Below are 144,179 nucleotides of genomic sequence, written 5' to 3'. Positions count from 1 at the left end.
AAAATATTAAGTATGTGTTTTTCTTTACTGAACCATATTATACCATATACTATATAGATGAATCTGTTTTACGTTTGTCTTCGAGTAATTTGTCTAGGATTCTGATCGTCAATATTATTTTATACTAGTTTATAACTCATAAACTATGCCAAATAAAATACATCAAACAGTGAAATTAAACATGGAATAAATAAAAAATACCAATAACATAAAAAACATTCAGTGTTATTTTCAAAGAATTTTTGAAAATTGTAAGGTATATTATTAATTCTTATTTTTTAATAAAACAATAAAAAATAAAATTCGTTTTTTTATACCTTTTCATAAATAATAGCAATTTGTAAATGTAATATGTATTATTAGATAATAATTGAAAATCAGAAACCAAGATGTTTATAATCAAATATTTAATTGATAGTAGGTTCTTACAACAAAATATTAAAAATCTACATAAATTCCTGAGAATAAATTGGAACTTTTATTATACACCTATTTTTATTATAATAATATATTGAAAGGTTTTCAAAAGTTTATTATTTCTATTTGAGTTAAAATGTTGATTATTAACATACGATGATTCGTTATTTTTTTTTAAACAAAATATTTCAACGATTAAGTTAAAATATTTTTAAAATTATCTTACTTGTTAAATCGTCTTGAATGAACTCATCTAAGTTTTCATCGATTTGTAGATCATCCTTAGGTATAAAAATTTCTCGTTCATTATTCTTATGTCGGCTATGATGACGATGATGATGTCTACATAGAAAGAATAACGGGGCATATTATGCACAATTGAAGAAAATTATGCGTATATCAAACAAAAAACAAAATTTTATCCTTATCTTTATGGTAATTTTAATAAATACTTATTGTAAGTAAACAATATTATACATTATGGATATGAACTAAACGATTTTTTATTTTAGGAATTGTCAATAGCAAGATAAAACGATGAGAACATGAAAAATTTGATTTGATTTCTATAATTTTGCCATAAAATGAATGATATATAATTATATTTTAGTATGAAATAATACATACAATAAACTAAACACAGCTAACTAGATTTTTATTGGTTAATAGTTATTAATCATTCAACTGTAAGGAAAAACTAAAAAATATTTAAAAATTTTATAAGTATGTAACAATAAAAAGAAATAATTTGATTATACGTAGTTCAGCGTATCAGGTTTCTAAAACTAATAACTTTAATTAAATTATTTCAAATACATATGGAGTCAAATATTAAATTGTGTGGTGTATAAATATAATTAAACTATAATATTCGTACTACTATTACTGTTAACATTTTAATAAAAATATAATAAATAATATAAATTGTGTAGGTATACCTGTGTTTACGTTTAGGTTTTTTGATTTCTTGATGTGGTCGGTCTTGAGCAGTTTTATCAAGTTCTCTGTGTAGGTTGTAAGCTGCTTCTTCATTTTGCTCATCTATAATTTAAAATGAAAAACTTATAATTTTTTTTTATTACATTTATTAAAAAAAACTTATGTAATAGGTACTTTTTATAAATTATATTTTATAATTTACAGGGTAATACTTAAGTAGCTGATAAATTCAATCAACTAATTATGTTATAATTAATTTTCTAATTAACATTACGTTTTAAAAAAATATACAAAATATAATTGACTATTTTATTTATTATTATTATTATTCATATAAATAGTAATCATCATAAAGCTGTATTTATTTAAATATTGGAAGTCATAAATAAAAAAAAAATTTTAATAAAAGAAGTAGTAGTTAAGGCAATAACTAATAAATTAATTGCATCTGCCAATTATTTCTATTATACTCTATATACATATATTATACAAGAATTAAGTGTGAACAAGTGAAAACACAAAATGAAGGTGAAATATTCAAGTCAAATGTACATAAATTCTAATGGTGTTAAAGTACAGTTTTGTTTAAAGCAAAATAAATATAATATTGATATCAGCATGATAAACAATTATCTCACAAGGAAAATGTATAATATACTATATATTGTCAAAAATATATAAATACAAATCACTTCATCGTACGAGAACCGACTTTTTATAAGTAGGTATACAAATAAAATCCTAATTTGATACACGACATCGTCGATATTCTGAAAAATAAAATACATTGCAGTCAAAGGGTGACAATCTCATCAATACATCCATTTTCAGACTACCCAACAATATATTTAACACGAAATGTATCGGTGTGTCATCGCTAACTACCAACAAATGACACTGAATCTGATATAAAATCGTCAACAGTATTTTTGAGATACATATTAAGTATACATTTTGACGAGCTAGATTATATGTGTGTATTTATTTTTTATGTAGTGTATCTCGTGAAAATGTTAATTTTTTAATTATAGTCACTATTTTGAACAATATAAAATCTGAACGAAATACAATTAAAAAATTATGGAAAATCACCTAGTATTAATAATTGAAACCATAGAAATCTCTTAGTAAATTATTTTTATAATCATGTACCATTAAAAACATTTTTGCGTTATAAATTCGGGTGAACCTACCTTTTTTGCGTTTTTATTCTCCATTTCATTACAAATAACTGATGTTGATTTTTAAAAAATCTAAAATCAAATTCCGCGTCTCATTGACACGTATTTACCTTTACACATAAATGTAACTTTGGAAATCGGCTGTAAATGTTGAAAATACGTCAATGGTTGTTTCGATAGGAAATAGACATACTATTACTCCGATGAGTGTTAACGAACCCACCCAAGTGATATTTTTTGGACACTCCCTAGTCCCTATATTAGAAAATACTCCACGCATAGAGGATATTATTTCTAAACCTATACATACTGTTAAAATTTCAGATGGTTTTTTTTTACAACATTCACTCTTTAATCAATATATATTCAATATATATATATACAATATACACCATGAAATTATTTCTCAGCATGACCTTTTTATTTTTTATGTCTTACAACCTAAAATACGTCGAAATATATTCTATAATCCCGGGATTTGGTATATAAGCGTGTATTACATATTATGCTCGTCCCTAACTCCGAGACGGTAGAGAATGGCATAATAACCAACCTAACCTAGATAAATTGGTGACAACCTGCGAACATAATGATCTTTGTCTTGATAAGAAAAGCGATGTTTAACAATTCTATTGTGTGAGGAATTTTTTTTTTTTTTGTAGAAAGATATTTAAAGTGATCTTGTTTCCAGTAATAGAGACTATTTCTTATGATTTAGGGAAGAATAAAATTAATAGTCTACAAAATAATTTCAATACATTGAAGTATAGTATTATATATTTATCAGAATTAAAAAAATTTCATGTTAGGTTTTGACATTTAGAAAAAACAAAACGTTTTTTTTTTTTATGAAAAGTGAGCCAAAAAAATCATTAGATATAACATTATACATATACAGTATACACACTACATAGTATGATATAATACAAGCAGTTGCGTGTTAATAGTGTAATTTAAATAAAATTATTACGATAATAAATGTTCGCGTAAAATAAAAATGAAACGATTATAGTTGAGTTGTGTTCGCTAACTGGAAAATAAATAACATTATGTAAAAATAACAATAACAATTAACTTATACATGGCTTTGGAAATACACTATGACGGCTAAAATATTATTTTAAAAAATTGACGCAGAAGTGTGTATAAAAATGATAGAACTTTAAAAAGTCTAAGTGTGATTAATAATCACTGATTATAGATATAAATATTTATATTAAATAAACAAAATATATTTTCGTTACTCTTTTGCGTGTTTACAACGAAAAAATACACCCGGATTGTAAAATTAATAGCATATCATAACTTAATTCAAAATTTTGAGCCGTTCAATTTATCTTACTTTTTATTTCTGTATATTATAAATCACAAATATAGTAAATAGAGTTCGTCAAACACCTGTTCAATGTTTAATCATAAATAACTACAATAACACCATATACGACTCTTCTTCTTTTCAAATGAATCTTTGCATTTCCATACAGTTGAATGGAAATTGGATTGTGCTAAAGTAGATACAAAACCATTAATCATTATACTATCATTCAATAAAATTGTTGATAGTATAGACTATATTTAAAGACGATCGAATAGTTTATCGAAGTTATCGCCATACCATCGTCGATTTAATAATGACTACTTTTGTATTTAAGTTATCTGATTTTAATTTTTCAAGATAAAACATTTAGTTGATTAACAAAAGTATGGCAGTTATTAATTATAAAGTATACTTAATTATAATAGAATATTACAATATTATAATATTGATATAATAAAAATAAATTTTAGTGTCTTACAAATGTATACATATTTTCATATTCCTTTTGAAATACACCTGATATAATATAAATGACTAAGAAGCTAAAAACTTTTATTTGGTGATCAATTGTTCGCAACAAATTCACCGGATACAAGAATCATTGACAATAGCTTATACGTATCTTTCTTTAATTTGTTACATTATTTATTTCTTAAGGGCACGCTAATATAGTACATGTTTTCGAGCTTAAATTTCAAATTACAACACTAATTTTAATATTAAAAATTAATATATTATGAATCTTAAAGGTAAGAATATTATCTGTGTTTATACTTTGGTTTTTAAATAAGTTATGAGTAGGTATGTAAAAATAAATATTACAATAAAATTAAAAAATGTTAAAAACCAGACTAGCTTGACATTAAAATATTTAAAACATCATAATACACCAAATTATACAAGTAGGTACAGATAATGTTCAAACCTTAAAGTTTATAATAGGTCAATATACTCTAATCTTGAAAGTAGTTTTACAAGAATATTCACAAGAAATCAATTCTATTTAATTTTAAACAAATGTCGTCATATTGTTTGGATTTACAAACATTGCAAACGTTGAAAACAATCACTACGTGTGAAACTAACTAGCTGACAATATAAAATTTGCTCTGTAGCTTTTTATAAACTCAAATTTACTATCACTTATACTGCAAAAGTGCATCTCAGTTTTAGTTATTTTTCAGAATTTACAAAAAACATTTATTTTAATCTGACTAAAGTTATACTTTTAAGTACTTGTAAAGTCGTCTTAACCAATAGATGTAGCGTTCTTTTATTATATAGTTTGATACAGTATAATATAGTTTTCAATTTTTAATTTTTACTGTAAAAATGTACAAAAATGAAAAAAAAAATAATCAAAAAATATCGTTCTATAGCCTTATAATTTTAAATAGCTATAAAAATTATTTAAACTGAAGGTCACATAATATATTCAAAATATTTAACGTTATCTATAGACATATTTTTCAAAGCATGTAATCATATTAATCTTATAAATATATATAATCTACTACATAACAATAGCTCATTGATTTTTTACATTTATTTTTTATGTAATTTTTGCTTACTCATGTTCAACATTGTTTTTGTTGACTTTATTTTATTTTGTACATTATTATATTGGAAAATAATATGTATAAAATAATAAATATAATATTTGGCTTTGGTGGGTGTTAGATCATAAATAAATATATAAGTAATTTATTATTTTTAATATAAATACAAAATACATTACAAGCACTATGTAATAAATAATAATATATATACAAAATATATTATATATGTATACGATATATATGTAATCGTATATTGTTTTGAAATTTCAATCATCGTATTTTTAAAAAAATTTTTTAAGTCCTAAACTTTGTTTGGTGACTTCAAAAACCTTGAATTTACACCGTTCGTTCTTTCATAACTTAAGCAATTTTAATTTTAAAGTGAATCATATAAGTATACAAAACATTAAAATTTAAAAATGCTCACGACCCATTATATTATTATTCAATTAAAATAATTGAAAAACTTAAAAATATTCTAACCTTTAAATTTGATTTAATGGTTAATTTACTCAAATATTTAAACTAACAAATCTAGTGATTTTCTGCTAATCTTAAATTAGTTATGTGTTATACGTATAACATATTAGACAACAATAATTATGAATTATTAAGTTATAAATTCCAAGTCAATTTACAAATATTGACTAATTGTATGATGTCAATAACAAACACATTTTGATCAACATGTTGTACTTCACAACTAAAGCAAACTTCAATAAGTAATTAATTAAGGCTACACACGACTAACAGGGTTACACACTAACACGACTTCAATCGTTTGATTTAACGTATACTCTATTATGGTAGTAGATATAACATTATTTATAGGACACCATGTACAGTCTATAATTGAAATATTTGGCTCGACTATACAATACAATTTTAAAATAAAATTAATCTACATTATTATTAATTGTATTATATTTTTATTTAAAAAAAAGAAAATAATACATTTTATCTTATTTAAATGTACTAATCATATTGTTCTAGTTTTATACTGAACACCACTTAATTAAATTGATCGAATTAAATAATAACTATTATTAATAATAGAAACTGTAGAAATAATTTTTATTAAATTGGTTAATTTTAAGAAAGTTAGAATTAATATTTAATACATTTAGTAATAGCTAATGCGATGCACTTTGTAGTTTGTATAGTAGTATACTATTGATCGATCAACAGAAGCTATACCAAATAATACTTAATACGTACCTACTACCTATCTAACATAATAACTGTAGAGTCACGTACGTATATTCAAACATTATATAGAATATAATATACAATGTGTCCCGGGGCGAAGTGACCGGCCGCTGTCATATGAAAGTATACCTAAAATGACGAAGAAATAACCTTTAAAGTGGAGGTCTAACTCTTTTTTTTTTTTTGAATTATGGGCAATTTAAGTTTTTTTAAACCAAACAAAAACTACCACGGATTTTTTTATGTTTCTCCGAAACTTTTCAACATTTTAACATAATTTTTTTTTTGTTTTAAAGCTATTTAATTGTCCTTTCAACCAACATACGCAATTAAACCAAAATTATGTAAATTATTATTATTAAATTGAAAAAATTAAATTTCTTTATCAAAAGTTGGAATTTTTAAAAATAAATCTCGTATTACTCAAAATAATTCAATATTTAGTATGGGTTATTTTGATTGTGTATTATTCTACAGAATAATACCTTGAATACCTTATAAGTTTGGTTTTCATATCTTTCATAATCGCAGAGTTATAAGCAGCTAAACAGTAAACATTACAGGTCTTTTGTGATTTTAATTATTGGCAATTTATAATTTTTCTAAACATCAAGTATAACTTAGGCATAAACTCATTAGGGGCGATAGCAGCAGAAGAAATACGACAAAATCATGCTGAAATACAAAGGACTACACAAAGTGTTTCATTTAGAGCTCAAGCTTGTTTGCAGTTAGGTGGGGAACACTTTGAAAATCTTATTAATTAATCAAATAAACATAACATTTATTTCCTTGTTATTTAATTATTATTATTATTAAACTACTTTATTTTATTTTATTTTTAAAAAAAATTGACTTCTTACATTATTTATATCACCTAAAATTACCATAAAATAAATTGCCAATAATTAAAATCACAAAAGACCTGTAATGTTTAGCTGCGTATAACTCTGCGATTATGAAAGATATGAAAACCAAACTTATAAGGTAATCAAGGTATTATTCTGTAGAATACACAACCAAAATAACCCATACTAAATATTGAATTATTTTGAGTAATACGAGTTTTATTTTTAAAAATTCCAACTTTTGATAAAAAAATTTAATTTTTTCAATTTAATAATAATAATTTACATAATTTTGGTTTAATTGCGTATGTTGGTTGAAAGGACAATTAAATAGCTTTAAAACAAAAAAAAAATTATGTTAAAATGTTGAAAAGTTTCGGAGAAACATAAAAAAATCCGTGGTAGTTTTTGTTTGGTTTAAAAAAACTTAAATTGCCCATAACTCAAAAAAAAAAGAGTTAGACCCCCACTTTAAAGGTTATTTCTTAGTCATTTTAGGTATACTTTCATATGACGGCGGCTGGTCACTTCGCCCCGGGACACATTGTATATAATATTATATATATTATACGTATTATAATAGTATATAATGTGTCTAGTCCAATTAAAATAAAAGACTTATTAAACATACCTAATATGTACATTTGAATAGTACCTATATTATATTATTATGTACAGTTTACACATTATACACCTACGCGAAATAAGAAATTTCGTAGTGTTAGAATTTTGAAACAGGTAGTATATTAATTTATTTTATTTTATAAGGTATAACAGTTATACCGAAACAAAAAAAAAAAAACACGTAAACAGTAAATTATAAAAGGAAATTTCCTGTTTAATTAAAATCTATTTTTTGAAATATTAATCGCCTTTAGAATCAACCCGTTTAACGTAAGATACTGCGTGATGTTTCAGTTAAAACAATTAGGTAGGTTATAGACAGTACATAATGATCTCCCGAGGACTAATTATTATTTGGTATTAGTCATCTGGGACTAAATCGTGACAGCAAAATTAAAACGAAACTAATACTAAATATTAACATAATAATATGTATTAATATTATAGTTTCACATCACGTAATCGTATGTAACATGTTAAATTTATATGTACCTACACATTATTATGCATATTGCATATAATACGTTTAACCGAGCAAATTGACATTGATTTCACTTACCGATATTAAATTGAACGTGTTTGTCTACGGAGTCCTGTCTGAAGTAGTGACTAAATTTTGGTTTTTCATACATTGGAGTATCACATTCACTACTCAAGAGTCCGTCTTCGGCCCTCGAACCATCTGATTCAATGTCCACAAAGTTTGGACTAATGCCAGCAGCCACGGAAAGTAATACACCACTGTTGCTAAATCATAAAATGAAATTATGAAAATATACGTATATTATATATATACATATATATGTAAAATATACATACATGTGTAACAAATATATATTTTTATATAACGTATAAAATAAATTACTGTAATATCCTACTCCTGCAATTATGCATTGCTTTGAGCACGATTTCGCTATAAAATAATTAAGCATCTAAAGAAAAACAGCTGATGAACGCACTAATAATATTAATTTTAGGAAATATTAGTATGTATTTATATGTTCACAGCACCTTTTTACATAAAGACTATATACATAATCTTTATAATCATACATTTTATTCTCACACAAAGATATTTATCTCGTGTAAGCTTTTCGATTTCTAAACCTTTTTTTTTATTAAACTATAAAAAATAATTAATCTAACTAGTTGGAACAAACATATATCCTAACCTAACCTATCTACTACTGATAATACTAGTTTTAAACAAATATTAATAAATTACATTATTTTTAGAAGTGAACTAAATTTGTAAAAAATTACACGATTATATTAAATGCATTTTTTTTTGAAAAAAAAAGTTATTTATGTTTTTTTTTTAATTAATTTTTATGTACATTATCAAATGATTCAAAAATTCAAAATGCTTAAGAATAACAAAATATAATCTTTTCAAAAAGTATAGCTAACATTATTCTAATTTTAATGTAAATTTGTAAAATAATTAAAAAATTGACTACATTTTCAATAATTTAACCCCACATAATATAAATTTAACAGTATAATTATCAATTACGATTTACAGAAGTAATAAATTCCTCGTTCAACGTTTTCATAGCATTTAAAATATAGTTACTAATAATTTATATGAAATAATAAGTCAGGAATCTCTAATAAAACATGTCTCTTAATCATGTTAGTAGTCATTTTAATAATTTTAATTTAAAGATGAGGCCAGGGGATTTAAGGGTAGATAATGAGGATCATTTGCCCTTATCGTAAGGCTTAAACTAGGATTTTATAAAAAAAAAGCAATTATTCTATAATCATAATTATTACTAAACAAAAATAGAGTACAGTGTACGCTGTTATTTCTTAAAGATAATTTTGTGTTGAGCTGTATGGTTTTTTAAAAACAAATAGATAAACCTATACAAATTATTTAATTAAAAATTAATAATAAAAATTAAATTTTATAAATCTTAATATTTTTACATAAACTTTGAATACAGATTATTGTAATTAATATAATTCTCAACTTTTTTTCATATTTAACTATTATGGTAATTATTGAGCAATCAACTATGAAAAAAAATGAATTCATCAGTTTAAAACAAATAATACCTTTTTACAAATTCTTTGTACTTAATTATATAAACCATAGAATATTGGTGGTTTATCAAAATCACTAATTGTGGTTTTTAATTAATATTTATTTTTTTATATTTTAGTTCATTATTTAAAGATTAATTATCTATTAATTTAGTTTAACAATACATTTTTGTTTAGAATTTTGTCTGATTATTAACTAGTTTTTTAACAAAGAACAAATAGATTACACTGATTCCCACCTGTTTTACAACAAAATCAAATACGCATTACATCATTATACCTATTTAGTAGCTACTAACTTTTTATAATAGATAACACAGACATTTCAGTTATATCATAATTAACCACAGAAATAAATCAATAGTATGTTAGTTACGTCTTATGTCATGTAATTTAAAGTTTGATCATATAATTTATATTTATATATATGGTTGGTGTTTTTGCGCAATAAATCTAAAAATGTAACTTGATACTAAAATTATTTTATTAAATTTATTAAATTTGATTTGCGTGATTTATTTTAGGTACACAGTATATATTTTTACTATCAAACCAAACTATTTTACTAGATTATTACTATAATATCTGATTAGACCATAATATATTGAAAATATTAAGTTATAGTAAAGACATGGTTATTGGTAAAAATTAACCAAAAATCCAATTAATTAGTGTAAAAAAAAATAATTATAAAAATTATAAAGTGTTATTATTTTACTTTATTTTTTTTAATAATTATTATTCAACATTCTGCATAGTTAGGTCAAGTTTTGCAACGTAAATTCTATATTTATAAATATTATATTATTATCTTATATTTCAACGAAAATGAAATTAATTTTATTGTTTTATGATTAATGACATTTGAAAATTCAAATGTTACAAATTATTACATTATTGTTCTACTAATTTGTTTCTTAAATACTCTAATGTTTGTTTAGTACCTACATAGTTATTGTATTGTATATTAAACTAATACATCGTTAACTATATATTATTATGTTTCTGAGCTCCTAATTCATTAACAGGTAAAACAAAAAGAATGAATACCAACGCAGCGTAAAACAAATATATTTTCCATTTAATTGGCGTTTTAACATAAAATAATTATGTTAATTAACTGAGCTTCTATAATTTAAAGTATACAGGCTACATCCAATTTCGTTACATAAATTATGTAGTTGAGAACATTTTACAATAATTTTTTTTTTTTTTTTAATGCAAACATTTATGAACCTTATATAGCATATACTCATTAGTCATGTAAATATTATTTAAAACTTAAAGTAAACATTTCACTAGAAAAAAACAATGCATTTTATAAAATAAAACAACATTATATTTGTTACATTATCATAATAATTATACGTTTTATTATTTGATTTTAAAAATATTAAAAATTATATTACTATAATTTGTAATAAATTGTTTGATAATTTAATGAAAATGTTTAGTAAAACCTTTAATATTTTAATATTTACAGTTTGTAATGGTTTTAATGTCATATGTATACATTTTAAAAGTCAGTCAAACGAAAAATTAAATTTTCATAAAAAATATTTATAGAAAATAGACAGTTTAAGATGTTCATATTCTTTTTATATGAAATTCTGATTTCTGAGTAGAATGAAAAAAGTTTTATGTCCTATAATAAAATTATATACAAATGTATTTTTCTATGTCATTGTATTTTGGAGCATAACTGCATAACAATGTATTATTAAGTTTTGAATTTAACTTACCTTAGATGGCTTCTAGTAAATTATTTGGTACTATTATACCATTAGGGTGTCAAAAATAGAAAAAAATCTCAGTAATTTTTTAATTAAAAATTAACAAACAAATCTAGATAACTGAAATATTAACGTATCAACAATTTTCGATAAAATTGCTTTTATTATTATTATTTTTTTTTTTTCACTGTAATTTAGAAAGAACTAAAATAATAATTAATATCTGAAATCTTCACTAAATATTTATGTGGACATTTAAAATTGTCTACTTTCTTGTTTTTTTTTTATTATTATTTATATTAATAGCATTTTTATTTTGAAAAGAATAGAAGTTTAAAATGTATTATATGATTCCTTGTAAATTGTTATTATATCAGAAGTATTAAAAAAATGCATAGTTACAAATTTAGTTTATCATTATTATTATTTACATATTATATTTTGATCAAGGTATTATACGGTCAAACATTATGTTCGGTATATTTTGTTGTAATGTTGTCATTATGCATTTGTTTTATGTATTAAGATAGAAAATATGTACAATAAGGTATAGTAAGAGTATTGCATAGAGAACTAATATAGGTCTTTTATAGGTAGGTACTATAAATAATTATTATACATTTTTTTTATCGTACATTTATTTTATTACACACTTTTCTTAAGTTCGCTTTTTTTTTTAAATAAAATTATGCATCATTTATAAAATCCTAACAGTAATATTGTATAATATATTATTTTATTTTAGTAAATGATTCATTTTTATATTCAATAAAAATTTATTCAAGTAGGTAATAACAAGCGATTTTTAATTAAAATTAATCAACCGCTTGCAACAAGGTTATACGTGACGTGTTAAAGAACTATGATTAATTAACTCAAGAATTAACATTTCAATCAAGTGAATTCATAAAAAATAACAACTAATCATATTATTCATGGAAAATATTGAAGTGGTAAATATATATTTTTAAATTATTATCAACTTTAATACGTTAAAGTAATAGTTATTGTTAGTATGTTCAACAAATACAGACGGTACGCTTTATTACGTTAAAATTTGTTATGATATTAAAATCTTTTAAAAAAACTATAAATAGAATATTTTTTAATTTAAATATTTTATAAGTTCCAAATAATTACAAAATATTAATATGTAGTATTATTTACCTGGATGTCTGTTGACTTGTAGTTGGCGGACTCATTGCACTGTCAGAATCTGTTGCATCCCTGTGATCATCAGTCTTCTTAAATTCCTTATTATTTAATGAAAGATAGGAAGTCGTTATGACAATTTAACAAATACTAATAGATTTTTAAAACAACAATATATACACAGTAATTTACCGTCTCTTGATCTTTTGATTTAATCGATGTGGTAGAATGTTTTCTTATAGATTTTGGAATAGACTTGAGTGGTATATGAACGAGCGATCGGCTGGTATTTCGATGAACTGCAAACAATAAATGTGACGATTTGTATTAAAATGGCTTATTAAATTGGTTTAAAAAATGATCATCGAGGTCAAATTTTAATTAAGACTAAGATCTGTAAATTGTTATAATCCTTGTAGATATAGATCCAAGATCAATAAACCAGGACGGTCGTTATATTATGATTTTATTGCAAATTCATAGTGTTTCTTGCTGAGTTGACCGAATTTGAAAAATATTAGCCTTGTAATAGATAAATTTCAATAACCACATTCTTTTTATCTTACTGATTACTATGTTTTGGATTCTACTACCTCTGTCTTATAATGACTGTAGTATAATTTCAAATAATTATTAGGATAACAATAATATTATTAATTATTAATAATAAGAGTCTCCCAGCATAAATATAATTTATAAATGGCCTGCCATGTATTTATATAACCATGAACACGAACTTCATACTTAATATTACTAAAAGTATAATAGTCAACAAAGACATACCAGTATAATCATCTTCGCTAAATCGTCTATCCCCGGGCCGAGGCGACCGATCGCTAGCAAATCTGGACAAACCAAATCGGTGAGGATCGGCTCCACTAGAAACACCGGCAAATACACGTTCCATTTCTTCATCTAAATCGTGTGTTTCTCGATGAACTTCATTTGTGGATCTACTGCTCTCGGCCTGTAAAAACAAATGTTTTTACTTAAATGTTAATCTAAAATATAAACGTTCTACATAATGAAATACATAAATACTAATCACAATAATAAAAAGAAAAGGTATAATTATAGATGAAGAAGATACCTATATTATAATAGCCTACATCGATGTAGACACAAATATTATATATAAATATATAATTGCATAAAATTGAGATATAGCTAGTCAATCATAACTTATAGTTCATCAACAGGAATAATAAATATTAGTTAGCAATTACACATAAATATTTACAAACCAAGATAAAATGTAATTAAACAAATTTTCGAGCTATTTTTAAAATTATATATAAGCGATATAGTAAGGGTGTATATAGGAAATATTTTGTATTATAATTCATAAATATATTTTAACAAACAATCGCTTCAGAATAATCTATTAACTAATATTATGTACGAGAAATGGTCTACAATTGGTTTCTCCATTTGTTTTACACGTGTAAGCGCAATATGACTTGTATATGATAATACGATATAAATATATAATATAATACGTAACAATAATACATATCTTTAGAATAACTACTTTTTCGATGCAGTGCAATATTTAAAATGTTTCCTGTCATTATGATTGGGACCTATATACAATCCGCAAATAATCAACGAAATATAATATGTACAAATATTACGCATACGTGTAGTTATAATTATTACTCATTACAGCCATCACCGCGAAAGCAAAAAGTAAGTGTATATTAATATAATATTATTATTTATATATTAACCGGGAACGCACACCCTTTTTGAACCACGGGTGATCGATTGTTTACCAACACCGTATTGTCATTACTCATTAGTATACCAAATTGCATGGCTAAGTCAGAAGACTGCTTCGTTGCAAATATACTACACGATAAAATCACTTACAACGAGTCAACGAAAAACTATTCGAATATTTTTTAACAATCGACTTAGCGCGATGCATAATATGATTGTATATACTCGTAATACTGTGTACAACTGTGAACAACTGTACAATACAAAATCTAATATTTTGTAATACATTATATACGTAGCAGTTACACTTGTATTTATTATAATTATTAAATACCATTAAAATTATTTAGAAAATGAATTAGTACTGAAAACATGAGAAGTAGTATTGATGATAACCTGTAACAATATATAGTATTATAAGTATTTTGTATTTTTTTATACGATTTCACGCCTTACATTCTGTGTCATAAGCATAAAAAACAACTAAAATTAGTAAAGAATTAAAATCTAATTCAAAAATGTAGATTTTTATTCGTAATTAACCATCGTTTATGTGGTATTGTGTTTTTAACATTATACAATAGTTATTATTTCAATCATCATAAATAGGTCAGTATTATAATATCATTAGTAGGTGCGTTTTAAATTGTATTATTAAAGTGGTTTTGTACTCTTATTATAGTCCAGCCAAGCAATTATAAAGTTTTCTAGTGATAACAAAAGGTTCAATTTGTCAATTATTATTATCAAAGCCCAAAGGACAAAAATGTTCGTTGAATATTATAAACTTTGAATACGATTAAAATTAAATTTTGTTGACTTAAGTTTAAAATTTAAAAAGGAATTGATGAGTGGATTATTTTGTCACTCCGTCAAAATATTATTATTATTATTATTATTATTATTTATTAATACTGTATTATAATATACTTAAATATTAAATAAACATTTTCATGAGAAAAGTAATGTAAAAAAGGGTGGTCAAGTGGGTAACGCTCTGCTGTACAATAGTTATCAAGTGGACATTGGGTATTGAGTAGGTAAATATTATAATGGATGTGTTAAATTTGAATGCAATGATAGGTATCATTATACATGAAAAACGATTCTGAAAAGAGGTGATTTGTCGGCCTAGAATATATTTTTCACTAGGTGGTAAAAAAGGCGGTTTATGTTTTAATGACCTGAATACCAAAAATTTAAATTATGTAGGTACAGAAAATGCCTATTAAAACAACTGGTGTATGTTTTAAGTTTCTACGACTAGTAATTTTTAACTATAACAAAAATCTAAAATTATTTGAAAGTAAATCATTATTTTAAGCGTGAATTTTTGATTTCATAAAAATTTAAACTTAAGATAAAATTTTTTTAATTATCCAAAGCTCAATTTTTTTTATAATTATTGTAAGCCAAACATATAGAAAAATTGTATTAAACTTTACATTCTTAGCTACTTGTACAAATATTTTTATAAATTTTTAACTACCTACATAATAATTTGTAAATATTTATGATTTTAACGAATTTTGTCAATATTTAAACTTTAAAAGCTAATAAATAAAGTTTTACCAATGTATTCTTATTATTTTTGAATCACTTTAAGATTAATTCATGAATAACTATGCATTAAGTCATTAAATATTCAAGTATTTTGACTTAGCCAAAAAATTTTATCAACATTTATAAAAAACCCGAATACTTCAAATACCTAACTATTAACAGCCTTAAAATAAATGAAATATTTAAAAATTTAATTTATGTAAAGAAAATGCCAATCTAAATAACTGGTGAAAGTTTCAAATATCTATAACTTATACTGTTTGAATGATAACAAACATTTAAAATCATTTGAGAATAAATCGTTATTTTTACGTGTTTTTTTAAAAATGTATAATTCAGACGTTCATAATATTTTTTCCTATAATGACGCTCGAATTTTCTCTATAGTTATTTAAAGGAAAATTTAAGCAAAACTTTGTGTTGAATTTTTAACTTAAAATATAAATACTAAAAATTGTATGAATTTTTAACTACAAAATTACTAGTACATTTTCACGATTTCAACATATTTCGTAAAAATTTGAACTTTAAACGCTTATAAAAAAATTGTGATTAACGATATTTGATCTTTTTTAACTACAATAAGATCAACTTATAAGAAGCTTTGTATTAAATGTTAAAGTTTTTTTGTCGACATTAAAAAAAAAAATACTTAGAAAAATCAAAAATTTCAGTTGTCTATAAATAACTTAAATAAACCAAACTATTTTGAAATTTTAACTGTGTATAGATAACACTAATAAAAACATTTGGTGAAAAATTCAAGTACTTACAATGATTCGTTTTTGAGTTACAACTATGTATGAAAAAATCGATTTTGTCAAAAACGTAAAAATTCCCGCTTTTCCGTCGCATTTTTTTTTTGTTTTTGCCGGTTTTTTTGAAAACTGCTGGATACTTCTTACTTTTAACCTAATATATAATGCACTAAGGATATTCAATTCTCTATCAGAAATCACTCCTGAAGTTTTAAATTGAAGCATTATTTCGACTAGTTATAATGGTGTACACATACACAAAAGAAACACACACATCACTGTAAAATCAATACATTCATCACTCTGTTTAGAATATAAAAGCTATAAAAAGTGTTGCAAAAATTATTAAGATTCAATTGATTTCATGGTTAAAAATAAGCATAAAAATGATAATATAGATTATAATATTATATATAAAAATAACAAACTTGTTAATTTAAAATTAAATTTTTTATAACATAACATTAAACAAGCTGCGTTTATTAAACTCTTGCAAATACACTTATTTACTATAGATATTTTTAATAATAATTTAAATTGTATTATAATATTATTATTAAAATCAATAAATGATATCTATACGGTATTTTCCCAAAATATATTTAGCCATACAACTATATAGTTAAGTGTATATATATTTATATTATTATTACTATATATACAAGCTGTAACTGTATACAGTGTATACATTATTAGACATAATATTAGTTATAATTTAGTAGTGATCATATTTCCGGCTATATTCCACAATAAATGTAAAGAAAGGTAGTATAAGCAAGTGTTATCATATAAAACTACTTAAATTATAGATATACAGTGAATAGTTATTTCATCTGACATCCTATTGATCCTCGATGTATAAACATCGTACAAACTAACAACATACAATTAAAACTGATGAGCTAAAATATCAAACAATGATCTCTGCAATATTACTATATGCCCATTAAAGACTTCATTATTGTATCAAAACAAAAAGCTTCAATTTTAAGCGTCCAAATTTTTTACTTTCAAATGTGAATTATTTTTAAATAATCTTAAAATTATACAAAAATATAGACATTAATGCAATTATTTATTATACATTAACTACTGATATATTGTACGTTATACACAGTTATAAATTAATAATAGCGAGTATCTAATATTGTATACAAATTTTATTTTAATTTTATTTTTTTTTGTATAATAATGTTATGATAATTACAATAATATTATAATATATGGTATTTGTTTTTAGCAAAAATGAGTTTAGTCTATTATCATATTACTATAATAGCAATATAAATATGAATAAATAATAAATTATCCTTATAGAAATATAGGTTGACAACCGTCTCCACTCAAAACCATTTACATCAATTTATCAATGTATTCAAATTTAACATATCCATTATACAGCACACTTGATACCTATGATATAGCAAAGTAGTTTCTCAATTTTTTTTTCTATTTGTGGATGAAAATAATTGATAGGTATGCTTATATTATACATAACTTATTTACCAATTTCCATTTGTTAAAATTGCTTTTTCAATTTATTTTTGTAATTATAATTTATGTTGTACGCGACTTAAAAGTTATTTTTTTTTTTTTGACATTTTTTGACATTAAAGTTATAACTAGAGCTCGGATTTTAAATCATAATAAGCAACTAAAAACACACTATTGTTTTTAAAAAGCAAAAAAGAAGCATACTTATTTTAAAAAAAGTTAAAAAAAGGTCGACCAAAAATTCACATGAATTAGTTATAAAAATTAATAAAAAAATTTGAAATATTAATTTAAAAAAAAAAAAGTCGGCAAGTGGGTACCGCTCTGCTGTACATTAGGGGGTGGGGTAGACCTCGGACTAGGGTAGATTAAATTTGAATGCAATGATAAGTATCATTGTATACGAAAAACGATTCTGAACGGAGATGATTTGTCAGTCTATAATATATTATAATTAAATATTGTCATATATTCTATTTTGAAACAAATATTCCGATTTCATAAAAATTTAAAACTCAAACGCTCAAAACATTTTTCCTATAATGACTCTTAAAATTTTCTCTATAGCTTTTTGAAGCAAAACTTATGGAAAATCTTGTATTAAATTTTCTACTCTTAGCTACTATATACAAACAATTTTATGAATTTTGAACTACAAAATAATTTGCAAATATTCATGATTTTGACGAATTTTTGTCAAAATTTGAACTTCAAATGCTAATAAAAAAAAATTGTGCCTATGTATTCTTATAATTTTTTAATCACTATAAGAATAACATATGAGGAACTTTGTATAAAATTTTCAAGTATTTTGATAGGGCCAAAAAAATGTTATCGACTCTTTAAAAAAAAATTTTCAGAAAAATTGAAAATTTCAATTGTCTATAAATAGCTCAAAAAAAACTCAAAATATTTTGAAAATTAAATCAAGTAAATAAAATGCCAATCTAAATAACTGGTAAAATTTTCAAGTATCTACGACTTATACTTTTTGAATTATAACAAATATCAAAAATCGTTTGAGGCTAAACCGTTATTTAACGCGGTTTTGTAAAAATTTAAATTTCAAACACTCATAAAAAATTTTTGTCTGAATCCGGTAGAGTTTTTTTTACAGATATTTGAAGAAAAATGTATGGAGAACCTTGTACCAAATTTTCAAAACTTAGTTATAAAAGAAAAAAATTTTATGATTTTTCAACTTCAAAATTACTTGCAAATTTTCGCGTTTTCGACAGATTTCGTAAAAATTTGAACTAAAAACGCTTATAAAAAAAAATTGTGACTAACGATTTTTAATTTTTTTTAGCTACAATAAAAACAACTCATAAGGAACCTTGTATTAAATTTTCAAACCTTTTTGGTCATCCAAAAAATTTTTATCGACACTTTATATTCACTTTTATATCGGAAACTACCCCCATAGTTAGAAATTGGAGCATTATTTCGACTAGTTATGCTGTACACAGACACAAAAAAAAAAAAACAAAAAAAACAAAAAAAAAACAAAAAAAACAAAAAAAAAACATACATCATTGTAAAATCAATACATTCTTCACTCCGTTCAGAATCTAAAATGAATTAACTACCATGTATTTTCCAAGATTTTCAGTAGTGAATCTTACTCTATTATTCGACAGAATATTTTTATACTTAGAACACTAATTCTCTACATCCTCTGAAGAAATAGGTGCATATTTCATACAAGAAGTTTCAAATAACAACACTAAATCTTAAATTTTGAAATGGTAGATATCAATGTTATATGCATACTGACCGTAAAGGTACTGCTTGCTATAATGTGTATAACAATAATCTATACGTTTAATACATTTAAATAAACAAGCTGATAACGAAAACAATAGTTATCCAATACCTATAACGCATTCTTAGTTTTAGTTCTTTAGTTTTCTTGAGTATTTTATTTCTGCTATATAAATTAAAAAAACAAAAATGAAATGTAATTTTTAATTTTTGATGAATACATTATTTTAATGAAATAACTGACGAATTTAAAGAAATATGTTATAGTTAGAGTGTTGAATTCATAAATTACCTAAGAATATTAGTTTAAGTATGAATTAATACATCATGAAAATAATGAAAATCATACTTTAACTAGTTATTTTATAGACTATCTAGTTATTCTATACAATTTTAGTTTCATTTCTGTTAATGTATAAAATACATTTTAATTTAAAATATATTATAATATTTTATTTATTTTAAATTGAATTAATTATTTCTTTATACACGCAAGGCTATTGTAGCATTTTAAGTTGCACAAAATTTATTTTTTCCAACAAACACAGTGAATACATATGACTATAAAACTATTACTTAACAATAATCGTATAATAACACGATACATATATGTATATTGCTTATTCAGCTTATTCGTAGTCAAACGGTAATTTATATTTGATACGAATAGACAGAACCAAGACGAAAGATAAAAGACATAGCACGGGCGAACCAGAGTTGTCGGTGAACGGTGATCATATTGTACAATTTGACACATTAACGAAATGATGCCAGATAATATATAAGTTAAAGTACAAATTATGTACATTACCTGCATGTTTTAATTATATTATGAATTACCTAGGTATTTCATGAACTATCTGATTCAATAATTTAACTTTACAACATACACAAAATTATAAAAAGAAAGAAATATAAATTTATCTTTAAAATAAATAATACAATAATAGTATAATAATTTATTAATTTTGTGAACTTCGCATCACAAAACGCCCACATAAAAGATAATGACATTAATAAAATTAAAAATCCATATAATACTCTAAATATTCTTTGGTTGATAACCACTATACACATAATATTATTATAGTCTATACTTTGACATAATAATATAGACACATATACATAATATTTTAACAGTTAATATACTTCCGTTAATGATTTAAGCTCTACATTAATGCGTATTACAATATGAATCCAGCTGCATGATTAATTTTTTACATTGATAATTATTGTATAGTCCTTGAAATAAATTAAAAAATGAAATGTTCATGACTATTAATTAATTAATTAATTTAAGATTAGCAATTAAGTGCATAGGCAATCAATAAAGAAAAAATAGAGTGTACAGTAATATATTAAGTTAAAAAGTTGAATTAATCCGATACAGTGTAGATATTTAATAATCAATATGTAATTAATTCATACTTAATTAATCTTATTTATTTTAAATTCAAAAAATAAAATCACGACTAAAGATTATGAAGAAGCAATTAATTATTGAATTGTTTAGTTTATTTACAATTGTACTCAGTATTGTCGTTTTTTAAATTATAGGTACCTACGTAATAATAATACCATTTACTAAGTCATCCGATTTATAAAAAAACGAAAACACTTCTTTGAACTTGATTTAATTCAATAAAAATTTGTATACTACTTAAATAATATAAAAATGCTTTGTAAATTCATTTTACAAGTTGACTTGTATAATAACAGAATAAGTTGATATAAAAAATCATCATTATTATTATTATTTTAAGCTAAAATAAAAATTTTAAAACAATTTTTTTTCTCGTCATTATTGTCGTATTCATAAATATATTCGTACAACAGTTGACTTCATTATATACACGATAAAGATAAGTACAGATTATCAAAAATATGTTACTTTTTCTGTAAATTATATTAAATATGATAATTTACTAGTACAATAAATTTTACTACAATATAATATTTTCAGACCATATTAAATACTGATTTTTTTTAATTTTGTTTAGTCGATAAGTACCTATTGTCAAAATTAAATATTCTATTATATATTAATCATAAACAGGTAACTAACACGAAATAGGTAAATTTTAACAATTAAATCAAACATATATAATTTTGAAAATTAAACTGATAATATTCTGAAATTATCTTGTACAAAGTATCTTATCTCAATTTTTGGATTTAACGACAGCACCTATTTAAAAAAAAAACTACTGCCAATATCGATTTGTATAAATAAATAAATTACAAATTATTATTATTTTTTAAATTTGTTTGAAAAATTGTATATGTACGACACATAACACAATATTATCAGAAATATTATGGAATCATTGTTTATTTATGACAGTTGTGGAAATCAAATTTGAATAAAACCTAAATTTATTATTTGCATTGTAAATCAATACGTGTTCAATAAAACTCATGAATAATTTAAATAGTTATATATTTAAACCAATAAAAATATTTAATGAAGTATTTAATAAATATCATAACGTGATTTATGAAGTGTCATTTTAAATGTCAAACCATGTTTTTTATAATAATATTATTATGTATTCAGTAGATAAAAACGAAAAACAAATTCATGCTAATTAATATAACTGATAACAGACAAATAAATCTTATTAAAAACTCAAACATTGACTTTAACGTCAAATACTATCTATATATATCTAAATAAATTTTATAAGCAGTGGTTATTTTTTTTTTTTTTAAAGATAATCATAAGTACATTTTTACATTTTTCAATTTGTTTTATATGATTTGGATATATAATAATGATACGACTTTTTTAAAATAGCAATGTATTTACGACTTATACTGAAGCAAAATACTTTCTACAAGTTTCAAGTGCTCAAATTCCGAACGTTAATCAAATATTTCTATACCTACAATTGTTCACTTAATTTAAAATTAAAAGTATTATACATTTAAAACAATGTAACGCTTTATATCTCATCTTTACATTATAGGTACTTAGTTTTAACAAAAAAAATGAAATATATTTTAATAGACATGTGTTGCACCACTGCCTCATTGATCTCACGCCTCACCTCTGCAAAGCAGGGTATAAAGCAATAATATTCGGCGAATTGGATTATTATGTGAATAAAAAAAAAACTAAATCATCACATTCGAAATATAAATAAGAGTGAAGCTCAATTACAACCACGCCAACATTTCTAAAATAATCTTTGACTATATATTCTAATGTTTTGAAAAGTTACTAAAAAAATCAAAAATTACATTTTTCTACATACTGTTTTGGAAATATATAAAATAAAACTTTTAGAGATTTTCTAATATTTTAAAAATATACGAGACTATGAATTATATTATATTATACCTCATATAGTCATATCTACATCAACAATAATTTTAAAACCAAATTTTTAAAAACACGAAGCTCGATAAATTCTTCACCCATAACGAAAAAAAAAACTTATTCAATTATTTATGGTATTGTATTGTAATACATTTTTATGTAATGTAGATAATAGAATACACTCGTATAATGCAACATCAGCCTATAGGTCAAGGGCAGGTACCAAATTCAGACTAGACAGCTGTAGCTAGCTGGTTACAGCGGGTGCATAGGTATAACGCGGAGTTCAAGGTAAAAGACTTCGGTTTTCTTTCAAGACCAAGGTTGTGCGTACTCTGCGTACACAAATCACACCTGTGCATTGAAGACCGGTTTCGGCAATCTGTCCAAATCAAATGTAGTGTAATTTTTCACCGACATTATCCATAGGTATATGTAGGTGTACTTATATACATGCTGCGCCTTTGTCGCCCTGCCTTAAGTGCCTATACAAACGACTAACATACGTCCGCACAAATTTATTTAATTGTACCAGAGTCCAGTATTTTTAGGATACATGATCAGCAATTATTTATTATTATTTAATCATATGCACAGTAATTTCTTTGTGTATTTGAATTTTAATATGTAACGTAACGTGATTAAATACTTAAATTATGAATGCAAAAGTAGTTATATTAAATTCAAATAAATTTATTTGTCGTCAGTTAAGCTAAGTTATCTATTTATCATATAATAAAATTACTTAAGCTATTTTCTGATTAAATTATTTTTTTTAACTCAACTGACTTATTGTTTTAAAATCATTAGTTCATTTATTATTCGTGAAGTTACAACTTATGAGTCACTCATTCATAAATCTAATAAATCAAATATTTTTTTGAAAATTAAATCATTTACCCTTCAACTAATTTATAAAGGTAACTGAAAATAATAGTATAATACTTAATTTAAAACTACAATAATAACACTAAATTGTGTGATTGTAATTTACTGATACGTATTTTAAATAACTTTAATATACAAAGTGAACGCCATATTAATACTCAAAGTATGATAGAAACCTTTGAAAGATTTTCATACGTCTTATTTTTAACCTTTCAGTAGATTACTACAGCTCATGGAGTCACATTATATTTATGATTTTTGCATACCTACTTCAATTATCGGGGAAAAATCTCTAAAATAACTTTATCTAAGTATATTTAGATATAATCTAAGACTTTAAGTTTATTATAAACAGGGCTCGGAAGTTATAGCACTAAAAAAAATGATTTTTAGCGCCTAAATATGCACATAAAAACATTAATATAAGCGCTATAAATAGCACTAAAAATTGAAAAATATGCAAAATAAAATAAAATTTTTTTTTTAAAAGTTCATATTTTGATACAATTTTAAAAATAACTAAATTATTGGAAATTAACGGAATTGTCCGATTTAATCGACGATAACAACGGTCTAAGGCCGTTTATGCCGGATGCGTACCATTTTAAAATAAAACAATTTGTTTTCATTCACATATTCGTAGGCGGCTGTTTGGTAGGTAATTTAGTTTTTCAACAATATGTGTTTATTTCCTTAAATATGCACATTAACAGCATTTATAACTCCTAATTAGCAAAAATATCTCCTATAATATGAATTTATGTGAAAATATACCCAAAAATAGCACTAAAAACCTAAAATTAGCAAAATAGCAGTAAAAACCGTAAATATGCAAAAAATAGCAAAATAAAATTTCGTGTATGACATCAGAGAAGTGTGAAACATATTTGTATCTTACTTTGGATGTTCTAGGACGAACCAATAAAAATATGCATTTGCTAGAACTTCCGAGCCCTGATTATAAATATCGATCATGCGATTGTAAAAAATTCAAACAAATATTGTCATACACATTAAAATACAAATTCAATACAACGCAGACCTTGACCTACAGTAATTACATATTGTAGCAGTAATGCAGTATACATATCGATATTCGATTAATATAATTATTAGTTAAATAATTGTTTATCACTTTTTTAATAATTTATAAGCCAATTGTTTGGTGTTATGGGTATTAACATCTTCTATGCACACACACATACATATATAACCGTATTTATGCAAAAAAATGTATACATTATACAGATTCCTATAAAATACATTGTCACACGTTCCTTATTTATATTGCATATTATTAATATGAATTATGAAGAATGATTAGGTACTTCAATAAAGATTGTATTTACGGAAATGATAATCGAGTGTCAAAAATCGATAGGTTGATAAGTTAAATACCATTAAAAAAATGTAAGTTTATTAACTTATTATTTTATAATTTAGCAGTATTGTATAAAATATCTTATTCAAACACAAAATTAAATATATAATAAAAAGTATTACGTATATTATTTAAATACCTTTGAAATTAACATGAATCTATTTGGTAACAAAAAAAATTTAATTTACACCTATGTAAGATAGTTTAACTATAATAATATGATATCGAAAAAGAATTTTTGTTTTAACAAATTATTTATTTTTTTTTAAGAGAAATATGAAATAAAAAAACAATAGTATTACATAATAATCATAAAAAAAACCTCAAGATATTTTTTCAATTGAATATATTTTTAGTCAATAATTTGTCACACAAAAGGACGTAAAGGTGTCGTCAGTAATAAAAAAATATTAATTATAAAATGGAAACATAAAAAAATATTATAATATTTAGGATCCGATAAAAAGTTAATGTCCAAAAAAAAATAGTCTAATAAATATATAAATATGAAATAAAACTATAAAATATATAGGCTTTAACTAGGTAATTATTAATTTAATTTAATTTTTATTATTTATTAACAAATAATGTACTATATATTATAACAGTTGAATAAGAATATTAAATAAATATTTCATAAGGTATTTAATTATAAATAGATAATAACCTATACTACAATAACTCCCACATATGATTTTGTATAAATATAATGATTGCATATTATTTTTATTTTTTAAACAGTATGGCAATTACTTAAATATCTTGCCAAACAAAGGTGATCCCAGAACTGCTAACTTTTAATAACAGCATGCTATTGCAAAACATTGATTTTCTAACAATTCGTGCATACCTATATACTATATAGGTATTAACATTTTTTCATTCGTGGTTTCATGAAAATACAAAAAAGTTATTGCCAATCTATAATATTATTATATAATATGCTTCTAAAATAAATAATATGTTTATTTATAAAAATTGAAATAGCGGTGTAATTTATTTGGGTCTTAATAAATAATTTGATTTTTAATTGAAATATACGTTTTGCATTAACAACTATTAGTATATGAATAACACTAATTCAATACTATATAAATCATCGACTAATTAATAGTATTAACTATTAATTGTTAAAATGTGAAACAAAATTAAATAATATTGAATTGAAAATTATTTTTAACTAAAAATAATGGAGTGAGTTTTTAAAGCGGAATATGATTTTCAGATTATTTTTCTACGGAATACAAGAACGAACTACTCACATAGAGATCGCAAAACTGTAATAAAAACAAAACGTCTGAAATCACCACTGGGAAAATATTATACGATAAAAATAAAATTACTGAAAGTAATACTATGTTCGGGCTACGCACTCACACGCAGAACAATAAATTACGTAGACAGGTATTGTTATTGTACCTATAATAATAATATCGTGCAGTGACAAACATAATAATATTCGATCGTCTTTTATTGTCGCGATTACGACACTTACTTTTCGCATGATCGGATTTCGATATTTTGTCTTTTTCGGTCTGTACGGCGAGTGGTGCGTGTGTTACAGGTAGCAACGGCGTGTTTCACCGGTGATCATATCGCAGGTTTGGAGGTAGTAAGTACACTTTGCAAGTGGCGTGTCGGGAGGGGTGTGATAGAAGGATGGGGCTTAACTTACGAAAAGATAAAAATACGTTAAACTTGCGTGTAAACGGAAAACGATGAAAAAACAAGAAAAAAAAAACAAACAATAACGGACGACGAAATCGAAAATATTAAACCGTCGTCCGATGCGGCGGCGGTGGCGGAAAAGGCGGTTCGGCGGGGGACAGGCGCGAAATGTTGAGGCGAGAGCAATAAAGTGACGGGCCGCCTTGGCGTCGCGGCGCCGGCGTGCTGGACGTGGGGGGAGGGCGGTAGTGGCCGTGAAGGTTTTCGACGGTGGGGAGGAAAGGGATAGTAACCGCTATTCCTGCGCCGTTGGCAAGCCGCCCTTTCGCAGCTGGTCCCGGGGAAAAACGCACAAACAACAGCTGTACACGACCACCGCCGACGACCATACCCTATCGCAAAGGCGCGCGCGTCGGCGTGTCGCATGCACGCCGCGACACGCATATTGGCGCTGCGTCCAGGTCCCCACAAGGTCACCGCGATGAGTTCCCGAGGACGCGCGCTCGATAAAGACATTTTGTAATAATCCGTCGCATTATTATTATTTATTACCACGTTGTTCGTCATTATTTTAAACGAATACGGCTGAACGGCTGTTAATCGATATGATTGCTGACATATTATTAAAATCGTATAGTTATAAGCGTTCGACATGGCATGCAATGTCATCAACCCTTTAATAATCGTTATAGGTATCATTATGTATAGTTATTATGTAGGTACCTATTTAAAACGATTAACGATGTATATATTATGACAGTAGCGGTCTGAAAGTACGGCACCATCACCACTGACCTTCTCCCCACCACAATAACACACTTTTGATTTATATTTCGTCCCTGATCGATTCCGCGTCCTCCCGGAAGCCCCAAGAACGTTTTGTTTTTATTCACGTTACCACCACCCGCAATTCTAAATACAGGAAATTCATCTCCCTTTTACCCTTCAATGACATATTTTTTTTAATTCTGATTTTTGTAATTTTAAAAAAAATAATAGACTACAGTTGTTCAAATAATTAATTCGATTTTAACTTTATAATAAAAAATTTGCTTTGGTGGTACAAGCTTCTTTGTAAGAAAAAGAAATAATAATAAGTGCACTATTGATTTAATTCTGAGTTGTTAAACAGATGTTTTGTTTTAAATGTAGATGAATCAAATTTTTGCCGCGGCAGTAATGCGGAAGCAGTCCCCGCGGCGTCGTCGATTTCAAACCGAAAAAAAAAGATGAATCAAATTAAAATTCAAACGAGCAGTTTCTGAATTATTAATATGTATGTACTAAGCCACAAAGGATATTTGAAAATATAACATAGTACCTAAATATAAATAGATTTACATGATACATGAAATAGTTATTCTAGCTAGTACTTACTTAACTATGGCATTTTTACAAATTGTAAAATTTTAGTTTATCTTCCAAAAATATTATTGTAAATTATTTTACTTAATAGTATAAAATTAATAAATCAGAAACTACTTGTTCAAATTTTAATTTAGATGCATCAACATTATCAAAAATATCATCTGATTATAGGTTATTCTTATTAAAAAAAAAAAATCACTAAAACAGAATACTCCTTAAATGGTAAAAATAAAAATATGAACCTTACGTATAATAAAAATAAAAATTTGGAGAAGTATGTTTAAAAAACATATGGAAATGTCAAATGAGTATGTTTGCGGTAAAGCTCACAATATATAAGAGCATTAATATCAATCAGACACCGGTATTAATTAAATGTATAAAATATTGAAACCTACCCCCATCATCCCCAATTGTCTTATTTTTCTGAAATAAAATATAAAACGAGATAAACATTATTATTTCATAATAGATATAATAAGACGTGTATACGTTATAATGAAAGTATAATAATAAAAAATTCTAAAATATGATATGTAATAGGTAGATAATATGTATATTATGTATTTTTTATGAATAACTTTCTTATAAAACCATATTTTGGGTGTACCTTTTTTGCATTTTTTTATAACATTTATAACACCACCATTTACAAACCACTTCATACTTTGTTTCTATAATTCTATACATATCATTAAATTACACATGTGTGTGTTTGTATAAGAATGATGCAAATAATTCATAGTTCTATATACCTAAGTAAAATTAACAATATGATATTTCAATAATAATAATTAATTTGTTATAGTATCAAACTACTTGAAAAACTGGTTTGTATCTATGGATATCTACTAAAATAGAAAGTTGTAGATATCTACAGCATTTATGAACTCCCAATTTCTAACTTATTAATAATTTACTATAATATTATGATCTAGAATCCAATAAATTTAATTTAATTAATTTAAAACAGAGGATGGTAATAAAAAAGGACATGTTAATATATGAAGCCCATTATAGAATTGAATGTACTATTATGACGTATTCGCTGTATATAAAAGTAATCTCTAATCGTCATAATTTTTGCAATTACAATTTTAATAAATTCAACAGTCAACAAATGCTTATGTAATCAAAATAATCAATATTTTGGATACGCCGTTTACAAAATATATTATTTTCATTAGACAACGCGTATGATAATACAAATTATAAATAATTAAAATGTTCTTTATTCAATGCATATTTATATTTCAAAAATGTTTAAAAATATAACTAGTAAGATACAATAATATTGTTTAGTCTTTATAAATGTAAAATTATTAATATAGAATATAGATATTGTTTTTAGATTCTGAACGAAGTGATGAATGTATTGATTTTACAATGATGTGTTTTTTTTTTTTTGTGTCTGTGTACAGCATAACTAGTCGAAATAATGCTCCAATTTCAAACTATGGGGGTGGTTTCCGATGTAAAAGTGAATATCCTTGGTGCATTATAGAGGTAAAAAGTTAACATTTTCCAACAGTTTTCAAAAAAATCGAGAAAAACAAAAAAAAAATGACGGAAAAACGGCAATTTTTACGCAAAACCAGTTTTCGACCAAATCGATTTTTTTTATGGTTGTAATTCAAAAACTAATCACTGAAAATACTTGAAATTTTCATCAAATGTTAATGTCAGTGGTATCTGTATACAGTTAAATTTTCAAAAAATTTTGACTTTTTTTGAGTTATTTATAGACCACTGAAATTTTCGATTTTTTTGAGAAATTTTTTTTAAAGTATCGATAAAAAATTTGTGGATGACCAAAAAGTTTTGAAAATTTAATACAAGGTTTCTTATGAGTTGTTTTTATTGTAGCTAAAAAAAATTAAAAATCGTTAGTCACAATTTTTTTTTTATAAGAGTTTATAATTCAAATTTTTACGAAATCTGTCGAAAACGAGAAAATTTGCAAGTAATTTTAAAGTTGAAAAATCATAAATTTTTTTTCTTTTATAACTAAGTTTTGAAAATTTGGTACAAGGTTCTCCATACATTTTTCTTTAAATATCTGTAAAAAAAACTCTACCGGATTCAGACAAAAAATTTTTATGAGTGTTTGAAATTTAAATTTTTACAAAACCGCGTTAAATAACGGTTTAGCCTCAAACGATTTTTGATATTTGTTATAATTCAAAAAGTATAAGTCGTAGATACTTGAAAATTTTACCAGTTATTTAGATTGGCATTTTATTTACTTGATTTAATTTTCAAAATATTTTGAGTTTTTATGAGCTATTTATAGACAACTGAAATTTTCAATTTTTCTAAAAAATTTTTTTTGAAGGATCGATAAAATTTTTTTGGCCCTATCAAAATACTTGAAAATTTTATACAAAGTTCCTCATATGTTATTCTTATAGTGATTAAAAAATTATAAGAATACATAGACACAATTTTTTTTTATTAGCATTTGAAGTTCAAATTTTGACAAAAACTCGTCAAAATCATGAATATTTGCAAATTATTTTGTAGGTATATTTCATAAAAATTTGTGTTTAAGTAGCTAAGAGTTGAAAATTTAATACAAGGTTTTTCATAAGTTTAGCTTACAATTATTATAAAAGAACTTAAATTTTGGTGTATTCATGCTATAAATATAAACCACCTTTTTCACCAACCACTGGAAATTATATCCTAGGCTGACAAATCATCTTCGTTCAGAATCATTTTTTGTATACAATGATACCTATTATCATTGCATTCAAATTTAACCTACCCTAGTCTGAGGTCAACCCCACCCCCTAATGTACAGCAGAACGGTACCCACTTGCCCGCTTTTTTAGTTATTTTATTTTAAAGCTTAATTTTAATAATTATTTTTTTCATACATCAAAGCGAGGAAGCTATATTTAGTTTTAAAAATTATAAAACTATAGATTATTTCAGAAAATTCTCTTTAGAATTTATAGTATAAAAAAGGTCATAACCGATTTTAATCAATGCAAAAAATTAAACTTAATTTTTTGTTTTGCATTTTAAATAATATCATGCAACTTTTAAAATTATTAACATAGTTACAAAAATTATTATTAAAATTATAAGAATTATTCTTAAAATTGAAAATAAAATATGATGTACCTATTATTTTTACTATCAACAATGCCTAAAAACGAAGCAAGCACATCTGTAATTTTTTTTCTTTGAATTTGAACTAGGTAACTATAGAAGGTTATTGCTAAAACACTTCTACTTTTTACTCTATAATATATTATATATAATAATTAAAATATACTTAAATCGTCTTCTAAAAATAACTTTTAAATCGAATTCACGAAGTTTCTAAAAAATATAGGTACGGTTTCTACCTCTATTACAGGTGATATAAATTATATGAATAGATAATCGTTTTAAATTTAAAAATATCTTTTCTTTATAAATGTATAAAAAATACTAAACTTTAATCTTTTAATTATTAAGTTATATGAGATATGCGTATATAAAATATTTATGATGTAGTAAACTGTATAAATACAAAAAGATCAAAAAAAAATCAACGTATATAATTGTTGGTCATATTTATTATTAATAAACAATAAATAATCATTAATAGTCTTATAATAAAAACTTGATAAAGATACTAAAAAATATATTACTTAACAGAAAATGATTACTATAAAATAGAGTAGTATGTTTCAATTAAATATATATGATACTAACTACAATTGTAGTCGAAAAATAATCATTAGAATAAGAAATAAGTTATTTACCGTAAAAAAGGGATATTTTTTAACCTTAACCATTGAAAACGAAAATAAAAGTAATAATACAATATAATTATTCAACTAAATGCCTATAAAACAGACATGCTTAAAATAATTATAGCATTTTCTAATCACAAAAACGAACAATATAATGAAAAAAGTAAGTTCAGATTTAATTTATTTTACGCAATTTTTTTTTTATTATTTAAGATATCATAGTTCATAACAAATTCATAACAAATTGACTTAAAAAAAAAGTTTCTTTAAAAATAATACGAATACATTTAATATCAGTACATAAGGTACTCTAATAAGTCTAATAGTCCAGTTGTCTATAAAGAAAAAAATTAAACAGTATAGTCAGATTACTCAGATTCGTTTATATTTATATTATAATTATATTTTTATAGAAACAAAATAATATAACTGTTTGAGTATAATATACATATGCGTATATTGTCCTATTTAGATACTGTATGCAATAATGTAGTTAAGACAGTTGAGGCAAATTAAACATTATAATATTATACATAGTATTATAATTTATATCACTCTTCCACCCTAATTTTTATGTTTTAGTTCATATAGATATAGTATAATGATATGTATAATACTTTTTAAATAAATGATTTAACTTGATTGAGTGTATACTGAATGTAAGTAGCTTTTCATGATTTTCTCGCATTAAAAAAATAATAATAATATTATTATATTACTATACAGGTAGTAGTGTTTATGGTAAATTGTTGAATAACAGTGATAAATAATCAAATTTAAAAATATTTGTACTTGAATGTATGTTGATAGTTTTTTACACCGAAAAACTAAAAAAAATATGATACCTGAATCTATAACTATTAAAACTTATCAATATTAAGAATAAATCATGATGTAAAAATAAAAACTAAAATAAATTCTATATTTTTTTATTTAGGAAGTTTTTTATCAATAACAATTCTTTACAGAAAACGTAGTCATGCATTGAAAATATTAAAATCGATAAATTGACGAATGATAATATAAGATTTTCATTAAGTTTCGAAAAATTAATTATAATATGTGTGACATACATATTTAGTATTTGTGAAATAAATAATAAATACATACATTCGAAATTTAACAATATGTTAATACCTATACTAACAAGTAACTATACAAAATCCACTTATGTAAAAATAATAATAATATAACAATAAGAATTATTATAAAATAGTAGTGATTTCGTTGGCAAAATATAATATAATTTCTTAGTTAAAAATAATTTAAGTAATATATTATTATTATTATTATCTTTATTTTATAAGCTAAAAAACATAGTGACATTGAAGGTGAAAATACCATGAAAGAACTAATCTAATATTAGCATACACAGAAGTACACATTTATTATGTTTTTGGCATGCGACGACAAAACAAATTAAATTGACAACCCGACAGTTTACATACTCTCAAATATTTACTCATCAGTATTCAGTATTGCAATACTAATAGAAGCACGAAATTTCGAAGGCCCGATAATATGTATAGTTTTAAAGTTTTCATATCAAAAGCACCAATAATCACAAAAAAAAATCATATCGTTTATAAATTAATAATAATAAATATATGTATATGAAATTAATTACAAAATAATATATTTGAATATTAATTATGTTTCTTACAATTTTTAATATTATCATTTTTTAAGTCATTTACCTTCTTTTTTGAAAGATTACAATATACATTTTAATCTCATATTTCGATATAAAAAAATATTAATCCAAATAATCAGTTCGACATTCAAACAATTACCATGACCATAGTTAATTATTTATAATTTTATAAGCATTTAAAGTTTAGATGAATGAAATGGATCAATATTTTGCGGTGTACTAAGCCGGTGCCTATATCTACTCCGCTTATCTAAACTTTAAACATTAACTAGACATATACAAACATAAATGGTTATTTACATTCAGAACCAATTTTAATATATCGAAATACTCCGAAAAGCATTATGGTTGGAATATGAAATTAAAAATGTTGTCGAAAAATTAAAAACTTAAAATAAACTAATAAAAAATTTTTTTAATTATTTTTATATGATAACAAATTATGTGAAAAAATATTTCCAACGATTACCTTGTGTTAATTGACAAGTGACGATGATATTAGCTTGGGTACTGAATAATAAATTATATCAGTACTCAATATTCAAGTAAGGCGATAAAGTGTAAGACTATGAAACATTATAACCAGTTAAATTTTAAGCTATATTAATATATTATTAAGTTACGGTTGTCTCATTTAATGGTCTATATATCAAATATACAGTTCAACCAGTAGTCAACAATCAACTTAGAAGTATAAATATTAATATTTCTGAATTATTGACATTAAACAAAACATTAATAAAGTATGAATAAACATTTCCTAAATATGTATACATTTTAAATTCAAAGAGGAATTAAGAGTGAGAATTTATTTGTTTAAATTATATTTTTATTTTTTATATATTATACGCGTATACTGTGCGATTCTTTTATCAAACAACATTCATTATTTCAAAATATATTGACGTGTTTGAAAATATTTTTTTTTTACATGATTACCAGTTGAAATAAAACAAACATTTTTTTTAATAATTTTTATCTTCATAATTATTTTACGTTTTTGTTTTTTTAATGACAAGATACATTTTATTCTGTTTCAGAATATTAAGTTAAAAATGCATGTTCTTATTTAAAGAAATGTAAGAAACTTAAAGAATTATAATAATAAACGCTATTTAAAAAATATTTTATTTTGATTGAAATTTATGTAAAGTAAATATTTTCAATATAATTAATGTATTTTGAAATAAATAGCGTTGTTCCTTATAAGAATCACACTGTACTTTATTAAGTAAAAAAAGTATTTTATTAATTTTAAAATACTTTTTTTACTTAATAATTGGAGAAAATTAATATGAGAAAAATACTTGAATATTTACTAAATAGCAATTTTTAAACAAATTTATTTGTTATATTGTTATTATTCAAAAATGAATAACTTAAGATACTTAAAATGTCTATTAAATATATATATTACCAATTTCTACAAGAATAATATAATTTTTTTTAATATTTTAGCAATTTTTAAGGTATTTATAATAACTAATAAAAATATTTAAGACGTTAATAAATTCTTATTTAACCCCTTCAATAAAATAATAAACTTAATGACAACAACTATTCGATACTTCTATATTACAGTAAAACGAATTCTCGGATTTTTTAGAATATATTTCTTAATAACTGATATATATATTTTTTTAAATTTAATTAAAAAAAAAAAATTAAATATTTCATCTTATTGATTATGGTTGATCAAGCTTCAGAACACTAACCCCTAGCCCCTTACTAAAATTAAAGATATGATCCCTCTAAAATTAACCATTTTATATGTGTAAAATTTGTAACTACGTAAATAATACCAGTGATGGTTCATATACGTGGATTATTACGTTGTTCATTCATTCTTATCTACTGCGACTATTACTAATAGGTAATTTTAATAATTTTGCGTTATCATAATATATGAATAATTATTCAATCTAACTCATTGTTTAAAATCAAGAAAAGTATAATATTACAATGAATTTATTATATGTATTTAATGTGTTATATTTTATGATGTTTTCTAGTAATTATAAATAAAAATCACAAACAGTTGACATATCTATCAAGCATGTTTCATTTACACCATGCATGGCACACACATCGATTAACACATTATACTATATGCTTACAATCAATCGAAATGACCATCGATGTCATAAAATATCGATGACTTCAAAATAGCTCTCAAAATTTCATAAATTGAATGTTATATATTAAAATATTCTAAACAAGTATTCAATAATAACTAAAATATAAAATTTTAAAAATATGTATCAACATTATAACTAAATCATTGATAATTTCAACTAGATATAAATAAACGTTAAAATAATACATTAAGATGGTAATCATACTAACTACCTTAATTATAATTTATTACAAATAAGTTTTTTTTTTAAATACAGGTCAATTGAATCAATTCAGAATTGTACAGATCTACTTTTATATGCATTACTATAATAACTATGATTATATAAATTATTTAATTACAATATATATAGGTATTTCCTTGAAGTATGATAACTTGGCAATTTGGCATACTAATTATTAAATTATATAATTATATTTATTATAAATCATATAAATAATAAAATTAACTTTAACATAACTACATTCTATAGACTTGATATCTAATTGGTAATAAATATTGATACATAAACTTTAGAATATAATAAATAATTAATTATTTAATTATATGTCTGTATAATTTATGTATCGTGTGTAAAATATTGTATAATATAGTATATACTATATGCTATATACATTATACACGTAATGGAATTAAATATTATAGAAAAATGTTTATTTTAATTATGATATAATCGAATAAACAAATATCTTAGAAATCGACCTTCAAATTCTGTAATATCGTCAACGAATGTATTGTATACCTATTACGTTTACGATACATATAAAACAATGGTAGAATAATGGTAAAACAATAAATGTTATTTATTTGTCATACCTAGCTGTTTTAAAATTGTTTATAAATTGTATTTTAGGTCCTAAATGAAGTGAGAAATAAATTGGTTTTATTGTTTTTTTTTTTATTATTGTTGCTTATAATACCTATACACAGATGGTACTTAATAAGTCATTTATGGATTTTATCAATAATTCGTCGAGTTGTAAAGAAAATTACTACAACTTAAAACAATTTTTCGCAACGCAATTTTAAGAACAATTTTTTGAATACCATGATTATTGGTTTATTATTGCTTTCACAACCACTATCCTATGGCGTTATGTGAGAAGCGACTAGCGAGACGAGTGATCTACGCCTGGATTCTTTATCTTGTTCGGCTTTTGAATTATACGTTTGCATAATATTTACATTCCTTTACTTATACATAATATATAAAACAAACTTATCCTTGAGATCAATCTCTATTTTTTTTGGGTGAGTATAGTTGGGTGTATATAATTATGTAATTATGATTATTTATTATGTCATGGGTACTAGAGCCATACTTCACGTACTAACTTCGCATTTTTTGAACGTCATAATATGCTTTATAGAATATAAATTATTATAATACAAAAATATCGGATTAAAAATATTAATATTATAGACATACAGTTATATGATTCTCTTTCATAATTTATGTAACTATTTCTTCATTTGCATTAATTATAGGAACATAATATAATGTCGAGCTCTTTGCGTATTTATAATAAAACAATAAATAACTGCAGTTAATCAATAGGTATTATTACTCAATTAAATTAATATAGCTTTTAGTACACAACAAGTTGTATAAACACAATATAAGAACTATATAGTACCTAATTTATATTATGTATATGTATAATAACATTACAATAATAATATAATAACATATTACATTGGTATGTTAATGTACAAATCACCTGAAACTAAAACAGTTATAAGTTATAACGAACAAAACGTAATGTTTCAGCAGAAACATTGTTTCCTTGTGTAAATTTTCAAAACAAACAATATTGTATACAAAATAAATTTGAAATGTACATTGTAAATGTGTATGGCTTACAATGCCATTTAATGAACGGTTTTCCTTGGAAACATCAATGGTATTTTATACGTGGTAGACACCGTATATAGCAATAACAAGCTTATGAGGTTTTAACGTGAATAATAGGAAACTGAAAAATGATTTTAGAGCTGAAACGTATATTATAAAAACTAAGTAATGGAAATAAAATTTTCGAGGACATCTCGTGGCTTTTTTATTTTATTAAATGTATAAATATTGTCAACAGAGTTATATATACTTCATATCTTAAGTAAAATAGCAATTCCGCAAATATGCAGGTCAACGACAACCGAAAATAAAAGATACAAAAACAATCAGAGGTATCTAATTTACGGAGTATATCGCTGTATAGCTAAGCGCTTCAAATCGAAACAGGGTTTGTGATGTACTGATATATAAATTTATAATACAAAACTATAAAATGATATCACTTTAATAACACAACAATAGAGACTGAATAAAAAAGGAAGAAAAGTAGATTATCATGATATCATGAACCTATATAGACATGAGTGATAGAAAGCCAACTGCTAAAAAATACAAGGAATGAAAAACACTTAATCGGCCGAGACAGAGGTAGCTATGACTAAGAAAAATTTTAAAATGAATAAAAAAATATAACGGCGAATATGGAAGCATCTAGAACCAACATGTACACTGAAATGACCAACGGACAATGATGTGAGTTTAATGAAAATAGACGGACCTGTTCATCAACCCAAATGATGCAGTCACTAAGGCACTAGTGATAGACTACTAGAAAAAAGGAGAAATTTAACTGATTGATGAAACTAACTAATTAGCTCTAAAACCACACGTAGATCTCTATAAGCTCTTTTAAAGATAAATATATTATCACAAATGTTACTATTGACATTTAAACGAAAATTTTATACAACTTATATGAGAAAGAAAACAGTGCTGCTTAGTGTGTATTTTCCTCCTTTCAGTCTTAAATTTTTAGAGAAAAATATATAATATTAATTTCAGTACTATTTGTATGATAATAAGTAACAATTTTAGCATTTAATATTTAATCAAGATATATTTTTACAGTAAACACGCACTTTTCCGTTTATATTAAACATATATATTTACTAATTATTTTACCACTTATGCCCTAGCTAATTAAAGAATTAACATTTTTATTTTTCCTATGTATAATTTCTTTGGTTGCTTAATAGTTGCGTGATACTCAATTAGAATTCATTTAGCGTTTCGCTGTTAAATTAAAGGAATAAACTATAACTGTTTCAATAATCAAGCTAAGTTTTAATTTGTCTACTTAAGAAAACATTAGCTTACGTATTATAGTTTGAGGTTAAAAACTATTATAAAACTCCTTAAGAAACATACGTTCAACAATTTTTTACTTATTACTATTTTTTAGAGAAATATTTATGAGTATATATAATTAGTTCCTATTTTATTGAATCATACGAAATTGTAACTTATTTATCAATTAAAAGAAAGTTATAACTGCATGTGTTGTCTCTATCTACAAACGTAAAGCATTTAAGCATAGCAAATTTGCGTTCAGCGGAATCAATTTTATGCTGTTAACTGTAATATTAGAGTTAATTTACCTATTATCAAACCTAAAGGTAAAATTATTATCTTGGACATTTCATAGGATTATATTGAATTTTTAATTTTTAAGTAAGTTACAAGCATTTTAAGTTTTAATATTTTACTTAACATACTATACTATACTCACTTAAAAATTAATATGTTTTGCTTTCGTAAAAAGGAAACACAAATGCGGGTATGGCGTCTTAATGCTAAAAAGGGGAAATCATTATAAAATCAATACATTCATCTATCTGTTTTGAATCTAACATTCCATAATTAATTAAACTGATTAGTCAACAAACTATACACAACCAATGTCTATTTAGTATTAATCAAAATACTCTTTCATTGAGATCTAATTCGATTCATAATTGACATTCCTTTTTTCTCATTCATCTAAAATCTTTAAGTGTCTACAGTCATTGATAATTTCAAGAATCTTTAAGTTAATTAACTTATATCATTTCGTTTTTGAAGCAAATATTATACCTCTATATTTGTTCTTGTAAGTAAATACATAAATTATAGGTATACTTAGTGTACAAAATTATTTTTTTGTATTATGCTGATATGTCTTAATGTAAGTATATACACACATTGTTTATTATTTTTACTTTTACTAGCCATAATCAGGCGCGTACACAAAAAAATATTTGGGGGGGGGGTTTGGTTGTAAATTGTTATTCTTATATGATCTAACCTTTATTAAATCATTAAATTTATTAAATTTCGAGGGGGTTTGAACCCCTAGAACCCCCCCCCCTTGTATACGCGCATGAAATAATTATGGCACAACTATGGTTGTTGACTATCATAAAATAATATAAATACTATATTATACTCAAAGGACAAAATAAGTATGATAAAGTCGCTCTCTACCACATTGTCATAAAATAATAAATACTAAAAATTTTCGAGTTTATCACATATAAATACGTATATACGATAACCTCATTTCAATTCTACAAAATAAATACTTTTAATACTCACAGCAATATTCGCATAATCCATTGATGCGCTGGGTTGGGTTCTATGACTCTTTTCGTTTGAGCTCATGTTGTAAAATAATATATAGGTAGCCTCAATTAATCCTGTAATTGGTGTACAATATTACCAAACGGTAAACAGATTTGAAATTGTATACGTTGAGGAATCTTTTTTCTTGGTGCTCGACCTATCCTCACTGGTCGATAGGTCGAACTCATTGATCGCTGTACCGGCGTCCCTTCCGGTAGTTCTAATACTACAGGTGCCGTTCTGATGTAATTTAGTACTTCACTGCAAATAAATACACAACATAAATTATAATTAAATGTTATCACTGCCATTTTAATTTTAAAAAAAAAGTAATTTATTAAACATACACTATAAACAACGACCTTTCACGTTATAATTATTGAAATAAGAATGAGTTATTACTCATTATTGTTTCATTATTGTTTTGTACTACAATATATTAAGTAATTACAGATTTTTTACAGTTACATGTCGATAAACTAATACTTGGCAAAATATTAATGTTCCAAATAACATTGAAGAAACTTACTATAGTCGCACAAAAATATATTATGATACAACTACAATAAGGTATAGATATTTGGAGAATATATAAGGCACTATTATATATATTATACTATATAGATTATAGGTACTCCTCGTAGTTTTCAAAACATGATAAAATATTATACCATTTTAAGAACCTTAATAAACATTTTTTTTTAAATCAAAGTTAAGAAATTGTTTAATATTATCTAGAATCATTACTCTGAGTAGTCAGTCAGCACCTATTATCGTAGTACTCATAAAAAACTTATATGAAATATTTACAATATTCCTAAAATTTGGCTATAGTTAAAATTAAAATTTTAATTTACGCGTAATCAACCTCCACAATAAATTTAATTTAATTTAAAGTCATAAATTAAATTAATTTACTAAACATTATAAAAAATATTATACTCTTTTTTATGTGATTTTTAGTATTGCACTCAAGAATATAATTTTATTTATGCCTAATATTATACAACAGTAGCGGAAATTTACTATTGTCTACCTCTAATTATACTCATCGTGTAATTATTTACAATTTAAACTAGAAATTATACGGTTATTGAATCATTTGATAATTGATAGTGAAATCATAACCAGTCTATAGTTGAAATAGCTTAACAATTATTATAGTTATACGATTATATCTGAAATATTGGTATAATAACCGTAATTGTAACAATGTTAAAAAATTTAAATATAAATGCGCAATAAATTTAAAGCCAAATACATACTTATTATATTATATAATAAAGCAAATTAAAAAAATTGAATATGGTTCCTGTCGTAAACTAACCCAGAGCAAGTTTCAATATTGAATTTGTCATGTAATCCTACCAATAGCGATGTTCGCTATTGAAATATAATTTTTGTTTAATGTCAGAGGCAGTGTACCTAATTTTTATTATTCATTTATTAATTATTATGTGCCATTAAAGTTGCCATAAAATAGTTTCACACGTAATTTTCACTCACTCATTTGTAATTCACAAAATACTGCTTCAATAAACGAAATTCAATGCAATATAACGTAGGCAATAATATAAATTAATACCTACATCTTGAGCATCGAGTACAATAAGTCAAACCTTTTTTACGAAAAACCTCATAAAATACAGAATTTTACCTAAAAGTTCTAATAATATTAATTCACTTTAATTTTAAACGATTCAAGTAGGTATGTCAACGTTTAAATATTATAAAACGAAATAAATAATACGTCGATCAAAATTAAAATTATTTGAAAATCATTATTTATCAATGTTTTCGATTGAATAAATAAAAACAATTAATTTGACAATAGATCCTTTTAATACTTAAATCTTGGTTATTGCTTAATGATTAATCATTAAATTCAAATTTAACACATCCTAATGAAATCAATTATATAAGTCGTAAACCATTAGCCAAACTATAGTTCAATGATTTGAGAATGTAGGACTCGATTTGATTAAATAATTAATTAAACAATGGTACAATGACATGAAGTTTATATCAATGTTCTAATTTTGAAATTGATATTTGTCTACCTCGATCAAGTCGAGACATAAATCAAAGAATCCAAAGTAGTAAGTTCATTCCATTCCCTGACAAATCTAAAGAACAACTTACTAATTGAAATTTTTTTTCAAACATAGACCAAAATTATAATGTTTTAACTGTCTATTAATATAGTGACGTATTTTGAGTACTCAGAGGCGCTAAATTCTGAGTCCTGTCATAAAGGAGCCTCAGTGCTGGAGGTTGTAAGTGCCTAATACCAATAATGAATTTTATTTTTACTATACGTTACATCAATTATTTTACAGTTTAAAGTTTATCAATATAATATGCATCAAAATAAAATAAAATATATAAGTGTCAAAAGTAAATTTTTTTCTGCATACTAGTTGCGTCCTAAAAATAACTACTAACGAAAATCTAATCTTAATTATTGCTCGAGTTTTTGTGCGTTATATCAGAGTTTTACGTAACCTAGCAGACTAGTATACTTTATAATAATGTCTATGTGATTATGCTGTTAAATGGAAATGGAAATGAGGTGCTACTTCATTGAATACCTGAAGTGCCAAAATCCTAAATAAACGACTACTATCTATTACCAAAACATTGAAAACAAATACTTAAAGAAACTTTAGAGGATTTTGTAGTAATTTTCGAATTTATAAATTTTAATTACACATTAAATGAAATAATAATTTATTACAAGCTTAGACGTATTTGATCCTATGTGAGTGAAATTAACTTATATGGTCGGTACCTATAATAGTTGTACATTTCAATCACCAAAAATAACTTTGACAAAAGAACTATTTTACAGTAATCTAGGCTTTTACTTAATAATTTCTAAATTAATACTATAAGTCAAGAAAGATTGTTATCTTAGACAACAATGAACATACACCAGTACATCAGTATAAATCCAAATAATAGAAATCGATAAAATTACAAAACCTTTAAAAATAAAACTAAGTATAAGTCAGGAAATTATTTTGTTTGAGTGTAAACTACATAAAGTTAATATAATATAGATATTAATCTTATAATAATTATTATTAAAAATAATTATGATAGAAAATATTTCAATATTTGTTTAAAACAAAAATGTTAACAATAAAAAATTGTTTGGAGTAGGTACCTATCTGTTAATGATATACTATATTATAACTTCTTAACCATAGTTCGCCTTGGTTAAAATTAATTTTTCTATCGTTTCCCGTTTTAATTTAGTTGGAATATATAATTCAAAATCAATTACAATGATTAATTTTATGATTTTTCACTTCTTGGTTCTAGGCATATTAAATTCAAACAATTAGAGACAAATTCAACGAATGTTTAAAATCCAAAATTGATAAAAATTAATAAGTACATATTCATTTTTATACGTCTTTGAGTACTTAAGCTTAAAACCCTTAGCTAGCCTTCTTATGATAGTAATTTAATCTGTAACCAATGACCCATTTAGATTTTAAAAGAATGATTCAATTTTCGTAAACCATAAATAAATTCATACGTTAACAAACTATAGCAAAATATAGGGGTCCAAAAAATAAATAATAATTACTAAACACCTCCGGAGTCTCAAAGAAACTATTAATATAGATTAAATTGAGTACGGTAGTTTTTGAGTCTCTAAAGAACCAACAAAGAAACATTCATTTTTATACGTACATGCAAATATACAATACATATATAAATAGATAGATTAATAGATTTTATAGATTATACATTATAAATTAAGATGTATAACCCATTCAAAAATATTTCCTGGTTGAGCTAATAGGTGTATCTTGTTTAGTTTTATTAACCATATATGTTACAATAATCGTCAAGATAAAAATAATATCTAGCTAAAATATCTCTTAACATAAAAAAAACTATACATAATTTATAAGTGGAAAATGTCCATGTACAATGTACATACAATATACCACCAAAATAAAAAATAAAGTTCTTTCACTTGTTCTTTACAAGTTTACTATTATTATATAAATACGTATAAGGGTACTTTCTATGAAAATAATGAAATTTATTTGGCGTAGAATACCATCATCATAGGCCATAACAACATGAAACTATTCAATTAATAGCGTTATGAGTTTATGACCAAATGGCATTATATAGTCTTGGAAAATGTCAATATGTTACAAGTTTACCGAAATAAATAATTACCCAAGATAGAAACAACGTCCGGTATGTGGAGGTACACACTTATAAGTATAACATATAAATTGTATATCAGGAAATAATCAAACAATCTCAGTATTTGTTACACTCAACACTGCAATATATGTATTATAGTATGAACAATGACACCTAACACATTTGAATATTTTTAAGATTAAATTCTTAAGAGCTCAAGGAGCTGTTAATTTCTTTTATTAGCACTTAAAAATGTAGGCACTTAAAGTCGATTTATAATGAAGCAAAAAAATTAATTTATTAAATTGTAATTTACATATTTTAATATTAACATTAGATTATTATATCTACAATTTAGGTAAAATTAAATAGGTACATCTAAATTAAGGTTTATAGTGGTTAAATATTTTCTGAGGTACAAGACAACGCGCGTATTTATATACTATCCAGACACCCGACTACTTGTATTTGAGTGCAAAGTGAACAGAAAGTATCTATATTGATTTTTAAATCGTTTTAATATTTTTTTTTTTTTTTGTTGACACTATTTCATGTAAAAAGAATACTGAATAGAGCTTTAAAGGTATCACGAAGCAACTTTAATAAATGACAACCTAGTTATTTAAGATAGTAGGTAATTTGAAGATTTTATTTTTTAATAGTTATTAATAAATTTTTTATTAATAAATTTTATTTTTTAATAGTTTCTATATTATAAACGTAAAAAGAAAAGCTACCGTCAGACATTAATGATTGTTGATGAAATACATGCATACACAAATTTAATAGGCACCCACCATAGTGATTTATTTTTTGAATTAAATATAAGTAATGATTAATATTTAATAATTGCAATTCTATACGCTAAAGTGAGCAAAACAAGACGAGTTCCGAACATTCGATAGGTACCTGTATGCTGTTTAGTTTGACGACGAGTGCCGAAACACGCATGTATACTGTATATAGTCATTGGTAGTGAATAAACGGAAAAGGTCCGATTTCGATATAAATATTTAAAGCTAATAAGTGAAATTCAATGATATTTTAAAAGTATTATAAATTATAATTTTTTCATTAAAGTTTTTTTTTTAAAAAAATAACTAAAACGTACAGTTTGCTGTATATAGCTTTTTTCAGATGCCAATTAATTTCTGAAAACTACTCAATATTAAAAATAATAATTTTCTGAACTAATAAGTTAATTCTGTATTAAATCAATAATAGAATAGGTAATATAAAACTCTTGATTCAACATTCAATTCAAATCCGCGATTACAGAAAAATAACGAGTATTTTAAAATCCAATACATTCATATTGGTACCTACCGTTCAAAATTAAAAAAAAAAACAACATTTTCTGAAAAATGTAATCAGCCCCTCGGGAATATATTGATTACACAACAAATAACAATATATTCTATAATATTATATAATATAACAAAATCACTAGTTGTTTTTTAAGTAGTTTATTGAAATTAAAAAAAATAATAATTAATAATCGCTCGACATACTGGCCAATTATTCGTATTAAGATTTATTTATGATATACTAGGGGTGGCCAAATTTTTTTTTGATCACACTCTACTAAAAATATACTTCACCTTTGAGGATCGACTTCCATAGGACATTTTTTTTTTATTAAAATAACTATAATTATTAAAAAAATATAGTACGCGAGGCCCTAAAAATAAATTCTTATATGATCAACTATGAAATTGTCCACGATCGACTGTTTGGCCGCCCATGTGATATACTTATCACAATAATTTTAGTCATAAAATATATTTGCTAATTATTATTATAGTTTATGTTTATACAATTCTCATAAATTTGCGTTAGACACGACAAAATTTAATATAATTTGTAATATGTATAATAAAAACTGTTAAGTACCTACTTACAAACTTTTTATAAAAATTTAAATTATAAATATTATGCATAAATGCAGTAATACCTTTACCTTTCGCTGAATTTTTTTTTACTTCTAATAATACTTAGATAGGTATGTATAAATTTGAGTTGTAAGTTTTAATATTTAATTAAAAAGTTATTATTTACGTCTCACATCTTATTCATTACGCTATATAAGGTAGCTGACAAATTATTATTGTTATAAATTTATAAACCGGGGTATAAAATATAATAGTACTATTTCTATATTAAATGTTCTTGAGATAATTATTTTTTTTTTACAAATTATTATTTTATAACTATATCGTAGTTAAATATGGATGTAATATATAAATGTATAATATTGATACTTGTCAATTGTTTAAATAAAATATTATATTTCTATAAATGAAATGTAAATAGGTACCTATTCAAAAATATGTTGAAAATTAAAAATTTACCCAAATATAACAATATCTATAAATATAACTATATAAACTCTAGTGAATAATGAGTTAACTTCGATAAACAAAATATATATAATATTTTAATATATATTTAGCATAAAACATTATAAAACAAGCAATTTAATTAATTCGAAATTTTAAAGTAAAATAAATTAAATGGGTTATACGATTATGTTAAGCAGATGTAAGTTTATAACGTCAATGTGGAATATTTAAACAGAATTGTAAAATATTAATTTTAATCATTGTAATGAAAAAATACATTTACCTAGGTTACACCCTTATTGTTTCAATGAGCTACCTAAGTAAGGTGTTTACTTTTTTAAAACATTATTTAAGTGCTTAAATAATAAATATATTTATCTTACTTCATTCGGTTAAAATATATAAACATAAGAAAATTATTTGTAAATTTAACATTTCACACTTTACAGTAAAACAATTTTTGAATATTATCAGAATTTGTAAACACAGACCCTATTAGAAATAATAATTGTGTTAAACATCGCAGCCGCGTTACAACCGTTACAGGTATATAATAATAATAATAGGAATGCGACTCATTGAAGTCGAAAAAAAGGTTCTCTTTTATAATGGGCATTCCGTTAAATGTTGCTACAGATCAACATATAATGTAGATATAGCCATTAGTATAGGACATAGGTACTAGAAATCACCTTACGAAAAGTAAACAATAACTAACACGCTTAACGAAATTTTCTATAGAAAAATATTTTAATACAATTAAACACTTTTACTTTCGTTTTTATCATATTATTATTATTCATTGATTAGGTATAACAACATATTGTGTCATGTACATGCGATGTATGTTATAAAAATGTGTACGTAAAATCTGGTTTAATCGTAAAATACAGCACGCATTATATAGGTGATAAATCATATAAATGAAACATAGATACATATTTAACTAAATACATAGTTAATGTTCGACAAAAATCCTTATCATTTCATTAAAAAAAAAAAACAATGAAAATCGTCCAAATCCAGATTTCTTAGTTAAGTAATAGGATAGAAATTATTTTTTATCAAATGAAAATGCAAAAAAACAATCTAAAAAAAAAAAGGACAACGTTTAAAATGATAGAAATGGATAACTTGGTCATAGGGAGCCTCATCCCTTCTCTCAGAAGAACTACTCGAATATATCTTCTCACAATTTATGTTATAGGTATAACTGCATAGATAAAAAATTATGAACATATTATGTTTTAGTGAAGAATAATCGGTTTAAAATAGATATGTATAGGTATATTGTGGTTTGGCTGCGATGACATCAGGTTTTATTTTCGATAAAAGACGGAAAATGGTAACAGAGTGGTAAAAAATCAAAAGTACATGGATGGGACTGCTGAAAGATAAAGATATTATTATATTACAGTTTGATATTAAGTCGGTTACGTACCCCGAAACGAAATTTGTTGGCTCCGATGCAGAAAGGTATTAGGTAAATAATCAATTAAATCAATTAAATAAAAACCAAAATATAAGTGTAAACAATAAAAATACTTTGACACTAAATTATACATGTACAGTCGGCACTTTTAGTAACAAAAAAAAAATAATAATAATAATAAAAATATAATTTTAGTCAACGAAATGGAAATATATGTAAGGCTAGGATTACAAAATGGACCACAGCAAAAAAACGTGAAAATAAGTGGTATTAAAGAGTGGAGAGAGTGCAAGAGAGAGGAAGAAAATAATTCGTCGTCTCGATACTAACGAAAGCGCGTACAGTGTGGTGAGCGCGTGGACTGCGAAGAACGATACGCGTACAACCATCCGACGCCAACCGACTGACTGACGAGTGACGACCGGTCCGCTACGACAGTGGTGGCGGCGATGACGGTCGTTGTCGTCGAACCGCGTTCCGTTCCATTGTCGGCGGCGGCGGCGGCGGCGGCGGCTGTAGTACGTTGTCAAAATTCGACCAAACACGGACGCGCACACGCATGAACGTCCAAATCGACGGAGCTATGGAAATAAAAATATAAACAAAATCGCAACAATAAACAGTGTCGAACCGTAACGAAATGACTTCTGCGAACATGTATATTATAGTGTGCTCGCGTGAATCACGTAGTTGCACCATGCGAGGAGATAATTATATCACAACAGATTATTTGAACATAATGTTTTATAATATTTCATAAGTCTGTGATATCTATTATGTTATTATATAAATATTACCTATTGTGATGATGACGATTATAGTAATAGTATAACATCGATGCGATCGACCAGCAGGGTGAAATCGTGCGTCTTGAAGGGTGGTTGCGGTTGGTGGTGGATGGCGGTGTTGTTTGTGCAAAGGGTCATGGCGGTCTCCTAGTGCCGGGAGCTGGAGGGGATGTTCGCGATTCCTCGGCAGCGGTCGACACGTTTCGGCAGTGGTGCGGTGCGCGTGCGCGTTGTGCGAATGATATCTGCGATTTGGAGGCGGTTACAGTGGTTACACAGACTACCGTCCGCTAGATGCCGTAACTATCAGCACGTTCCCGGGACCGTGCACGTACTCAAAGTAATATTTTTATCAACGAAATACTATGAAAATGACGGACAACGTATTTTTTCTTTATTATTTTTATTATTTGCCAAAAACGTTATTGTAATGGTCTGCGGTTTGAACGGAACCTGAATGGCGAACATTCGCCAGTAACATCTCATCAACAGATCTAATATTAGGACCAGGTGGCTTGACTCCAAGTATACAATCATTTTTTAAGTACTGTAATAGTTAAAAAAAAAATGTTGTTATATTTTTCACTAAAAAGTAAATACTATTTATTGAAATTATAGGTAAAAGAAAATGTATAAAATCAAAAGAACGAGTAGAAACTATAGGTACGTAACTACCTCCTGTTACTTAACTAGGTAAGCATCTCGTTAAGCACTTTACACTGGAAATCGTAACTTGAACTTGTAAGACATACACTATTTGCCATTTGGTCTTATGATTCTCCAGCTAAGCTTTTCTAAATATATAAACAAATAAAAACATGTTCAGTCTACAAACATTTTTGATTCCATAAATATTACTATTACTTATTAGGCTTTATTTATGAATATCGTTTTACAAGGACGAAATTAATGTATCTACGAGATATACATACATCTAAGGTCTGAAATAATTTACAGAATTATAAACGTTATATGCATAATGCAAATATGAGAAAATATTTTTTAATTAATTAATTTTTATTTTATTTATTTTCAAGTACAATAAGTACATAATAAAATATTAAACTAGGTATAAAATTTCTTTCCAAAGTGTATGTCCATAAGCCACAATATTATGGCCATAATAGTATAAATACTAAACACATATAAGAAAATGTCATACTTAAGTACTGACGTAGATACCGTCGTAAATGAACCAGAAGTCTATTAATACGCTTATTCTGGTTACTTATAACATTTTTACTAATTTCGTTATTTGTGTATTATATTTACCGTTGCCTCATTGCCTATGATACAATGTTAAGTATATATTCGAGGAACTCGTTTTAAATTATATTATAACAGTGTTTATAAATAAAATATTATAATAGTATTATTTAAGGTGGTTAATATTCATTAACAAAGGTATAAAAATAAAGAAATTTTGAAATGAAAATGCAAATGTAAATTTGCATTGAGTTCTAGCGTTCTAGGCGGTGGGCAATGCTTTTTAATGATTAATTATGTGCATGATGTAAATGAGAAAATAAATTTTCTTTTTAATAAAACTAGTCATGTTTTAAACATTGTATCTTATCAGGCGCAAATTGTTATCATAACATGTAAAGACTTCATAGGCTTCGCCCCCCTCCACCATTATAACATAATGTATTAACATTAAAAGGACTGCAATAAATTAGTAAAATACCTTCTCTACGGACGTCCCTGTGTGACTGTATATAGCTATTAAATACTGTAATTTCTCTGTTACATCTCTTTTTAGTACAAATGTGAATTTAATTTCCAATTTTTTTAACTGCTTATAATATCCTGCTTTCTAATATAAATGTAATCCTTATTCATATTTTATTGGATCTTATATTACGTCTTATTCCATGTACCCAGCCACCTAGGTACCTACATTATAAAATTATGCAAAAAATATAATAATATAAACACCACCTTATTTCCCTTGTGGCCTTGTTACATCAATGTATAGACTGTAATTATTACAATTTGATATTTCTGATTTTTTTGTACGTCATCTAAAATTACACGTCATAAACATGAAACGAATCTTTATAGCGAACTATTTTTTATCCTTTTATTATTTGTGAATTTTTCTACTTATATTACTATAAGAGTATGTTATGTTCGAATTAGCTATCTATTGTTAATTTTCAAAATAAAGTTAGAAATTAAAAAAAAAAATCTGTTTCCTTTTCATTTTAATTGATATATACTAAGCAACTAAGCATTAGAAATTATAAAATATTTGTTTGTAAAAAGCTTATACTACAAAAATATAATATAAGTAATAGGTGTACCTACTGTACCTATCACTAAATTATTGCTAATATATTTTTTAAATAAAATGTATTTTTGTTTATTTCTAACATAATATAATTAATATACATGAAATACACAAATTTCTATCATATTTCTCTATTATTTGAACAATTTTATTGTAGATATTAGAACAAGCCCGTTTTTCTATTATATTATATGATATAACTATGGTTATATTTTATAGTACTTGAAAATTTGATATATACATATATTATATTATAAAACGTTACTATATTAATAAATTAATAAAAATAATATATTGAAATAGTTAGTGACGAAAATTAATTATACTAATGAGCAATGGCAAATACTAAAACCGACAAAACTTAAAAGGCTTTAGCAAATATTATGCTTGCTAAATTGAATCATCTTAAGCAAATGGGTTTCCAGTTTTCCGCCATTATCAAAAACTAAATTTGAAGATAATACAATTCGTTGCGTTCTATATTAAACAGGTTACATGATTCTTCCCTAACACTGTTTTTTAACTCAAAGATATGTTTTAAATATTCTATTCTATCTAAAATTGATAATCATTTGAACTAGTATAAATAGGTATACCTAGTAAATAACATTTTACATGTATCAATTAATACTTATAGCTTAAATAATAATAAAAAAATAATAAGTGATTATACAGCTCTACTCTGTAGGTGTCACTGTGATGGAAATGTTAAATTTGAATTCAATCATATAATATTATTTTACACAAAAAATGATTCTGAGCGAAGACGTCTAAATTTTTAGTAGCCAAGATAACAAATAACACTTAATGATAATAATAATAAAAAAATACAAGTATTAAAAAATATTCATACGCCCTCTCTCCCGCCCAGGATTGTATTAAAAATCACTGAGAATTTTCAATTCTGGCATTCCAATAATACCAACTAGTACCAATTTGCTACCGGAATCCTTCATCAAAGTTGACAATTACTAAAATCAATACATTCATTGCTTCGTTCAGAATCTTAAATATATAAAAACTATAAATAATAATTTTGCATTGTATAATTTTATTATTTATATAGTATTAATTTAACTTCTATCTTTTAAAAGTATTTCTTATTTATATTATTTATTAATACATATTATATACTTTATACAATTTAAAAGATAAGCGATAAAATAATCAAACACCAATCATCATAAGTACATAACAAATAAGTTATTGACTAATCGGTAAAATTTAAATATTATATTTGGTTTTTTTCTATTAGACTAGTATGATTAATACAAAGTGGTATCTGCATTAACAAATTAGATTCATTTATGTAGGAGAATAGAAAAAATAATTTTTGTTACCATACAGAATGATTTCTGTGGTTTTTTTTATTTATTATGATATCTGTTTACAAATAAGTTCTATAATTATACTTACAAGTAAAATCTTTTCATTAGGTATAATTTTTTTTTTAGTTTCTAATCTAACTTCTAATCATTAAACCGTTAACTTTTGTTAATTAACTATAACCTGCATTAATCATAATATGTTTATTTTTTAAATAAGTGATTTTAGGGGTTTGTATATTAAATGATTTTTTAGTATTTATATAATTACTAATTATAAAGTAAAAAATATTAAACAATAATTGTTATATCATTACCATCTTTCTTATTTTCGTTATGAATTGACAAATTTTATTCATATTTATTAAAAATAATGGCATATACAAAATGCGAATCATTTTGATAAAGATACATTAAATATTAAATGAGGATTTAATTGTTCATATTCACTCAATAGTCAATACACTATATACTTCTCAGTTCTCTAACTGACTTATTTAAAAAATTCAACATTTTTATTTTAAATAGATAGGTACCTATTGCATAAGTTTACCTACAGTACCTACAATTTATTCTTACATAGAAAACTACATATAGCATTTTCACTTTTCATTCAGCATTATTACTTATAAATTATTAATGACATTTAAAAAAAACACTCACACTCAGTTATCGGAAAATAGTTAGAACAAAATTGTTTGAGAACACTTGATTGATAGACTAATGAAAAATCGACGTCTAATGAGTAGTGACTAGTGAGTACCTACACAAATCATGAGGACTTAACGTTGACGTAATAAGGGAAATAGAGTGGTGTTGTTTATTATTATATTGTTTTGTATAATTGTTAATATAGTGTAACTAGTCTGCATAGAATAAATAGCGTAATATTGAAAGTTAAGAAATAAAATATGAAAAGGGATTCCGTTTATATTAGAAAGTAGGATACTATATAAACAATTTAAAAATTTAGAAATGTAATTCACATCTGTTCTCTAACCCAATACAAGAGAGATATAACAGAGAAGTTATAGTATTTAGTACACTGTGCACAAACGCTTAATAGTATAGTAAATAGTAAATAGTATATACGAAAAAAAATATTTTTGAGTTAATAAAAATATGCTGTAATACGTTAGCATTTCAAACTGGTTTTTACAAAGCCGCGTAGGTGCATAATAATATAATAATAATAATATGTACTGTGAATCTGGGTTCGATAAATACAATTATTTAACTCTATTAGATTCTGAACGGAGTGAAGAATGTATTGAATTTACAATGATGTGTGTTTTTTTTATTTTTTTTTTTTTGTGCCTGTCACCACATTTTGGAGCAGTAAAAGTGCTCCGATTTTAAAAAGTGGACCCTGTTTCTGATAGGAAAGTGAATGTAGTTTGTACTTTGGGGAGTCAAAAGTAAAAATTTTCCAATAGTTTTCAAAAGCGCTGGGAAAAACCAAAAAAAAATGACGGAAAAACGGCAATTTTTACGCAAAACCAGTTTTCGACCAAATCGATTTACCATTTCAAAATTTAAGATTTAGTGTTGTTATTTGAAACTTCTTGTATGAAGTATGCACCTATTTCTTCAGAGGATGTAGAGAATTAGTGTTCTAAGTATAAAAATATTCTGTCGAATAATAGAGTAAGATTCACTACTGAAAATCTTGGAAAATACATGGTAGTTAATTCATTTTAGATTCTGAACGGAGTGAAGAATGTATTGATTTTACAATGATGTATGTTTTTTTTTTGTTTTTTTTTGTTTTTTTTTTGTTTTTTTTGTTTTTTTTTTTTTTGTGTCTGTGTACAGCATAACTAGTCGAAATAATGCTCCAATTTCTAACTATGGGGGTAGTTTCCGATATAAAAGTGAATATCCTTGGTGCATTATAGAGGTAAAAAGTTAACATTTTCCAACAGTTTTCAAAAAAATCGAGAAAAACAAAAAAAAAATGACGGAAAAACGGCAATTTTTACGCAAAACCAGTTTTCGACCAAATCGATTTTTTTTATGGTTGTAATTCAAAAACTTATCACTGAAAATACTTGAAATTTTCACCAAATGTTAATGTCAGTGGTATCTGTATATAGTTAAATTTTCAAAAAATTTTGACTTTTTTTGAGTTATTTATAAACCACTGAAATTTTCGATTTTTTTGAGAAATTTTTTTTAAAGTGTCGATAAAAAATGTTTGGATGACCAAAAAGTTTTGAAAATTTAATACAAGGTTCCTTATAAGTTGTTTTTAATGTAGCTAAAAAAATTTAAAAATCGTTAGTCACAATTTTTTTTTATAAGCGTTTTTAGTTCAAATTTTTACGAAATCTGTCGAAAACGCGAAAATTTGCAAGTAATTTTAAAGTTGAAAAATCATAAAATTTTTTTCTTTTATAACTAAGTTTTGAAAATTTGATACAAGGTTCTCCATAAATTTTTCTTCAAATATCTGTAAAAAAAACTCTACCGGATTCAGACAAAAAATTTTTATGAGTGTTTGAAATTTAAATTTTTATAAAACCGCGTTAAATAACAGTTTAGCCTCAAACGATTTTTGATATTTGTTATTATTCAAAAAGTATAAGTCGTAGATACTTGAAAATTTTACCAGTTATTTAGATTGGCATTTTATTTACTTGATTTAATTTTCAAAATATTTTGAATTTTTTTGAGCTATTTATAGACAACTGAAATTTTCAATTTTTCTGAAAAATTTTTTTTGAAGGGTCGATAAAATTTTTTTGGCCCTATCAAAATACTTGAAAATTTAATTCAAAGTTCCTCATATGTTATTCTTATAGTGATTAAAAAATTATAAGAATACATAGACACAATTTTATTTTATTAGCATTTGAAGTTCAAATTTTGACAAAAATTCGTCAAAAGCATGAATATTTGCAAATTATTTGAAGTTGAAAAATCATAAAATTTTTTGTGTTTATAACTAAGGATTAAAAATACAACACTAAGTTTTCCATAAGTTTATCTTCAAGTATCTATAGAGAAAACTCGAAGCATCATTATAGGAAAAATTTTAAGTGCGTTTGAATTTTAAATTTTAACAAAATAGCGTAACGATAACGATTTTAAATATTTGTTATTATTCAAAAAGTATAAGTCGTAGATACTTGAAAATTTTACCAGTTATTAAGATTCACGTTTTCTTTACGTGATATAAATTTCAAAATATTTTGACTTTTTTTGAGCTATTTATAGACAACTGAAATTTTTAATTTTTCTGAAAAAATATTTTTGAAGGGTCGATAAAATTTTTTTGGCCCTATCAAAATACTTGAAAATTTAATACAAAGTTCCTCATAAGTTATTCTTATAGTGATTAAAATATTATAATAATACATACGCACAATTTTTTTTTATTAGCATTTGAAGTTCAAATATTGACAAAAATTCGTCAAAACTATGAATACTTGCAAATTATTTTGTAGGTATATTTCATAAAAATTTGTGTTTAAGTAGCTAAGAGTTGAAAACTTAATACAAGGTTTTTCATAAGTTTAGCTCACAATTATTATAAAAGAACTTAAATTTTGGTGTATTCATGCCATAAATATAAACCACCTTTTTCACCAACCACTAGAAATTATATCCTAGGCTGACAAATCATCTTCGTTCAGAATCGTTTTTCGTATACAAAGATACCTATCATTGCGTTCAAATTTAACCAACCACACCCCCTAATGTACAGCAGAACGGTACCCACTTTCCCGCTTTTTTTTGCGTGAGTTTCATTAATTATTGGTCCACCTAAAACTCAATCCGCCACAGGCTGTAAAAATATGATGCATTTAATCTATACAATGAGTCATTTTCAGAAAGATAGGATATTTATATTTTATATTGACGTGTACAGTGCACACTGTGTGTGCATTAATAAATAATACCTATCCGTTTCTTGTTATACTATAAGTCTATAAACATTAAAATATGATAAAATATATTTATGAAAAAAAGTTAGTCAGGTGGGTACCGTTCTGCTGTACATTGAGTGTCGAGTGTGTTACTATGTTATATTTGAATTCAATGATATAGTATTGTCTACAATAAACAATTCTTAACGGAGGACGAACTGTCTAAGTGTCGGCCTATATCATTCACTAAGTGTATTTTTGATACAGCTATTCGTCATTTTTTTAACTTTTAGTATTTTATTACGTTTTATTTGTTTTCAAAAACTAGTGCATCTATTATATTATATTTAGTCTTTTATTATTAAAATAATATATAGATAGATTATTTTAATTTTTTTACCAACTTATATAACTTAAAATGTAGTAACATATTTCTGTAAATACTGTAAATCAGTAAAATAGATTCATATTATAAATAAATTATAAATTTATAATAACATATAATATTACACGTTTTTAGCCCCCGCGAATAATATTTTTTATTTAAAACAAGATAGTTATCATTGTTATTGATCGTTAAGATATATAATTGTGTTCAAGTTTTAACCTCTTCAAATGTCTATAAAAATATAATTGTTTATATATTTTTTAGTTCCAACATGAAATACTTATGAGGATTATTTTATATTATATTTTAACCTTAATCATAAAGATTATAGATTTTATAAAAATTTTACTACAAAATACTTTTAGTTTGTGATATTATTCGTAATTTTGACAAATAAAAATTTTCTACAAATTCAAATACATGCGAAAAAAAATATAGAAATAATATAAAAATAACTTATGTAAATTTTGTATTTAATTTTCAAGAATCTTGACCCATTGAATAATCTTTCATAGAAAATAAACTAAAATTAAATAAAAAATTCTTATGCCAATGAATAACTCAAAACAGTAAAAATACTTTTAAAATTATATAGTTTGTATATACAATATACAATTATAGTTTAAACACTTTAAGAAAATTTCAAGTATTTAGAATTATTCGTTTTTGCATTACAGCAGAAAATAAAAATCATTTGGGTAAAAATAGTTATTAAACTGAGGAATATAAAATATAACCTAACCTAACCTATATAATATAAAAAATCTATTTGACTTTCCACTAAACATTTTTTTTTTTTTGTATAAGTTGCAGAACATATAAAGAACCAGGCATGTATAACATTTTTAAATCTTTGGTAGGTTATATAAACTTAACATTTTTTGTCGTATACAAATTCAGTCTTATCAAAAATCAGTAACCCACTCGACATATTCTAATGAAGGGCGATGTCTACTTAACGAACTTTTTGTTACTTCATACTTGTATTTATACAATATCGTATTATTTTTATTTTTAAATAGATAAATATGTAATATGTATATTAGAATTTGTATGATCACAGTATTACTAAATATTATGATCTGTTATAAACAAGTTATACACGCTTAGAATACAAACCTTCATATTGTACATTATAGTGCAACTATAATATAGTACCTATTATTATATTTAACAACATTTATTTTTTTAACTATACGTATACACTATACATGTATTGAGATAATGCAAATCTGTAATTATTTAAAATTACCATATATTAAATGTAACTATTTTAATAAATAAATTATTATGTTAATTTAAAATTTATATTTTTGACTGTGCATGCTACAAAAATGAATAATTATAATGGAAATGGAAAAATTAGTATAATTTAATAATCAATAAAATATAGCCGATTGGTAATGATAAAAAAAACGTTATCTCATCGATAACGAACTAAGGTAATTTTGATACTGAGTAAAAAAATATGATTCACAAAAACTGTCAAAATTTATTTTTTATATTCTTTATATAAATACCTATTAAACGTAAAAGACATTTTTTTGCGAATTCTTAAAATATTTTAAGATTCATCAGCCTTAATCATCACAGGTTAAAAATATTTTTTTCTAACTAATCCATTGTCTTTCTTTTAGAATATAATTTATTTATATTTTTATTTTTTTCTGTGAAGCATGTTTTTAAGTTTTTTATAGTGACAGCTCACAGGTCAATTAAATATTTTCGTAGTTCAGTATTATAAACACAGTTATCTATGATAACTCAATAATTATTGACATCAATCTAAAAAATATTGTATAGTCAAAAACATCGACAGCATAATTAATATAGGTACCTACACTCTACAGGATATTAATATTTGAATTATTATTTCTCATTAATCAAATTTGTTATAATAATTAAAAATATAGTTACTTCATACTTTACGTGATCCTTTTATATTTATTAATTATGGCATAATATTGTCAAAGACCAAAAAAAAAAAAATAATAATCCATAAACCATTTTTAAATTATTGTTAGCTCTCATTGTAATTTGTATGTGTCAGGGAGTAGTAAAGTGTGTCGCAAATGTGAATTTACTGGCGGGTAACACATCTGCCCCCCCCCCTCTTCACGAGGATATATTACATTGTGTAATAATTATTGATAGCTACCACTAAGCTACTTAATAGATTACTTTCGAATATTAGTAAATAAAAGTACAATGTTTTTTATAAATTTTACTATAATATTTCGTATTCTATGTTTGTTTCTATATTATAATATTAATCAATGATTAGAATAACTTTTGTTTTTGCGATCTTTTACAGTGTCACATTTTAATTTTTAATATTTTATTGGATATCGTACGTGTAAAAAGCAAGTTACACACATTCATGCATATAGAGCCACCCACGATATACATAAGCATATACTATTAATACAATTATTATATACACTATATAAAGCAAACTTATTCAATAAAGCCCATTATCTTCTTAAAGAATAAAAAAAATACTCATATTATAGGTACTTGTTCGTTATAAAAAACCGTATAGCGTATAGTACTGTACCAAAAAACCTACATTTTAGAAGCAGCCATTAAATAACTGCACCAACTATGACACATATAATGTATAAAATTTTTTTTTTTAATTAGGTATTTTATATCTTATTATCTAATCATATAATAATTTATAATACCTTTTATTTAATTGTGTGAATAAATGATACTGCTATAATTATACGTAAAACCAACCTACATACGTTGATACTCATATGTTCTATTAGTACTTAGTAGTTTAAATTAGCTTGTGCTTTCATTCGATTGTTTACTAAATATGTTACTGTATGTATGATTATGTATATTGACATATTGTATAGCGAACGACGAACACATATGACTGGATGACATCAATAATATGTACCAAAAATAAACCTAATTTCAGTTATAATAAAATTATTAAATACATTATTAAATTATTAAAGGTTGTGAATCCTTGGTACCTAGTTGATTTAATACATAAAATGATATAATAATATACAAAATATTATCTGTACATATTATATCTGTAATATTAAATAAATGTATTAGTTATAATAGTTAACTATATGTAAAATTGTAGTTATCTATGCAAAGCTGTGATTCGTTATGAGCTAGTTTCTCAAGGAAGTCAGTAGGTAAGATATATATACATACACAGTTACAACTCACACTAATACTTCTTATTTGATAGGACTGTCGTACTGGTAAAAATAAATAAATAGTATTAACTATTAACTGAATTCCTGAACTCGGACTTTATTCTATGTTTTTATATTTCTAGTGGCCTGAACAGCAAGAAACTGATCAACTCCTTCTGACTTATACGTGTGAAGAGTTTTCTGTATGGTACCACTTGGACTTTTTCAGGACTAAATCTGTAACTATGAAAAATTAATACTTAATGAAATTCTAAAAATGTAAATTCAAATACTTATCTTTATTTTTATTGATTTATTGAGAGAAATAAACCTTGACAACATGATCATTGAGAGTTACATTTTTATTTATGTATATATAAATATTTTTACATTATTGAATGAGGCATTTTTTTTTTTTTTTTAGGGGGGTGATAGTAATATAATACAATGAAAGATTAAATTATAAATAGTATTAATAATAAACACTTACTGAATTGTTTTAAATGTTAAAAGATATTCGAATCACCTACAAACACATTTGTAGTAATAGATAAATACATTCAGATTAATTTAAAAATTATCATAATACTATGTAGCGCCTTTTCAGTTTTTGAAAGCTATAAATTATATCGATTTTTTAGTTTTTAATGTACATTTAGAGGTATAGTTTGCGCCTGAGTTTCAAATTAAATGTAATTTTAAACAAATTATACTGTTATAAGATTTTTTTCTAGTTGTAATCTACATATTATTTTAGATTTGTATTACATAATTTTACTCTTTTTTCTGCGAATAAATAACAATAGCTTGACGTTCTAATATTGAGTAAATGTATATCATCCGAAATTGAAAATTAGATTAACATTAAATTCGCTGATTGTTTATTTAATTTTATAAAACATTATTGTTCAAATTAAAAATATATATACATTGTCTACTATTTATCCAATAATACTTTCGAATAGAATATTTAAATTTGAATTCAATACACACAAAACACGAACATCAATGTTTTCAATATATCACTTATAATATTTACACTATATTTTATACAGATTAAATAATGAGTTAAGAATTTAATGAATCAGTTTATAAATATGCATAATAAAAAATGACGTGATTATATTACCATTTCGACTTTGCCATTACGCTATAATAATATCTAAATAATTAATACTAAATAGATGAAAAAAAAATTGAAAAAATTTAGTAAAAATAAGAAGTTTGAATTTAAAATGCATTTTTAAATGTATATTTTATTTTGAATGTTTTTTTATTCCAATATTAACATTAATCAGTTCATTAAATTACTATTTTAGATTCAGAATATAACAATAAATATATTGGTTTTACAATGATTAAGGGTTGCAAATTTTACCTAGTTAAAATTTTTAGTTTAAAAGTATAGACAATCCCAAACTTTAAACGGTAATATTTACCGCAAAATCAATTTCGTTTATTTTTTTGTAATTATTCAAAAAAAAAAAAAAAAATTATAGATACTCAAATTTTTACCAAATATTAAATTAATATTTTTTAGTCATTTAGATAAAATTATTATCTGATTTTCAGCTATTAATAAATATTTTTAATTGTCTTTTTTTATCCTGGTAAATTTTAATTAGATATTTAAACATAGCTAGTAAATCGATTTATATTATTTTAACGATTTTTTTATTGTATAAGAATTACATGTCATCCTAAAATTACTTAGATTATCATTTTCTATTCTTATTGAAATATTTAAAATGTTTGAATAATTCTAAGCATTTATATGTATTTAACATTTTTGAATTTTTTACTTATGCTGAATAATGACATTATTTAATACTACATAGTATATAAGCTTATGATTTTGTCATGTGATTTATGTTTCAAAAAACAATATAATACAAGAGTTAAAAAAACATAATATGATTATTGTTGGTAAATTTATTTGTTAATTATTACCTAATTTCAATTTTGAATTATTGAAAAATTCTTACAATTTATTTGTACAGTCGTGCCTATGTTAAATTCTATCATTAATTTAACATTGTGTATGGTTCTTAATGATTGTTAAAACAAAATAATAAGTAAGTTTAAATACATTTAAAACAAATAAATAGTGATTAATATGATTTAATATCATTACATTTTAGTAGGTTGTATGTTTAATTTATTGTGTATATAATATACTAATAGTTTTGTGTTCATACCATATTTTTATTAACATTCTGACACCCAAAACTATATTCTTCTTGTTAAATCAACATTTAACACATTAATAATTTAAACACTGTAGTGTATGTAATTGCTACAACTGTTCATAAAAAATAACTTGAAAATATTTACTAAAAAAATAAGTTAGCCACAGTTTAAAATATATAAACTTAAACATACCTAGTTTATTGTAAAAAAACTATCAAATAATTTTCTACGTTTATTTTTCAAAACATCATTAAAATGTGTTTCTGGCTATTCGCCTGCTCTATTTACCAATAATAGATAACACCATTACAATTAAATTTATACAATAATAGTTAGCTACTAGGTATGCTGATATAAATGACAATATTTCAAAAGATAAATTATTGATATTCTACTCGAAAGTTAATGATTTACGACTAACGTAGAGTATATTGTATAAAACACTAAAAACAATCATTACCAAAACAAAAATATTTGTACTGACTATTTTCTCTTTAGTACGTAATAAAATATACAATTTATGAATTGATATCCTAAAATAAATTTTGTAACTCAAATTTTAAGTAAACAAATTTTCTACTCAGAAAATAACTTATTAAAGCAATATTTTATTTATTTAGTTTTTTTGAAAAATATTCTGGTAGAATTCAAATATTTTTAAAATGGAATGAAAATACTTTTTTGTATTTTTGAAAACACGAGAAAAAACTTTTATGAAATATATATTTGAGAACAATTTTTTTATAGTATACATTTATAAAAATAGTCAATAGATGCCATATTCTAAAATGTTTCTTGAAGACATGTACTAAATTTGTGTTGAAGTTGATGCGTTTTTAGAACTTCTAGGTAACTTCTAATAATTATCAAGTGCAGTAAAATTTTAAAATATTTTTCAAATAATTTTGATTAAATTATCTACATTTATAATATTTTTTTATTATTTAACTTTGAATTATAAAACAATATTACTTAGAATAGTTGTAATAATCGAGTATTTATTATTCTGAAGCACTTAGATTAAAAATTTGATTTTGAAGATGTGACATATATTTTTTAATTTGATTCTGATACTTACATTTACGGAATGCAGTTTACACTTTAAAATAACAAATTAAAAATAATACTTAACTAACAAAATACGCAAAACTTTAAATGTATAACAATGATTTAAGGCTTATAATAACTTGCGATCAGTTAAACTAGGTATGTAGAATGATTAAATTATTACAATAGAAATAAAACGAATAATGATTGTTTGGCAGCTAGTATGATTTTAGTCCCTGACAAATCATTTGACACACCTAATGACCTTGTAAAAAAAAAAAAACCAAAAATTGATTGCCAGAATTATTTCGGAGTAAAAATTATGGCGAAATATCCGTAATATAAGGCCTTAAGGGCAATTATTATTATTTTTTTTTTCGTAACCTTATACAAGTTTTAATATGATAACAGAAAATAATACCTAAAAAAGAAATGTATACATTACATGTTCACATGTTTAATTTTAATTATTTTAATTAATCTTATTAATCTTAATATGTACAAATATTTGAATTTACTACTTTATTTTATTATTTAAAAATAATACAATACATAAAATTAGTTCATATTTTATTGAAAATAGAATGTTTTAGTTATTACTTATTATATTCTCCACTAATTGATAATATTTCAAATATATAATATTATATTATAGGTACTTACAACATTTTGCTTTATCAAATTATTGTTAAAAATATCGTAGCCAATACAAAAGAATTTTGAAGTTAAAATAATTGATAAACAAATTATAATAAAATATATATACACAATATATTGATTTTATTGCTTTCTTATTTAATAAGTTAAAATTAAACCTAAATTATAATACGTAAAATATGAAATTAGTTTACATTACTTATATCTGAAATATACAAATAAATACATATTACATACATGATTATTTTTATATAAAAATAACTTATGATTAAGAAACAATTTTTCACGTAAAATGTTTTTTCAATTTTTACTTTTGATTTTACACAATAACGATATCAATGTAAAATTAACGCAATAGTAGCGACCCAAAGTGACTTGGCATTACGCCGGGTGACCAAATACACAACGATATAAGCTTAGTTACGACGCCCTGAGAGTCAGTCGTGTCAGTACCTTCTCCGTTGCGTGTGAGTCATTTTCGATCAAATTTATTTAATTAACAGTTTAACACCAACATTAAAAAACAATGGCTCTGAACAAGAAAGAAACACAGATGATGCCTGCCTTAGCTGATCCGATGTCTTTCGCTAAGGATTTCTTAGCCGGTGGTATTTCCGCTGCCGTATCTAAGACAGCTGTGGCTCCCATTGAACGTGTCAAATTGTTGTTACAAGTACAACATATTTCTAAGCAGATTGCAGTTGAAGACAGATATAAAGGTATTTTATGTTTATCAAATTAAAAATATAATTCTAATTGACTGAAATCAATGATGATTCTTGGACGATTTTTGTCATCTATAATTCACTTATTGATAGTTAAAGTATTACTAAAAATGTATAAAGTTTACCTGTACTTTTAATAGATATAAACACTAATATAATTTGTAAATCGTTAGGTATGGTGGACTGCTTTATACGTATCCCCAAGGAACAGGGAGTCACAGCTTACTGGAGAGGAAACATGGCCAACGTGATTAGGTACTTCCCGACTCAAGCTTTGAACTTTGCGTTCAAGGACAAATACAAGCAAGTATTTTTGGGTGGTGTAGACAAGAATACACAATTCTGGAGATATTTCGCTGGTAATTTAGCATCTGGTGGTGCAGCTGGTGCCACATCCTTATGCTTTGTATACCCATTGGATTTCGCTAGAACTAGGTATGTTCAAAAATAAGAATAAAATTGTATTATTTCTTACTAAAAGCTTTTAAAAATATTCTTTTACTATTTATATCATAAATATTTAAAAAGGTTGGCCGCTGATGTCGGCAAAGCCGGAGCTGGTCGGGAGTTCAATGGTCTTGGAGACTGTTTGTCTAAAGTATTCAAATCTGACGGAATCACTGGATTGTACAAAGGTTTTGGTGTATCCGTTCAAGGAATCATCATTTACAGAGCTTCATACTTCGGTTGCTTCGACACTGCTAAGGGAATGTTGCCAGACCCGAAATCTGCTGGATTCCTTGTATCATGGGCTATCGCTCAGGTAAATTTAATAATTCACTTAACATCATATTGGGATAGCTAATGAAATTTAAACCATTGATAAAAATAAATTACATATCTGTAGTTAAATTATTACGTTTTAATGTGTTAAAAGCATAATATTATAAAAGCATATTTGTATAATTTCATATAAAATAACAAATTCAAAATGCATACTTTCTTATTATACTGATAGAAGTTTATATTTTATCTATTTTTTTCAATTAAAAATATAATAGATTTAATTAAATCAAAAATATATTTCAATAATTCATAATATTATTGATTAATGTTTATTCATTTTTATAGGCTGTGACAACTGTTGCTGGAATTGTTTCCTATCCCTTCGACACAGTCAGAAGGCGTATGATGATGCAAAGTGGTCGTGCTAAGTCTGAAATCGTCTACAAGAGCACTCTCCACTGTTGGTCAGTCATTGCTAAGACAGAAGGAACTGGTGCTTTCTTCAAGGGAGCTTTCTCAAACGTTTTAAGAGGAACTGGTGGTGCCTTAGTATTGGTGTTGTATGATGAAATCAAAACACTCCTTGTCTAAGACAAAAAAATTCCATTTTAGTAACCAATTGATGGGTTAGTATGTAAGAAAATTAAACAGCCTATTTCACCCAATTTACACATACCTACATCTATAGTAAATTGGAGAATGAAGAGGATATTATAAATTGTATCATAAAAATCAAACTTCATTATTGTTATCGTGTAAATAAATGGAAAATTGTTACCTAATTGATATAATTTTTATTTTGTTTTAATTTCGACAACTGCTCTACCTATAAAATTTTCTCATAGAAAAATTTTGCCTGAAGGATGTAATAGTTTTTTTTAGTTTTTCTATTTTTAAAAGTTCTGTCGTCTGGCGGATGCTCAGCCGTACAGATTTTAAAAGCCAGGAGAGTATTATCAATGTCATTCTATATTTAGCGACCCAGTTACGTTGTTGCCAAAATAGAATTTCAGTAACAGACATTGCAGAGGTTAATATTCAAATTTTACATCTTATATAATTTACATAGATACCCTTAACTGATATAAATATTTATAGTAAAAATCGGAAATAAGGGTACTTGTAATACTCAAAATATAAATCAGGTGATTAAACATTATTTTTAAACATTTATTTAAGCATTCATTGATAGATTTTAATTACTTATTACTGTTGATAATGTTATTTTTGCAATATCTATGTAAATGTTAAGAAGGGATTTTCTTGAACAATTATTTTAAATATTTCTATGCCTACAATATTTCTTATTAATTTGATGTGAAATAATAATAGAAATTAAAGGTATATACAATATTCATAATCATAACGACATGTTAGGATAATTTATTATTATAAACAAAGTCATTAATCAATTAAATATAACATCATAATTCATAAATTATATTATCCAGTGTTTAAATTTATTGTAGTCGTAATGCGCCCAACGATCTCTCATTGTACGTCACGTTTCAACAATGTTGTAAGTATTTAGACGAATGGGAGTGTAATTAAGTACATTGAATCCACACAATTAGTATTTTTAAATAAATAATAATTAGTACTAAAAATAAATAAAAAAATTAAATAAAGATTGTTAAGTATGAAAAAAAGAATGAAAATATTCTAACAGAGAAATAGTATTCTAAGTGAAGTCAGAAGTAAGCTGCAGTAGCCTGTAGCAAAACAACAAATCGAATAATTCCTAAAATTTGGATTTCGGTATAGTAAAGGACAATTGGACAAAGGTAGATTAGATAAGATTCTATAAGCTTTCTAATATTCGTATTTAAATATAGCCAGTCAATAGTGAAATCATAGATTTTATACTTTCCGTGATGGCATAACTGCATGTCTGCATAGGCATTGAATAGCTAGAGATCGTACATAATATTATTATGTACAAACATTTAAATGCCCATTAAAGCAATTTATCTAATGTAGGTGTATGATGTATGATAGTATGGTACTCGTATAAAGTTCATACCTCAATATTACTTATATATTTATTATTGTGTAATACACTATTGTAATATATAAAAATAGATTAATTTAAAAATTCCATCAATAGTATTTATAAGTATTACGGAGTATTATTATAATATATACTATTAGGTAACTATATATAGAATTGCAATTAACTACGCAACGTTTAATATACATGTTTGATTTTTAAAGATTATAGTTGAACTTCATTAGTATTATGTTTAAGTTCAATATCCACTAAAATATTTATATTATAGAATATTCATTTTATAAAAAATAGTTGTAGAAAATGGAAACCAAAAATAAATTTTTTAATAAGATATTTATTGATGACCCATTTGGTATTTAGTCCGGTGTAGACAATAATAATAATGATTATTTTATTTAATTTGATTATTTTTTATAATCCAATTTACTAGCAATAGTAAGTAATATTAATAATAATATTTAGTGATTGTATCTAATAATTATTTATGATTTATTATTTTTAATAGGTACCTACTAGGTTTGGTTTTTGGATACATACCTATATACTACGGTGTATAGGCGTATAGCGCATTTATTTATTTATACTTGTACAATTACTGACATGCAAAAAAAATTAAATGATACAAGCTTGTGTATGAATAACAGATTTATGTTAAATATAGTTAACTTTTCAAGAATTCACCAATAATAAATAAACAATTTAAAAATTTAAAAAATAAGAATTAGTACCGAGGTGTTACGTTTCTGATGGTTAGTTTTTATCCCAAAAACCATTAATAATTCGACTGATTATCAATTTAAATTAAAAAATTTATTCATGATATTTAATTAAGTATTGGACAGTTCGTAACAAAGTATTTTATAATTTTTATATGCTATACAGACACATTAACTTTTATATATATAAATTTAATCCTAATTGTTTTTATGTATTTATTATAAGATAACACATAATCGTACATCATAAACAATTAACAATACATACGTAGTATGTATCATGGCTAAATGATAATTTTCTTTTAATTTATTATTTGGTATGGAATTAATAATCTCTTTCTGTAATTTAATGGTATTTTGTAACTCTAAATTTAGTTCTTTTTCTTTTTTTAATTTTAAATGTAGATCCAATAAATGTTGTTTAAGGCTGTTTAAATAAAACATAAAAATAAATAGAATTTAATTATACATTAATAATTATTTATATTTTTTTCATACTTCTCAACTTCATTCAAGTCATCACCATTCACCACACTGTGAACTAACATCAGCTCTTTGCTCTGGAAGTCTAGGATACGCCATACCTATTTCACACTGAATACCAACATCTTGTGTTTCACTTAATAATAATTGTACTCCAAACAAGTAAATCATTTAAACAATTATTTTTATTATTTGAAGAAAATGGATCAATTTTTTCTTTAGGTGCTGTAGAACTTTGAAAACTAGATTGGAATAAACTATCATGTGTGGAGTGTGGTGTATGTGTATTTCCAGACTTACATTTAATTGTTGGTTTTGAATTCTGGGCTGGAATAAAATGATTTAGAAAAGATTTAATTGATTTTTTTTATGTTGAAAAATAATAACCAACCAAATTTTTCGATGGTACAGCATTTTCGTTGATATTTAGGAGAATACTCTAACATTCTTTGGATCAATGGTTTTTCATAATCAGATGAATCAAAATGTAATGAGCATACTCGTGCTACAACGTTGACATACATTTTAGGTAAATTAAAATAATTATATTATACTTAAAAACCAAATTAATCTATAGTTATTAATTACTATGTATCCATGTAGGAGTATAATATAAAACCATACATAAATGTTATATGTTTGCCTAATAAATAACCCCGGAAAAATAATCCCCAAAACCCCAAAGTTTTTCGCTTTATTAAATGAAACTACCGACTAAATTTCATACTCAATAGCTTCAGCGGTCCGGCTAGTCGATGATGAATCACTCAGCACAAGTCATTATTTTATACATAGAGATTTATATCTATTTTATATTTTATCTATTAATATTCAATTGTACAAAGGTATGTCATACATTTTTTTTTTTTTAAGCAATGAGATGATACCAATATTTAGATTAATTTGCAATTTGGTTATTTTTTCCATAGTTATTTTTTCACGGTACCGTCGGTACCAATGTACCATGTTATATATACACAACAATCCTTAGTTTACTAACCAGAAGAAATTTTAATTTTTTCAGATATAACACTAAGTTCAATCCACAATTGTTGCAAATATTCTTCCTTAGGAAAACGATGAAGAATTGGTTTAATTTCGGCAATTTTTAATATAACATAGGTAGTATAATTTTTAATATAGGTAGTAAATCTCAGTTGAAATTCGTAATTTATAAATATATATATAGGTATGTATAATTCTGTTAATTGGAAATAAAATGTATAGAAAAATGAAACATGTATAATAAGAGTACTTGTTTGCTATCGCCCTGCCATAAATAAAATGAATAATATAATAAATTATCTATATTATTAATGATTAAATGTTAAAAAAATAAATGTATTAGTCGATACTATTTTAAATAATCATAATTGAGAACACATCGCAATCTATCGGTATCAGCGATCATCGAATATGTTACACCACTATCGTAAATAACCCGTTTACAACTGCAATAGTAGGACAGTAGGTAATTATAACGGCGAAAGGAACTCTTTAATTATTACTTCTTATCTAGTTATTATTTTAATAACTATATTATTGTACTAACTCTCCTGTCCATTCTTCAATTTTGTTCGGCGCAATAATGACGTCATGTTAAAAAATACATCGCGTATCTATTATAATATGAATCATACATCATCAACCTAACCAAACCAGATGATGATTTGTGGTACCCAAAATAGTATTCATAACAATTTTTCTATTAAAACACGACCGAGAGCGGTTAATCGCAGTAATTATTTTTGAACTTCGCTTCTAAATTAGTGAAAAAAATAAATATATTAGCAGACAACTATTACTACTATAAACGATACCCTCTCCTCTTTCTAATCTTAATATACATAATATAGATTATAGGTATTAATAAAATAATTTAGTATAAAATACACGAGCGCGGAAAACAACACAAATATTCTAGACAGTTGAGCGGTATTACAGTGATCTCCGTCGCACTCGATTATAAATCGTCTTGTTAATGATAATAATATTGATAATAATTTACACCATCACTACAGTTGTACCGTTCAAGTTCAGCGACGGTACCACCGACCGATCTACACGTCGCGTGCAAGTAGTTTCAGTTATGCCGGTGAAGGGGAATCGCGTGCACCGATAAAGTCAATATTGATAATTCTTTATACTGTTGATCTTGCGCTGTGCGGACGGACGTGCATATTGGCCGTTACGTACGCGCGTTACCTGCAATATCCCGTCTGCATCCGGCCAAGCGGTTGGATTCGCCATGTCGGACGTGATTCCGTTCGTCCAACTGTACGCCGCCGCCGTTCTGCTGGTCGTGTTCCTGAGCTACGTTTACCTTACGTACCACTACGGCAAGTGGACAAAGCTCGGAGTACCGCATGCCGTGCCGACGCCGCCATTCGGCAGCTTGGGCGATGTTGTCGCGGGCCGCGCACCGCTCGTAGAAGTCATCCATTCGCTGTACCGCGAGTTCGACGGCCAACGGTATTTCGGCATCTTCGAGGGACGCCAACCGCTGTTGGTGGTTCGCGACCCGCAGCTAGTGCACACCGTCATGGTAAAGGACTTCCGATCGTTCGTCGACCGAAACGCAAGCAAGGAGTCGTTCGTGCACGACAAGCTGTTCGATCACCTGGTGAACTTACGAGGAGATCAGTGGAAAGCCATCAGGGCCAAGTTGAGTCCGACTTTTTCCGCGGCCAAACTCAAGTCCATGTTAGGTGACATAAACGTGTGTACGGCGCGTCTGATCGACAACTTGAACGGGCAGATAACGAACAACAATGGTAATGACAAGTGGCGATATGTATTACTCTATTACATAATCCATAAATGGTTATATGTTGTACAGGGCGACTCACCAAGAGTGTGCTTGCTCTACTCGTTTTTTTTCGATAACGCAGTTATTCAAAATCATCTGATGTTTAGCATTTTTTAATTAAATTTAAATTTAAAGAAAAAAATAGGGATGAACGCGTTTGGTGAATCGCCCTGTAAATGTAAATATAATATAATTTATAAATATAAATATGTAAAAACTTCTAGGGCATTTGTGATATTTATTATTTATAACATATACTCGGGTCAAAATATTCAATTTGTTTTCGAAATCCGAACATATTCTTTATACTTCGCAGAAACAAAAAAAAACAAATACCGTAGGCGTGCGATGACTAAATGATATGTGTAGGCCATGAGGTATTTATGTGCATCAGGATTAGGTGTAACAGATACCCACGTCCTAAATTAGAAATTAATAAATTTTAATTGTGTTATATGGTAAAAAGACAAAAATAATACATAAATTACCTACATAGATACCTATTATTTACCTATATATTTTAACATAATATTTTATTCGATGAATTTTATAGTTTATTTATAAGTAGTTAATATTCAAGAATTTTGATAATCATACATTACATACATTATATAGATGGATATCATTATATAAATAAACAATACATACATATGAATACAATAAAAAAACGTCTTAAAACATAGACATTGTTTTGCAAGCGATAATTTTAAAATACATTTAGGATTTAGGATTAATATTATATTAATACGTATGTTTAATTATTAACTTAGATGTAAATAATCACAATTTTTTTAAAACAGGTTTTTTATATTAAAATAGCCACTTGTAGTTTAATCTGAAATACCTTATACCAGTTACATTGTAATAATGATTATTTTATCATTTTTTATATATGTATGCACAATGATAAACATAGAAGTATTTCAAGTACTTATCAAAAAAAAATATCATTATGTGATTAAAATTAAATTTAGATTTCTTAGTATAGCCTATACCCTATAGGCTATAAGGCATAAGTATTATATATACTATTGGTATAACAAGCATGATATTATAAAATATAAATACATAAAAATGTTGTTTTAACATAAATATTACGTTACTACAAGACTATGTATAAAAATTAAAATGTTATAAAATAAATATACCTAAGGCCATAACGTTAACAATTACTGTATGTACTTAGTGTACATGTTTAAAATAGTTGGATATTTTTATCACTATTAATACTACCTAAAAAACTAAGTTGAAAATTTATATTTCGTACCTACAGGAATTGTTGATGTGAGTGAAGCAGCGGCTCAATTTACAACTGACACTATTGGCCGATGTGCTTTTGGTCTAGACTGTAATACATTATCAAATCCAGATTCAGAATTTCGTCGTACAGGACGAGAGATTCTTATGCCGAGACTTCGATCGACTTTACTAAATTTAACCAGACTACTTGGTTTTGGTCGGCTTTTAGATGTATTTAGAATACGTGGTATGCCAAGCAACATATATGACTTTTTTGATGATCTACTTGAAACAACAATGAAACAACACAGACATGGAGAAAATTCACGTAAAGATTTTATAGCACTTTTAGTAAAGTTGAAAGAAGAAGAAAAACTTAAAGAAAATGAACAAAGTAAGAGATTTTTATATTATTATAACTTAATAACGTTATAGTATATCATTTGTAAATATAACATATAGGTACATACCAAAATTACATTTACGAAATATGGGTATAGTCGTATAGATTTATACATATCACTACTATAGTCTATAGACACTAAATAGTAAAACAGTACTTCTAGCTTTATAGTTGTTTTTATACATGTATTGGATATAAAAATTTGCTCACCTAATTTAACTTTATACTTTTTATTCACATACTATTTTTATTTTAAACTGAATTTTCCCTCACTAAAGATATTATAGAAGTTGATCGATAATAAAATATTAATCATAAATCGTTATTAGCATTGTTTATTTGTACTCGTACGTGGTAGCTGTATAAAAACTATTAAGGTATACCTCCTTATTAAGCATTTATTTATTCATTGAATTTCATCATTAAAACACTATAAAACATTCAACTATCGGCTACGGAACACTAATTCAATAATTACTAAATAAGTATGTAGATATTATTACATTATATTATACTTAAATCCGGTAATTTTAACGTAACTTTTGTAGTTATTGATGTAATTGTCTTAATAAGCTTATAAATAATGGTCAATAATCAGCTTAAGATGTTTATTTATATTTTTCTATGATACCTACATAAGATAATTGTAAAACTTGAATAAATAGATTACTATATTTTAATATTATTAGCTTATAAGTTATAACTACATATAAGCTTAGAATACACCTAGTCGCAATTAAAATTAAGATATCAATTCGATTAATTTCTAATACATTTATAAGTATGTTATGATGTAAATTACAAAAATAACTTAATTATTCCACGAAATGTATTTCTTCAACAAAATCAATCTTGAAAAAACATACAATAATACAGAGTATATTGTTATTAATTATTATTATTCAATTCTGAATTACTTTTCAGAATTGTTTACTGATGACATATTAGCAGCAAATGCTTTCGTATTTTTTGTTGCTGGTTTCGAAACTACGGCTTCCACAATAAGTTATTGTTTATACGAGTTGGCGATGAATCCTGAAATTCAAGTAAAATTAAGAGAAAAAATCAAACAAACATTGGACGCAAACAATGGAACGCTTGAATACGATACGTTAAAAGACATGAAATATTTGGATATGGTGATAAATGGTTAGTATATATATATAATGTTATGTTGTGATTTTACAAATTACAGTAAATTAAATATTAATAAATAAGATATATTTTTAACTTTATGGTTAACTTTTTTTTATCAATATATTTTTAGAGACATTTAGACTTCACCCACCAGTTCCAGTTTTAAATCGAGTTTGCACTCAAAAGTACACAATTGAGGACAGTAACATAACTCTAAATGTTGGTGAAAAATTAATAATTCCCATATATGCATTACATCACGATTCCAAGTATTATTCAGACCCAGAAATATTTGATCCTGAACGATTTACTGAAGAAAATATAAGTTCAAGACCACACGGCACATTCCTCCCTTTTGGCGATGGACCTAGGATATGTATCGGTAATTACCAACATACTACATTTCAATTAATTGTATAGCCATGAGAAAATTTGAAGTCAGTGCATTTTAACTATGACGTCTTTAAATGTAGGTTTGCGATTTGCGATGATGGAAGCCAAAACTGGACTAGCAGAAATATTGTCGAAATTCGAAGTATCACCATGTAAAGAAACACAAATTCCAATTAAACCTAAACCAAGGTCAATTTTACTCACACCAAATGAACCAATTCGCTTATCATTGAAAAGTGTTGATCAATAATATAGCAATCAAAATATTTTGCTATTCAATATTTAGGGTTAATTTAAAATTAAAAGTATTAATAAATTATTCTGTTATCATTTATCAGTGCATCAGTGATATACTGATATGTTTATTTGTTTCCATTATTTTTTTCAAATAGGAATGTCATAACTTCAGTTTTGAAGACGATCACTCAAAATATGCAACCATTAATGCTCATTAAATCAATGAGTGTTAATTCGTGAGTAAGAGGTATATAAACACCTATATTTAATTGATTTAAGCTATAATGACTTATATTAATTAATTAAAACGATTGATAAAATCGAACGAACTCCAACTCCAAGATTAAAAATAATACTTAAAAACAGGTTAACGGGAATCAATTTTTTTCATTGAGGAAAACAATGAAAATACAACAACTCTAATAATTACTCTCTAAACCTCTCATGCGACCATATATATACATTTTACTTCATACAAAAAAACAAAATTGATGATAATTTAATTTGTTTAACTTCTTAAAGAATTATTGATAAAACAAAGCAATGCAATAGAGACGTTGCAAAGTAACTTACGAAGTTCATACTATGCAACTATGTACATTGTACATGTTATGTATTATTATACTTGTTACATATATATATATATATATATATATAATAAATTAATGCTTTTAAATAAGCATATTAAATTAAGTCTAAACAACATAAATAAATAATCATTTATCCCTAATTTTCATTTCAAATAATCATACACATTATAATATTTTGGTATGAATCGCAAACCATAACCGTTCGGTCTTCATCTACATTTGCAAAAAAAAAAAAAAAGCCCAAAACATAGCGTTCGGCGCCACAAACTATACTGTTTTGATCGTGAAAAATGATATATGACATAAATCAAAGAATAAAAAATAGTCCAATCGACTTTCGTTTTAAATTAGGAATAATATATGCTTTTTGATGATTATAAATACCATTTTAGGGAACAAATAGGTTAATCGGCATTTATTGAATGCGCGCATTGTCGGTCGCCTATAAACGTTCAAACAACAAAATAATAATACTATAATATACACTCAACAACACAATATAAAATAAATTTAAACATCACGTCCCAGTCTGACTTCTGCGCAGTCATTTCCGTCCCGTTATTGTAATAATAATTACCACCATACACATACCTATATTATGTACTATTTCTACAATCGCATTACACATTTACGAAGGCCGCCAAAACATCTCGCGATTACAGCTCGGCAAAACAAGATTCATTGTGGACCGCGTTTGAGAGTGGGAAATTCCCACTTACTTTAATATTATAACGATATCATTTGCGTCATCGATGCAGAGCGTACTACTACTGTCAGTGCCGACGCCGTTTCCGGCGGACGTATATAGTGCGGCACATCGGCCACAACAATACAGCTGCAGTGGCCGCACCGACCGTTTGCGTCGTTCGTGATGATCTGCTTCGGTTGTTGGCGGGACATCTTGCCGGTCGCCGCGGCCGCCACTGTTGTGTCGGTGTTACTGGCGTACGCGTACTGCACGCGCCACTATGGCCACTGGGCGACGCTGGGCGTTCCGCACACCAAACCGGCACCGTTGCTGGGCCACTTCGCCGGGCCAACGTTGGGCCGCGAGTCGGGCACCGTCACCGTGGACACGCTGTACCGGCGGTTCGCCGGTCACCGGTACTTCGGGCTGTACCAGCTCCGACACCCCATGCTGGTGCTGCGCGACCCCGTGCTGGTGCACTCGGTGCTGGCCACAGAGTTCGCGTCGTTCCACGACCGGGTGATGAGTAGGACGTCGTTCGAGCACGACGGGCTGTTCAACAGTCTGGTGAACCTGAGGGGCGAAAAGTGGAAAGCGGTCCGGGCCAAGTTGAGTCCCACGTTTACCGTGGCCAAGCTCAAAGCCATGTTCGCCAGTCTGCACGTGTGCACCGGCCAACTCGTCGACAAACTGTTGCTGCTCACGCCCGGTGGCCAAGGTATACAAAATAATGTTTCATAATAGGTATTATGCGCCTGATGTGTACAAGGTGTATTACCGCGGTCGGTGTTAACACTTTAATCGATTTCGATAGTGCTTATAAAATATTTTACATCTGTGCTGGAAATGGCTATCGAAACCTTAAAAGTGGTCAATACTTAAAACATTATTTAAAAGGAACAATATTATATAGATTAGATTACACTGCGGACGCACGAGAACACTATGAATGAAAATTACACCCAGTATTTCCTAAATCGTAATCACAATTAGTACATTGTATCAAAATCTACTATAACAACAATAATAATAACCTTTTTTTATAAAACGATAGTTTGCAACTTTACGTAAATTAATACTTTAAATACTAATAAGTAATTATAATAACTGTTGTCAAGACCAATGTCGAACAGTCACATAAAATATAGTCTGCTAAGTGCTCGCACCAAATATGATAATAGACATTGCATGAACAGTCACATCATGGTCCTTTTTAAACATGATGTAGTGGTCAGTATGGTACCTAATTAAATTAATCAATTTTTTTGTTTATTTTTAAGTTTAATCTACGAGTATATAGGTACTGTTGGTTAAAGAAACTCTATACCTAATACGTGATATCATAATGACGATTCGTATCCTACAGAATATATTAGTTAAAACATCCACTAATACAAATGATGGGTATAGTATAAAAGCAATTAAAGTAGACATAGATTGTAGGTACCTGATTACTTCCTATTGCCTATCTCAACTATCACAATTGTACCAATATTCGTGACAATCGTGATTGGAATGCACTACACTAAGCGTTTTCATTTCTCGGGTTTTTTTTTAATAAAATATATCATATATCATGATATCATTGTTATTGACAGACAATACGGCACGGCTTATGATTTCGTTTATATAATAGGTCATTTGAAGCATCAGAAGTTAGCGATCAACACATATACTTAAAAATGAGTAGGTTAAGCTTTAAGTTATATACCAATTAATTTGACAAAAAAAAAAATTATGAAAATAAAATAAATAATAAATATTTTACGATTATACCGTAGGTTGAAGCGTCTTATTATTATAGTACTATATTAAGTATACCTACACCGAGTTGAATAATAAGTGAAAGCTGTTTTTAGAATATCTCTTTTCGAGGGCATGAACATACATTTTAGTTAGATATATTATACAGTATTAAAACCGTTTAATTTAAACCTTAAAAACTCAAATACCTAACTTAATCAAACATAAATTGATAAATGACCATATACCGATTAGACATATTTTTATATACGAGAAGTATAGATAGTTTATATTAGAATAAACATAATTGAAAATTGAAAAATTTGTGACTGTAGTATAAAACTATAAAATAATAATTTTAATTTATTTTTAACGTCTTTCAAAAAGAAACATTTTACGTATAAATTTATTTTTCATAACATTACCTTCTTTAATAAATCAAAAATTAAATTATATTATATTATACTATTACCTAAATAGTAATTACGTAAAGTATCTTATCATACTAACATTAAATATTAAGCACATTTCTTCCGTCATAAGACACTAAGCAGTAACTCCATTTTTGTGAAAATCGAGTTGTTGGTGTCTATTTATAGATATTTTAATTCTCTATCGATTCCCGTAATAAAAATTTATGTTTTTCTCATTAGAAATTCATAGAAATTGATAAGAAAATAACAGAAAAGGCAGTATGTACATAAATTTATTAAAATATGTAGCAAATAAGCTGCAGTATGTCCATCTACTAGAACAAAAAGCAGTAACTGCCAGTAAGTGATCTGGACTCAGGAGTTCTGCTTTTTCACCTAGTTATTATTGTATTCACAAAGCATTATGTCCAATAAAATTAGAATTTCTGGTTTACTATTTATATTAATCCGAAAATAGAATTAATACTTAAACTACAATGTTATAGGCCTAAAGATAACTTGATAATGAATAATATATTATTAATTTAAAAAAAAAACCAATTTAACCTTAGTAATGTGTCATTATATTTTCAAAGTGCTACATTTTTCTATGTTTGAGTTATTAATTTGTGTAAATAAATCTTAAAATAAATAACAGATCGAAAAAAATGGTTTCTAAGAAAAACCTATATTGAATAAGAATAAATCATTCTAACATACAATTTAAATAGGTCCATGATCATAGGGCATTAGGCAGTAACTCCAAATAAAAGTGTACTTTCTGCTTTTTTTCTTCTGACTTATATAAGAGATCAAACAATATGCAGTAAGTCCATTTAAACCCATAAAAAAATATCAAACAACTTTTTTTTTTGTGTTCAATAGTTTCCTCATAAAAAATACAATGTCATACCATCTCTTTAAGTTTAAAAAATGATTATTTTTCCCTACGGCCTAATTTAGTGTCGAAAACTTATCCTTTCCTGAAAACTACGATTTTTGGAATTACTGCTTAGTGGGTTATGACGGCAGATTTTACAAATCACTAATCAATGATAATATATATTTGTATTAAAATTATTTTATAAGATGTTAAATACATTACGTTGTTACTTTCACGTTATTGTACGATGTTACAAATTACAATATAATATATTAATTATTTATACACGAGTATTATTTTCCGACTACCTATATACACACACATATATATATATAATATTCCAAATTAAATTACTGTACATATTACATTGCGGTTTGTATATTCTAAACGTATAAATTACCTATCATTATAACTTACCTATATGTGTAAGTTATAACTTAAAAGTGACCTTATATTTTCTATACCGAATCCTAAGGGCTTAAACTACACAAAAGAGGTAAATTGTCATTAATCCAATGAAATTAATTATGTATTTACGTCAGTGGAGTACAATTACGCGCAGTGACGGAATAACAAAGAACATGATTTTGACTATTTAAAGGCATACGATTGCGTGTGACATTGATGTGACGTTGACAAATTTTCAATAGCAATAATAATTATTATAATCATCATTATTTTTAATAATTAAAAACACATAGAAATACATCCATTTAGAAACTATTTTAGCACATTTATTAAAATGTAAATAATTCAAAAAAGTGAACAAATTTCATTTGATTAAATTTATAGATTGGTTATGCAACTTATGCTCACTAGCGTTTTTTAAATTGAATTATCAGTTGTCATTATAATACTGTTAACCGTAGACATACACTGTTTTTTATACAGTACCTTTATATGACATATTCATTTACCCGCCGTCTGATGTATCGAAATGTGTGCTCACTTCTAACAAATCACTTCCCCTTTTCACACTTTACGATGCATTTAATTTTCCATTTTAAAAAATAAATATAAAATATTAATACTGCGAAAAAAGTACGTAGATTGATACGGTTGACACACGAACGTCGAACACAACTGACCGTAAATAGGTATAAACTATAGACAAATCCGGAATCCCTCGACGTATACCTAGGTATATTGTATATATTTGTGCATGTATGGGACTTTACAATAAAGATATTAATATTCTGATCTAAAAGTATTAATCTAAAATATAACTAATTACTTCTTTGTGATGAGAGGTTTGTCTGATATTGGCAATAAACAGTAATAAATAATTTATTACATTAACGTACGGATTTATCGTAACCTTTATAAGTTGGCAACGTTGTTTAAAACTAAAGAAAATAAAGCGTTCACAATGGTTTCGCGCCCATTTATGTAAACATTTGAATTTTACCAATTGAAAATGTGTACAGATCAAACCTAACTCTAACTTAACCTAACCTTTTTTTATAGGTAATAGATAATGCATTTTACAATAGTATAGACAATTTAAAAATGTATATTTGTTTTTTTTTTTTTTTTTGGTACGTTATGGTTATTAATATATTATTATTTATTATGTAGTTAGTACTTAGTATTTATACTAGAAAACTTACAAACATATTCAGTAATATACGTATGTCGTATACCTATTATTATACTTATTAAAATATAGACAAAATAATATATTGTACACACATTGTGTTTAAATTTAATAATAACTTAAGCTTCATCATATTTGTTGAACACAGGTATTGTTAATGTCAGCGATATATCATCAAAATTTACAATCGATACAATTGGAAGGTGTGCTTTTGGGATAAATTGCAATACACTTTTTGATTCAAACACAGAATACCAACGAGCTGGGCAAGCGGTTTTTACACCTACGCTGAAATCGTCTGTATTAAACTTTATGAGGTTAATTGATCTAGGATGGCTTGTGGACTTATTTAGGTTACGTAATATGCCAGATCTGGTCTATGAATTCTATTCAAATTTATTTCAAGATACAATGGAGCTGCGTAAAAGTGAGAAAGAAGATCGTAACGATTTCATTTCGATTTTAATCAAATTAAGAAACGATGAAAAAAAAAACAACAGCCAAGTTGGTAATGTATACAAAAAACATTTTAAATACCTATCTACTTACTAGGAATGTTTTGTTTGATGAATTACGAGATTATGATTAGTTAAATATCTGCCTAGACAGCCTAGTACCTGGTAACTATATTAAATGTAATATATCAATGTAGTTACTTAAATAATAATTATCACTTTATCATAATTCGAGTCGAGTGAATATAAAACCTAAAATAACATTATAGATTTTAAGATTATTTGTCACGCTTAGTCATTAATATTTTAAAATATTCAAAACTGTAATAGTGGAGCCACGTGAATTGTGAAGCCTCCTTCCTGAGCCCTAGGGCTGTATATAATAATTTATTTAATTTCGATTATAATATATTAATATGAAAAAAAATTATCAATTAATAACAAAAATCATGATAGGTATACACTATACAACTTTAAAAACATTTCGTAACGTTTGGCACATCAAAACCCAACCCAACCACTTGAATAAATTCTGGTTGTCCAACTGACCAACTGATCCAAGAATCTAACATAATTAATAAGAAATTGATCAGATTTCAATATTTTTTAATATAAACTGACTTATTATTAAAGTATAATAACAGTATTTTAAATAAATTATTATTTGTTAATATTGATTATAATGTTTATAGACATTTACTATAATTACTATCCATGTGTTTGAACAAATAACAACTAATTAATTTAATACAATGTTTTCAATGTGTAATTCAAATCACACATCTCCAATAACACTGTATTTATCAATAGATCAATTAGTATATTGTAATGATAGCCACTGTTTAAAATTAATGGCTAACAAAAACTTCATCAGCATAATCTTTTACTATATATATCTTATTGTATATATATTTACACAAATGCCTGTACAGACATCTGTAATTATATATTGTTATGCCCTCATTTTAAAAAAAAAAACTGTTCTATTATAAATCGGACGACACCCATATCGACCATTGGCTTGATCTCAATAAGAGCGCTCTCCTTGCATATTATGTCTCCAGCTAGGTTATATATTGTACAATAAATATAGAACAATATATAGCTTACTTTTCTTATATATTATTCGATTCATAATGTTTAATTATTAATTCTGCTAACTAAATTTCAACACTTTTCAGAATTATTTACTGACGATGTCTTAGCTTCAAATGCATTTATATTTTTTGCGGCTGGCTTTGAAACCACTGCATCTACTATGAGCTATTGTCTATACGAGTTAGCTTTAAATCAAGACATTCAAGTCGAATTGCGCAAACAAATTAAGCACACACTAAATGAAAACAAAGGGATTCTCACTTACGATGTGGTAAAAGATATGAAGTATTTGGATATGGTATTAAATGGTTAGAGCGCAAGTTTAATGTAAAATAATTCGACGATATCAACAAAAAATATTTTCTTTTTTTAAAACTATAACTAATAACTATAAATACCGATTATTTTAGAAACTTTGAGAATGCATCCACCTGGCCCTGGTCTATTGAGAGTATGTACCAAAAAATTTAAAATACCAGACAGTGACATAACTTTGGACATCGGTATGAAAGTACTTATACCCACATATTCACTACATCACGATCCTGTGTATTATCCAAATCCAGAAGTGTTCGATCCCCTGCGGTTCACAGAGGACAATAAAGCTCTGAGACCGAATGGAACGTTCCTGCCATTTGGCGATGGGCCTAGAATTTGTATCGGTTAGAGTTTTTTTACTTAAGTATTGTATATTGTATTATTTGTATACTACTACCTTACGTATTCCAAATATTCATTAAAATATCAAAAATATATTTATAATATCTTGTTTGTTCGACGCAAATAGGTCTACGATTTGCATTGATGGAGGCCAAAACAGGACTAGCAGAAATAATATCAAAATTCGAAATACTTCCGTGTAACGATACAAAAATTCCCATTAAATTAAATCCAAGATCCATTCTACTGACACCAAATGAACCAATATGTTTATTGTTTAAACAAATTAAGTAATTTTTTCATTAAAAATAAAAATAAAATAAAATAACATATTTGTTTTTTTCCTTTATTATGTTTTTATAATAATTTATTGTCATTATTTTATTATTATATTTTCCTTTTTTTAACTTATAGATTAAGAATATTATTATAGATACCTATAATTAACTTAAACATAATTTTCATACTTCGATTAAGTTTAACGTATTAAGTTCAGGTAATAATAATATTATAAAATTAATTATCTATTAAGACTATTAGCCATTAGGTATAAATAAACAATTACAGTGCCGTATAACATGTCTTTCAGGTAGCTCAATTGAACTAACTTAAAAATTAGATCGATTGGTGGGTAGATTATAAAATAATAGATAGTACTTTAGAGTGTCAAGTCTTTCTATTATAATTTTATTTACACAAAAATATTATTAGATTTTTCTTTTAATTTTCAAAAAGGTATATTTATTTACAGCTATGGTTATAAAAATAATATTTAGAAGGAGTGGTGGGTCAATCAAATTATTTGTACGAACTGAATTTCATTCGGGGCCACTGAACAATATAGATAGATATAAATCATTACTCATTAGTCATTAATGACCTAAAATTAGTTTGAAATACTCTAAATATTCAAACTAATTTTATGTTGTAAGATGTAATTGGATGAAGTTAAATTTCAAAATAAAATTGTAATAATATATAAATAATTAAATAATTTTAATTTTAAATTTACCGATAGACTGTTATTTAAGGGGTTTAGTATAAACATTAAATAATTTTTTATAAACAACACAATTTTGAAAAATAAAATAATATCAAAAATATAAGTCATTAAATGCAACATATGAACAAAAATAAAATACAGACATGTATGAATTCGTTAATCATTGTAGCTTTATAAGTCAAAACCTTTTGTCTATTGTCTCTATGGACTTACGACTTATAGTCTATAGAGGACGACGTTACATTTACAATAATTTACATTAATAAAATTGTTGTCTACTTGTCTCCGTCTTATATAGGTATACATGGTAAATTTGCGTTCGGTAAAACCAATTGTGTGTTGTTTTCATGATTTTAGAGCAAATTGACCTATGATTAAAATTAAAGATAAGAACATTATTGTACTTCAGCGTTGGCTCTTATAAATATTTTAATTTCTAAGCAAATTATATGAAAAAATTGCAAATATTATGAGTCAAAAATGCTCATTTCTAGCTTAAAAATAAAAGCAATTGGTTTGTTTGGAATCAGAATAACGTGAAACGAATTTATAAAAATCATATCTCTATCTCATGTATGAAAGGTATGCTTTAAAATCCGAGCCCTAATTATATATGTTTTATAGTAGGTGCATAAATCTTATAATTATGATATGTAACATATTAAATAATATGAATTAAATAATGAATCATTAATTTATTTATCATTTACAAAACAATCTGTAGCCTTCTAGGTTTTTTTAGTTATTTCGTTAACAATTTCTTCAACATCCAATCGTATGTTGACATGTTGTTAATTGTTATGACTTATGAATATAAAACTTTGAAAGCCCATTCTATCTGAAACAGTGAGTGTTCAAATGCTGTGAATAGACATTACGCCTCCGAAAATTAATTCGAACAACATATTCTCGGTTTTTGGAAAACTCTGTAGTATTCAAACAAATAATAATTGTAAATAGATCAACGCATATAGTGCATAGGCATTAGGCGTGGTAGAACCATTGTAGAACGTAAACAAAAAACATGTGCATGTTAATAAAAAAATAAATATTTTTTCATGGATAATTTAATGATGTGATAACATCACGTCACGTTAGAAATTATAATTTATAGTTTTTTTATTTATAAAAAAAAAATTAATTTTATAAAATATTCTGCTACAGTCAGCACTGGGTGCATATATTGTTCCAGAAAAAAAACCACCAGAATATAGATTGACAGAGTACTTAGTTACAGAAAATACAATTACAGAATTTAATAGGGCCATAATGTATAATTCCCAGAAAATGTTAAGACAGAGAATAAAATGAATGAAAGTAAATATCCCAGAATGTAAACTGATAAGAATGCATAATCGTGGAACAAAAACATCCAGAAAGTAATATTGCAGAAATTCAGAAGAACTTAAAATGCCAGAATGTAAATTTACAGAACATAAGTTTCCAGAAGGTATTATTACAGATATAATTATGTCTCTATAGAACGGAACTGATATACTAAAATATAGTGTTGAAGAACAATTACTAATTACTATACAATTTGTCAATAAGACGGCGGACACACTCAGGCTATAAAAAAGATAAAAATTAAAAACGAAACGCACTTGGAATATCTCTCTAATTTTTAATTCGTGATCATTGCTCAACAGTATTTATTTTTTGTTGATAATTTTGATAGTGTGGGTACTGGTCTGAAATGAAAAACTACAATAATACACTACGGATATACGAAAAAAAATATCTTCATTATTATCACCTTCTACGACTAGAACAATTCAGTAATTAGTAGTCAAATTCCGAAAACAACCGAGTAATAACACTATAATCTGTATATATTAACCCGTTTGAGGAATAATAATTATTATAATAATTAAATATTCCATCATAGTCGCCTAAGACTAGTGTCTCCTCGAACAGTGTTGTGACAGATCATGATAAAACATTTTATCTTCATACGATCATACCTACCGTGTCAATGCTTTTTTATAATTTAGAAGTTTATACATTAAAAAACATATTTTAATTTAGGTATATTTTTGATTAAATAGGTACCTAATAGTATTTTTTATAGAATATTATTACTAATTATTAGAAAGTTTTTTTGTGAGGTAATCACCACCACCCACCTTACAATGAATATTTACATGAAGCAGTAGATATATTAAAAAGATACATTTTTCTTCAACTTTTTAGTGTAACTTGTAGGTTAGGTAATTGTTTTATTAAGTTAATAAAGTAACCATTATAATTTTGCAATAATAACTTAGCCTTATAAGTTTTAAATTGAAGAAAATGCCATGTTAATTGCCTAATGCCTAAACCTCTAAAGTAAATGTGTAATAGAAATATATAGTGTAATATTGTACAAAGTGAATTTTTAACATGTTAAATTTTAAGTCGTATAATTTAAAAAAAATGTTTAACTTCTTTTAACAGATCAGTTAATATTTCTATTCAGATCAACTTTAAACTCGAATGTGTTGTTTATTAACTATTAATTTACAACTGAATATCCCAACATTTTTTATAATTCAACGATCTTTATCTTATTAAAACAGATTAACTATTAAGAATGCAATTATTAAAGCATTTATATTATTCTATATACTTAATACTCTATACAAAATAAGATCTTTTTAATTCCTAAATATTAAAAATAATTTATATATTAAGTTCTTCTAATATACAATAGGATCAAATATTATAATATATTATTTAGATTATTAAATATATTTAGATACCTACTTAAATATTATGATTATTTAGAAAAAATTACACTTTTTGATAGATTTTACAACTATACTGTGTAAGATTGAAAATAAAACAAGAAAAGTAATTATGTGACAAACAATACTTTATATGATTTATTTTATAATATTATATACAACTACTGAAGCTTCTGGTAGTTTAGTCTTTTCTTTTCTTGAGGTTAACTAATAAATAATAAAAAAAAATAATAATAATAATTAATCATTTCTTATGATAAAAGAAATTATAAAATTATTACTTTTGTAGTCTAATGATATTAGTTCTACATAATGGACAACATGTTGCACCCTCTTGCATCCACCTTTCGATGCATCCTCTACAAAAATGATGCTGGCAGGGTATTACACTCACTGTAGAAATTTCATTATAGCATATTATGCACACCTCTAGAACTAAAAAAAATTCTATAAGTTAACAAATATTTACAAAAAAATATCATATATAATGGAGTGAAAATTAATTTAATTTTTCTTACTTTCTTCTTCTCTATGTGGTTGCTGCTCATGCGTTGTAAAACCTTGCTCCATATCTAAAATATGATGTATAAAGTATTAGTTTATAAATTGAAAACAACATGATATATGTGGGATTTTAGCAGTGTGAATTTAGATGCCACCCTTTTATGTTTGCTTGTGTAGGTAATAATCGATAAGTAAGTCTTCCAAGTCTATGTATTATGAGTGTGAAGTTCACTGTGAACCATGCTAATAGTGCTGTGTTGTATACGTATATTATTTTATACAAGAAATCCATGCAATGATGTATATGTATTATAATGTATAGTATAATAAAAAAATCATATAAATAATAAATATATAGGTATTTATGGTATTATTTATTAATTCATTATACTCATCTAAATCCTACACATTATAATATACTGATTAATTGTATAGTTTTATAAATCAATCATAAAATGTTATTAGAAGTCACATAAAGATATTTTAGTACCAATAGAATTGTTATGGTCGATTTCTTCAAAAAATTGTTCCCATGCTTGGGCAGCATTAAATTCGTGTCGTCTACCTCCTTCTACTCTATGTCTCCTCTGTCGATGTCTCCCATTTTCTACAAATAATATATAACATTTATTTATTATATTTAATTTTTATGAATTAAATAAAGTTAAATAAGTAATAAAACAATAATACTATTAGAAACAGAGTTTTCATACAGATTTAATAAAACATTTTTATTAATTTTAAAATATCTATGGATGTAATAATTTTGATTATTTTTCAATTATGTTAACTACCTTGTATGTGGTATGGGTGATCACGTTCTACTAGCCTCCCATTTTCAGGTAATTCAACAGGAGGTCTCTGTGTACTACCTAATACTGGATGGCGTAACTGAATTGGCGGTAGAATTACTTGAGATGGTACAAATTGTACCCCAGCAACAGATCCTAGTGCTGACAAAGTAGCTATTGGTACTGGTGCAGCAGCAGCAGCAGCTATTGGTACTGGTGCAGCAGCAGCAGCTACTGGTACTGGTGCAGCAGCAGCAGCTACTGGTACTGGTGCAGCAGCTACTGGTACTGGTGCAGCAGCTACTGGTACTGGTGCAGCAGCTACTGGTACTGGTGCAGCAGCAGCAGCTACTGGTACTGGTGCAGCAGCAGCTACTGGTACTGGTGCAGCAGCAGCAGCTACTGGTACTGGTGCAGCAGCAGCTACTGGTACTGGTGCAGCAGCAGCAGCTACTGGTACTGGTGCAGCAGCAGCAGCTACTGGTTGAACAACTAATAGCAGCTGTTCATTGTCCACATGCAATACCCAATTACGTTGCTGTTGTTCGTAGGTGGTTGTAACATGAGACATTCTTTGCAAAAACTGCCACATAGATATCAACCCTAGAGAGTACTGTTGAGAAGCATGTAGGATCCTATTTAAATTTTTATGAGTAACTCTGTAGTTTCTTGTTGGACGTAAATTATTATTCAGCTGAGCCACAATATTATGGAAACTCATACTGAGATGACAAAGGTGATCTGTAATATGAACATTAATAAATAATATCATTACCAATTGGTACTTGGCAGTTAGTTATTAAGTTCAAAAATAAAATATGCTTACCTAAAAATATCCACAAGTTAGGGTGAACTACATTAAATTTGTTTCGCAAAGTATTGTGGAAACTTTCAACACAATTATTGGTTCGTCTTGGTAATCCATTGACAGATACAATATCTGATCCTACTTGTCTGAGCCAATAGCTAAAAAAAAATGTAATAATAATAAACAAAATACCAAATGCACGTCATATTATAATAGTAAATTAATATTATTATTTTTTTTTTTTAGTTACTTAACACAATATTAGAAACATCAAAGTACAAAAAATAATTTTTTAAGGGAAAAAATGCTAAAACTAGGACTTAATACAAATTTTAATATAGTATAAATGTATTCTTACTTTTGATAGTAATCAAACAGACTTCCCATAGGTACTCCATGATTTACAGCAAACATCCTAACCATGTCAAATCCACGTTGGATGTCACCAGCTGGTAATAGTGGCAATGCAAATAACATCTTAAGTGCTTTTGATGCAAATTCATTGGTATTAGTTAACATTAAAAATCCTTTTTTTCTCATGTTTCTCCAAACTGCCTTTAAATGTTTTTTTCTCAATTAGTAAATAAATAATAGATTTTTTTTGTTTTTACTAAAGATTGAATTGAAGGGAACACGAGGAAAAACTTAAAGTACTCCTTCTTTTTTAAAAAAAATATTTAATATTCTTTTAATTATATCCTAATTAAAAAAGAAATTAAAATTTTCGAGTATGCAAATCATTTTCATATATTTTCAAATCCAAACACGGGTGTTAATCAAAGGTAAGGTTAGGTTTCAAGTTATTACTTCACTAATGAACTTACTTGATTGTGGTGAAACCAACAACCTGTGGTTCGCGCAGTTGGAAAAATAGATATTAATGTATCTCTAAGAGCAGATTCATAATCAGTAATAATGATTGATGGATTGAAATTTGGCAGCAAATGGGTTTTTAAAAAATTAAAAACACAGTTGTAAGAATTTCTTGTCTTTGACTCCATGAGACAATATACTATTGGTATAGACTAAACACAAAAAGTTCTTATTAAGTTTTATTTTCATGGTACTTATAAAATGGATAATGTAATGTTTTATCATAAATACAGTTTATATCTACAGTGTACATAAAAATAACTTGTTTGTAAGAAGCAACTATATTGAAATACAAATTATAAATATCAAAATAACATACATAATTGTCAATCATGGAATGAATGGTTAACAACTGGTTTCCCATATTCGACGGCACCACCTTAAATGTGGCATCGACATGAATTTCTTCAATATTGGAAGACAAAATCAATTGTAATAAAGTAGTACATGCAAAAATCATGGTGGCTTGGCCATCAACATCATGTACACAACCCTTAAACATGATTTCATCACAGCAAGAATATCGACGCAAATGTCCTTCATCAAACAGACTGGCCAACTCAGCTAATGAAGAGGGCAGTGATGGCAAAGACTTTTTTCTGGCCAGTCGCATGATACATTCTGCTGTTGAATAGGGGTAAAGACCAGAAGCTTCAGGATTTCTATCAAAACAAAATACTCATTTATACATATTTAAATAAGGAAAAAGATCAGAGTGTTAATAATGTATTATTATGTTTGAAAATGTATAAAAACAAATAATGATATAAAATATGTTATAACTAGAGACTGGAATTATATGCACTAAGAATGTGGCAAATATGCAAAGTGAAAGGATCAAAATATGCTCACATATACATCAAAAATTTATATTACATTAAACAATTAAAACATTAGAACAAATAAAACAAATAAAATATAGGTAACAAAATTAGGAGTATTGGACCTTTCAACATTTAATTTAATGTTAGTCAACAAAATATTTAAATATATAAAAAACACCATTACCTATATGTTTTTAAAAATTCTATACCGTGTTGACATTAATTTTGTTTTTACCAGGGGTGCGTTCGAATATGATTAGTCGGAGCAGAGTACGTTAGATTAAAGTTAACTCTATTGTTATCAGTGAAGTTAAAATAACCTACCTATTTATTTAGGGTTGTCGGGTTAACCCAGAGTCAACAACTATGTGTTACCGAACGGTAGCGTGGAGTTAACTCTTACGCCGAACGACGCTGGGTTACTCGAGTTAACTATAGTTGAGTTTTCGAACACTCCCCAGTATGGCAGTATTTAAAAATTCCGATTTGAAAAATAAAAACATGAAATAATTGTATTATTTACTAAGATTGTAAAATATATATACATTATAAAACCCTCATATAAATGCATACACTCAGTATGAACAAGCAAATGCATAAAATGTGTCGGTCTCTAGTTATAACTAAATTATGTATTTACCTCCTAGCTTCTTCATCATAAATATGCTTCAATACTAAATTTTCTGTTGAAGCTCTTCTTTTGAGTATTTCCCTGAATGCTTTGACCAATGTCTCATTAGGATTTTGAATTTGGTGTCCATTATGCAATTTTATAGGAACGATTGTGCCATCAATTAACTTCTTCACTGTCCCTGTACAAAAATTTCCACCGCGTCTTGCACATCTGTAATAACTATGGTCACCAAAATAAGTAATCAGAACTAATAAAAAAATATATAAAAACCTCCATAAAAACTATGTTAAAAATAAAAAAAATTAAATAAAAATTTATAAAATTAGCATTGTTTAACATTCTATACATAAGCTGACTGTGGTCATGGGATTATTCTATTATAGAATTTTAAGCGAGAAAATAGAAAATAGTTTCTGGAGAAGTACCTACGTCTTGTCCATTATTTTCTAACATAATGTTAATCAATGCAAATCATTTAAATATACTTACGTTATTCCTTTTTTGGTTCCTAAGTTATCGTAAATAAAGCCTTCATGCTCCATAATTTAAAATAAGTTATGTAGTAACTAGTAATAACTGACATAAATGTCTGTATGGAAGTAGCAGTGTCCAATGACTGTCGTCTGTCTGCAGTCTGCTGTTAAACGTTAAACTGACAAACTGTGATACTCGGCAGTCGGCACTCATTAAATACAATTCAAATGTAGTAAACGTACTCAATATTAAAATAGTCATTGACGATTCCTAAATTTAGATTTTTATTATCAGTAAACCAGTTTATTTGTTTATTGACATTATTTCCATATCCCAAGTATTTTTAGCTATACACAATACAAATATATTAATAATAATATTAGTTGTGTACTTGTGTGTCTTTTTGATGCTAAAATACTTAGAACTCTTCAATACATTGAAAATAATAAGAAATGACCGTATTTATTTTTAAAATCGTATCATTCGTATCGCACTATCACGTTAAACACGATACTCGTCCACAACGGCACAACGTAGTCGCATGGTATAAAATATAAATACTAATTACTAAATAGTACCGTGCACTTAATTTTAAAACAAACTGTGTCTAAAACGGCTTTTGTTTACAATGTTTTAAATTGATTAATGCAACCATTTTTAAAAAAAAAATAGTTGTTGCAAATCCGGTCCTGTTAATAAATTGCATATTGTATTTTATAAAATAGAAATTTTTTTCAAGATGTCAATTTCTAGATTCAATTATAAAAATAGTATTTTACCTACATACCTATACCTACATACCTATTTATCAAAATGTAAAATATTTGTGTACATTTTTTTCTGGTTTTAATGTTTTAGGTACTTAATCACTAATTAGTTATTACTTATTACTTATTTCATAGTTTTTGATTCAAGATATTTATATAAAAAAAACATAATTTACTAAAAATAATGAATCTAAGTTGTATGGTTGTATGTTATTTAATTATAATTAACGGGTATAAATCCTTTAGCAAATAGAATAATTATAAGTACAGTTCAACTTATCTTATTACAGAGTTGAGGTATAAAAATAAAATAACTAAATAAGTAAAAATTATTAACACCAATGGCAATAGTTAACAGCTAAAAAAAACGTGTGTGTCAGAGTTTGTATCTGACGCTCAATATTGATGTGTTAACATCTTTTACGCCTATTTTTGGTCGATTCAGATTTTTGTGGATTAATTATTTTTTTTTCAACAAAATTTAAAATTATAATATGTGTACATTTTTTCATTTATAATGTAAAACTATATATGAAGATAATTATTATATGAAATTATATGGGCTAATATTGGCTCGCCGTTTTTTTGCCGCTATGTAGCACTCTCTGGAGATATAAATATATAATATAATAATAAAATATATTAAATTGTAATAAATTATTGGTGGGAAACCATGGCAACCATTAAACTTCCGTTACACTATTTTTCGTGACATCGAATTTATACAAATTTACTCTAGACTCATTTTTACACACTTTCTTTTTTTGGGGGGGGGGGGGATTTCACTAGTTGCTTGATTGTTATCATGTTTTATTGATGTGCAAAATTTATACAAAAATAGAATTTTAGGTATAGAATTGTAATTTAATGTAATAACCATTTATAATAAATTTTGCACATCAATAAAACATGATAACAATCAAGCAACTAGTGAAATACCTAGTAAATAACTGTACAAAAATAATAAGTAACTAATGTCTAATAAGTAATGAATAAATAATAATGTTAAATTTTACAATGTTAGATAATATATTGTACAGTGTTATTATCAATAACCCTAAAAATAAAATAATTAAAATAGTTTTTACCATAAAATTATTGTAGTTCTTAAAAGGCCTAACTACTGTTAGTCTGTATGCAATGAGCCTGAAAACCAGCAGGCTGTTTGGAAAAATAATAAGTAGTTCACAAACGGGCTACCTCATTGTAAAGAGCCTAGTTTTTTTTTAAAAAAAACTAATTTTCGATATGGCCTACGACATATACATATAATATAGATATGTAATACATTCCTTTTTCTAAGAAGGTAGCAATAATAAAATTAAGTGTGCAATCCAAAATTTTACAAATAATAGGGCCTGTAATTAGGTATGTTCATTTCTAAATTGTGTTCCTTAAAATTATATATTATAATTAAAATGAAAATCCACAATAATTTTATTATTTTTATATTATAAACTTAGTTAAGAAATATTGATTTGTACATTTAATAACGTAAAATATACAAAATTGCAAAAATTGCACCATAAAATTAAATAGAAAGACTGCAATTAATACAAATCGTGTACATATTTGATCAGATTTGATTTATCTTAGATGAAAAAAAAATTACAATATCAATTAAATCCTTTTTTTAGTTATGACTGAGTTATGATCATACTAAAAATTCTTTGGTATTCAACTTCAGCAAATATTCTGGTAAGATTCACTTTTTTTGTTGGTATTTTGGGGGTCAAAACTCAAAAGTAAAATAATGTTTGTGCCGATAAAAAGAAATTTGAACTATAAATGTAATATTAATATTATACTTTTAATAAAATAACAATGTTATAAATATGTAAAAAATTAAAAAAAATAATCAATATACTCGTAGTATAGGTTTTTAAACTTAAAGAAATTATACATTTTTTATTAATAAAAATATAATTCAACTATTACTATAATTAGTTATTATACTACAGTGAGTTACCGCGTTATTTAATCTTTTACCGTAAAACTATGTATAATTTTAGATTTTGAGACAAAAAAGCTAAGTAATATATTTTCAAAAACGATTGTAGATTGAGTTCCATAGGTATTAAGTATTTCTTTTATCCTTACACACAAGTACCTAAGCCTTATCACGTAATATTGTACTATTATGACGTAATATATAATATGTGTATGTGTATTGTGTATCTAACATAATAATAAAATTTGAAAATAAAACTTTATCATTTATCATTGTTATACTATATTTGCTATAATAATGTGTAATTTAATGAATATATTTTTTTTTTTTTAGGGGGGCTTAATTTCCAAAGCCCTCCTTGGGTGCGCCACTGGATTTTAATGCACTAAAAAGTTTCAATACATGCCATATAATATGCAGTCTAAATACTATAAATACTTTAACTTTAACTTTTTTTTTCTTACTTTTCTTTTTACTTTTAATACTTTAAATATTTAAAATATAGTACAAAATCATAATAAATAATCGTTAAACCTAATAATCCAAAAATATATTGTTGTGTTGTGTCATTTATGTAAACTAAAATGATGTGATATAATTTGTAAATATTTTAAGTCTGTATTATTCCATTATAGTGTACCTATTTATAGAATCCTGTAGCACTGTCATTTTTTTTTTAATTCGAATTCGAAACTGGCGAAGTTTACATTAGACCTTTTATTACCTTTACTATCTTGACCGGTATTTTGACGGACTTTAAAATCGCCCAATTAAAATTATTTTATCAATTTGTGTATAACTACGTCATTTATGAAGTAATTTAAATACTTATACTTACTTTAAAGTTTAAATGTTGGTACTCTGGGTACTCAATTATTTGAAATTTGAATAGGTACTTAACTATAATTATTTATAAATATGTACTTTATATTCTTTGATATTTAATTTATAAATTATGTAAATAATATTATAAAATATACTAAAATATAATGTATGATCACATGATTACAAATTTTGATCACAACTGACGACAAAGTTATAGGTACCGTCGGATCCCAAATGGCTCCAGTCAAAAAAGGTCTAACAAACAGGTAAATACCTAAACAGCTCTCTTAGAAAAAAATTTAATTTAAGCTTAGTCATGTCAGTACACCTACATTTTAAAAAGAACTGGAGTTCATTAGGAGACAAATTTTCATCTAGTGAAATAACACGTATGGATTATATAAAAAAAATTCACAATATATGATTTTTCTGTATAAGTGTTATAATTTACTTAGATTGCACCAACAAAAGTTTAACCACACCTCTTTTGAGACAGTTTTAAGTCTGTATGAAATGAAAATAAACTTGTAATATAAAAACCAGGGCAGTTTGGAAATTACCTGTTGCTGTTTTGGTAAAACCTACCCGTTTTGTGTACGCTGTATAATATCCTATACTGGCTAGTGGCTATACTATTTTATTATATATAATATAATAGTATATAATATATAAATTATATATTATATTTCATTTATTCATTTTATTCTGTAATTTGTAAATTTGTGATATCACTTTCTGCGAAACTGAATTCCACTCTGCTAGTTGCTACATTCTGTGGTATCAATTTCTGTGAAACTACATTCTGTGATTCTAATTCAGGCTTTTAACTTTCTGGGATTAAAATTCTGTACTTTATATTTTATGTTCATTTTACTTTCCACATAAAAATAACTCTGGCACATTAATTTCTAGTTTTTTTGTTTTCTATAATTTTACTTTCATTAATTTTGTTTTCTGTAATTTTATTTTCTGTTTGATTTACTTTATGGATTACTAGCGTTCGGTTCAATTTATTTTCTGAGAAATTATGGGCTCCCTCAGCACTCGGCTGTATACATAATACATATTATTATGCTGTGAACAGAATCATGATTTCTGGTATTGTTTTCGATATCACAGAACGATAATACGATACCGAATGATACCAACCATCGTCACTAGCGCACCAAATTTGAAGCCACTATCAACACGTTTTTCTTTTTCGTCATTTTTCAACAGTGTTCATCTCCTTATCAAGCCTTTCCCATTCGTTTTTATTATTAAATTAATAAAAATACATACCAATATTACTAATTTACTGTTAATTTATTAACTAAACTACCAGTCAGAAGTCACGATGTTTACTTTTCATCCGTTGACCGTCACTTACCTGTAGCAACAGCCCTACTACGATTCCGATTTCCGACAAACGGCGTGTCGTCGGAGTTGTCCGGTCTGACAATTCAACAATTGTTACTCAACCTTTAGTGTGTATTCTACTTTCACTGTGGTCGCATGAACGGTGTCGTTTACAAGGCAAACATTTCTATTTAACTTCATAATATTCGCATTTCGCAATATCCAGGTATAATATTGGCGTTCCGCATTTGCCAATTCTGTCCACCGTTTCCAGAACGAGCATCCGATTTCTTCTACTCACGCTTTTTCGTGTAAATTTTGGACTGCGCAGTTTGTTAAAATGGTAAGTATAAAATTCCATATCTCACTCAAAATATGTTAGGTTTGGAAATCACGCTTCTTACCCGTATATTACTTATTTATCTACTTTAGGATCATGTCTTTTCATTAGAGGTCATAGATTATATTTACATCCCATTTTTTAAATTCTCAATAATGTGGAATGGTTTAAGAGCATTGAAGTTAAAATCTGAATTAATATAGAGCACAACATAATATGATATTTTATTTTTCGATTAAACATTAAATATAAACAATGGTATTAAAGTATATTATTTATATTATTATTATATAAGTATAATATTAACTATCCCTGCTCAATTGTTTTCTCTTGTTGAATATAGCAGCTATACCTAGATTTTTTATTATTTTTATTTGTTGAGATTTGGTTAGTAGTATAACAGGTAGTATCCTTCATATATATATCAATCAATCCATACAATCTAATAGTTATAATATATAGATACGTATTTTTTAATTCACACAATCTGAATCTAGAGTACATCATAATATTATGATATAAATTTAATAAAACATGTGGTTAGTTTATTCTGTTTGCTAATCTCAGTTTAGTTTTTGACCGATATGCAGTGACAATGCTAAATTTATTCCCATTACTACCTATATCTATTATTAATATATATATTATTAAAATACATATTATTATTCTATTCACATAAATATAAATTAAATATAAATATAATATTCAATTCTATTTATTTGTAATAAAAGATTCAAAATTATTTTTGTTTCTTACCTACCAAAAATTACAATTATTGAATTATAATTTTATATAATTTCAGTCTATAGCCGAATTTCTGGATGGAATGCCATCCTTTGACAAACGCAATTTTTCCCGCTTTCATTCAGACAATGGTCGAAGTAAACGTGTACCAGTTTACATAACAACAGATGATCAACCTTGCGACCAAAGTATGTAGTTATTGTATTATTTTATAATACTATTTATAATATAAGATTATATTATTTTATAATTAAACTATACTAAAAAATACTGTAGCAAATATGTATGGACATAATCTATTTTCATTCATCCATATGGTGCAATAGCTTAAATCCAACTCAGTATTCATGTCATATTCATTTTCAAATGAAACTGATAATTTACGTGTGTCTTCTCTTCTTGAATAAAGTTGAGAATAACATTTTAGTTTGTTTATTAATATCATTCACATATAATATTTGATAATAATGTATAAATACATTATGTATTTTGAAATTTATACCTATTTTTAAATACTTATAATATTTATTGTGTATAATAATTAATATGCAATTAAAATAGGTAGTCTTAACTTTATTTGTATTCATCTTAAAAGCAAAACATGAAAATTACTATAATATGTATATGTTATTTAATATTGGTCTATGTGTATACAATGTGTCTATGTTTTTGTATTTTAGAATTTAAATTGTATTATTTTTGATTTCAGTTATTGTTACTGACAAGTCAAATTTATTACTTCGGTATTTACATAACCAATGGGATAAAAAGGTAAATTAATAATTCAAAGAACTATTTAACATAATTTAATTTAATATTAATCGGTGTTAAACATTTTAAACATAAAATTATATTTTAATAAATAATTTTATTGAATAATATTTTTTTAAATTTCTAAATATTAATAATATTCATGTTTGATCATTACTTTTTATATACATAAATTGAATATATAAATACAACAGTATAAGTTATTACTCATTATTAGGGTTTTCAAGTATAAATTATCTTTTTCGACTTTCAAGTTATATAGCCAATAACCATGAATACTTTTCAAATAAAGTAATTCAATAAATGGCTATTTTAGTATTTACCTAACTGTAATATTGTTTTAGAATATATTATATTAACAATAAAATCACAGAAATATTACTTTGTGTTCTATGATATTTAATTTTTTTTATTAAAACTTAAATATGTATGTACCTATATTAATTATACTCAAAACATATTAACTAATTCTTTTTTAATCTTATATTGAATTACATTTCTATTTTGTATAATTATAAATTATAATCAAATCTAATAGCTGCAACACTCTTAATTATGATGTATATTAATAAATTTAATTTATATTCTAGCATGGAGGTAAAAAAAGAGAATTGGTTGAAACCGGTGAAGAATCTGCTTCATCATCTAGAAAACGTCCAAGAGTAGATGTATCTATATTGTAAAACTATTTGTAATAAAATAATTCCAATGTAAGTAAGTTGTCTAATGTTTTTGGTCAAAATTCCTGATTTGGTTAATTTTTAAAACAATGTAATTTTCTAATTTAAGGATATACCTATAATTATAGCCTGGATATAAAACTAATTAGTAATATACATGATGGTATTATTTTGAATGATTTTTAGAGTTTACGAAAATATTCAATTAACAACTCTTTGTTTGGATATTTACAACTTATAAGCTTAAAGAAACATTCTGTTGATAATATTGTATTTAATAATTAGTCATTTAATCGTTAAACTGTTTTACATTTATTTTCCATTATATTATATGTTTATTTAATTTAATTTATTGTATTAAAAAAATTACATTAATTATTTATTTAACATCATTCATCATTTTATACTGAGAATATTGTTAACCTTTCACAATATTATACTTAATTAACAATTTTATGTTACTGTACTAAAAATTGTTTATTTATGTTCCACCATTAGTGTTAAATATTCTTGTATAAAACAAAATACAATAAATTTCTTTTTATTTTGACCTGTCATAAAAGTTTGTTATCTATTATGAGGTGAGGTGGACTCCATTTCAAAAACGTCAAACAAAAAAAATAAATCATAAATTAGTATTTGGATTCTATAATGTCATTGTTTATTATAACGTATGAGCTTATTATTAATTTAACATTAGATAATAAAACATTAATGCTTTAGTAATTAAGTAGCTAAATTAAAATTTTTACATGTTTATTTGACAAGTTAATATAACCTTATAATGTTAAAAATAAATCAATTGATGATTTGAGTAAATACTGTTTCACAAAATACCTATATATTTTTGTATATATGAAATTATATTTCAAATTATGAACTTATGGGCCCCCATGCGAACATGTTCAGTGGGGCCCATTATCTTCTTGAAGAATATAAAAATTAAATATAAAATAAATATATTATAGTTAAATCCAATATATATTATTAACATTATATTAGACATTATAATGAATTGACCTATTATCAAATTTAAAGGTAGAATATTATCCATGACATCTTTTGTGTTTTTATTGATATAAATATTTAAATTTGTAATATGTGTTTATTAAAAATATCAATATAAATTGATTTTGTTGAATGCACATTTACCATTTTGTAACTATGTATAATGGATACAAAACATCAACACATGATATTAAAATCACAACTTCAATAAAAATGTTCAATCATTGATACATTCAAAAATTAATAAATAACTAATGCAATTAATACATAAAAGTGAGAATACAAAAAGGTAATTTTATTTTTGATAATTGGAACCTTGGAACTTGTATTACGAAAATTAAATTAATAAAAACTGATTACCAACTTCAGTGACACAAATTTGACTATTGGGACTTGCTCTTTTAAGTATTGAAATGGACTTATTTAGATCATTACAATTTTCTCAAGTGGTTGAAAAATTTGCAGCAAAAAAATCTTGAACTGTACTATTATAATTTATTTATAGTTTAAAATAATTAACTATTTTTATTGTATTTTAATATTATTTATTTTTAGTAATGATTGTTTTAACATAATTAAATTTGTTCAACCATACAATTTTTTGCAGTAATTTTTTATATATTATTATATAGAATTGAAAACTAATAGCCATTGCTATTTACTATTAGGTTCTAAAAAGATGGACTCAAAGCCTTCACAGAGCACATATCCATCAAAAGTAATATAGTTATACAAACAGTATAAAATATTAAAATCTGCAGGATTTATTTATAATTCTTGGCTCTATTGACTATTGTTCAATCAATATTGCTTTATTGAAAATCACAAGCAAGTAGCAATTATAAAACATAAGTATTCATATAGGAATTGTAAAAATCTTTAAACCCTTCAGTTTGGAGTGTTTGGTCATAAGAAATGAAAATTATTGTTTGTTATTATCTAATTTATAATAAACTGTAGAAAATAAGTGTTATTAATAATCATGAACAAATTACTGATCAGTACAAAATATAATATAGAAGGTTTGTTGGTTACTAATGTCTTGTGCAATAGACTGTGTTTCTAATTTTCTCTGAATTTAATGTATAGACATTCTAGTATGGGTAAAACTTAAATTTGTTGCAGATTATAGGTTTCTGTGCTTTTGTCCATTACCCTCAAGAAATACAATACAACTGACCTGTATATTACCATTAGTATCTACACTACTGTCACTACTTTACTATAAGTTTTGATTCAATAAATTTAATTTAGAATAATAACTTTGTTGTTTTACTATTAAAGTAATGAAATCCGATATTACTGTGTCGCCTTCTTACTTTTAGTCATCAATTCAAATATATGTATTTCAAAAATCCACATACATATACAGCGCACAAAATAACGTTAAACATCAACCTTATTTTTTTTTTAATAGTTATAGTTAACATACTTAATAGATATTACCTATATAAAATTATAATATACTTTAAATCTTAAATGTTTAATTTTATCTGTTCATATGGATAGGTGTACACTACCCATTTTCATACTTTACCAGTAATTTATAACATATATATTATATACCACACACGTTTATCGTTTAATTAGATATGTATACGTGTTATGGCCTTATGGGTATTTATGATATAAGTGATATAGCTGTACGCTTTTGAATTTTGATCAGTGGCTTATTTTCATAATCGATAAAGTTTGTACGCTACCTATATTTTAACATGTAGACGTAGATACCAACTATTTTTAATACATCGTAGTGATTTTATATAAAAAAAAAAATTAGAAATTTAAATAATAATTAATAATACAATAATTATTTACTTTAACTTAATTTGATTAGATAGAAATGGTAGAAACGCTCTATCTAATGCATATGTAACTTATCGATCTGTATTCGTATACACTATACAGTACCTATACATAAAGTTAACATTTTTGTAAATAGGTATAAATAAAGATACCTCTTATTTAGGTGATAAATATCGAGTTCAATCATATAGTTTTTACAATGTTGACGAGTGATCATTGCTTCATTGGCTGCTCAATGTTTCACAAATAATAAAGTAGGTACCTACAAATGAAGTGTACGATAGCAACGGATTACAAAAGGATTAAAAACGGTTAGATTTATTTTCAATTGATAAATTTAAATGATTAGGTACAAACCAACAATAATCGTTCAATATTATGTACAGTTATAAATATTATAATATTAAATTTATTTACAGTGATGATAATCGTTAGTACTTTTTACAACTAACCATTACTCATTCGTTTATTATCACAATATGACTTTCTTTCCACTCAAACACTATTTTTTACTATATATATATTGTACATAAATATAGGTATTAAAAATAGTGTTAAAATCAAGTTATACAATACAATATTAAAATTAAACAAGTTAAATTATGCTACACAGTGATGTACAAAAGTTATGTATGAAAAATAAATAAAAGTACAGAATGTAACTTTAAAGAAATAGAAGGCATGTACCTACTGTAATTAAATTAAGATGAACTTAAATAAAATATTGATACAATATCGATTAAAAATAATAATAAATACCATAAGCTTATTAAAATACATTTTTAACATTTTGTTAGTAAACATTGTTAAATAGTGTTAAATTAAATTTCAGTCTTATATTGTAATACCTACCTACCTAAAATACATTTGTGAACTTAAGTTCGGGGTGTTGAGTTTTCTTTCAGATTAAACCTGCATCTTCATTAAATAGAGCACGATAGACGATGAAAATATAATAACGTACCTACAACGTTTCCTTAAAAAATAAATGTGTTGTCGAATCAGGGTCAGTGGTATCGAGAAATGTTTACAAAAACATTAATTTTGAACGTCTAACGACACCTCGGATTAAACTCGATAGACATAAAAATGATTGAAATAATATGATAAAACGTGTATAAATATAGTTTTTCCGTAGACGCAACTAGGGACGCAATAAAAATACGAGGACTAGACCCTGCGGCCCGCACTTAACTCCCAAACTTACAAAAAAAACATTAATTTTGAAACCGTAGAGTTAGTGGAAGGGTAGTATTTCCCTACATAATACAGTAGCGCCTATTAACAAGAGTGTCGACGTTTATCATCCTATCTGACAATCAAAGTTGTTTCGACGGAGTGATTTAAAAATTTCGTCGAAAAATCCAGTCAAAAACAACACGAAAAAATTACTGCGTGATACGATTTAAATTTTTAATACATTATCGATCGTAAACGTCAACGGGCATATTATTATTATATTTAATGATGTGGCGAATTCGTCAAAACTCAAAAGGTTTCGGTTAACATTCACAATATGGCACGTTGAATATAGCTGATAAACCTATACAGTTAAATAATAATATCATATAATAATAACTCCTCGGCCGACTTGTGCGGTTCGACAAAAACAAAAACAAAAACTTAAAAACTAAGTACGTTATACGTTTACAGCGATATCCCGCGGAATTCGGGAATACGCGTAAGTTCCGAGCGGTTCGGCGACGATCCGCACCGCTTGTTACAGGACGGTGGTGGCCTGGAGTTTCACGTACCTGGGCCGGTTGGCGCCGTTGTCGGGCGGCGGCACTGGCAAAAAGCACTGGTGCGTTTGGACGGCGTTCGACCGGCCGGTCGGTTTCTTGTTGCTGCACGCCCGGCACGCAGTCCTGTACGCCAGCAACACGAACAGAAACACGACGGCCGTAAAAGTGGCCGACAACAGGAACGCGTAACTTTTGGCGCCCAGCGCCGCGAACAACCAGTCGGCCGGGCCAACGCCGCCGGCGGTTCCGATGCCGCCCGCGCCGCCGTCCACCGACGTGCACACCATGGTCTCCTCGTCGTCCTTGGGGAACTTTGAACCGATGCTAGCGCACACCTGGTACGACCGCTCGGCCGGCAGATCCGCGACCGTGGTCCAGGGCGCCGTGCAGTTCAACCGGTGGTGGGCCAGGGGCCTGCCCATCGTGTACACCGACACCGTTATCGTGCACTTGCCGGCGTCCGGTCGCACGGCCGACAGGTGTACGGCCACGAACAGCGACGACGGTGGCACGAACGACGTGGTCAGATTTTGGATGTCGACCGGGTCCGGGGCCCCCGTTGCCTTGTTGGGTTGCACTGCTTGATTCGCGTTCGGTACCAGTGGTATGATGTCGCTGCAGCCCAGCACCATGGCCGATTCGTCCGATTTGTCGGTCGCGTATCCCTCTATCAGTACCACGCAATACCTGCGGATGACGAACGGAATCGTTAAAAACTGACAGAATAATCAATTAAACATATTTATTATAAAGTTTATAATTTAATCGTCTAAAGTCTTATGTACGGGTTCCCGTCAAACTCTTAGTTCGTTTATATAATTATATTAATTGATGTACACGTTTAAATGCAGTTTGCTGCATGTATATAGGCTATATACAGAGTATTGATCGAATAGTTTACATGATGCTTCGGCAAACAGGTGACGCGCGCACAGTGATGACATTTTTTGAAAAACACGATGAAAACTATGAAAAACACTGTACAAGTAAGTATACGAGTGCAGGTTTAAGTTGCACTTAATGACTGAACCTAACTTATTATCGTATTCTCGTCGCTTCAATAGTACTACCTATAATTAATTATTGTAACACCGACCTGTAACTGTGCGTCGGCTGTAGCTCGTTAGCCGATAGCGACAGTGTCAAGCTCTTGGCGTCGGGCAGCTGGGACGAATTGCACCTGACCGGTTTCGAGTCGAGCAATACTTCGTGGTTGCCGACGTCCTCGTAGATGACTAGAGCGTTGCAGTAGTACGATATGACCGGCGCAACGACGGTCCAACCCAGGCTGATCCGGCTGCCGTCGAACTGGTAGGAGCGCAGCGAGATTTTCGTACCCGTATACGGCTGCATCGAAGCGAGGGGTCCTTCGGGCGGTGGTACGCTGTCCTCGCCACCACATGTCAGCTTGGATACGGGCAGATCCTGTAGCAGACCGTTCTCCAGCGACGGTGGTGTAGCACACACGGCCGTGTCGCCGGCCGCGTGAGTGGCGCTGTGATTGGACAGCCAACCGGCGAAATACAATAGACTGCAGTCGCAGTTCAACGGGTTGTCTGAAAATTCACAATGAAAATACATATAATATATACACTTAAGAAAACCAGTACGAATACATATTATATCGTACGAATAAAATATTATTGAACTGGTCCTAGCCGTGGCATACGGTAAATGCATTTTCTGATTTATCGCACAAGTATAAAATATTATATGTTGTCAAATAACGGTAGTAGAGGTATAAAAACGAAAATTCTTGCAGAACTCTGCACACGTGCTAATCTCCAAAATGTTGTGCTATTATATTATGTTTGGGCGTTGTCGTTGGATGCATTCCTAATTCCTATACATATGTAGGGACAGCGGCGGATGCAGGGCGGGACCAAGCGATGGTTTTTTGCAGATAACTCGTTCATCATAATTATGACTTGTGTGAAGAGAGTAAGAGACGATCGAATTATCAAACCTGGGTGTAATGAGCGAACTTTAAATTTTATTTTAGACTTTTTAGCCGCAGTACAATAATCGATAATGAAGAACTAGAATGAAAAATTCCTATCGGATTTCTATAAATGGTGAATACAGTTTTATAAAGAATAATACCCATATATGATAAACTCGAAAATTCTAATACCGACGATTAATGGGAGAATAATATATTACTGATTTATAATTATTTATCTATACATATTTATTAATCTTTAACGAGTAACATCGTTTTTATTTCGGTTAACATTAAGGGAAAGCAAATACACTAATTAATTGATTTACTGTTAGTATCATATAATCAAACGTGTTCTCGAGGCTATATATATAATTATAAGTGCGGTCTTACCTGATAAAGAAATGCTCGTTATGTGATTTCCAGTGTTCAGTGCGCCTTCGGCCACGATTGATATGTCATTATCGTCGAGCTTTATAACTTGAATGCTCTTTAGTGGAACGATGAGATCAGACGTCAAACTTCTCAGGAAGTTGTGTGACAAATCGAGCGTTTTGAGTTTGGTCAGATGAGCGAGTGAAGCACTGGATACCGCCACGATGCGGTTGTTGGCCAAGTCTAAATGGGACAAAGTAGGCACCGCTCTGAAACCGTGATCTTCGAGTACGTCGATCTGATTATGATTAAGCGTCAATGACACGATGCCCTCAAGTCCAGCAAATGATCCACGTCTAACGCTGTTGAGCTGATTATGCGCCAGCGATATGATCTGTAAGTTCGGCAACCTAGGCAACGTGCTAGGTCCCAATTGTCCGGCCAACAGGTTAGAACTGAGGTCTAATTCGACCAACGACCGGAGCCCTTGAAGATGGGAAGTTGAAGCTGACGTAAGTAGATTGTTTTGGAGTCGAAGCACTTTTAAAAACGGCAGATTAACAAATGCATCTGGGCTGATGAAATGAATAGAATTGTTGCTCAAATCCAAAAACGTCAAATTCGGCGATCCCTGCAACAAAGAATAATATATTTTAATATATTAAATATATATATATATATATAGTAAGTACGTTACTAGTATAAGCTAAGTCTTTTTGTTTTTTTTTATATTTACACAATATCTAATGTTCATCCTTTATTAACATAATATATTATTATGTTATCATATTTTATAAACCGTAAGTTGAACTACTATAGTACTATACGTATAAACACCTTTTAATTCATCACGTCGTTAAATCGATTTAATATCGCATCACTTAGTATCAATTGGTATGACTTTCTAAAAGCACACACTATTACCAAAAAACTATTAAATAAACCTATATGCACATTTTAATCCCTAATTATGAATAAATTTTTTTTTGAAAAATAATGATTTATATAGTGGTTCATAAACACGTGTTTAAAAAAATATATAATACCGTAGTGTTCTTATTCATATACTGTGTTCTGCTGCGAATAAGGTATTCATTATAAATACAACCACAAATTTCGTCTAGACGTCTAAACTCAATAATTTTGAAATAAGAATAATATAAAAAAAGCAACACAGAATCGGGGACATGTAATTTACTCAGGTAAAACACCTAATTACCTACAATCTACCATAACTAGCGTTCACCATATGGTAAATCAAAACCTACATGTGTAGGATGTAAGTATTTTTGACTTTCCGGTACGATTTTTGTATACCCTGTGACTGGGTCTACGCAATATCCGGGTGTAAAGTAGCTATATACTATGTAGTATGTAATAATATGTATCATTGTAATAAACAAAACAACATAATTAAATCATTTTAACAAAAACTCATCGGAATTTAAGAAGGGGTAAGTCCAAGGGCATTTATTTTGTCACGTGTATAACTCCATACAGAATCAACTCGCTAGTCGCTAGTACATATTATAATAGTATTATATAATAAAATACGATCTAATCCATTTAAAAACCAACCAATACGACTGTTTATGAAAGCATGAAAATTTGAGTTTTCTAAGAGTATTAGTGTACTCATTACTCTTACATAATATATTCAAAAAAGACTTATAGTTAATACCTTGAACGAATTGTTGTGAATGGTGTGCAAACGGTTGTGGGACAGATCTAACCGCTCGAGTCCGCTAAGCATGGCCAGCGCCGAGCTGGGGACCCGCTCGAGCTGATTGTTTGGCAAGCCGAGCGCTTGGAGCGGAGATCCGAGCCCGTCGAACGCGGCGTCCGATACGGACTTGATCTCGCCGGACGACACGACCAGCCCGTGCAGCGAGACGCCGTCGAGCATCCTGGCCGGAAGCGAGCCCACGTTCTGCACGGTACAGTCCAGAAGCGATATGGACGACGTGCCGGACAGATGCCTGAGCGCCTTGGCCACGGTCTCGAATGTCGATTTGCCGCCGGTGCAGCGTAACGTGTGCGGCAGATCGCAAGCGCACGACACGTTCCGCACTTCCGGACACTTCCATTCGCCGTCCCCGCCGCCGTTCATCTGCCGCTGTACATCTTCGTACCGTTGCACCGGATCTTCGTTCTGCGACTGATGCACCTGGCCGCCGGTAATCCGGAGTACCGCGAGTACGACCGCCACAGCTGCCGCGCACAACATCCTGCACAAAGTCAACGTCGCCGAGTGTTATAAATATTGAAAATTACTATTTGACTTATAGATAAATAATAATATGTTTTCGGTAAATGGATACAATATGTTATTATTTTCTCGCTTATATTTATGTCGTTACATGACTGATATCACGTCCTCGATTTCGCGTTAAGGTACTCTTATTATATAGCAATATAAATACATTATAAATTACGTTATAATAAAACACAACAACCTCAATGCTACAATTATATTTTTTATCACACGAGATTGAATTTTACTAATTTTAATTTCGTTTACGCTGTAGTAATTATGTTCAAATTAATCTTTATATTTAAAATTGTTTGAAATTTATAATTATGATTGTTCATATAATGACAAACATAAACTGTAGCGGGTTATATTAAATTTCCGCTAAGAACGGTTATATTATACATATAGACTATACATATATATTTCATCTTAAACTATATCTATATGATTCATTGTTTTTACATTTCAATCATATATTGATTTTAAGTTTTAAAATTAATGATATTCAACTAAATATAATTTTCAAACCATATACAAATCGATGAATTATATTCGAGAACAAAAGGCCGACCACTTAAAATAGGAGAAGGAGTTCAAGTGAATATATTTGAAATCGAGAATTAATTCGAGTGTGCCCGAAGCCATACATGCTGTATGATGTATGCGTAACGCATGTAATATATATAGGTATAAAGAGAAAAACTATTAAAAACATGTGAATTTGTCAATAAACCGCTTCAGATTTGGAATATTGACTTTTATTTGGTAAACATTTCATAGGTCCGTTACATTAGCATATGTTTATTTATGAGTTATGACCGTAACAATTTAGCGAAATAGAGCTTATATTATATTAATTTATGTGCGTAGGTAATTACTAAGTAAAGCGTAAAACATACGCGCATAGCGTATTATTTAGTTGAATCTCGTACTATAGTCGTATATAATTGCAGATGTAGTAAACTATGTATTTTACACTTAAATACATGATATAAAATTGTGTTTACATCAAATTATAAACGATTAGGGTTTATTATACGTTGTTATAATAACGTATTATAACGTATATTAACATATAATAAGTACACGAATATACCTACCTATTAGACTTACGTGCCTACCTACAATCTACATACAAAATTTAAAACAAACTTTTAACCTACCTATCGGCTATCAAATATTATTCAGATAACAAATAATATTATTGATTAAACAATGTTATTAAATATATTATTGTTATTACTATCCTCGCATATTTTTGTATAAAATCAATTGTAACACATTTTTTAAATTAAAATTACAGTTTTAAACAAATATTCATTATGCTTGATTCATTAATAATTATTAATTAAGTATTAAACAAATAAAATATTAGATGAGTGTATTAATCGTATTTTAAGTAGTATTATTCATTTACTAGGTATTTATATTTTATCAGTTTTGTAAAGTACTTAAGTTGATATATTTAATTATTTGTATATAATATTATAATTTTTACTGTTTAGAATAGGTACTTTTTAAAATAAGTATAAGTATTTGGAAAGTATATTAAATATTGAATTTTCGCGTAATAATTAATTGTTAACTAACACTACATACAGATATACATACATATTGATATTATGTAACATTATAACGCTACTATTTTTTTTTCTTAAAATTATTGAATCGTTTATATCGGCAATAAATGCTTAAAACCGATATATCGTAGAAACTGAAAATACAAATATGGATCGTAGCGCGTCTAAAAAATATAATGACTGCGCGTTTTTTCGACAATCAAAAAAAAAAAAATAAATTTAAAAAAAAACCTGAAGGACGGGCGGGTATCGGCAGCTGACGTCAGTATCGGTTGTACCTATATATAACAATAATATGAAGTATACCCTAATTACGTATTCACAGACATGAACTTGCAGCTAAGTTCGTCAGACGGCGGTATATAGGTACCTGCAGTGTGTACACACGAGAACGAGTCGTTATAACCATATTGGACGACTCTGTTCAACTGTCGGTATGTTTGTGTGCGTATGTACATTATTATTTATGGTCGTGTACAACGTCTTCGAGTTACCTAGTTAGAAGAGAGTCTCGTATACGCGTCTCTTGCAATAATTTTACACACACGCACATGTTTGTTATATATATATATACTATGTATACATGTAAGTATAAGTACCTGTACATTTTATATTTCCATCAGTGAACGTAGGTACAGCGTTTACAATCAATGATCCTCCGTCCGATATAAATCTTCCTTTTCAATTTGCCCCAGAAAACTACTGCAGCGGTAGGTTTATTAATAATAATATTATAATTTATACTTTAGAAGTTATAACGTGGTAACGCAATTTTTCACAGAGAGCTATATGATACACGCACACGCAAAGTAGGTACCTATATTAAAGTATGTTTTAATAATATTAATATACAAACAATATGCATCGATATGAGTATGACACGCATTATTTTAAATAAACGTCGACTGTCAACCATAGTACCTGCACCGCCGGATGTTTGCCCCTCAAAACAAGCACTTAAACAAAAAATATTCTGGCTTTTTAATGTTTTTTTAAATAAATAAAAATGTTTTAAACTCCAATAACTTCCAACTAATATATATTCTGGTGATAATATCATTTTTGATGTCGTTTCCATTTGTAACCAAATGCATGAAATATGAATGGCTAATTAAAACTGTTCGTGCGTAATCTTTAATTTAAATACCTAAATATTATTCATTTAATTTCTTAGGACCGGATGTATTTTAAGTTTTTGAGTCACCTACGTATAATATCGCTTTAAATATGATGAAATAAATATCAAGTGTCTAAATCCTACGTGATGATATCGTAAGAGCATTTACGAAAAATTGTGTACATTCGATTCGAATAATTTATTGCTATACAAGCTGCACAACGCACAGCTTAAAATATTTTTAATTACAATTAATATAAAATAATATGTCATCATATTTATATGTTGTATCGTCTATTTTACTTTTAATTTTCACACTACAAATTTAAAATCACCAAAATATTACTTGGTAGGTATAGATGAGACCAAAAGTACCATATTATAGCTATTACCAAACAAAATCGTACCCATACGTTGATGTAAAACTTTTTATTTATTACAAAGTATAATAAACTGATCAGAATTGTGGAAGAAACTGTTTAATTTATATGCTATATAATAAATATTAGAGTACATTACCGATTGTTTCAGCTCCAGTCCAAACTTAACTCTCCCAATTTATCGATAAACGATTGTTGAAATAACATTTTGCAACTATATTTTATTAATAAAAATATAGAATAATGTATTTTTATAAACTTTTAAAGCTATTAGGGCGTGCCCGAGCAAACCATAATTTTATAGCTTAACCCGTGAAAATGTGTCTAATGTATATTATACTATATACCATATACGTTTAAGTTTATTACGCAGAAAATCTTCCCACGTGCTCTATCAAATAAACTGCGCACTCTCTTATTGTACTTGTGTCTTGTATATTGTTTTTTGCTTGAAGTCTTTCGAAACCATAAAATTATAAACGCATTAAAAAATGACGGCGACACTGAATATAATATAACAACCAACCGACGTTAGTCTGGAGAAGTAAAAAAAATACAATTATAGGTAAGTAATTACAGCAACTATATATATATTGAATATGTTATATTAGAATATTGTATTGAAGTATATGTATAATTTTTATCAAAATAACAAAAACTTCACACGGATGTGTCCAATAATTAGCACAGTCGTCAGGTTTTTTTTTGTATAAAAATTAAAAATAATAATAACAAAATCAAAAACAAAACATTTCATATAAACGGAAAGGAAATGCGTGACACACACACACACACATACACACACACATTAAATATACGAATATCGAATTTCTACGTTTCACACACATCATACATAATTGTTTGATATAATATACTAAGAAATCGGATAAACAGACGTAGTCAGACATTTTTTTAAGTAAGATCCTATATAAGGACTTCAAAGAAAAAAATGCATTTATATACATTCTATATATGTATTGTATTTCCTGTGACACGCGTGATTGGAATGAAATCGCATTTTGAAACCTTACGTACACACAGCCGTACATCCGTTTAGGCCTAAGTCGGGTAAATGGTCTTACGGCACGTAAACGTAAATTCTGTGTACGACAATAATAATAATAATCGTATATTATATTATGTATTTGTATGTACGTATGCGTGTCTATATAGACTAATCGGTTAAATTACGTCTAACAAGTAATATAAATTGTAAAGGTAGGTATACTCTTCAGTGTGCATTATATGCTTACTCTATACAATATAAAATAAAATATTATATGTATTGTAATTATAGATATTTTAGTATTATTTATATTAAGTTTTGGCTATCAAAGAAAGATAAACTCAATCAATATAATAACATCCATTCGTCGCGTTAGATTAGCGACAACGTGTATAATATAATTAATAATAATAAATTATTAATAAATAATGTAGCAAGAACTAAAAGAGATATTAAATAATAATTATATCGTTGTAGTTATGAGAAATGAAAAAATTAAATGATGATGAAAACTTGTCAATCGATCGACGAAAAATTAGGTACTTTTAGTACAAAAATGAACTTCAAATTTAATTATAATAATTATAATCAAATACATCATATACAATATGGATGTACCCAAAATGACAATGACGAGCGTTAACATCAAATTGTTCTATAGTCGTTTTAGAGTTTTTATACATTATTTTCGTTTTCAAGCTAATAACCGGTAGCTATTTTAAGTGTTAGACGTTATTTATTAAAAAATCATGATATAATATAATATATGAATATAAAAACCAATGACATAAATAAAAAAAATACACTAGTAATAAATAAAGTCTTGTTAATGATAATATGGAGTATTTTTATTTTTTTTTTCATTGAACAACGATTCACTAATACATTATTATACACACATTTAAGGCGACATGCATGTACTTATATTATAATGAATATGAGTAAATTTAAAGACAGCATAATTAATAACTACCATTTGATGCCCAAAAAAAAAGTCATGTATTTATCTTAACAAGGACTATATAGTTAAATGTTTAATATACGGTGTATATTAACATGTATGTATGCAATTTTTATAACACTCACCTATTTAAATTATTGAAAACTCGTATTGAATATATTATAATTTATAATAAAGCAAGAATTTAAGATTACGTGTACAGAATGTGTTTATTTTTATGGATTTTTTATAATAATAATAACTTTTTGAATTAATAAAATCTATATTAATTAGCCGTTTATATAGAATACCTGTTTATTTTTTAATTAATCTACCTGCATAAATAAAAATTAAATAGTTTATTTGTTTGAGTTGATGACGATCACTCGTTAATTTATTATTCAGAAAACTGAGAAAACCAATAACATTAAATAATTATTAAATTCCAATACATATATTATAATTTCGTCGTTAGGTAGCAAAAAAGACGTATTTTGTTATTGAATGTGTATTTACAAAACTAATCGTCTACAATAATAATAATAATAGTAATGACATTCAACGTTTCTAAATCACATAATATATATTATAATATTATATACATATATGTGTAGGCACTAGGAATAGTAATGTTCACATAATCAGTTCGATTGAACTTTGTGGCGGTGAAGGCAGAGAAAAAAACAAATAAAAACGTTGGGAAATCGGTTTTTGACAATACACGTGTAGTTAAATTAAATGTATATTTTGACTTACTTATATAATAATACGTATAATTTATATACATATATTATTAAGGTATTTGGAAACTGCTGTACACATATTAGATATACATATTAATATATTATATTACAGTAAAATTTCCCGCACGAGGACCCGTTCAGATGCGATTATATTATTTTTCGCTCGCGCTCGATTATAATATGTATGTGTTAGTGTGCATCTATATGACTATATTATAATATACATATTGGCTATTATAATAATATACCCATACGACAATATAAGTCTCATCTGTGGCGCTCGCTCGCCTGGCTACTAAGAAGCGAGGTGTAGGCGAACGGAAATTAACATAAAATGCAGGTGTGTCTTTTCTTGATGATTATTATATTATTATAATATGCTATATTATTATATACACACATTATGCTCAAACACAGACCGGTCACGAGGAGAATTATTCCCGTGAACGTAATAATATTATTATATAAGGTAAGTCTTTACATATATTATATATTATAAACGGTATACGCGTTCAAGGGAATAATTTTGTGTACGGCAAAAAAAAAAATAAAACAAAAAAAAAATAGTACGCGTCAATTTAAATATACACATTACGATTGTACACTCGCACATAGATAGGTAGGTGCACACTAGATACAACACATAATAATTAATAATATATATTTTAAATGTTTTTTTTGTTATACTTTTGAACTATATATTCGTCTAAATAACTCGAACAGCTGCTGCACGATTGCTTCGATCGCAGTTGCTGATGCTGCAGTTAGTGGGACGTGTTTTAGTATATACCTAATATTATTATAAAATGATAAATCGCCACAAACCGTAATTATATTTAAGTTGAGTTAGCTATAAAAATAAGATAGGTACGATATGAATGATTTCAAGTGTATTTACACAAACATGTAGTTAAACTGCTGTTATAATAATAATAATTATATTATATATATAATTATTATTTTACATACACGCATGGCATGAATGACGGCGGATTAACAGATGTGGAGTTGAGGAGTTGATAGCATCATTATTATATTATTATAATTTATAAAATAATATTATGCACTGGTAACGACGGCCACGAATCATGTTTGGATAAGTACAGCAGATATTATAATGATTGACACAAATATACGAGTATACCTATTACTCTACTTTTATAGTCGGTAAAATTAGAAGGAATATAATTGATTAATGATCACCTTATTACAATATTGTTTCCAACTCCGTCAATGCTTCATATTAGCTATCTTATAACTTAAATTTGGACACACGCGAACAATAAATCTATTCTTCTTCTTTTTCTTTGGCTTTTTACTGAAAGCCTTTCTAGCCCATTGCCGCAACAACATACTGTTTCCAACCTTCTCTGTCTTTTTCCATCTCTTCTGCGGCAATACGTCTACTGTATAACAATAAATCTAACGAATCAAAATTGTTTTCTAATTTGATAATTTTATAATTCTCATCAATTTTACATGGCTAGTAAATCATATATGTGTAATGTCTTATAGAACGCGCTAAATACAAAATATAAATAAATTTTTTTTCTTTATTTATTTTTTTTTAAAATTAGTTACCTTAATATCACAATGTATTATTTTATTTTTAAATAAATTTAACGCTTTTTAAAGCATAACGCTGTTTTAAAATACAACAATAATACGAAACTTGATATGTATATATACGCATATCATTGTCTCAACAATAGGATTTTATATCGGTTACCTTAATATTTGCATGTATGTATAATTATAATGTAGATTGTTTAGCTCAGGTCAACATATTGTATTTGATAACAATCCATCTTGGCTCATATGATAAAAGTACCTATTAAATATTTATTACCAGCATACGGCAATAGACGAGAAACAATAAGTCAGTTTTATCTATAATATTATTATTGTAAATATTATTATAACTTTTTTGTGTAAAAATATAGTATATAGTGCATAATACTACTCAGAGATTACATACCTTCAAAGTGGAGTTTCTACAGAATAATATAATATAAGTAAATAAAAAATTTCCATAATCATTTTGTTAGTAGGTATACTATCGAAACCGCTTTCCCATTAACTAACTATATACATATTATAACCATATAGAATTACTGCAATCTCGTCATCGTCTGTGATATTATATATATTATATACAATCTATATACGCCATACGCGGTAGTAACAAGTAATAGCCGAGTGTTCGCGACTTATAAATTAAACATGACGAAAACGTCTTAATTTTCAATTATTTTTTATGAGATTTTTATTTAAATTGAGCACTTATTTATAACTGCCTTTCAATATATCAAAAATATAAACTCTACGACGATCGCATCATATTTTCGGATACATATCTTATATTATACTGCAGACGTAAACGGCAGTTGTATAACCATGCTATAGGTACATAGCAGTTTACAACACAATAAATGATAATATCAATAAATTGTGGTTTCCTATTTTTTTGACGAGACAACGACTGAACATTTTTCGTTTTAAATTTGAATTCGTTGTGTCATATTATACTATATTAGACTTAATACGAATTACAAATAAGTTAATACGTTATACAGCATTATCCTAAATGTCAAATCCAAACCATTATATACAACTTGTATCAGATAATATTCAGATAAAAAAAAAAATAACACGTGTCACAAGTATAAAATTATTTTACCACAGAACGAACTTCGTGCATGACTGCAGCGGTTTTGCTACAATTCTATAACTACGTGATAAAAACTACTTAATACGCGTACCATCCGTATCGATACACACGACTAATCAATTTTACAACTTTTAGTTATCTACTAATATTAAACATTAAAATTTTGTGCATTGTGCATACTAGTTACTACATTCTACATTATTATTGAAAAATACAAGTCCTCGTCACAGGCAGTTATTATTTATACAATAGAATTCCTAAACCTAATATAGGAACATTTTATTTTAATGCCTAATACATCACTATACAAACAAGAAGGATTTAATCCTTCGAATTTATATACTGATTCTAAATAATCTGCAGAGTTATTGTTTTGAGTGTTGTCGCGTTGTTTATAGACATATCTAGTAAAATCGAATGTTTATTCTTTTTTACAATTAGTGCATTTAAATTTTTTTTATAAAACCATAATTTAATGTTATAATGAGTACTCTGCAGGCTAGTAGTCCTAATATATAGAATAAATAGATACATATTATTATAATATAATATATTTTAAAACGTAGACTGTATACTGTATAGGTATAAAAATAATAAATTTATAAATAAAAGAGTTATATCTGCGATACCTACATAAATATAATATACTATAGTCATAAAGAAACACGGAGAAAACGAAACGTTGTGAAATAACACTAATTTCTGCGATACTCGATCGAGACTTGTAAATTATATCAATCGCCAACTTTTTTTTATTCACCCATCTTCTCCTCTGTAGTAAGTACCTACATATTGGCAATTTTTATATGCACTGAAAACTTTCACATTATTAATTATTATAAAACATTAATTTACATCGGATATCATCGCTGACTTGTTGCACGATAAAAATATAAAATATATACATACACGTATATAGAACCTCTGAGGCCCAAAGGCACTCGCAAATCGCCGTTGGTCTCTGAATACAGTCGGTAAACATTCAACAGCTGGTTGCAGTTTCCATTATGATATAGTTATTAATTTATTATTTATAGCCGTCATATATAGGTACTACATACATAATATTATTTCACCATAGAGTGTAGATAATGAATATATGCATACTGCACATAACTATATATATATATAAGTGTTATAAATTATAATCTTAACAATCATGATATTTACCACACCATGCGTCGTAATGACAATTATAATTTAGTTGGATTACAAAATAAGCTATTTAAATCTATTAATTATTATTATACCATTTTGGGAAAATGTATGGGTACATAATATACTGATAGAACTACAGTTGACAACTGTGGATTGAAGAAAGAATCAAGAAAAAAAATTCGACCCAATCGAAGACAAACATGCATAAATCTACGTCCGGACGTTTCTATACCTATGTATATTAGTATCGTTCGTTTCGTCTTTGGCAAAAACTCGCATTCAAAATACCACACAACGATAATAACACGCTATATATAACTAATAAAACAGTATGTATAAAAACTATATGCGAAACAACAGATGTCGCACGCGCAACAGTGCAATAAAATCTAGTGCCTATTATTTTTTTTTTCTCGTCCGCAATTTTAACTTCGAAGTATAAATACAAGTCAAAAGATAAAAATCTCACAGCATGTGCAACACCGTCATAATATTATTATATATAGGTACATATTAGTACATTACACGTCATTTGCACACAGCCACCGCGTAACACAAACGCTGGTGGTCTGTTGATGAACATTGTAGTTAAATATATATATATAGTTAATAATTATGATGATCAATGATCATTCATTACACGCGTTTATAAGAAATACCGCAGCTACTGTGCGCGGGAATCGATATATTGTATAGTATAGTCTGTGATACCTATAATATAATAATATATGGTCTCCGTTTACAATGTCAAATGTGGAGCTTTTTTTCTGCCATCATACTCGTCTCGATTACGTATACACTAAACATATATTTTATACTGTTCATATTATATTTTTTATACGATGTCGTGGTGCTTGTATCGTAGACGAGGTCTGTCATCGGCGGACGCGGAGAGAAAAGAGCTAAAAAAAATAAATAAATAAAAATTGTGTGCCCACTACACCGGACCAGTCGACAGACCGGCGGTGGCAGCGTACGATACTTGAATTCTTAATATTATTACCTATATATGCGAGGGCATATGATATCACATAATAATATGTATATATACATATAGATATCGTACATACCGGCGGAACAGTAGTTGTCGTGGAATTTCAATTTTTTTTTACCATCCGACCGAAATCAATTAATCTCGTTTGTTTTCCCGAGCATACGCAATGCTGTTGCTACCTATACGTCGTATAAATAATTGATAGCGGACCATTTTTTCCCCTCCTTTTTCGTCCCGGCGCACACTGTCTTCGTCCATATAGCCGACGATGCGTACAATATAATAATATATTATATTATACGACCGGTTCGTAGCAGTATACCTATACATATATATAATATATACTCGCATAATATCACGGCAGCCTTTAAGCCTTAAGGAGGTCTTTACCGTGTGCGGGAACGACTTGGACGAGAAACTACGTATATATCCATTATAGGTGCATGCAAGTCTTGTGAAAACCCGTATATATATGAGGAATAGAATTACAATACAATGGGGCACATATTATTATTATTATTAAATTGTATACCCATGTGAGCGGCGACGGTGAGGAGGACCGGTTTCAATTTCTCGGCTTCGACGAGCGTGTGTCGATCACTCGGCTGAGTAGGCTGTCCAGCGCGTAGTGCGGAACTCCGGACTGCGGGTACGCACGTCCGTCGTCCGTCCGTCGGTGCCGCCGCCGCCGCAAGTCTCGCGTGACATCGCGGATCCTTTTTATGTAACGAGCAACAACAACAATGGCATCGCGGCCGCCGACGGTCGAAATAATATTTATACGGACATGTCGGAGAGCTTATAATGCTTATATATAATAAGTTATAGACAATAACTACAAACGCATTATACTAGACATTTTTTTTATTCATCATAGATAAATACGTAGAAATGGAATGGGTAGGGTACCTAAGTCAATATTATAATGTACTAAATGCGAATGAAACTCATCATCCGTTATCGAAATGGTGGCCAGTTGAAGCAAAATATTATTGTGATTACAATGGTTATACTGAGCTGCCTCGCCTTTTTTATCTGTTTCTAAATGTCTTTACTATTTATGATTTTACTAAATTCCGTGTTTTTAGAGATGATGATGGCGTGATGTAATGGAAAACTGATGACCCGACCCGTGGTTAAAATTCAGTTTTCAGATTTTTCAGATCACTGGAAACAAAGTATAGGAACATAAGACCTACATTAATAATTTGAAACTATATTATACATTTATACACCTCTAATCGTATTTTGTAACGTGTACGTCATTCGGCAAGGTCGGCTTATTGATCAGAAAGGGAAAGCAATGCAGTAGCGTATTTTATTTGTCTTCTAGGGGGAGAGGGGCATTATCCTTTTGGTCCAAAAATTCTACTTTTAATTAACTAATTACCCACTTGGGCCTATACAGAGGGAAAAACATGTGTCAAATAGTAAAATTAAATGTTTGTCGCTCTATATCTAATTCCATCTACAGATGCTGCGGCCATGATTATAATTTATAAACACTGAACTTTTTATACAGATTTCTAAAAAAAATTATTATTTATTGATAGTTTATTATATGTCTAGGGGGATGGCTACCCTCTTAAACAGCGCGCCTAAAGCGATGATACAAACTATTTACACTGCAGGAATAGGGGGGTACATATCATAAGGTTGTATAATAATTATAGTATATTCAGTACTGAGGAGTAAGGACTACTCAGAAGTGAAGACGCCAACAAAATAATACACAAAAAAACCATTTTTAGTACCTATTTTATAAGTCGATCCCATTAAATATTATACTGTACTTGATAATATGCGGAAACGAAATAAATATTGAGAGTGCTAATGATGTAATAAAATTATATTTAAATGAATAGTATATAATTTAATTATCTACTATGGTGTCTCGTATATGCGTATATCGATACACAACACACCATCATCCGCTTACCCACCTCATAAATCGATCGTAACTATTAATATCCTTTATTTATTTCTTAGCTGGAGAAAAGTATTACATATAAAAGACAATAAATAATGTGAACCATGTATTATTTTTTATATAAAACGTCAGCGAGGCGACGATGACGGTCGTGACCCGTTTCGGCGAGATCGTACTATAAATGCGTTTCGGATATTTCAGCTACTCGATTTCCCGATAATGAGTGCATAATGCATATATGTGTAGTAGTTTGTATTAATGAAAAAATACGAATATATTATATTAGCATGATATAGTATATACACGAAATAACACCTTCCCACGCACAAAATTGTTACATACCTGGTATACGCTATTCGAACGTATAATAATGATACAAATGCGCAGTCCACAGGGACCCTGAGGGGAATTAGTGCACAAACATCGTGGCAATCGACGATATTTTCACGTGTATACGTATACGTATAATATATAGTATATATTATTATTATAATATCTGACGACGAGAGCCCACCGAGTTCGTTTTAATAATACATTTTTTATCTGCAGGATACGCGCGGTTTGTCGTGGGTGGCTGATTTAATTTTAATATCGTCCACACGACCGCCGCTCCGTCCGCACCTACACCTAATTGTTTCATTTTTCGGTTAAAAATGCGCGGGCTGGATCTAGTTACATATATTACGACAGTGAAAATATATATTATTATAATTTATAAAAATGTACAGAATCGAAAACGGGCATAATATTATACTGTCGGAACTCGGAGCCCGGAGGATGTGTCAGTTATGTTTGTGCCTATATGTATAATTTGGGCTCGAAGTAACAATAGTATTATGATATCGCGACATCGCGACATCGTGGTGCATTGCACGACGTTTGTTTTTCATACAGGTTTGAAGGATTTCATTGTGCTTAACTATTTAATACTTTAAAACAACCAATTGTGCATAAATGCGTTATAGGTGTAATATAACATTTATTGCGTATATTATTATAATAACAAATTTTTTTATTAATTCTTGTATTATTTGATCAATGAGTATAAAACGCTGGTTTTTATATTTTATAACAATATAATTTTTACTCTGTTATAAAAACGTATTAACATATTATGCATATAATATAATATATATTATATATTTTTAATTTTATAAATCCTTCAATAATATTTCATAAACGTTGATTACAAACCATTAAACGAGAATGTTATTATATTATCTGGTACCTACTTATATTTTATATACATTTCAGAATGAAATAATTGGATATTACTTGAATAATTTAATACTTACCTACCTACGTATACCTATCGGGTCGATTACGAAAGATCAAATTACGTCCATGATGGATTTGATAATTTATGTTATATTTTTAAACATAAAATAATATGGCATCTAAATAGATCAAAATGAAAATATTTTCATATGTATTGATTAAAAATTAATTATAGTTCATGATTAGATGTTGTCCTAACTCCTAATACATTATATTTATATAAGTAGGTACTTATACGCATGATATATTACGTAACATTATTAGAATGAATAAAATATACGTTAGCATAAATTTTATTGATAATAATATTATCCTAACTTTTAAAACATATTTGGTCCTACAAAATAATCTTGTCAGAAAAGCCTAGGAATACGAATATTAATTTCGATTTCTCTGCCTGAAAATGGTCATAAAGACGGAAAGCCCCTTTGTATGTCACAAAATATTCTTATCTAAAAATACAAACTATATGAAAGTCCAATACTGTTGTATTTGTATAACAGATTCCACAACAAATTCCACTACTATAAGAAATTCACTTGTTAAACATCTACCTATAGCCTCAAGAATTCGTCTGTGAGGAAATTACATCGAAACTGACAGAAATATTCCAGAAATCTTCCTTAGTTATAGGTACTACTAGTTATAAAAGTCTCCACCATAAGACTTCCTATTAGTGTAATTAAAAATGTGTAAGCTTTTAATACCTATGTTAAAAAAAACTAATTATTATACCTACTGCAGATAGTATTATTTTTATCCTTCATAAAAAATAAAGATTAAATATATTATGTAGTAATAGAAATTGAAAAAAACATTTTGGAAACATAAAAAAATATAATTTAAGACGTACCTATGACAATATAATATGTCTCAATGTACTCGTATTATAAGTGATCTGTTGTGTATATTATATTTCAAAGTCCAAGGTGGCGAGGTCTCAAATATTTTACTCGGTTTCGTTTAATCTCAAACACGAAATTTTAATTATACTGCATATTATATTATATGCATATATGATGCGCATGCACATTATATAGCATAACATATTCTATTGTTCTATACTGGAAATCAACCGCTTTGGTAAATACCTACACACATGTGTATTTTAATAATTTCATTAATTCATTTAGATATTTATACTACTTTACATGCGCACATATCTACCCACATTTTCCGGGACCTTCCTCTCTTGCGTGCAACAGACGTACCTACATATTTAGCTGGCTGGTAACAACGCATTTTTACATATCATTTAATATTATAATAATCGTTTTCGTAGACAAAATCTCTCCAAAATCAAATTCCTTAATAGCATTTATTATGTGTTGACCGTCGTCACACCTTGTTGTCCGTCGACTTAGGCGTACCTATATTATATACCATCCCTGACCCATTCAAATCATTTCCTGTTTCTGTCTTGCTGTGACGCGGGTAGACCATCGTGTTAGGACACTTCTACAGAACAGACAATATACATGTAAATACCCACTTATATATTGTGTGAATTATAATATACACACACGATATAATTTATGTATTAGGTATATATATTATACTGTGCAGCCGTGCAGGTGGTTCGCGATGCTACAACGAAATCGGGTACTTCATAGATCTTTATTGAACTTTCCCTTCGTACGAACATTTTTTTTATTTCTATCGCAAGTTATGTATATCTCCTAATTTATTCCATACTATATTCATAATAGACCTGCACGATGTTATATCGTCGCGAAACCGTTTCTCTACGAAACTAATACTGCAGTATTACACTATACACGCGCCCTGTCAATTTTCATTCACGCAGTTCTTATGGGATACCAATTACCAGCATTAGCGATGTAGGTACGTGTGATGGATATTTAGCGCGTTTATACTTCTTATAAAAATCACAACTCCACAGTTCATACCTAGCCCATATGGCATATACTAATTGTTCATGTACTATATGTCTATATAATATGGTATTTATAAACAAACGTGTTATATAGTCGGCTGTCGACGTGCGATTTTATCGACACCGTCGTCTTCGTCGCCTCACACGAACGCCACCTCCGCACACGGTATTCAAATTATTGACTTGCCCGCGCGCGCACACCCACCCACCCACACACATAATACGTATATATTAGTATTATATACGTATATGAGCATTTTAGCGTCCGGTGAGGGTTATTATGCGCGCCCATGCGACCATGGCGTACACGAGCCGAGCAATTCCATTACGAGACACACACGTAGACTGTAGATCCCGATTCTTTAACGACGACGACTAGTACTACACACGCACATACATCCGGAGAAAGACTTTACACAATGATAAAAACAATTATTATTATTATTCTCGCGCCGCGTTTCGATTTCAAAACAGTCGACGGTGGTTTTTTTTTAATATCGTTGTTTTTAAAAGTACCGATAATCCATCGATAAGTATTTACAGCACGGAACAAAATGTACAAAATAAACACCCAAATGCAACACGGTGTTGTTAACCCACACACACACACTCGTGAAATATACTCACATTTTACTACATACATGTTTAATATAATAATAGATACCTACTATATATATAAAAACACACACACACACACACATACGTATGACAATACCATTACGAATTCATCATCGACTATTCAACTGTTCAGCGGTAAAGTATATATTATGTATATTATAATAGGTACGTACCTATATAGGTACATGAAACACTCGCGCATTGTGCGTAAAGCGAAAAAAAATTACAACGACACAACAACATTATATGTATATATATATATATTTATAATATACACAGAACGTCTAAAAACTTTGTTATATTTTTTCGCGGTGGGCGTATTGTACGAATGTATACCTATATAACATGTGCGTTATATTGGCCAACTCTCATCGTTACAAATATTATATATATATATATAAATATATAATATTATTATTATTATGAATATAGTAGGCATGAGTTTTATTATTATTCGTTTTAAATATGCGCGCGCGAGAGTTTCTCCTGTGGCCCTAACCTGTACGGAGTGCGTGGGCCGCATAACCTGAATGGCGAGCCCACTATACGTAGGTAAAGTGTACACAATACACACACACACACACACACACACACACACACACACACACACACACCACACACACACACACACACTCATACACACATATCCTTGATTCGTATAACACAAAAAACCTTCGTTCAAGTTTTTTCATCATCATCATTTCCAGCTCTGTTTCTTGCAGAGCGCCGCATAATCGCGCCTCTGCTTAACGGTATATACCTATAATATGTATAAGCTCGTCTGTCACTCATCCGACGGAGGTGCGTCGTGTTTTTCCGACACTATAATATACAATATATATAATTTACACACATACACTGCAGACAGTATATATTTAGTATAATTAATTGAGTTCGGAGATTGCAGTTCGCTGCTACCGTGTGGTCGATCGATGTTGCAGTTTCTGTGACTGACGTAGGTACATGTCTTTATTTAATAAACCTACTGGCTACTATTATTAATTCATATAGGTAAGTAGATACCTAGTTGATACACAATACGTTATTGCAGCATTAAAGTTTTTAAGAAAATAAGGACGTTTATAAAGTGTAAACACATCGAGATAACGGCGTGTGACGGAATAAGTTCAGTTTGGACCACGGTTATCTAATCGTAGGTAACCGTGGTCTCGACGTTCGGATTGTATCTATATAGTATATCTACATAATGATTTTTGTAAATAGTGTATTATTACACTTATATATATGTTCTCAATAAATGTTGACTTTTGAAAAGAGAGCAGTGAGTTTGAGTGATATGAATTGTATACTATTTCGAAACTTTATATACTTTGTAAATGAATTGTGGTACCTACCTAAAATTTTAAAAGGTATATATAAAGGAATTAGGCATATAATAGCAATAATATGTTCTATTGTATATTATAGGTTGTACACTGCTATAAAGTTCGAATTCATAATTATTATACAGACAAATAGCTAGTTAGTTTTAATAAACTCACTTAATATAATTAATTTTATAATACATACATTATAAATATATAATTTAAGACAGTCTGGAAAATACCTTTTGGACACGACTATCAATAACATAGCAATAATTGCTGCGTGTAACTATGTCAAGATTTATTATCGCTATCAAAGTTAATAATGATAAAAAAAGAAGGTTCTAATATATTATGCTATAATAGCAACAGACTCTCGTCTAAATGTCGCATGGACCAGGTGGGTTGGAGGAGAAACTCAGAGGTTCGTCCTACGGACTGTAAAGCAAAAACGTGAAGGCGTGTGATTTATTTGACATGCGTTCAGCAAACATTGTATTAAAGCCGAGTACCTATAACTGCACAGGTACGAGGTATTCAAGAATATATATACAGTATTAAATTTAAATTGTAGATAGGTGTATCATAAAAGTAAACCTACGTTAATATGATAAAAAACTTATCTTATGTAGAAATCAAAATTGATCGATGCGCCACGTTATTTGTTTAATCGTATACATCTAAGACAAATCTTTACACCAATTATACTCGTCACCCGAATATATTTAATATATTATTTTACTCAAAATATATGTAAATTGTAAAAATACGCATTATTCGTTTCGTGATTATCGGAGCTAAATCAAATTGTAAATGTAATAATTGTGAATATTTAAACAACATAATATAATAGAATTACATTATCTTATCAACTATTCCTAAGTCAAACACACGTGTGCTCTCTTCAGAAACCGTTAACCATTATTCAGTTCCTACTCGAAGCTGTACATTGTATACAGAGCCGTGTAAACAATCAATGTACGCGTTTCAAATTTTCGTTATTTTCATGATCTACCGTTTAAATCTTTTTATTATGTAGCGTGAAAAACATTCGTTTTTGTTGTCAAAGAACGTTTGAACGATGACAACGATATTTTAATATTTTGTACTCTGCAGGTATTATTACCCGTATTATATTCTATATGAATTAAGTTACACAGATAATTTTGGTACTTACGTGATTTCCGAAGATCACGTGAACCGTACAGGTAAATCGTAATAAACTTTCGGGGTAACTGCAGCGGCAAAAATTGTAGAACCCATCATTTCGCGTGATTTAACACAGTTTTATCGTTCATTCGGTAAGTAGTTAACAGTAATAATGATTAACGAAACGAATCACAGCGTGAGCGCGATGTTATTTTTTTCGTGAAAAAGAATTAATACGTCAACCGTGAGAGCAAAAGTATCACAGTACCGCACGCGACCAACGACCGTACAGAACTGACTGCGGCCGCCGTTTTTTAGCACACACGCGGTGGCGGCGCGCACCGGATAAAAAAAAACATATATACGCGTATAACACCGGGTGGGGCCTCTTCTTGCCGCCACCGCCGACGGACCGGTCAACCTACGGGAACAAACGAGGCTATATCGAGCCCCGCAAATTGTATGGATAATGAACGAGATTTACGCACACATATAGCATAATATACAGAATTTTACGTACTTATATGTATTAATATAATATGTAGGTACAATTATATACTTGTGTGTGGAATACTACGCGTTTACTCCAGCAACAGCAGCAGACATAAAATTCAATAAATAATTCATTTTTCGAATATTTTTTAGTCGTCGAGGTGGTATATACATATTAAGTTTTTTTTCACTGTTCACGCGACCGATCTCCCCGAGCGAAATTTGCCATCTACGGGCCCTATTAATGATTCATTACATTGATTAGTGATAATAAAAAGAAACGGAATGTTCACAAACGTAATACAAATAATACAATATAATAATTTATACGTTTTACATATTTATACTTTATACACAAATCATATTCAACATACTATACACCTACATTAATACTGAGTACTTATGTATTATAATAATAATTGATAAGCTTTATTACGGAAAAACACTCCTGGTTTACATAAAATTTGAGATTTAACGAACGTCGTACAATACAACTTACTATATGGATACACTCAATTTTAAATTAGATATAAGCTTAGGGTATTAATTTTGTAAATTTAACATAATTTGAATATTGAACTTAGTACTTACCGATATAAAACTAATATATTCACTATTGAAAAATCAGTACGTATTGATCGTATTTCCAGTAGATATTAAACCATTCTTAAAAGATGCCGGTATTTTTTATTTATGTTTATAGTGCAGAATAAATCTTTGATTTGTTCATCGACTATAGGCACATTATGAATAGTAAACGATCCGAGAGAAATAGCCAATCAAAAAAACAAAAAAATGAAATAACGTCATTCATACAAATGAGAGATGAAAATGAAAAAACAACAAGAAAGTCACTTTCCTATTTAAGAATTAAGAACAACAGTCATTGAGTAAATCATTATAATAGATGTGTTGAGATCTAATTCAATGATAAACCAAAGTATAATATAAAAAACAATTCTGACCAGATAGTCTAACTTTTTGGACCATAACTATGTCACAGCTGAGGTTAGTTCAAGGGTGTATACTAGAAGGACCATGACTACAAGGTACAACCTTAAAACCTTAAATAATCTTGGATAATATTACAGCTACAAAAGCAAAAATATTAAACAATTATTTAATAATAAAAATTCTTTATTCATAAGCCTTAATAAATTGTTTAAAAGCTTATAAATAAAGTTATTAATAAACAATATTGGAAAAAAACAAAAAAGTGTCTTATTTTTGACAATCAGTTTAAAAATATACATACATAGTTAATATATATTATGTATACTTATGCCTAAAATAACATTTTGATCTATAGTTTAAGATTAAGAAAAATTAAATAAAACGTAAACAATTTATCGTTGTTTAGAAGACAGATCTTAAATAATTATTTAACTTAGGTAAATTATCAGTACCTCATTTTGACAAACTTGAGAAACCTATTGACATCATAAAAATAACTCAAAATTCTTAACAATAATAGACTTACAAACTTTAAATGCTCTTATTTAACAAAATGAATTACAATAATACTTAGACATAAACATTTTAAAAATTTAAAAAGTTAATTCTTCGGGATATTCCCCAGTGAGACATGCTGTACAATGCCCAACTTCAACAGCATTTCTGTTTGGCATTTTTTCTGTAACTGCTTCTTTAAGTCCTTCGACGGATAAATAAGCAAGGGTATCAGCACCTGTAGAATATAAACACATATTATATCTTAACAGTTTTAATTATACATACATAATATATTGTAGTGATATAGTTTACATTAGATGTACTATTGTAGAATAAACTAAGAATAGAACCATATAAGATTTTTCACAGTGAAATGCCAAATTTGAAAAATGTTATGTTATTAGCTACTATATACAATATTATACTAACAATTTTAAGTTGGGTAAAACCAACTTTGTGTTGTTATCTTCAATGCCAGAGTAAATTGTACTAATATTCAACTTAAAAGTAAAAATATCTATGGCACCTTAAAGATTTTTATTGACATTTTAATTTAAAAGTGAATTATAACTTAAGTATGTAAAATATTACAATAATAAAATACTCATAACTCGCTTTAGAATTAAAATATCAATAAAAGCCTATAAGGTTCTTATGAACATATTCTTACTTAAAAGTTAATAATTTTAGGCCAATTTATAATAGTACTAAACCTTTTAACACAGTTATTACACAAAAGTAAAATTTGCTGGACACAAATTTGTTATATATTTTTAAGACAAAGACAATACATACAAGTTAAGTATACTTAATACACTTACCAATATGTTTAGCCAATTGTTCAATAGTTAGTTTATTAGCAATAAGTTCAGCTTTAGTTGGTATATTAATTCCCATATTACAAGTGAATTTAAGAGGAGGAGAAGCAACTCGTATATGAACTTCCTTGGCTCCTGCATCTCTCAACAATTTTATAATTGGCCCCATTGTGGTTCCTCTTACAATGGAATCATCAATAAGAATTATTCTTTTTCCAGCTACATTTTCAACAATAGCACCAAATTTTTTAGCAACACCTAACCTTCTTAGTCGTGCATTAGGTTGAATGAAAGTTCGGCCAACATAACGATTTTTATACAACACTTCTGCAAATGGAATATTGGACTGAAAATAGAAGTAACCAAAATAAACTAATGGTTCAATAAAATAAATTTTAAATACTTACTTTCATTGAAAATCCATGAGCAGCAGCAGTTCCAGATTCTGGAACAGAGCTAACAATATCAGCTTCGACAAAACTTTCTCTAGCCAACACAATACCACTCCTCAATCGCACTGAATAAACCATTTGTCCTACAATACATAAGTAAAAACTTAAATCTTAAACAATAAATTAATAATTTAATCTTTAATTATTATTATAATACATTAAAAATCAAAATAAATAAGAAAATCAATAAACTTATTTTATACTCACCTTCATATATACTATCAGGTCTTGCAAAGTACACATATTCAAAAATACAAAATGCTTGAGGGCGATTGTGAGGTCGACCCATTACAGACACAGTATGAAATCCTTCTTTTGTAAACTCTACAATTTCTCCAGGATAGACATCTCTTACATACTTAGCTCCCATTGAAAGAAAACCACACGATTCAGATGATACAACCCAACCTTCTTCTGCTTAACAAAATAGAAATATAATTATAACTTTTTGGTGATAACTGTCAATATATGACAGTAGATATTTAATAAAATTTTTAAAAATAATTACCTTTATTCGGTTCAGTTAAAGACATCAATTTTCCAATGCAGAGAGGTCTATTACCATATGGATCACGTACCCCAAATATCCTATCTTTTTCCATTATAACAATCGAATAAGATAATTTGGTAAGTTCCATAAAATGTCTAATACGTGCTGGCCAATCAGGACCATCAATTTCAATATCAGGAGGATTCAAACATAAAGCCTGTGTAATTAGCTCACTATCTGAATGAGTTGAAAGACCAACTCCTCTAGCTAATACCTAAGTATAAAATATATAAATTAAAAATATTGAACATAATAATTCATAGTCATTTAATGTCAGGCATACCGAGCAAATTTTAAAATATGAATATGATTTGGAGGGCATAGAGTGTAAATTATGAATGAAAATCAACAAACTAATGCAAAATTATGTATTATTTACCATACGCCTTAATCTTCCTGCATTAAATAATTCTCCATTATGGGCAACTGCTAGAGCACCATGAGCAGAGTGAACAACAAAAGGTTGACAATTGACTTCTTCAGAACCAGCACTAGTAGAATACCTTGTATGTCCAATTCCAAGATTACCTACAGGTATTACAATATAACTTATAAGTAGTAAATATTACTAAATAATAATTGACCAATACATTTTATAAATTGATAATTATTACCTTTGAGTTTTTTAGTTGCTTCATCATTGAAGATATTACTGACCAAACCCATACCTTTCTTAACATTAAAGTGTGTATGGTTGTCACCTTCACTCATAGCAATACCAGCACTTTCTTGGCCTCTATAAAATTTTAAATATTTATTTGTTTTGAAATTTTTTCTTACTGTATTATAGTAAAAAATAAGTGTACATTTAAATCTCATAAGAATAACTTTAGTTTAGTTTAGGATAGTGTATAGCAATATAAGTGTGATATTCAACCACATCAATCATCCTCCAGCCACTAAAAACTTCTATAAGTCTCCTGTGCAAAACATTTTTAAACTAGATTGACAGAGTTTATATATTAAAATATATAAATTATTTACATAATTTTAAGGTGAAATATAAGAATTTTAACTAAATATGAAATTTTTTTTTTATTTGTCTATTCAGTGATTAGTATACACATAATGATAAGTATCTTTATGAATGGGTTATAAAAATGTATAAGTAAAATTATTTCAATATCATAAGCTAATCATGCTGTTTTGTAAGATATAATAAGAAAGTGTGTTGTATGTCACAAATAACTTTTGCACAAAAGAATTCTGTATAAATTGTAGAAAATTAGTTAAATTATAAATCTGTCACTACATATACTATAGATTTAAAACTAAAACATGAGATTACCGATGCTGTAATGCTAATAATCCAAGACAAATAACTTGGGCTACATCTACATCTGTTGGCCATGGATCAGAAGCTATACAACCAAACACACCACATTCATGACGCAATTGCCTATCATCTTCTTCAACAGACATATTTGACTCTAAAACAAAATAAAATAGAATCCATTATATATTAAAGTGTGTAAATGTATACATTTACATGTATACAATAAATTAATTCAAATAAAATAAACTACATTTTTGTGAGATTTTTATAACAAAAAAAAATAAGAGATAGTGATGAGTTTTTATAATTTAAATTAAACTAAATGAATCAAATTAATGTGTATGCATACCAATTATTAATATTGAGACCTATTAAATACCAAAACTGTTTAAATAATTGTAGTTTTGGATATTTTTTTTACAACCTAAATGTGTTAAAACAGAAATTTTAAGAAGGATAAAATTATCATCAGTGGTCATAAAACATAAATGGGTTTTAGTTTTTTTTATGGTATCTCTAATATTATTTTATTACATAATATCTATAGTTTGAATATTTGTAACATTGACCCATGTAGTAGTAGGTGAAGGAATAACAATAATAATAATCTTTACACATCGCGATTAATTGGACTGTAGGTCATAAACTTAAAGAGTGAAGATATCAAAGTTTATCAAAAAAAATAAACTGACGTACGAACATTAAGAACTATCGACATGTACATAGATAAGCTACACGATAATAGTTTTTAAAAATAGTTACAACAAAATTAATTATTTAAATTATTAATTTAATTCGAAAATGAATGATGAATAATTTATTACTAAACAATCATTATGTTTTAAACTGCACAAATTATAATTAAAATCGAAATAAACCAATAGGAATAAAATCACGTAAATAGGTACTTACACGAATTTAAGACAGTTAGACGAGAAATGCCAAAACAGCGCTGACACAACACTTCAATAGTCTATGCCTCTACGGTAGTCTGGTAATCCGGTCCAGACTCCAGGCTATCTCCGGCACTCAAGTCTCGACTGTGGCAGTGTGGCGGGTGCGTTCGTCTATTGCGCATTGGCGTTTCAAATTTTTGATACCCGCTTTGACTGTTTCAAACACGTTTTTTATTAACGTTTTCAATAAGCCGCCAAAGTCCAAACTGATTTGAATCTTAAAAATAATAAACGATTTTTAGGTTAGTTGTTATCAAACCGCAGCGCACCGATAATATAATTCGTTTATCGTTGGAAATTGGCGGGATTCAGAAAAAATTGGGGTTATAGACTTATAATTGTTTCGACGTTTTATAGCCATAGTGCCGAAGTATCAAGTCGATTGTCGAGTAGGTCCGGCAATCATCGTCGTCTAAGGTCCAACATTCCAACACTCGTAGACCATCGGACACATAGTACATACTTTGTACACCAGACCGTAATATTTTTAACTTGTTGATCATTTCACTTCAACAACTCTTCGATATCTCTCTCGTGCGGACCAATTCATTTTTTAAAAAAAATTTTTACGTTTAGGAAATGGCCAAACCCCAAATTAAGGGTGATTATAAAATAGATTATTTGGTTCGTTTTTCAAAAAACTTGCTAACGTTTATTTCACTTTGTGATTTATCAAGGCCTAGGTATGGGTGAATTGATCATCGAGGGAAAAACCAAAATGGTATACGATCTTCCTGAGACAGGCAATGTCTTAATGGTGAGCAAAGACAGAATAACTGCTTGGAATGGCGCCAAAGGTGATGATATGGAAGGCAAAGCAGCCATATCTACAGAAACAACGACAGCAATATTTAAGGTTTTACAAGATTTAGGTAGGTTGTGTATTATATACTCTCTAGTTTGACATATATTCAATTTTTAAGTACCCATATGTGTATATTTTATATATTTACTCTTTAATCTTTTTGTCTTAGGAATAAAAACTGCGTTTGTTTCAAAAAATGGTTTATCCGATAATACATTCATTAGCAAAAAATGTTCTATGATTCCAATTGAATGGGTATCTCGTCGAATTGCTACTGGATCTTTTCTAAAACGTAATCCAGGAGTAAAAGAAGGTTACAAATTTACTCCACCCTTAGTGGAAACATTTTTCAAGGTACCTATGTTTAAGAAAATATTTCACTATACTTTATATCATTAGTAGTTTCAATTTTAAACCTTTAACCTATCAATTAATGTTATTGTAATTTTTTTATATTTATTTAAATTAAAAATAGAAATAAATTATTAAAATGTTTTTCATTTAAATATATTTAATATTTAAGTTACAATTTTAAGTATTTTATAAAATTTCCTAGTGAAATTAATTTTCTTGTTGTATTTATTTGTATAGGATGATTTAAATGATGATCCTCAATGGTCTGAACAACAGTTGCTATCTGTAGAGTTTAACATTGGAAATGTATTAATTGGAAACGCTGAGTATGAGATAATGAGAAAAACTACTATCTGTGTATTTGAAGTGTTGGAAAAGTTATGGGCATCTAAAAATGTTGCTCTAGTAGATATGAAAATTGAATTTGGTGTTAGTACTGAAGGTATATTATTATTGCCATAATTTAACAAATTAAAAACACCTATTTAACTTATTATATTTTAGGTGAAATATTAGTAGCCGATGTTATTGACAATGATTCGTGGAGATTGTGGCCAAGTGGAGACAAAAGATTAATGGTTGACAAACAAGTATACAGAAATTTGAGTACTGTCACAGCTGCTGATATGGCCACAATAAAAACAAATTTTAAATGGGTTTCTCAACAAGTTCAAAGTTTTTCTGATAAACAATCTAATGGTTTGGTAAGAATTTATTTTTAGCCTTGATACATTTTGATACTATGCAAGTAAATTAATTTGAATTGTTAATATAGGTTGTGGTTGTTATGGGTTCATCTAGTGATGAAAGTTTTGGTAAAAAGATTGCAGATTATACAAAAAATGTATTGGGTATAAATACTGAAATTAGAATTGGATCTGCACATAAAAGTACTGAATTCGTTTTAAAAATGATTGATAAATATGAAGGTAATATTAAATAAATTATTAAATATGATGTATTACTAATATTTTAAATATTTTAGGTCTCAGTATTCCTGTTGTCATTGTTGCTGTAGCTGGTCGTAGTAATGGCTTAGGTCCAGTAATTGCAGGATATACTAACTTGCCAGTTATAAACTGCCCACCTTTAAATGCAACAAATGTTAATTTGGACATTTGGTCTTCTTTAAATGTTCCATCTGGTATTAAAAAATATTTAAATATTATACACTTATATCGTGTACATATGAAATATTATTTTTGGTTTTAATAATTATTCTTAATTAGGTTTGGGATGTGTAACTGTACGGGAAGAGGAAGGAGCTGCTCTGGCTGCAGCTCGTATTATTGGACTGACCGATCCCTTAGTTTGGTGTAAGCTCAAAACACAACAGTTGGAAAAATATATTAGTTTAATAAAAAGTGATCAAGAAATTGTTTCAAAAAACGAACAAGTTTAATACTTAAATATTTATGAACATTATTATATTTTATCAATGTTATTTTTGAAATATTTTGTTGAATTATCACTACATAATTTAAAACAAATAAAATCTTGAAATTAATAAATCAAAAAAGCATTTGTAACATTTGTTATTTAATAATTAACTGATAATAATTTATTATTATCAGTAAAATAACATATTCATATACATACTGTGATTTCCTTAATAAGTATATGCATTTATTTTTGATAATTTATTTAAAATTAATTAGTACATTTTATCTTGTAACCTTATTAATATGTTTCTCGGAACTCAACATCTTAGTAATCATCTATTTAATAGATTCTATAATATTATCTATTTCATGAACCTAGTTTTAATTGCATAATATACAACTAATATAAAGCATACTGCATTATCAAATAATTTTATTTGAAAATAAACTATACTTAATGTCTAATAGTTGACTACTTATAAATTAATTATTTAAATGACATTTGTTTTTAGTTCTTTATTATTGGTTTTAACATTTACAGTTAAGTAAGCCTGATAGCAAACTTTTTGTAATACAATCTAATTAAATTGTGTTAATTTCCCTAATTTTGTACTCTCCTTGAAAATATTACAAATGTATAAAAACACAACACTTAAAATGATTATAATATTAAAACAAACATTTTGCATGTTTATTTTAATTTAATTTTTTTTTTATTATTAAAAGAAGGGCCTCGGCGGCATGGACCATTGGGCTTAAAAATGTTTTATTTTTATATATTATATTTTAACTTATTCTAATGGTTTTTTATATATTGGTTTGAAATTTAACAGTTGTTATGGACTATAGTGTTGGAAATTGACTTGAGTGTGAGTATGTAGTATTTTGGCTAATGATTTGATTTATGTTGTTGTTTTAAAGGCCAATTTCTGATGGATTATATTATGTATTTTTATTTTTTAATATTATAAATAGCACTGATGTAGTTTGTGAAGATGATGGGTGTCTAGGAGACGGTGTTCGGTTATTAGATCGAGTACTTTTACTATGGTCGTTAAGTCTGCAGTGAAAACTGAATAGAAGCTGCAAAATTAACACCTATATAAATACCATATTTTATTGTTAAACTATACTATGTAATAATCATTTTCTCTCATTTACCTAATTAAATATTAAAAAAATAATAATAGGCTAGTACCTAGGTTACTACCTCTATATTGCGTTATGGTAAGTATCGAGTGAGTCTATGTGTTATATATAAGATGTCCATGTGTTAAATTAAAATTCATGTTAATAATCATACAGTATACATTAATTATTTAATATACTGTATATTATAATATAATGATGTATTAACATTAGGTAATGTAAATAATAGATTAATGTATCACCTAATGTCCTTATTAATATTAATACAAGAATTTTAATAACTAAATGTATTATAAACGTGATATTTTATTTTAATTCGAATATACTATTTCTAACAAAAATACAAGACCATAACTTTTAACTTTTAATTTTTATAAATAGGTACTAAAATACCTAGTAAAATATTTAATAATGTAATATAAAACGAATCATAAATGACCATGACCCTATATAAATGGGATAGCTAAAAGTAAAAAATAATATTATAAGCAAATAAACAAATTTAATTGATTAAAAACATAACAAAATTATTACAAAAGTGTGATGTCTGTGTTTAAATTTTAAATACGAACAGATCTTTGCAGGAATGAATTTTTTAGATTCGTATATAATATTGCCTATATTTAGCTCCGTTTTTGTAATTAACGAAATGTATATCAGCTATTCTGTGATATTATTTTCATTATACTTATTAATATTATAATATTTTATTAGTAGTAAATTTAATTAATTTAAAGTAAAATAGTTAAATACAATAGTCATTTGAAATTTAATAGTATAGAATTCAACAATAATATCGATAAATTAATTTTCTTTTAACGCTATAAGATTGATCGTGAATAAATATAATACAAAACATTACTTGTATTATTAAATAATGATTTTCTTATTATATTACCTTCACTTAACGAAATTGTGGAAATTCAAGATTATTTATTTTTATTTTTCGTGAATTGCATATAACACCATGTGAATTTATAAATTGAATACTTTAAATTTTCAAATGACGATTGTATTTGGCTATTATACTTTAAATTAATAATTAAATTTAAATTTATTAATATTAGATAGAATTCTATCCACAACTTGCTATGGTAGCGACGCGCCTATAGTTGCAACCATAGACCTATTAACAAACATTAACTATTATATTAATTATTATTAGCATTGTTAATAGGTCTATGGTTGCAACCACTGTTGTAGATATGCAACCATAATGGCGGTATCGGTTGGTGGTGTCGTTTGGTTGCATTACTATTATAGTCACATGGTGATGAATGATGATAATGATCGTTGTTTTCGTATATTCATCTATTCATGAAAAGTTCAGTAAAATTACACTTAACTACTTAAGTGAATTTCATCCGATATTTTGTAATTGTGCTCAGTGTCACTATAAGTTTCATAATTCCAAGTGTTTTCAGTTTGTGTTGACACTGAGCTTTTAATACGTAGTTTATTCAAGTCATAACTCATAAATCCGGTTTATAAAAACTGAGGAAGCAGACTCATAGTTGTGGTTCTTTTCCGTTCGTACTTCGTTGTGCTTATGCGTGAAGAGCATTTGCGTTATTATTATTTATTATTTCCATTGCCTGCAGCGTTTTTTCTAACCTCTATTTTGCTGTGAATAGACTGTGGTAAATATCATTCGAGGCTTGTGCTCATGTTTGTTTACCTCACGGTCTTAGAATATATAGTATAATATAATATAATATAGTATAATATAATATATAGTTTACCTATATGTTCTATGTTTTTCCCAGTTTTTGGGTGTTCATTAGTTGTACCAGAAATCACTATAGGTAAATAAATATAGTTTTGTTTTCGTTCTTGTCTTGATGTTGTTGCAGTAGTGCAGTCAGTTATGTATATTAATGTTATTGTGATTTATTCATCAGGTGCGGTTGGTGCTTTCGTGTGTGTGCAAGATAACACCTGTATTTTTTCATTATATGAATTATTACGGATCCCGGGGGCTGGGACCCCACGTTAGTCGTTACATCCTAACCACCACATTGTTGGTATGCTGACGTACCCTTTTCGTTATATTATTATTCGATTTTTTGGTATACCAAATTAGGTATATGAAAAATTAAAGTAATTTATATTATTTCTATTAACTCTTTTAAAGGAATTAACATCAGTATTATTTGGTAGTAAAATTTTTAAGGGGAATTTACATAATTAAATGTAATCTTTTAGGGGAGTTGACATTTCCCCATTTTTTGGAAAATATTTTTGAGGAATCAAAACAAATTAAAGTTGTTGAAATAAATTAAATAATTAATGTATCTTATACGATTAATGGATTACTCGGTATTAGGTACATATTAATATAATATTATATAGTAGCGTACAGTCAGAATAAGTTTGGTAAGCAATGCATACCCGGTTAGATTTATAAAAATTATAACATTTTTTAATGGTAAATGACAATGTGACTTTAAACATGAAAAACACTATTAATTCTTTTAATTGTATGAGTATTCAATACAAAACAACTTATCAGGTTTTTGAAAGAAATTAAATTATTAATTGTTTTAATATATATTTTGCAATTACCTCATTTTTTTACAAAAGCACTCATATTTTAGATTTTCCGGCGGCTCCAGCCCGTAACGTTATTAAACGATTTCGAAATATATATTATAACCTAACCTAACGGATTTAACTTATCGAATACGCCTCGTAGGAATGAGATTGTGGTAGAAAGGATATTCACGCATTAAACAGTGCTGTAGTACAGAGCGCTTATAAAATTTTATTTTAAGTTAACATTTTTACGAAATTCAAAAACTTTTCAGATGATTTTCTGGCGATTTCTGCTATGTATAGATAGTACATATTTATACGTCTGCGGTCTACAACATCAGCGATTTGTCGTATAGAGTTGCGGATTAAACGTATATTACTATATTATATTATTTGGAATTCTGCAGGCTTTAAAATGATCAATTATTATAGCAATAAACACGATATAAGAACTGGTTTTAAACCAATACTATATCAAAAATACCTATTTAATAAATCTGTTATAATAAGTTCAATGTGTCGATTGTTATGGCTATTCCTTCCTACCTTCAAGTCTACAACAATAAATCCACAAAAGTGACTTACTCAACGACGAGTTAGGTACACACAATGATATATAATATGTAGGACGTAGGTACAGCAGAACCAATTATCATTTTTATTTTTATTATTATTATCATTTATTTAGTTGTTTAATTAATAAAAACATAAATTTTAGCTTTTAAATATTAAGTAGGTATATGCGGTTTTAGAAAAGGTAAGTCAACCACCGACCACATCTTCGTGATAAGACAAGTGATGGAAAAATATTATGAATTCAATGAAGAACTACATATACTATTTATCGACTTCAGACAAGCTTATGATAGTATAAACAGAAGGGAACTATGGAAAGGTTTAGAACTACTCGGAATACCAAAGAAGTATGTAAATCTCGTTAAAATGTGTAATGAGAAGACAATCTGTAAAATACGCTACTTACAAAATTACTCGGAAACATTCGAGGTAAAATCTGGTTTACGCCAAGGTGACGCCCTCTCTCCCACATTATTCAATCTAGCTCTGGAAAAAATAATAAGAGATACAAACGAAGAACGGAACATGGACATAATTGGGGAGTCGGTAATTTTAGCCTATGCAGATGATATTGTAGTATTAGGGAAGACGAAAGAAGAAATTATTCAAACAACCGAGAAACTGGTCAAGAAAAGTAAGTCGATGGGCCTATGTATAAATGAAAATAAAACCAAGTATATGTTGATGTCAAGAAATAATCAGAATACAAACGATCTTTTAATTAGTAGCATGAAATTCGAAGCTGTAGATAATTTTAAATACCTTGGAGTAAATGTCAATAATAAGAATAATATGCATCAGGAAGTGAATGAAAGAATTATGAGTGGAAACAGGTGTTATTACAGCATAGTCAAAATACTAAAATCAAAATTACTTTCAAGGACATCAAAAATTCTTCTATATCATAGCTACTTGCGCCCAATTGTAACCTATGCTTGTGAGACCTGGTCCATAACAAAAGGCGATGAAAGGAAACTAATAATATTTGAGAGAAAAGTACTCCGTAATATCTATGGACCACGTTTCAACCAAGAGACCAATACCTACGAAAGAAGAACAAACGATGAATTACAGAAATTGTACAAAAGACCAAATATCCTAGCATTTATTAGAAACAAACGACTAGAGTGGTTTGGACACACTTGGAGAGCAGATGGTCTATTAATAAAAAAAGTACTTGTTGAAAAAATTAACAAAACAAGGCCCCTAGGAAGACCAAGAACCCGGTGGATAGATGTGATAACCAGAGACTTGAAAGAGATAGGCCAAAATGTAACTTTTGAGCTGACGTACAACAGAGAGAGATGGCGAGACCTCTTGAAGGCAGCAATGGTTCTTAACGGACCGGTAAGCTGAGAAGAAGAAGAAGAAGAAGTAGGTATATTAAAGTACCTATCGTTTTATTGAAAATAATATTATATTGGAAGCATCTAACAAAAATAAGTAGGTATATGCTTAAATTTGTTTTTAAGTTCTGTGTTATTTATACTTAAGACTTGAGGCTTTATTGTGAGTTAAATTTATTCAAGTGTTTAATTATTTGAATAAACATTATTATTATAAGTAAAATTAAAAGCGAAATGTTTGTGTAATAAACGCGTTTTAACTCATTGCAGCGCAACAACAGAGATTTAGATTAGGTAAATGGAATTATTATTGTATATTGTTTCGGTCGTTACGATTAAATTATTCAGATTTATTTTATGCTGTAAGCAATACGCATTCTAAAAATAGGTTGAAGTTTTCATCAAGTCTACTTGACATTGACTTTCCCAACACAAGTAAAACTGGCAATAAGTAATAACGACATTCTTATTATACCCAATGCCGGTAGTGCAACAAGTTGCTTTCTATTGTCTATTATACTTCTTTACCTTACCTATCCATTGAGAAAGCACGCTTTGGTTTACGCGTGTATTACTCTGTGAACTGTGAGAATTAAATGGATGGGTGACGCGCGGAAATGTGTAGACCAGACAGAATTTTATGAATAAATACATCATATATTAGGAAATTAGAAAAACATTGTGTATGCTAATCTTATAGTTAAATATAAATTATTCGAAAAACGGCCTTAGCTTTCCAACCATTCTGTTAATTTATAAATATATTTCATAGACGTAAACAGGCTTTTAAGTTTAAAGTCCTGACATTTTTGATAGCAAAATAAGGTACCTATGGAAATAGATTGTTATTCGCACAGTTATAACAAATTTATTAATTGTGTTAGCCATTACGTTAGGTTTATATTATTTTATTAAGTCAGAGTTATAATTTTATACGTAATTGAAACATAACAAATACTTGGGTAGAATAGTTTGTTTTAAAAATTGTATAATATTATGTATACAATTATCTAAAGAGATCATATTATAGGACAGGGGAGACCAAACGGTTGATCGTGGATAATTTCAAAGTCGATCATGTTAGAATTTATTTTTAGGAACACTTTCACGAAAATTAATCGAGGTTGTAGTGAAAAAATCGTCGATAAGTTTTATCTGTATAATTTTTTATGGAAGTCGATCCTCAAAGGTAAAGTATATTTTTAGTAAATCGTGACAAAAAAAAGTTTGGCCATCCCTGATATAGGACTTTAAACAAGTAAGACCTTAGGGTTTAGGCCTATAGGAATTTAGTGTTACGATTATGGTAAAACTTATCTATGTAGATCGTGTGCCGTGTGGAGCTACAGTTCTGATTGATGATTATTGAAGACTTGAGTCACGTTGGTTCTAACATTTCGTACTTCATAGTACAATATTATTAAATTTATACGATACCTAATTATATATATCGTTTTTTTCTCTGGGGGTTCTCTCCTAACCTGGACCACCCCCGTAAATACGCCACTGCTTGCATAAATGAAAATTTGTGCAGCATGGAAATCGATAAAAACCTTAAACAAGTAAGGAAATGGGCTTAACTCATGGTTGAGATATTTCAACCATGGTTTAACTAATATTTTTCAAAATGGAAAAATAAACACAAACTGTAATTGTAGTTATTTAATAGGTACCTAATAATCAGTTAAACTTTTAAACTAAGCAAATCAATCATTGGTGGATATATTTTTTAGTATTATAAACTTATTTATTTCGCATAAAATAAAGATACTACAATAATTCGTTTTAACGTTTATGACCTACATTTTTAAGAAATTATTGTTTATCATAAAAAATATATGTTTGAAATCTTTTTATAAGAATGTATTTATAATAAGTAAAAGTTTTGGGATAATCAGTAGATGTTTCATGATTGAATGGAATGTTACCGAGATGCCAATTAAAAGTTCATAATATCTCATCATTTGATTATTGATTAAAATCAATAATTTAAATATAATAATATTTTGTTTGTTTTGCCAGTAGATAATTTCACTTATTCCTTATCTAATAAATAATTACAATAAATTTTAGCACAAATCTACAAGGAATAAATAAGAAAATTTCATTTCAATATTTAATACCTTTAAACCAGTATATATAATAATATATTGTGTATATTATAATTTATATTGTGTTATACATAGAACAGCATTGTTAAACACATTTTTTCTTAAACCACATATCTATACATATTTAGATACATGATCTAAGACTAAATAGAATAAATTACATAAATTTGACAACCAAGAAGTGCTAGGTATTTCATTAACTACAATTAAAACCCCACTACCAATATTCACAGTGTCAGACCCATGTAATCAACTCTAATATAATTTTATGATATTACCTTAATATTAAAAATATTAAACTGAGTTAACATAGGTAA

General features: G+C 27.1%; 8 protein-coding genes, 1 long non-coding RNA gene and 1 pseudogene across 20 annotated transcripts in view; 5 read left to right on the top strand and 5 right to left on the bottom strand.

Moving 5' to 3' along the window:
* The window catches only part of LOC114121219 (band 3 anion transport protein-like), a 68,904-nt gene extending 8,020 nt beyond the window's left edge, over positions 1-60,884 (bottom strand). For 2 of the 7 annotated variants that reach the window (XM_050203023.1, XM_050203025.1), the window contains exons 1-9: positions 49,704-49,851; positions 48,916-49,487; positions 40,930-41,217; positions 13,816-13,999; positions 13,225-13,331; positions 13,048-13,133; positions 8,655-8,842; positions 1,356-1,458; positions 644-759 (exon numbers count right to left, since the gene is read on the bottom strand). In XM_050203023.1, coding sequence (XP_050058980.1) covers positions 644-759; positions 1,356-1,458; positions 8,655-8,842; positions 13,048-13,133; positions 13,225-13,331; positions 13,816-13,999; positions 40,930-40,995 — 850 coding nt within the window. In that variant the 5' untranslated portion in view covers positions 40,996-41,217; positions 48,916-49,487; positions 49,704-49,851. Of the gene's footprint in view, positions 1-643; positions 760-1,355; positions 1,459-8,654; positions 8,843-13,047; positions 13,134-13,224; positions 13,332-13,815; positions 14,000-27,419; positions 27,751-40,929; positions 41,218-48,915; positions 49,488-49,703; positions 49,852-60,770 lie in introns of those variants that run through there. The other 5 variants (XM_027983450.2, XM_050203024.1, XM_027983452.2 and 2 more) reach the window with 5 other exon arrangements.
* LOC114121222 (uncharacterized) lies at positions 49,487-61,019 on the top strand. Of its 2 annotated transcripts, none has more exons than XR_003592184.2 (3): positions 49,487-50,219; positions 50,313-50,357; positions 60,883-61,019. It is a non-coding gene; the product is annotated as an uncharacterized LOC114121222 (long non-coding RNA). The 2 variants fall into 2 exon arrangements; XR_007604838.1 differs by having other exon boundaries at positions 49,487-50,238.
* Positions 61,020-65,060: 4,041 nt separating this feature from the next.
* LOC114121221 (ADP,ATP carrier protein 2) lies at positions 65,061-66,866 on the top strand. The gene is made up of 4 exons (XM_027983455.2): positions 65,061-65,352; positions 65,532-65,793; positions 65,887-66,121; positions 66,430-66,866. Exons 1-4 carry the CDS (start codon positions 65,160-65,162, stop codon positions 66,673-66,675), a joined length of 936 nt encoding a protein of 311 aa, XP_027839256.1. The 5' UTR covers positions 65,061-65,159; the 3' UTR covers positions 66,676-66,866.
* An 80-nt stretch (positions 66,867-66,946) lies between these two features.
* On the bottom strand, positions 66,947-70,894 carry LOC114121242 (uncharacterized; annotated as a pseudogene).
* Positions 70,895-71,041: 147 nt separating this feature from the next.
* On the top strand, positions 71,042-83,969 carry LOC114121204 (uncharacterized). The gene is made up of 10 exons (XM_027983428.2): positions 71,042-72,068; positions 73,377-73,736; positions 74,670-74,894; positions 75,013-75,264; positions 75,356-75,522; positions 76,911-77,508; positions 81,575-81,934; positions 83,063-83,287; positions 83,390-83,641; positions 83,767-83,969. The coding sequence occupies exons 1-10, from the start codon at positions 71,543-71,545 to the stop codon at positions 83,931-83,933; spliced, it is 3,132 nt and encodes a 1,043-aa protein (XP_027839229.2). The 5' UTR covers positions 71,042-71,542; the 3' UTR covers positions 83,934-83,969.
* A 3,460-nt stretch (positions 83,970-87,429) lies between these two features.
* Positions 87,430-93,079, bottom strand: LOC114132992 (uncharacterized). Of its 2 annotated transcripts, XM_050203063.1 has the most exons (11): positions 92,292-93,079; positions 91,809-92,021; positions 90,664-91,006; positions 90,296-90,496; positions 89,830-90,026; positions 89,490-89,629; positions 88,667-89,404; positions 88,363-88,479; positions 87,887-87,940; positions 87,650-87,803; positions 87,430-87,575 (listed from the first exon to the last, which is right to left on the bottom strand). In XM_050203063.1, the coding sequence occupies exons 1-11, from the start codon at positions 92,342-92,344 to the stop codon at positions 87,572-87,574; spliced, it is 2,214 nt and encodes a 737-aa protein (XP_050059020.1). In that variant the 5' UTR covers positions 92,345-93,079; the 3' UTR covers positions 87,430-87,571. The 2 variants fall into 2 exon arrangements, with proteins under 2 accessions (XP_050059020.1, XP_050059021.1); XM_050203064.1 differs by lacking the exons at positions 91,809-92,021; positions 92,292-93,079 and adding an exon at positions 91,493-91,784.
* Positions 93,080-96,886: 3,807 nt separating this feature from the next.
* LOC114121207 (DET1- and DDB1-associated protein 1) lies at positions 96,887-99,730 on the top strand. Its single transcript, XM_027983431.2, has 4 exons — positions 96,887-97,500; positions 98,300-98,429; positions 98,951-99,012; positions 99,603-99,730. The coding sequence occupies exons 1-4, from the start codon at positions 97,498-97,500 to the stop codon at positions 99,693-99,695; spliced, it is 288 nt and encodes a 95-aa protein (XP_027839232.2). The 5' UTR covers positions 96,887-97,497; the 3' UTR covers positions 99,696-99,730.
* Positions 99,731-102,797: 3,067 nt separating this feature from the next.
* LOC114121206 (leucine-rich repeat-containing protein 15-like) lies at positions 102,798-127,917 on the bottom strand. Of its 2 annotated transcripts, none has more exons than XM_027983429.2 (5): positions 127,637-127,917; positions 108,250-108,796; positions 106,587-107,199; positions 105,348-105,807; positions 102,798-104,938 (listed from the first exon to the last, which is right to left on the bottom strand). In XM_027983429.2, exons 2-5 carry the CDS (start codon positions 108,793-108,795, stop codon positions 104,227-104,229), a joined length of 2,331 nt encoding a protein of 776 aa, XP_027839230.2. In that variant the 5' UTR covers position 108,796; positions 127,637-127,917; the 3' UTR covers positions 102,798-104,226. The 2 variants fall into 2 exon arrangements, with proteins under 2 accessions (XP_027839230.2, XP_050059176.1); XM_050203219.1 differs by lacking the exon at positions 127,637-127,917 and adding an exon at positions 111,002-111,272.
* A 1,299-nt stretch (positions 127,918-129,216) lies between these two features.
* LOC114121208 (amidophosphoribosyltransferase-like) lies at positions 129,217-133,709 on the bottom strand. Of its 3 annotated transcripts, none has more exons than XM_027983434.2 (9): positions 133,561-133,709; positions 132,661-132,802; positions 131,987-132,108; positions 131,752-131,900; positions 131,331-131,586; positions 131,030-131,239; positions 130,778-130,905; positions 130,374-130,716; positions 129,217-129,787 (listed from the first exon to the last, which is right to left on the bottom strand). In XM_027983434.2, exons 2-9 carry the CDS (start codon positions 132,792-132,794, stop codon positions 129,648-129,650), a joined length of 1,482 nt encoding a protein of 493 aa, XP_027839235.1. In that variant the 5' UTR covers positions 132,795-132,802; positions 133,561-133,709; the 3' UTR covers positions 129,217-129,647. The 3 variants fall into 3 exon arrangements, with proteins under 3 accessions (XP_027839235.1, XP_027839237.1, XP_027839236.1); XM_027983436.2 differs by having other exon boundaries at positions 131,030-131,236; XM_027983435.2 differs by lacking the exon at positions 133,561-133,709 and adding an exon at positions 132,998-133,155.
* A 212-nt stretch (positions 133,710-133,921) lies between these two features.
* LOC114121209 (bifunctional phosphoribosylaminoimidazole carboxylase/phosphoribosylaminoimidazole succinocarboxamide synthetase) lies at positions 133,922-136,294 on the top strand. The gene is made up of 8 exons (XM_027983437.2): positions 133,922-134,205; positions 134,282-134,476; positions 134,579-134,763; positions 135,001-135,205; positions 135,268-135,467; positions 135,539-135,692; positions 135,749-135,907; positions 135,993-136,294. The coding sequence occupies exons 1-8, from the start codon at positions 134,184-134,186 to the stop codon at positions 136,163-136,165; spliced, it is 1,293 nt and encodes a 430-aa protein (XP_027839238.1). The 5' UTR covers positions 133,922-134,183; the 3' UTR covers positions 136,166-136,294.
* Positions 136,295-144,179: the final 7,885 nt, after the last annotated feature.

The sequence above is a fragment of the Aphis gossypii genome, chromosome 3 (assembly GCF_020184175.1).
Source record: "Aphis gossypii isolate Hap1 chromosome 3, ASM2018417v2, whole genome shotgun sequence".
In the NCBI taxonomy this organism is placed as follows: Eukaryota; Metazoa; Arthropoda; class Insecta; order Hemiptera; family Aphididae; genus Aphis; species Aphis gossypii.
The sequence above is the reverse complement of the archived record's forward strand: the minus strand, read 5'-3'. Positions and strand labels throughout refer to the sequence as shown.

Coding starts and splice junctions, on each gene's coding strand:
- LOC114132992 (XM_050203063.1), bottom strand. CDS start 92,344: ATGGAGCATGAAGGCTTTATTTACGATAACTTAGGAACCAAAAAAGGA. Junction 92,022..92,291: donor GGAACCAAAAAAGGAATAAC/GTAAGTATATTT, acceptor TGGTGACCATAG/TTATTACAGATGTGCAAGAC. Junction 87,804..87,886: donor ACCACATAGAGAAGAAGAAA/GTAAGAAAAATT, acceptor AATTTTTTTTAG/TTCTAGAGGTGTGCATAATA.
- LOC114121206 (XM_050203219.1), bottom strand. Junction 107,200..108,249: donor TTCACAACAATTCGTTCAAG/GTATTAACTATA, acceptor TCTTTGTTGCAG/GGATCGCCGAATTTGACGTT. Junction 105,808..106,586: donor AACGAGCATTTCTTTATCAG/GTAAGACCGCAC, acceptor GTGAATTTTCAG/ACAACCCGTTGAACTGCGAC.
- LOC114121209 (XM_027983437.2), top strand. CDS start 134,184: ATGGCCAAACCCCAAATTAAGG. Junction 134,477..134,578: donor TAAGGTTTTACAAGATTTAG/GTAGGTTGTGTA, acceptor TTTTTGTCTTAG/GAATAAAAACTGCGTTTGTT. Junction 135,206..135,267: donor ATTTGGTGTTAGTACTGAAG/GTATATTATTAT, acceptor ATTATATTTTAG/GTGAAATATTAGTAGCCGAT.
- LOC114121208 (XM_027983434.2), bottom strand. CDS start 132,794: ATGTCTGTTGAAGAAGATGATAGGCAATTGCGTCATGAATGTGGTGTG. Junction 132,109..132,660: donor TTATTAGCATTACAGCATCG/GTAATCTCATGT, acceptor AAAATTTTATAG/AGGCCAAGAAAGTGCTGGTA. Junction 131,587..131,751: donor CAGGAAGATTAAGGCGTATG/GTAAATAATACA, acceptor TTTTATACTTAG/GTATTAGCTAGAGGAGTTGG.
- LOC114121221 (XM_027983455.2), top strand. CDS start 65,160: ATGGCTCTGAACAAGAAAGAAACACAGATGATGCCTGCCTTAGCTGAT. Junction 65,353..65,531: donor AGTTGAAGACAGATATAAAG/GTATTTTATGTT, acceptor GTAAATCGTTAG/GTATGGTGGACTGCTTTATA. Junction 66,122..66,429: donor TATCATGGGCTATCGCTCAG/GTAAATTTAATA, acceptor TCATTTTTATAG/GCTGTGACAACTGTTGCTGG.
- LOC114121207 (XM_027983431.2), top strand. Junction 98,430..98,950: donor TGATCAACCTTGCGACCAAA/GTATGTAGTTAT, acceptor TTTTGATTTCAG/TTATTGTTACTGACAAGTCA. Junction 99,013..99,602: donor ATAACCAATGGGATAAAAAG/GTAAATTAATAA, acceptor TTTATATTCTAG/CATGGAGGTAAAAAAAGAGA.
- LOC114121204 (XM_027983428.2), top strand. CDS start 71,543: ATGTCGGACGTGATTCCGTTCGTCCAACTGTACGCCGCCGCCGTTCTG. Junction 75,523..76,910: donor CATTGAAAAGTGTTGATCAA/TAATATAGCAAT, acceptor GGACGTATATAG/TGCGGCACATCGGCCACAAC. Junction 77,509..81,574: donor GCTCACGCCCGGTGGCCAAG/GTATACAAAATA, acceptor TGTTGAACACAG/GTATTGTTAATGTCAGCGAT.